Raw genomic sequence first — 144179 nt, forward strand, 5'->3', positions numbered from 1 at the left:
AGAACAATGCCATTTACAAATGTGGATAAATAAATCAAACAACTGAAATGATTGCTCCACTCATGTACCAAGCATCTATCTGCAGAAAAGTTAATGGAATTCCACACACACAAAAACATTCTCCTTTCCAATTTTAACATCTTTCCAAACCTTTTCCTCGCCCTACTACAACTTGCACTAATCCTTTTCAAACTGAATAGTCCTACAGCAACACACACACACTTGCTAAAGTGCACATCATACGGCACACTTATAAACCAACCACTGACCCGCTTACCAAAAAATGCTGATGCTGCCAAGTCCCCGTTCATATTTAAAACTATCCAATTTCACACACACACTAACTCTTCCTGCCCAGAAATCCTCCTACAATTTTAAACAATGTATTCTCCAAATGCAATCACTATGCCATTAACAAACATATGTTCTTACTTCCTTCTTTCGCAGTTGCAGTGAACACCTCGCTTCTTAAAGGCAGTGGCGTCTGAAGTGGAAAATACAACCTAGACGAAACCTTCTCTCAACATCCAACAAAGTAATTGCAATACTATCATAGTGTTCTGAATCTTACTCAGACAGGGCAGTATTCTTGTATTGTAGGATACACAATTCCATTAACCCAACAGTATTTGCTTCACTATTACTCATTGCACCTCAACAGGTGTCCACTTCCTATTGTCATCTGACCACCATTATCGTAACATACAGATACCAATACAGCCTTCCCAACCTAAAGTAACAGCCCATTACATAATCGCACACCTCTATATGCATGGCTACCCTCATATTCGAACACTCATGCACAGTGCACACAGATACATTGCACAACCTGCACACCCACACTTTCCTTTTTTCTCCAACAGATACTACAGAATGCCTACCAAAAAGCAACTCCGTAGAAAACAATGCAGAAATAGAGCAAATCAACCTAAAAGCATACAAAATAGCAATCCGCCTCCAGCAGAATTTGTACAGAAAGTTCAAACAAAACAGCTAATACAGTCACTAAGGAAAACGGAAGCACCTAATAGGAAACAAACTTTAACTCCTCTTTCAAAATGTAAAACTAAAAAGAAATGTACTAAAAAGATTGCAACTACTGCTCACTAGTGCTAACAGAGCACCTACAAATGGTAACGTAGCCACAAGTAAGCATTCAAAAGAAATAATTTTGCAAAAAATATTCCACCACAGAGTCCTTCAGAGCCTCATAAATGTAGGGGAAAAATCACGCTCAACCCTTAAAACTTAACGCAGAAAACTGATCCCGTAAGCTCTTGTAGACAGTGCAATACTCCTTAAAAGGAAATTCTTTATATTAATTTTAAACAGAATGAAACCACTAACAAAATTAATTAGTAAACTACAACCAGTACTTCGCAACAAACACAATATCAGCCTGGATACCTTTGGCAACCTCTTTACAGGTGAGTGGAGTCACACCACCAGCACAGAGACATATTTCAATGAAGAATCATACAAACAAGAGCAAACAAACCAAAGTTCCATACATAGCAGTGGGTGAGGGTATGAAAAGGTAGACAATACCATAATGGAAAAAGAAACACTGCTTTCAAAAATATACACATCAAACCTAGAATCAACTCTCCATTCCACCCAACCAATATGCCCCATCTACAAATGACCATGCACATCAATGTGTAACGTACACCAAAACTCTATCAAATCTTTGCAGCAGTTCCTCAATCACTATGTGAATGCCAACGAAAAAGTACTGCTTTAGCACTGGAGCACTTAAATGACATTCTCCTACATGATAAAGCCAAACGACTGCTCGAACAAATAGACCACATGCCAAGCAAATATTTTGGAACTGAAAAGCACTTACAAAATCCAGTAACTTTAGAAAACAGTAGAGACAACCTTGCAGATGTCAACTTTCTATTAGACACATACAAAAAAGAAATAGTAAAGTTTAAAATCACATCTGCTGAAGTACCAAACCAGGTATGTGTGTGTTGTCGGAGAACCTTTTATACAAAGAGCACGAAAACTATAGAGATAATGTAGAAAATAGAAGACAATGAGGAACCCGAATGGTTCAAATTAGCTCTCTACCTTATAGCAGAAAACAAATACGAAATTACTAACTCCTCAATACTGTGAACATACTGCACTACAAACTTGACAATAACCAAATGCCTTCACAGGCTTTCAGTAATAATTTGGAAATCTTCCCACTGCCAAAACCACTCCAACAGCTTAATTTGTATGAGACCATTATAATCCAAACAGTACAACCATTTCAAGCAATAATACGACTACAACCAAAAACAGCAAAATTACCTCCCACTGAATTACTGAGAGGCATTTGTGGCAAAGTAGTTTATATGCCATTAGATCCCAAAGAAAATGTAGACACTCTAGGAGTGTAACGGCCAATAGAACAATCTTTGATTATCCTAGTGAATGGTTTACCTACAAAAGACAAACACATTTGGCAGCAACTAGTGGACTTAAAACAAAGTTAGAGAAGCCCTGCAATATCTTAACGAACGACAACAATGAATACTACAAAGAAATAAACATTGAAGAAAACCTGAGAGAAACTAGCAAAATAATTCAGGACTCCTCGACAACTGGCCAATTTGAACTTCTAGGTCCTACTGCCGCCTCCAATATTTTAGACCACTATACAATTCACCCACTGCACTCCAAAGACACCATAGATGATGCACTGGAAACATATTAAATGCGGCAAGTCAAAGGATCACTAATTAGTATATGGGAAAAAAGTGTAGAAGCACAAGTCTTTCCTCTACTTTTTCCTACTGGAAAAGGTGGAAGGTACGATGAAAGATGCACACAAATGACAGCATCAGAATTCCGCTCTTTACGAATGTATTCTGAAGACCCCAGATTCAGACAAAACATGGAATACATATTCCACCCCCTCTTTGAAACTGAACTAGCAACTCTATGTTATGGAGTTGCACACACATTGTAAACAGGATCCAATTTTCAAAACATATATGCTATGCAGCTTCTTCAAAAGGTGTAAGACAGAGACAAAGTTTTACAGTCAAGTATTACAAATATCTCGGCAAACATGCATGGCACAAAAGAATACTGAGTCCCACGGCACACCGATGTAAGGTGTATGCTACGCAACCTTGGCCCACCCACATTGTTTGCCACTTTAAGTTGTGCAGAGTATGCATGGGAAGACTTCCACACTTTCCTACACATAGCAAACAAAAACAAAGCAGATATAGACATGAAAACACCAGGAGAACTCTGCTCTCTTGATTCTGTAAATGTATCAAGATACTTCCATCATCGCTTTATTGCCATGCTGCACTTCATTTGTAATAAAACCCTTCCTCCCGTAGGAGAAGTGGAACACTCCTTTTGGAGAAAAGAATATCAAGCCAGTGGAGAACCTCATATCCAGATGCTTCTGTGGATTAAATATGCTCCTAAATTTGGTCAGGACAATGGTGCAACTATTTTGCAGTTCATTCACAAATATGTCACTTGCAAAATCCCTTATGAAACTACACGTAGCGACCTACATGCACACATTTTGCAGTTTCAATGACTCAAGTGTGGCAAGTATTGTCGGCTCAAATATTAAAACAAAGGCAAATACTACACCAAATGCCGATTTGGTTTCCCTAGACCAGTTTCAACAAAAGGACAAGTAAACAGCTTCATGTCTTCGGTTGGACACAGTGTGAAAGGCAAATCACCTAAGAAAACATACTACATAAAAAGAACCGAAGCAACAAAGTACATCAATGATTACAATGCAATCTTTGCCCTCGTATGGAATGCAAATATAGATATGCAGTACATTGCAGACAATTCCACTGCAGTTGCACAATATGTCACAGCCTACTAAATCAAAGCAGAGAAAACCTAACAGGCCTAACATTCTTAATAAAAATCATCAGTAAATTCCTCCAACAATTAACAAACAACAAGCTTTCAGCTGTTGTAACCGCCCCCACAGGTTTAGCTGCCAACAACCTAGGTGGAGTCACTTTACACTGATTGCTACTCCTTCCAGTAGAACACCAAAACAAATAAAACTACTACAAACTTTTGACAGAAGCTGCTATGGAGCTATGCAGAGTTTTGAAACAAATGAAAATGCTCCTAATAGATGAGGTGAGCATGGTCGCCAACCTTATGTTGGCTTTGATTCACCTCAGATTGCAAGAGGTGCTCAAAACAGACTACGGAGAACTGTTTGGAGGAAAACATGTTAATGTTTTTGGAGAACTTCTTCAATTAATCCCAGTGAGAGGTGAACGTATTTTTAAAACCTTAGGACACAAACTGTGACATAAAACTCTTGGAAGCATAGGGAAGTTCAATATTTGGCAACATTTCCAAATCAGAGAACTAACTGAAAACCTGCGTCAGTCTGCAGACCTCACCTACGCCAATATTTTAAAAAGCATTTGGATTGGTGTACTATCTAAGAAAGCTCAGTCTATCCTAAATACCAGATGCATCCACGAGCTATACGGGCATAACATATATGCTACTGATGTCATTGAACAATTATCACACAAAAATGTGAACTGTATGTCCTTAATGCCAACCCTAGCAGGCTGTACATAATTCAATGAAACAATGCTGAAAAAACAAATGAAACCACTAGTGCAAATTTACTCCACAGACAAACTGGACATACACAGTATGACAATACCTATGTGTGAACAAACCATAGCATGACTAAATACCTTAGAAAACTCTCAGGCCGATTCATGGAATTAATGTGCGCCGAAAATTCCGGCGCAGAGGTGCCAAAACGTGCGAATCGCAGTGCAAGTGCGAAAATCGCAGGGAAACCAGTGCACATCGATTCATGGAAGTCCGTGCGCGAGAAAAATATTGGATGTGCGCTGAAAAAGTGCACGGCGCACGCCAGCGCACAGGTCATCCAACGGCGTGCGCCACGGCCACAGCGAATTCGCACAAAGCGCGGCGCACATAACAAAAGTAGGCGGAACAGGGGGCGTAACACGCGTGAAAATATGGGCGTCACGGGGGAAGTACAGGAGGCAAGTGCGCGGAACGCCCACACGCTCGCCTACAACTCGTATTCATGGAATCGAATAGGGCAAACCAGCGCACGGTCAAAGACGCGCACAGGGCCAAACAAGTCGGCCACAAGAAAGCAGGTGGTAGCGTCCCTGCGCCTGAAATAAATGTGCGCCAAAATGTGCGCTAACAAAAGCACCTATATACAACTATGATGAATGATCCATACTGTGGCCCTCTAGGACAAATGAGGTGCAAAGGGGTACCGACAAACACGGACACCCGCTGTGTGAAAAATAGCACGTGCGTGTATTTCAGGGTGCGCGGGAAGTTCCACACGCGATTGGCCTGGGTACGTGTATTTCGGGGTGCGCGGGAAGTTCCACACGCGATTGCCCGTGGTACGTGTATTTCGGGGTGCGCGGGAAGTTCCACACGCGATTGTCCGTGGTACGTGTATTTCGGGGTGCGCGTGACGTTTCACACACAATTTCAGCAGGGTACGTGTATTCCAAGGTGCGCGGGAAGTTTCACACGCGAATTTGCAGGGTACGTGTATTTCAGTGTGCGCGTGAAGTTTCACATGCGATTTCAGCAGGGTACGTGTACTCTGGGTGCGCGGGAAATTCCACACGCAAATCCAGCGGCCTACGTGTATTTCGGGGGTGCCGGGGAGTCCTACACGTGAATTGGCCGTGTGGGTCCTCCCAGCTGTTCCCTCTACAACCTCCACGGCCCCTGCAGGCGGCCCACACCACAGGGGACTACCCTGCACCCCTGCACATGTCCCGCAGGCAGCCCATCCACCATGGCCATGCCCCCCAGCCAACCCACATGTCACCTTGCACTACTGCCCACCAACGCATGTCTCCCAGCACCCCCACCCCCCAGCATCCAGGGGCACCCTCCACCAGGCCCCCACTCATGTCTCCCACCCCCCAACCCCCCAGCATCCAGGGGCACCCTCCACCAGGCCACCACTCATGTCTCCCTGCACCCCCACCCCCCAGCATCCAGGGGCACCCTCCACCAGGCCCCCACTCATGTCTCTCTGCACCCCCAGCATCCAGGGACACCCTCTACCAGGCCCCCACTCATGTCTCCCAGCACCCCCACCCCCCAGCATCCAGGGGCACCCTCCACCAGGCCCCCACTCATGTCTCCCTGTACCCCCACCCCCCAGCATCCAGGGGCACCCTCCACCAGGCCCCCACTTATGTCTCCCTGCACCCCCACCCCCCAGCATCCAGGGGCACCCTCCACCAGGCCCCCACTCCTGTCTCCCTGCACCCCACCCCCAGCATCCAGGGGCATCCTCCACCAGGCCCCCACTCATGTCTCCCAGCACCCCCACCCCCCAGCAGTCAGGGGCACCCTCCACCAGGCCCCCACTCATATCTCCCTGCACCCCCACCCCCCAGCACTGTGGGGCACTCTCCACCAGGCCCCCACTCATGTCTCCCTGCACCCCCACCCCCCAGCATCCAGGGGCACCCTCCACCAGCCCCCCACTCCTGTCTCCCTGCACCCCACCCCCAGCATCCAGGGGCATCCTCCACCAGGCCCCCACTCATGTCTCCCAGCACCCCCACCCCCCAGCAGTCAGGGGCAACCTCCACCAGGCCCCCACTCATGTCTCCCTGCACCCCCACCCCCCAGCACTGTGGGGCACCCTCCACCAGGCCCCCACTCATGTCTCCATGCACCCCCACCCCCCAGCAACCAGGGGCACCGCACCCTCCACCTGGCCCCCACTCATGTCTCCTTGCACCCCCACCCACCAGCATCCAGGGGCACCCTCCACCAGGCCCCCACTCCTGTCTCCCTGCACCCCACCCCCAGCATCCAGGGGCATCCTCCACCAGGCCCCCACTCATGTCTCCCAGCACCCCCACCCCCCAGCAGTCAGGGGCACCCTCCACCAGGCCCCCACTCATGTCTCCCTGCACCCCCACCCCCCAGCACTGTGGGGCACTCTCCACCAGGCCCCCACTCATGTCTCCCTGCACCCCCACCCCCCAGCATCCAGGGGCACCCTCCACCAGCCCCCCACTCCTGTCTCCCTGCACCCCACCCCCAGCATCCAGGGGCATCCTCCACCAGGCCCCCACTCATGTCTCCCAGCACCCCCACCCCCCAGCAGTCAGGGGCACCCTCCACCAGGCCCCCACTCATGTCTCCCTGCACCCCCACCCCCCAGCACTGTGGGGCACCCTCCACCAGGCCCCCACTCATGTCTCCATGCACCCCCACCCCCCAGCAACCAGGGGCACCGCACCCTCCACCTGGCCCCCACTCATGTCTCCTTGCACCCCCACCCACCAGCATCCAGGGGCACCCTCCACCAGGCCCCACTCATGTCCAACTCATGTCCCCCTGCAACCCCACCCCCCAGCAGTCAGGGGCACCCTCCACCAGGCCCCCACTCATGTCTCCCCCCACACCCCCCAGCAGTCAGGGGCACCCTCCACCAGGCCCCCACTCAGGTCTCCCAGCACCCCCACCCCCCAGCATCCAGGGGCACCCTCCACCAGGCCCACACTCATATCTCCCTGCACCCCCACCCCCCAGCATCCAGGGGCACCCTCCACCAGGCTACCACTCATGTCTCCCAGCACCCCCACCCCCCAGCATCCAGGGGCACCCTCCACCAGGCCCCCACTCATGTCTCCCAGCCCCCCACCCCCCAGCATCCAGGCGCACCCTCCACCAGGCCCCCACTCATGTCTCCCTGCACCCCCATCCCCCAGCATCCAGGGGCACCCTCCACCAGGCCCCCACTCATGTCTCCCTGCACCCCCAGCCCCCAGCAACCAGGGACACCCTCCACCAGGCCCCCACTCATGTCTCCCAGCACCCCCACCCCCCAGCATCCAGGGGCACCCTCCACCAGGCCCCCACTCCTGTCTCCCTGCACCCCCACCCCCAGCATCCAGGGGCATCCTCCACCAGGCCCCCACTCATGTCTCCCAGCACCCCACCCCCCAGCAGTCAGGGGCACCCTCCACCAGGCCCCCACTCATGTCTCCCTGCACCCCCACCCCCCAGCACTGTGGGGCACCCTCCACCAGGCCCCCACTCATGTCTCCCTGCATCCCCACCCCCGAGCATCCAGGGGCACCCTCCACCAGGCCCCCACTCATGTCTCCCTGCACCCCCACCCACCAGCATCCAGGGGCACCCTCCACCAGGCCCCACTCATGTCCAACTCATGTCCTCCTGCAACCCCACCCCCCCAGCAGTCAGTGGCACCCTCCACCAGGCCCCCACTCATGTTTCCCCCCACACCCCTCAGCAGTCAGGGGCACCCTCCACCAGGCCCCCACTCATGTCTCCCAGCACCCCCACCCCCCAGCAGTTAGGGGCACCCTCCACCAGGCCCCCACTCATGTCTCCCAGCACCCCACCCCCCAGCATCCAGGGACACCCTCCACCAGGCCCACACTCATGTCTCCCTGCACCCCCACCCCCCAGCATCCAGGGGCACCCTCCACCAGGCCCCCACTCCTGTCTCCCTGCACCCCCCACCCCCTCAGCATCCAGGGGCACCCTCCACCAGGCCCCCACTCATGTGTCCCCCAACCCCACCCCCCAGCAGTCAGGGGCACCCTCCACCAGGCCCCCACTCATGTCTCCCTGCACCCCCACCCCCCAGCATTGTGGGGCACCCTCCACCAGGCCCCCACTCATGTCTCTCCCCCCACCCCCCAGCACTGTGGGGCACCCTCCACCAGGCCCCCACTCATGTCTCCCTGCACCCACACCCCCCAGCACTTTGGGGCACCCTCCACCAGGCCCCCACTTATGTCTCCCGTCCACCCCCCAGCAGTCAGGGGCACCCTCCACCAGGCCCCCACTCATGTCTCCCTGCACCCCCACCCCCCAGCACTGTGGGGCACCCTCCACCAGGCCCACATTCATGTCTCCCTGCACCCCCACCCCCCAGCATCCAGGGGCACACTCCACCAGGCCCCCACTCATGTCTCCCTGCACCCTCACCCCCCAGCATCCAGGGGCACCCTCCACCAGGCCCCACTCATGTCCAACTCATGTCCCCCTAGACCCCTACCCCCCAGCATCCAGGGGCACTCTCCACCAGGACCCCACTCATGTCTCCCACCCCCCCACCCCCCAGCAGTCAGGGGCACCCTCCACCAGGCCCCCACTCATGTCTCCCACCCCCCCACCCCCCAGCAGTCAGGGGCACCCTCCACCAGGCCCCCACTCATGTCCAACTCATGTCCCCCTGCACCTCCACCCCCCAGCACTGTGGGGCGCCCTCCACCAGGCCCCACTCATGTCTCCCAGCACCCCCACCCCCCAGCATCCAGGGGCACCCTGCACCAGGCCCCCACTCATGTCTCCCTGCACCCCCACCCCCCAGCATCCAGGGGCACCCTCCACCAGGCCCCCACTCATGTCTCCCTGCACCCCCACCCCCCAGCATCCAGGGGCACCCTCCACCAGGCCCCACTCATGTCCAACTCATGTCCCCCTGCACCCCCACCCCCCAGCAGTCAGGGGCACCCTCCACCAGGCCCCCACTCATGTCTCCCACCCCCCCACCACCCAGCAGTCAGGGGCACCCTCCACCAGGCCCCCACTCATGTCTCCCACCCCCCCACCCCCCAGCAGTCAGGGGCACCCTCCACCAGGCCTGCGCTCATGTCCAACTCATGTCCCCCTGCACCCCCACCCCCCAGCACTGTGGGGCACCCTTCACCAGACCCCCACTCATGTCTCCCAGAACCCCCACCCCCCAGCATCCAGGGGCACCCTCCACCAGGCCCCCACTCATGTCTCCCTGCACCCCCACCCCCCAGCATCCAGGGGCACGCTCCACCAGGCCCCCACTCATGTCTCCCAGCACCCCTACCCCCCAGCAGTCAGGGACACCCTCCACCAGGCCCACACTCATGTCTCCCTGCACCCCCATCCCCCAGCATCCAGGGGCACCCTCCACCAGGCCCCCACTCATGTCTCCCTGCACCCCCACCCCCCAGCATCCAGGGGCACCCTCCACCAGGCCCCCAATCATGTCTCCCTGCACCCCCACCCCCCAGCATCCAGGGGCACCCTCCACCAGGACCCACTCATGTCCAACTCATGTCCCCCTGCACCCCCACCCCCAGCAGTCAGGGGCATCCTCCACCAGGCCCCCACTCATGTCTCCCACTCCCCCACCCCCAGCAGTCAGGGGCACCCTCCACCAGGCCCCCACTCATGTCCCCTTGTACCCCCACCCCCCATCACTGTGGGGCACCCTCCACCAGGCCCCCACTCATGTCTCCCTGCACCCCCACCCCCCAGCATCCAGGGGCACCCTCCACCAGGCCCCACTCATGTCCAACTCATGTCCTCCTGAACCCCCACCCCCCAGCATCCAGGGGCACCCTCCACCAGGCCCCCACTCATGTCTCCCTGCACACCCACCCCCTAGCAGGGAGTACGCGTATTTCAGCGGTGCGCGGGTAGTCTTACACGCGATTTCATCAGGGTACCTTTATTACGGGTCTGCGTGAACTTCCACACGCGATATCAGCAGGATACGTGTATTGCGGGTCCGCGTGAACTTCCACACGCGATATCAGCAGGGTACGTGTATTATGGGTCCATGTGAACTTCCACACGCGATATCAGCAGGGTACGTGTATTACGGGTCCGTGTGAACTTTCACACGCGATATCAGCAGGGTGCGTGTATTACGGGGTTCGCGTGAATGTCCACACGCGACTGGGCCTGGGAGAGTGGGGTACGTGTATTCCTGGGGTGGCCGGGAAGATTTACACGTGACTGGGCCTGGGAGAGCGTGTTACGTGTATTCCTGGGGTGGGTGGGAATATTTACACGGTCGCCTACAACGCGCCAAAAAAGATGGTCCAATCCGGAAACACGTATGCCAGCATGAAGCAGGCGCACGTCGACTCGCAGGAAGCAGGCGTACGTCGACCCGCGCAGCATAAAAGTGTGCGCAAACAACAAACAAGCCCAGACGCCAGGATGAATATACTGTTCCTAGCAGCAGTGGCCGTGGGATACCGCAGGAGGAGGAGGATAGTCAGGGCCAGAATCTTTACACCCAGAACCAGCCTTTTTGCTATGCCTGATGACCAGGTGTATGGGAGGTACAGGTTTCCACCTCACATAATACTCGACCTGGTCAGTGAGTGGGAGGATGACCTCACATCACCCACCCTGTGCTCCCAAGCACTCAGCCCCCTGGAGAAGGTCCTCAATGTACTGCACTTCTTGGCTACCGGATCAGATAATTTCAGCGGACAAGTGCCATAGTGGGGGGGGGTGTCACAGGCCACGCAGTCACGGTGCCTACACCAGGTGTTGGCCATCATCACTCCACACCCATCAGTCTGCAGGAACATATACCTGCCCAGAACACCTGCAGAAAGGCAGGCTGTCAGCCAGGATTTCTACGGGGTGGCACAATTCCCCAAAGTGCTAGGTGCCATTGATTGCACCCATGTGGCTCTAAGTCCCCCCAGGGCATCTGAGCACATCTATAGAAACCGCAAGCACTGGCATTCCATCAACGTCCAGGTAGTATGTTATGGCAAGGGAATCATCACCTCAGTATATGCCAACTATCCAGGGTCCACCCACGACAGCTTCATATACAGGATGTCAACCCGAAACCGGGACATGGAAGCTGGGCAGCATGGCGATGCATGGCTGCTTGGTGAGTATAAATGCCACTGCACACGCCTGCATGTCAGATACAGAGTAATGTCACTACCCCACTAATGATACCCATCACCACCTCCCCAGGGGACAGTGCCTACCCTCTGAGCACCCACATGATGATGCCAATTCGGAACCTCATCACGCCTCCCGAGGTAAGATACAACACAGCCCATATTGCAACCCGGGGGATAGTGGAGCGCACATTTGGAGTGCTCAAGTGACGCTTTCGCTCCCTTGACCTTTCTGGCGGGCAGCTGTTATACGCTCCACTAGTAGTATGCAGGATCGTAGTGGCAGCATGGGGCCTGGCTGTGGACATGGTGGTGCCCCCACATCCCCAACCACATGCACGCCCGCTGTGCATGGGAGGGGACAGGGCACGGGGTGAGGCAGCCCGTACGCAGCTGGTGGCTAATTACTTCACATAGAAATCACACCCCTGTGGAGTGCACACAGCCCTGGCACATACCATCTGACAATCAATGATGACTCAATCTGACAATTATGATGAATGAAGGGACAGTCAACTGTCAGAACCATAGCAGCCTGAGATTGTTCACCTGGAAGTGTCACAATGTGCGCATCCCTACCTACACAAACACCACCAATGCAGTGTCATCAAAAGACACACTTCTATGCAGCAAAAATGAATACCCACTTGCAAAATACAACAGGAGAACAGTGCCATGTCACCCAAACCCTCCCCGGCACCGCCACATAACACACCATGGCATGTCATGCTATATTTGCCACCCAAGAGGAGGCCACCCAAGAGGTCCGAGGACAGGGTGCACACCAAAACCCACCTGTGTGGATTTTGGGAAAAAAAACCACCTCCATGGGCTCATGGCCTGCACGGCTACCCTATTGTGAGAAAATCGCTGCTGTCGCTCTCCTCACCCTCTGCAGCTGCATCAGGAGGTGGTGGTACTATGGGAGGCAGCCCACGCAAAGCCCTAGTCTGGTCCTCCATGGCAGCAAGCATGCGGGTGTCGAACATCTGGTTCTGGAGGATAATCGTGCAGAGGTCCCCATGCAACAACTCACGGGATGTCCGGACCTCCTCCCGAGTTGCCTGCATCTCAGCTAAGAGGGTACGTGTGAGCCGCTCCAGCTGCTGTTCTGTCCTCGTGTCAGTTGAAGCCTCAAGCTCAACAAGAGTCACCCTGAGCTGAAGGAGTTCCACCCTCAGGGCTTCCCTGTGGCCCTGGGACTCAATAGAAATGGCTTCCCGCAGAGTCTCCAGTGCCGCCCGTCTGTCCCTGTTGGACGCCAACATGTCCTCCCTGTGTGACTGGCAAATGGAGTCTCTTGCCTGCTGTAGTTGTTCCATCAGCCTTTCTTGGGGGACAATGAAAGTGGCCCCCTATCCATGGCCTGAGCCATCATCTCAGATGATGCTGCCTGTTGGTTTGCCATACCGTATATGGATTGCTCCCATGCGGTATTGCCAGGAGGCGTACGGCCACGCGTCGGCGGGCACCACACCTGTCTGGGGCAAGGCGAACTGTGCCTTGCTGTGCCGGCACTGCCTGAGGCTGCAGGACTGCATTCCCCCTCTGATCTGCTGGCCCAGGAACAGGATCAGATGTTGCGGAGTGTGACCCTGCATCCGTAACCACCAAAGGCGACCCTACCAACACTGACATCCCCATTGAGGGTTCTACCCCTGGTGTAGGTGGGTTGGACAGTACAGAATCCCTCGCAGAAACACTTACCTGCGACGGCACATAGGTCTCATCATCCGAATCGACACCTGAACAGAGCTCGGGGGAGGTGCACCCAGAGACACCCCTTGAGAAAATGGTCTGCAGCAAGTGTGGGTTCTCACCCACCACCACACCACGTCCCTCACTGGTGCCCATTCGGGCTGAGACGCCTCCTGGGTCTGCACCATCTCCACAACCCCAGTAGTATCAAGTGCGTCATCCCCTGCAAAGATATGCAAGAAAAGAAATGGGAACAGGCATTAGCACCATGGCACACAATTAGGGCTGAGAAGCAACAGAACCAGTACTTCATTGACACATGTCCCACATGACTATAACCCTCCCATGCATGCACCATCACTGCGTATGAAGGGGAGGCAAATGGCACACATTGATGAAACCAAGATGGAAGACCAACACATTTGCTGCATGCTGGCTAGCAGTGCCATCACACATTGGCCTGTGATTGGCATGCCCAATACACATACATGACACATGCCATCACACAGATGGCATGTACCATAGCCATGTCACACATGTGACAATAGGACTGAGAAATTCCTAGTGAAAGTGGTGGAATGCAAACAATCAGCCTGAATGAACGCAGAATAATACGCAACAATGTTGTGGCAAGATGACACTTCAAGGGCAACTGGCGTGAGGTTGGGCTAAATGTCTACTGTTGCCAGAAGGGATACTGCAATACCCAAATCCTGGTGCGCAGAATGTATTGGATGAAGCACATGGGTGACCCAAACCACTCAGGCACACACACCCTCACCTGGCACTCAATCAGAAGCCCTCACACACACACCATGCACATGGATGACACACACATGCATGTGCACTCACCGGACAATGCCTCGTAATCTGGCAGGTCTCCCACGCCTTGGATCTGTCCCTCCGTGACGTAGGTCCCAGCAACATACTCATGTGGAGTGAGTTCAATGTCCTCTGCTGGAGACCCACCTCCAGTCACTAGAGTAGCGGCATGACTTGAGGCCAGCTTTTTCTTTGCCCTGCGCTTCAGGTCATTCCAGCGCTTGTAGCAATCATTAGCTGTGTGCCTCACGAATCCAAGGGCACTTATGATGTCCGTGATAGTCTGCCAGTGTGCCAGACGTTGTGCAGGTGTGGTCTTGCATCCTGCAGTAATCACCATTTCGCTGACATGTGCGGACACATACTCCACAAGTGCATCAAGTTCAGTCAGATTGAAGCTGGGCTTCCTTGGTGGGCGGGACTGTGTAGCCGTGTCTGGGGCATCAGCCTGTACTGGACGAGCACTCTTCCTCTTCCACTTGGAAGGTGGTGGGGATCCTGAGTTCCTACGCCGCTCTGGACACTAGGGGCAGGAGCCCCGGTGGACTGTGGACTAGGAGTGTGGGAATGAACACTCACCATGGGACTTGGTGCAGGCATTAGCTGAAGTGTGATGTAGTCAGGGGGAACGTCAACAGGATGGACTGGGACTGTCACTGTCCTGGCTGGGAGACGCAGAGCTGGGGTGGATGGAGCCACAGCTGCCCCTGCAGCCTCCCCAGCCTGCCTACTCGGGGCAGCAGATGACATAGCTGCCCCTGATCCACGTGGCCTGGTGATACCAACGTGCACCGCCACACATGGCCTAGACCTGCTGACCTGGAAGTCAGCCATGGATCACCCTGTACCAGGTCTGGTGCCACAATGGACTGGTCCAACAAGGGCTGAGCAGGGATGGTGTCAGCCACGTTACCCTCAACCAGGGGGGGGGCATGGGTGTCCCTGACTGGTCACCCACACATGGGGGACTAGAGGCACCCTGCGAGTCCCGGCCATGTCCCCTACCGTATCCACCACGCCCACCTCTTGAGGCTCGGCCACCTTTGCCACCCTTACCGCGTGCTCGCCTCCCAACCATGGCACTGATGTTGTGCGTATGGGAGTTGCAGTAAACTATTGTCCTGGGCAATTGGGGTCAAAGGGGTAGGGTACTAGATGGAATTCGTACCCTAGTGCTCTAGCAAGGCTGTATGTGGCCCCTGGGGGAAGATGACCGGTCACGCAACGCACAGGCACCCCAAAAAAGGGAGATAATGTGCACGCAACCCCTCCTAGACCACGTGCGTGGAAAAATAAACCTGCACTATGCTGTGGCACCCAGAAACACAAAAATGAACGTATGCGTGTCACACGCAGCCTAGAATATCCTCTGAAGGGGTACGCGACACACGGGGCAAGCACAGATGTTAAATATGTGCGCGACTCACCGTCTGCCTGGAAAAATAGCGTGAAAAAGATGCACGTGTGCGCGTTGGCAACACCCCCGCCAAAAGAAGTACATTGCGTGTGAACCAACAAGAAGTACAGATTTCACCCACTCACTCTCCACGAAAAGCACGTACAAGGAAATGGCGTTCTACACGTACCTTTTAAACATGCCCACACGTCCAGCGTCACTTCCGCGTGTACGCGCTAAGGCCCTATCCTCCAATTACACGAGCTGACACTCTGACGTGCAGTCATTGGATGTGTAACATGCACCCGTGTACAGGGAAACGCTCGCGCGCGCACGTCAAAGACGTGCATACGCGCTGAGGCCCTTTCCACCAATTACATGCTATGACACTCTGACGTGCTTATTTTTTCTACGCGCCATGGAAAACAAACGTGTGCGTAACGTCATAGACGCGCCTACACGCTGGGGGCCTTTGGGCCAATGAATTCGCGTACGTGTGCTGACGCGCTTACGCGCTAAGGCCCTTTCCTCGAATTACACGCAGACGTGCTGGATTTTCACGTGCCAAATCACTCCGTATCAAGCTGGCCACGCGTAAGCACACGGAAACCACGCTCCTGCCCAGAAGGCCGAAGTACTGCCCCCCAGAGCCCCACGCACGCTCCCACCTGCCATCTGCTGCTGCCTGACTGCCTGCTGCCCACGTTCCCTGCCATTTGCTGCCTGCACATCAGCCAGGGGTGCTGTTGCTGTGACCACCCCTGCTGGAACCGAAGACTCCCGACTTGGATTTCATCGCTCCACAGACCAGCCCCAGGCCCCAGTTGCCCACCCACTCCTGCCTCTGGGGTTGTCATGTCGGGCACTGCAACATCTGGCACCACTGGCAACCCCCGGCCAGAGAGGCAGAGGGGCACCAGCTTCACTGCCACCGAAGTTGGTGTCTTGGTGGAGCAAGTCCTGGGGCAGTATGATGCCCTCTTCGGAAGTTTGCGCGGAGACAAGGAAGGACGGACTCAGATCTGGACGGACATCGTGACTGCCATCAACGCGGTGGGGGTGGCAGTCCGACTATTCCATCATGTCAAGAAGCGCTGGGAGGACTTCAGGTCCAGGACCCTCAACAAGGCCCGGCGCCTCGTGAAGGCAGCGGATGCTAAGGGGCACAGGGGCCACTTGTCTGAAGATCAGATGAGGGTCCTGGAACGCATATCCCCAGTGCTCCACATCCAGGTCCTTGAGAGCCAGACCCTTCTGGAGTCAAGCGGTAAGTGTACATGCATCCTGATTGTAAGCTGTGCGTGTGGTGGTGTGCCTAGTAGTGTGCAGGTTGCACATGTGTTTTTATGGTGCCAAGTATGGGGGTGGTGTACAGGGCCGTGAGGCTAACACATGCGAGGGCTCTCACGTGTGAGACATGGATGGTGCTTGTGTGTGTAGGCTTGCATGCCAAATGCAGATGTGTGGGCACACATGTTTGAATGAATGTATATGTAAGTAGGCATGTTCGTGATGTCACACATGGATGTTGGTTTCAGCTGCATGTATCTGCACTGTGTACATGTGTGTGTATTTGACAAGGGTACAACAGTGATGCAACATGGATGCATGTGACACCGGGATGTGGAAGCCTGATTGGCAGATGTGACATGGATGCCGATCTCAACACTGCGACAGTTGGCAGAGGTGTACACATGCATGCAAGTGTGGTGGTGTGTGTGCATGTGTAGTGCACTCCCTGTGTTGCATGTGATGTCTGGCTCACCTTTGCCTGCTCATGCTGTTGTATGTGTATGGATGGTGCTGGCTGTTGCGATATGGCTGTGGTATGGCTCATGTGTGCGAGTTGAAATGACATGTGTGTTGGCGATTGTGATGCCATGTCTGAGGTTTGCCAATGCCACTCATGTACAGCTGTCATGTGTGTATGTGTCCATTGTACAGTGCCCTGATGCCTGTGTTTTATTTCTCCCTGTCTGCAGCGTCAACTGATGAAGAGGGTCGGAGAAGGTACTGTGGAGCACAGCGGCAGGGATCGCACCACCAGCCGGAGACGCAAGGCCCGGATCCCCTCCCAGGTTGTCATCTCGTTGGGGAGTGAGGAGTCCGGTGCCACGTCCCAGGCCGCAGCTGCCGGGGGGAGGTCCAAGAGGCGGAGGTCATAGTTGGACTCCTCGGCAGCAGAAGGAGCAGCTGGGACCCCACAGGACCCAACGGGGGAAGATGGCACGGAGTCATCCAGGTTGGTGGGGGGTTTGGTGGAGGAGAAGGCCGTGCAAGTGACAGAGACGGGGTCTGGAGGTGGGGATTCCACTGGCGCTAGTGGTGCAGTGCAGGACCAGGGACAGGAGGCAGCACAGGCCGCCGCGGAGGTGCCTGTGTGCAATCCTGTCCCTGATCCTGTCACTTCATCATCTTGCACCAGCAGGGATGCCTACGTCCAGACCCGTTTTCAGGCAGGGGATGAGCTTACAACAACTGGCCTTCCTCTGCCTGCAGACGTGGCTATCCAGGTACGGGTTGAGCCTGTCCTGACTGGTGTGGCGTTGCGTCAACGGGCCATGTGGAGACTGCACGTCATCTCAAATGGCTCGTTGACTGCGTCGGCATACTGGGACAGGTCACCCAGGCCGGATTCCTCCGTTTGCTGGAGCTTGTTCCGTCCCCCTCCTCAACTGAACACCCTATGCGCCAGTCGTCCTCCGTGCCATCTTTCCACCCATTTGTTACCTGGGTGCCCTGTGGAGCTGCCTCTGACGGTGCGGCCAGGCTGGTGGAGGACACATCCCTGCCACAGTCGGGAGTCGGACGTCCAGCAGGGGTGGCCACATCAACGACTGCACCCCGGCCGGCGGAGGATGTGCAGGCAGCAGGAGCCAGGGCATGGGCACAGGCACAGCAGCAGCAGCAACGAGGTGGGATCCATGATGGCTCGGGGCCTTCGACATCGGAGGGGCAGGCATCGGCCGGAGGGCAGGAAGACCCAGGACGGGAAGTGTCTTCCATGTGGCAGCGGTTGGGCCACGCCATAGATGCGGAGCGGCAGCGGGCGGAAGAGGCACGGCTCACGATGGTCAGGGCGGAGAACTCCATGCAGAGGGCCCTGAGGCGGGCCGAGTGCCTCGAGGCAATCCGCAGGGAGTTGGAGGAGAACATGACATCATCCCTGCGGACCCTCGGGGCCATGGAAGAGGACCGCCTCCGGGACATTGAGCAGGAGTTCGATGATGCCCTGGCCCGGAACATCCAGAAGTGAGCCGTCGGACTAGCCCGCTGCCCTTGTAAATAGTTCTTTAGTGTTAAGTTTCCTTTCGGTTTTGTTTTGTTTTAGGGCGCTTGGACAATGCCCCAACTTCTTGTATATAGTTCTTCATTAGGTAGTATTTTATTTTATAGGTTTCATTTAAAGGATTGGGCACATGGACCCTGGATGTTCACCTTGTACATAGTTTGACAATGGATTTGGATTGTTGATTTTTTTTCTCCCATGGATCAATGGTTTTTTCTTATTTTGGAATCTTGGATTTATTTTCTCAGACTGACACTTTGGAGACTTGCTTTTGGATTGCTTTTCATTTGGATTTCATGCATCTTTTTCATTTATTGGACATGCTGGATTTCATTTATTATTTCCATTTTCTTCTGTTCCATTTCATTGCCTTGCTTTTCTGTTTAATACATTATTATTTGGTACTTCAATGTGTGGTATTCTCTCTTTGGTTTCATGCATGTCACAATGTATGTTCTATCATTCACATGCTGTCATTGTGTGGGTTTGACGGATATGTGTTGATGTGCAGACTAGCCATTTGGGATGCATCATGTGCTGGTGATTTCTTTGTGGGGTGGATGTCATACCTGGTGGTGTGTTCGGACTGGGGTGGCGTAGGCAGTGTATTGAGGGGGAATGGGGGCCATGATTATGGATCGTCATGAGGTGTTGGGGGGACATGTATGGGGGCCTGCTGGCAGGTGCCCTGCACTGCTGGGGGTGGGGGTGCTGTGAGACATGAGCGGGGGCCTGGTGGAGGGTGCCCCACAGTGCTGGGGGGTGGGGGTGCAGGTGGACATGAGTGGGGCCTGGTGGAGGGTGCCCCTGGATGCTGGGGGGTGGTGGTGCAGGGGGACATGTGTGGGGGCCTGCTGGCAGGTGTCCCACAGTGCTGGGGGGTGGGGGTGCAGGGGGACATGAGTTGGAAATGAGTGGGGGCCTGGTGGAGGGTGCCCTTGGATGCTGGGGGGTGGGTTTGCAGGGGGACATGAGTGGGTGCCTGGTGGAGGGTGCCCCTGGATGCTGGGGGGTGGTGGTGCAGGGGGACATGAGTGGGGCCTGGTGGAGGGTGCCCCACAGTGCTGGGGGTGCAGGGGGACATGAGTTGGACATGAGTGGGGGCCTGGTGGAGGGTGCCCCTGGATGCTGGGGGGTGGTGGTGCAGGGGGACATCAGTGGGGGCCTGCTGGCAGGTGTCCCACAGTGCTGGGGTGTGGGGGTGCTGGGAGACATGCGTTGTTGATCAGTAGTGCAGGGTGACATGTGGCTTGGCTAGGGGGCATGCCCATGGTGGATGGTCTGCCTGCGGGACATGAGCAGGGGTGCAGGGTAGTCCCCTGTGGTGTGGGCTGCCTGCAGGGGCCGTGGAGGGTGTAGAGGGAACACCTGGGATGACCCACATGGCCAATTCACATGTAGTACTCCCCGGAACCCCTGAAATACATGTACCCTGCTAAATTCACGTGTGAAACTTCCCACGCACCCCTAAATGACGTGCAAAGGGGTACGCGACAAACACGGACACCCGCTGTGTGAAGAATAGCGTGTGCGTGTATTTCGTGGGTGCGCGGGAAGTTTAACACGCGATCGGGCATGGGGGAGCGTGGTACGTGTATTTCAGGGGCTCGCGGGTTGTTTAACATGCGATCGGGCCTGGGGGAGCAGGGTACCACTCACCGTCTGCCTTGCATGTAGAAGAACGCGTAGCCAACACCCACCCGCTGTGAAGTAATAGCGTATGAACCCCAACGCCTGCAGAACACACGCACCGCACCCCACGAAAAGCACGTACTGAGCAATGGAAATCCACGTGGGATCTTCAAGCCCTGCCAGGGCAACGCCTGTGCGCGATACGTCACAGACGCGCTTACGCGCTAAGGGCCTTTGTTCCAATGGAATCGCGTATGCGTGCTGACGCGCTTACGCGCTAAGGGCCTTTCCTCGAATTACACGCTGACGTGCAGAATTTTCACGTGCCAAATCACTCCGTATCAAGCTGGCCACGCGTAAGCATGTGGAAGACCATGCTCCTGCCCAAAAGGCTGAATTACTGCCCCCCACTGCCCCGAGCAGCCTCCAACGAGCCATATGCTGCTGCCTGCCTGCCTGCCTGCTGCCACCGTGCCCTGCCATTTGGTGCCTGCACATCAGCCATCTGCAGGGGTCCAGTTGCTGTGTACAACCCTGCTGGAACAGAAGACTCCTGACTGGGATACCATCTCTCCACAGCCCAGCCCCATGACCCAGTTGCCCACCCATGCCTGCCTCGGGGGTCGCCATGTCAGGGCAAACACCATCCGAGACCACTGGCGACCCCCAGCCAGAGGGGCAGAGGGCCACCAGCTTCAGTCAGAAGGAAGTTGGTGTCCTGGTGGAGCTTGCCCTGGGGCATTATGATGCCCTCTTCGGATCATCACGTTCCGACAAGGAAGGACGGGACAGGATCTGGACGGACATTCTGACTGCCATAAACGCGGAGGGGGTGGCAGTCCGACTATTCCATCATGTCAAGAAGCGCTGGGAGGACTTCAGGTCCAGGACCCTCAACAAGGCCCGGCGCCTCTTGAAGGCAGCGGATGATAAGGGGCGCTGGGGCCACTTGTCGGAAGATCAGATGAGGGTCCTGGAACGCATATCCCCAGCGCTCCACGTCCAGGTCCTTGAGAGGCAGACCTGTCTGGAGTCGAGCGGTAAGTCGACAAGCATTGCTGTGTGAGACAGGGCATGTTGTAGTGTGCTGGTTGTCTGATACTTGCCTGTATGTGTGACATAGGCCATGTACGCGTGTGTGTGTGCAGGGACATCATGGTCATGCATGTGAGACCAGTAATGTGTGAAGCACACGGTTGTGTATGTGTTTAAATGCAACATGTGTTAGGGAGAATTCTCTGTTTAGGCTGAATTTCCTAACCTAGTGAGTCCCCCAGCAGCTTTGCTGGATTTCGGGAGTTTGTTTTTTTCCATCCTGCCAAGAGTGAGACTCTTTTACTCTCACTCTTGGACATGTATGTGTGTAATTCCTTTGAATGTCAATGTGTTCTATGGGCTATGGGGTCTTTTACTCCATAGGGTCTCATATGTTTTTCTATGTGTGTTACACCGCACCCTATGTGCCGTAGCACTGGGGCGTCCTAGCGGACCTCCACCATAGACTCCATACCCGGGGACTGACTACTGTCTCCCCGGGCATGTAAAGTCACCATTGGCTTTACTAGACCTAAATTTACTAACAGAACTAGTACAAACCATCTTATTGTGGACGTACTAGTAGGGGTAATTCGATTACTCCTGGATCTGTTACTCGAGGGGGCACTGTCCCGTCCCCCCTCGTCGAGTCTTGGCTGGTGGCAGTGGAAACTACTTGTTATGTTCAACCCCGAACCTAACCCTATGGGATTCGTCCCATTGTTGGAGATTGATACTTTTCCTCGTTAATCTCTAACGTACCACCGGTCTACTTATCGTAAATAAGTTTATCGGATGGTATTTTCTACCAGAACTCGGTTTTTAAAATGGCGTCTGTGTTTGTCTCTGTGACTCCTAAACCAAAGGTTGAGCCCTTTGTTCCACTTTTGGCGGGCTCTGTACAGAGACCCTCCAAAGTGGTGCCATTCTGTCTGGGTTACCACAGGGGTGTGGGAGGGGGTTTAGGCACCCTGGACCGAGTTGCCTTGCCAACTCCGGTCGCACTCTGGAGTGATTGGCCCAAGTGGTGAGCCTTCCCGCTCACCACTTAGCATGTGTTGATTGACAGCTAGGCTGAATGAATGGGGGTTTTCTGCATAAAAGCAGGGCTTTTGGGACTGGATCTTCAGAAGTCGCCACAGGACCTAAGAATCCGACGAGGGTAATGCTGAGCCGACCTGCACGACGACACCTCCGTTGGAGCCCTGCGGAACCGACTCACCACTTCCCGACGACAGAGGAGATCTCCCTGCCGGAGAGTCTCTTCCCCTGACTGGTGGGAACAACCAGTCCCCTTTGCTTTTTATCCGCCTCAGGATGCAGTGGTCGAATTGCCCGTGCAACGCACCCCGGCAACCGGATAGCCACTACTCCTGTACCGCGACCAAAAGGTGGTGCCTTGTGAAGGAGCACTCGGCGGCTGACCTCTTCCCTGGTGGTGCACCGGACTTCACTTTTCTTCGACGACGAGAACCCCTCTACTCTTGGCAAAGACCTGACGTGCATCCACCACCAGGAACAACTGCCCCCGCCGGAGCTGCCCTCCACAACAAGGTACCGTGTCCGCCTGGCTTCCCTTTCGATCGGTTCGAGTGAGGTGTCTTAATCCTCTCCGTTCCGTTGGGTCGCCTCCAAGCTTTTCTCATTTATTGTTCTGAACTGGTTCAATCTGCCGATAACAATTTGCTACAAAGACTTGAATGCATCTCCACTAGAGACTTTTTGGGACATATCGCCTTGCCTCTCTCCTAGTGGGCCTGGCCTCTGAACTTTATGATCTATTGTGGTTCTTGCCTTCTTACCGTACATCTTGCCCGTGAAGTATTGAACTGTGTTGATTTCTTAACCTGCCTATCTTTTTCTCTCCCGTCCTAACCAATATTAGAGTGCCATCTAGGTTGAGGTATACACCTCTGTCTGTAAATATGTGGTGCCGGTAGAACCTAGACTTGTCGAAATATTGCTAGGGGGATTGATCGTTTCTTCTTCGTAGAGTAATTGTGTTTGATTTGTTTGCCGTGAAAGTGCCATAGTGTTTTTCATACATGTTTAGTTATAAATAAATACCTTAATATCTTTACACTAAGCCTCGTTGCGTGTTTGCTTGTCTTGCTGGGAAGAATTGCCCTATTTTGTATACTCCACATACTGCTCAACTCTTCTTGAGGGAAGTCTGACTGCTCAGCCACAGCTACCAAGTGAATCTGTGTGGTACAGACTGCTACCAAGTGGGTTCACCGCCAAACACCTGTAGTCCTAAATCTTTTGCAGTGGTCCCAGAGGGAACTGCACAGGTTTCCGCCTAACAACATGGGGAGCCCTATGCGGAATGGACACACGAGAGCATGCCGGTCTCTGTTCCTGGACATGGGTGGGGGTGAGGGATGGGTGCTGATGCCATGTACATGTATGGTGTCCATGTCTGTGTGTCTGACCTGCGTGTCTGTGACTTGTGAATGCCATGGATTCATGACACATGTCTGTGACAATGTTCAGAATCACTGATGCAGCCTAGTTATCCTTGCATCCACTGTGTCTGGGGTGTACGAGTCCAGATGGATGAAAGTACGGTGAAGTGTGTGCATGTGATAGGCATGACCCATGATGCATGTGAGTTCAAAAACAACATTTTATGTTTCAAGAGTCCCTTGGACATGTTTGCTAATGTCCATAGCATGCACCATGCCTGTTACTGCATGTGTTTTGCCTGCACTGACCCATGTGTTGTGGAGGGACATGATGGAAGGGATCTTTGACAGTGCCACTCATCTGCTATTGCTTCCTGTCTAGGGGACCATTGTACAGTACCCTGATGCTTGTGTTCTATGTCTCCCTCTACACAGCGCAAAGTGAAGAAGAGGGCGGAGACGGCGCTGTGGAGCAAAGTGGCGGGGATGCCCCCATGGCTGCAGTGGAAGGGGTGGGTGAGCCCCCACAGGGGCTTGCAACGGCGGAAGATGGGGTGGAGCCATCCAGGTTGGTGGTTTCCACAGAGGAGGAGGAGGCCGCTACTGAGCCGCACATGGGGCCTGGTGGGGGCATCCTTGCTGGTGCAAGTGGTGCAGTCCAGGGGCAGGGGCAGGAGGCAGCACAGGTCGCCGTGGAGGTGCCTGTGCATGTCACTGTCCCTGACACTGTGACTGCACCACCATGCACCAGCAGGGACGCCCCATCCCAGGCCCGTCCGCAGGTAGGGGGGATGTCCATGTCATCTGACTCCCCTCCACCTTAGGACGAGCGGAGCCCTGGCCGTACGGAGAAGGTCCTGATTGGTGTTGCGTTGCGCACGTCATCACGAAGAGCACCGTGCCAACGTGGCCAATTGGGAGCGGCCATGGTTGGGGGTTTCGTACATGTGTCGGGCACTCTGGCGACCCTCTTCTCCTCTGTGGAGGCTATGCGCCAGTCGTTCTCCATGCCGTCTCCCGGCCCAGATGCCACCAGGGCCCCCTGTGGACCTGCCCCGACCAACGCAGCCAACTCGGTGGAGATCCCATCCCTGCCACAGTCGGGAGTCGGAGGTCCAGCAGGGGTGGACACACCAGCAACTAGACCCCAGCAGATGGAGGATGTGACGGCATCATCGGGCAGGGCACGTGCACGACGGTGTCGGTGGATTCCATCAGCCTGGATGCCGTCGTGCTGGCACAGGTAGTTGCGTCGGAGGCAGCGGCAGGCTCGACGTGGGAGGCATCATGGCTCGGGGCCATCAACATCAGGGGTGCAGGCATCGGCTGGAGGGCAGGAGAGCCCTGGAATGGGAGTGTCTTCCGTGTGGGAGCGGTTGGGCCAGCAGATAGATGCGGAGCAGCAGCGGGCAGAGGAAGAACGGCTCACAATGGTCAGGGCGGAGAACTCCATGCGGAGGGCGCTGAGGCGGGCTGAGTGCCTCGAGGGTATTCGCAGGGAGTTGGAGCTGGACAGTGCATTATCCCTGCGAGACCACGGGGCCAGGGAACATGCCCGCGTCCAAGCCATTGAAGAGGAGTTCGATGATGCCCTGGCCCTTGACAACAACCAGTGAGCCGTCGGAATAGCCCGCTGCCCTTGTAAATAGTTATGTAGTTAGTGTTAGGTTTCCTTTGCTTTTTTATTTTTTTTGGACCTTTTGGACAATGAACCACATTTTTGTATATAGTTTTTTTATTAGGTAGTATTATTAGATAGGTTTCATTTCTTCTGTTGGGATCATGGACCCTGGATTGTTTATCTGTATATAGTTGACTGTTGGATTTTATTTTTTTATTTGGAATTTACCCATGGAGCAATGGTTTTCAGTTTTGATTTTCCATTGGATTTACTTTTTTGAACTGTGACTTTGGACCCCTTTCCTTTGGATTATGATTTGTGGTTTTACATTATTTTACGGACATGCTGCTTTTGGTTTTGAATTCCCATTGTCGTTTGTTTATTTTTGATTCCATTTATGTTGCTTTCAATACATTTTCTTCATTAAACTTCAATGTGTAGTATCATCTCATTGGTTTCATGCATATCATGATATGGGTTTTGACATTCACTGATACCCATTATGTGTATGTGAGGGACATGTGTTCATTTACATACTTGCCATTGGGGTTGTATCATGTAATTGGCATTTCTAAGTGGGTGGATGCAATACTTGGGTGGGTGTTTGGCATGTGGAGGCAGCCCATAAGGGCCAGGGATCTAGATTGTGATGACGTGTTGGCTGGGGGGCATGAGTCGGGGCCTGGTGGAGGGTGCCCTGCACTGCTGGGGTGTGGGGGTGCTGGGAGACATGTGTGGGGGCTTGGTGAAGTGTGCCCTGGATGCTGGGGGGGTGCTGGGAGACATGTGTGGGGGCATGGTGGAGGGTGCCCTGCACTGCTGGGGGGTGGGGGTGCTGGGAGACATGAGTTGGACATGAGTGGGGGCCTGGTGGAGGGTGCCCCTGGATGCTGGGGGGTGGGGGTGCTGGGACACATGTGTGGGGGCCTGGTGGAGGGTACCCCTGACTGCTGGGGTGTGGGGGTGCCGGGGGACATGAGTTGGACATGAGTGGGGGCCTGGTGGAGGGTGCCCCTGGATGCTGGGGGGTGGGGGTGCTGGGAGACATGTGTGGGGGCATGGTGGAGGGTGCCCTGCACTGCTGGGGGGTGGGGGTGCTGGGAGACATGAGTGGGGGCCTGGTGGAGGGTGCCCCTGACTGCTGGGGGGTGGGGGTGCAGGGGGACATGAGTTGGACATGAGTGGGGGCCTGGTGGAGGGTGCCCCTGGATGCTGGGGGGTGGGGGTGCTGGGAGACATGTGTGGGGGCATGGTGGAGGGTGCCCTGCACTGCTGGGTGGTGGGGGTGCTGGGAGACATGAGTGGGGGCCTGGTGGAGAGTGCCCTTGACTGCTGGGGTGTGGGGGTGCAGGGGGACATGAGTTGGACATGAGTGGGGGCCTGGTGGAGGGTGCCCCTGGATGCTGGGGGGTGGAGGTGCTGGGATACATGTGTGGGGGCCTGGTGGAGGGTGCCCTGCACTGCTGGGGGGTGGGGGTGCTGGGAGACATGTGTGGGGGCATGGTGGAGGGTGCCCTGCACTGCTGGGGGTTGAGGGTGCTGGGAGACATGAGTGGGGGCCTGGTGGAGGGTGCCCCTGACTGCTGGCGTGTGGGGGTGCAGGGGGACATGAGTTGGACATGAGTGGGGGCCTGGTGGAGGGTGCCCCTGGATGCTGGGGGTTGGGGGTGCTGGGAGACATGAGTGGGGGCCTGGTGGAGGGTTCCCCACAGTGCTGGGGGTGCAGGGGGACACGAGTTGGACATGAGTGGGGGCATGGTGGAGGGTGCCCCTGGATGCTGGGGGGTGGGGGTGCAGGGAGACATGTGTGGGGGCCTGGTTGAGGGTGCCCCTGAATGCTGGGGGGTGGGGGTGCAGGGGGACATGAGTTGGACATGAGTGGGGCCTGCTGGCAGGTGCCCCACAGTGTTGGGGGGTGGGGGTGTGGGAGACATGCGTTGTTGATCAGTAGTGCAAGGTAACATGTGGCTTGGCTGGGGAGCATGCCCATGGTGGATGGGCTGCCTGCGGGACATGAGCAGGGGTGCAGGGTAGTCCCCTGTGGTGTGGGCTGCCTGCAGGGGCCATGGAGGGTGTAGAGGGAACACCTGGGATGACCCACATGGCCAATTCACGTGTAGTACTCCCCGCGCACCCCTGAAATACACGTACCCTGCTGAATTTGCGTGTGAGACTTCCCGCGCACCCCTGGAACACACGTACCCAGGACACGCGCGTGTGGAACTTCCCACGCACCCCTGAAAGACACGTACCCTGCTGAATTTGCGTGTGAAACTTCACGCGCACCCCTGAAATACACATGCCCTGATGGAATCTTGTGTGAAACTTCCCGCGCACCCCTGAAATACATATACCCTGCTGAATTTGCGTGTGATACTTCCCGTGCACCCCTGGAATACACGTACCCAGGACAATCGCGTGTGGAACTTCCCGCGCACCCCTGAAATACACGTACCCTGCTGAATTTGCGTGTGAAACTTCCTGCGCACCCCTGAAATACACGTGCCCTGATGGAATTGTGTGTGAAACTTCACGCGCACCCCTGAAATACACATACCCTGCTGAATTCGCATGTGAAACTTCCCGCGCACCCCTGGAACACACGTACCCAGGACAATCGCGTGTGGAACTTCCCGCGCACCCCTGAAATACACGCACCCTGCTGAATTCGCGTGTGAAACTTCACGCGCACCCCTGGAATACACGTACCCAGGACAATCGCGTGTGAAACTTCCCGCGAACCCCTGAAATACACGTTCCCCGCTTGGCGTTTGCTGTTTGGCAGCCCTGTGAACTGGTCCAGGGTTAGCGCAGATATTTGCGATGAATTGGGGATTTTGATGGCTTTTCCTTGCGCGAGGGCGTTCTTGAGGGCGTAACTGGCGCTGCTGCAGGGTCGCTGTGCCACTCTGCGCCATGGCTGGTTTTGGAGGCTAAAATCCATGAATACGCTGTGCGATGAAATGGATTTTATCACACACGGCTGGCGCAGTGTATCGCACGGGGACACTGTGCGCCAGCCGCGTGCGCCACTTTTGTGCGAAATTCTATGAATTACCCTGTTAATCTCTAACACAACTGGTTTCGAAAGAAATGTAACATTGTGTTTAATTTGTAGGGTAATGCAAATGCGTAACCTTAATGTGGAGCAAGGTTTAGTTAATAGAGCACTTGGTACAGTTGTTGGCTTCTAGACATACCCACGTGACAGCAGCATTCAGTTTGTCAACATCCACTTTGACAAACTTTCAGAAGTTAAAAGGATAGGACACACAACAGCCCGATTCCTTCTTTTCAAAGACATGTACATACGCAGAGAACAGTTTTCTCTGTCTCTAGCATACGCTGTCACTATTCATAAATCGGATTGTCTAACCTTAGATCAAGCATTGATTGATATTGGCAGCACAGTCTTTAAAGAAGGCATGAGTTATTTCCACACTGTCACACCTACGTACACTTGAAGGACTATTTCAAGTCAATTTTGATGCAAGTAAAGTCAACGCTGACATTCCTTGCATAATAGAGTACAATAGACTGCTACACTCTAAACACCCCATCTCAAAATGTACCCTGTTCATCAAAAACACAAACTTTGTAAAAGAAAACTAATGCAATCAAAACATATACATGATCTCCCAACAATACCACCAAAGAAATTGAAATCAGCTCATACACCACCAAAGAAATTGAAAACAGCTCATACACCATCAATTACCACCCAAAGAAAAATGTATTGAAAAGGAAAATACATACCAAACTGCACAAACAAAGAGAACTACCTCTTCAAACAAACCGCCCAGACTTCCATCAAATGACTCAGACACAGAATTATCTGGTCCATTCAAATTTTCCAATACTACTCGTGTAAATTGCTTTGCAAATGTAGCAATCAATGTTCCTTTCTAATTGCCACCAATTGTTAAAAACATTTACTTAAACAGCTCAGACCAGTTGTGTTTACAAGTGCTACTCCTTCACAGAAATGCAACAAACAATCCTTACAGTGTCTCAGGAATTAGGCAGCAATTTCTAATGTACTTACTACAAGTACAGGATAGCAAAAACATACCTCTAAATGAAATCTTTCAGATTTCATACATGTGGAAACATATATGCACTCTCTGCAATCATGCGATGCAGGAACAGTCCCTAACGAGCGCTTCTTCTATGTATCTATACCTAACTGTGAATTCATTCCATTTCAGCAACTCATACAAAATGCAAACCATACCATATTATGTACTACTTGCAATTCCGATAATCGCTCTACCTTACACATACAATCACATAGCCAATACGTAAAAGTAATGCTTTTAGGATACAATGCAGATGGAACCAAAAACAAATGCAAGCTTACTAGCTTCACACACTTGGCAAGAAATGCTTCACAACAGCAGCCCCAACCAGTGCAGGTCACTATACTGCATACATTAAAAAGCAATGTGGATGGTTTGAATGCAATGATACTTCCATCACTCTAAAGCAGAGATTACCAGCAAATCTTGCAAATGCCTACTTAATATTCTTGAAACCAAAATGTCCTCACTGTTCTACAAAATTAGAATAACCTACTTCCCAAAACCCACCACTACATATATAATTGCAACACAAAAACAACCTTCTACTCTGTGGGACTGGAACAATTTAGCATACAGCAACTATCGAACAAATACATCGGTTTGCCTGCTATACCATGGTTTCCCCAATAACCCAATGATTACAGTCACAAAAACAATAAGTGTAGAAAAGACACACTAATATTGTTTCCTACATAGTACTTAAAAAAAGTACTGAGTATGAGGCTTTGCAAACTATTCTTAGTAACCTCTGAAACCACCACCTAGTAGAATAAGGCAACATCTGTCTAACAATGGCCATACCAATGCAGGAAATATGCAAATATTATTAGGTACACCCACAGTGCTGCAAAGGAACTTCACAATATTGAAAAATGTAAATGTACCAACAAGAATGCACATGCTTCAAAACATACCCTGCAAAAATGAGAAACTGTTAACAGTTAGAATACACCAACTGGTATCTAACTGCAACCATAATAATTCAATATTACTTGCAGCATTCAAACTGCCAAACTCAACCTTCAGCAACCACAGTGCTACAAACATACCCTCAACAACTTCCAAACTATCAACAGTTAGAATACGCCAAAAGGTATCTAACTCCCCCCACAATTCTGCAATATTACAGTGCCATGCCACAATACTTACAAAACATCAACAACAACTAAACGCATAAAGAAATATTGCTAGAAAGAGGAAACAGATAAACAGTTAGAATACGCCAACTGGTATCTAACTGCAACCATACTACAACCACTTCCAAAAGAAAAATCATACACCATTTCAATTCCTCCTACTGCAACAGTGCACCTTAAACATTGCTGTAACTAGTGCACACGTCACTGAAACAGACTGTGCAACATAACAACAAATGAAAGTAGAAGTTTTTTTTAAATCCTGCATGGAATTTTTTTCCCACAGACCCAATGATTATGCAAAGAAACACAGGAACTGTGCACATTGCACAGTACACTTGTTTAATGCATGGTGCTTATGAAGAACTAATTATGAGGGTCCACAAAGTATACAAATGTCTGCAATGCAATGAACTACAACATCACAAAGTACCTACCCTACCTAACATAGTATGCTTTCTTTTATCACAGAGAATGAAACAACGATTACTCCTACATTTCCATATACCATGCACAAAAACTGTATAGGCCCTCAGCAATACACACAGTAAGTATAACATTATATGTGAAATACTTCTTTATAATCTCCAAATTGCAATCTGTACACATATTTCTGCAAACCATATACCAGTGTCACAATGTTGAATGGAAAGCTATATTATACTGTGTTGCTTGTACCCAGGGCCTACACTCTTGAGTGCATACCCTACCGTCTATGGCCTCCAACCATGCACTCAATACTCTAGACTCTGGCCACAACCACCAGAGCATAATACAGCATTGCATGCAAACATCTACCCACTTACCACAAACCACAAACATAACACAGCCACTTGACCCCTAGCCACTTCAGCTCACATAGTATTGCAGTACTTCATGCCAATGGACAAACTCTTTGATGCATGACCGCTGCACCCAAGGCTCTAATAACTTCCCACAACCAATACATTATAATACAGTAAGCTACCGAATAATCTGCCCAGTGGCCACAACCCAAACATAGAATGCATCCATATCTCGTACATAACTAATCTGTCTCCTGTAAGATTTGCCTCCTCGCATGCCGGTGGCATCGTTAAACCCATTACTTGATCTTTCTTCTTATGTTGGCCATTTGAGTGGAACGGGTAAGAGACAGAATGGACTGGTCCAGATGGTGCAGGACTCGGGCAAGCATATTTTAAAGTTTGCTCTACTCTTTAAAGTTTTAAACTTCTGCTTTTCTCTTTTGATATCTAATGGAAACACTATTTGAAAACCATGTCCCACTTATAATCTTTTTAAAAGTTTTAAAATAATTGCTTTGATTTGGTGGAGGGGGCCCCAAAAATGTTCATGCCCAGGGACCCAAAACTGCTCAAGATGGCCCTGACACCCACGTATGCTCAGCTGCCTGACACACACAGTGTCTAAACATGCATCGTTGATTCATAAGACACTGTACATAACAGTATTTCATAGGGGGCGTAATTCTACAATTGTTTTATTGTTCATCCGTCTGTTCATTGCACCGTGTGTAAGGTATTGTAGAGGAGGAGCCAAGTACCCCTACTCCAAATGCCCTGCCTCTTTTACCTATAGAGCGGAAACATACACAGAACAGAACAGTTGAACAGACAAAGAGCAGAGCGTGGACTCTGTACAGTACCAGTGAGAGTACCGATACCTAAGAAGATTTGGGAGGCAAGGTACCCATTGAGAAAACCGTACCTGCATACAAGACAATATAATGGCCATTTAAATGAGATTTCTGAAGAAGCAGAGAAGATGAAGGGCAAAGATGAATGGTGACGTCACACAGAAAGAGATTATGCACACAGAAGAGATGCAGAGAACAGAGAATGCAGATATTGTATAAGGCATCAAGAAAGTACCATGGATAAGTGACATCTTGGGATCAAGGTGATGAAGCTTATTCTACAGAAACAGATGAAGATATTAAGCTAGTTTAAATGTGAACAGATGCAACAGAAACGCAAGCAGCAAAGTAATCTTAAAAGCTAGCTTCAAGCTTTATAGTAAATGAATTGTGGCAAGCGCCTATATATATATATACATATATATATATATATGTATATGGACAAGTAAAAGATGGATGTTTCCACTACGCATTATAAGCAGTGCTGAACATTAACAGGAAGGCCTCATTTCAGTGTGTCGCAGTTAAAAAGCTAATTGAATTTACAAGTGAATTTCAGTAGAAGGAGTCGGATGAACCAAGAAGCCAAGGTCTTATCAGAACTGGAATTGGCTGACATTGGATACAAATCGTGTGAATGAATAGAGACTCCTGTTCGGAAGGCATGAGCAAAACAAAAGACGTCAGAGGACTATTAGAAAATAATTACGTGGAAGTAGAAGTTGGCCGATCAAGGTGGTCACACCTACGCACAGGGGTAGGATGTGCCAGCACTCCTTAAATTTCTCAGTGCACAGTATAAACTCAAGGCCAAACTTCAAAGCACTAATTGACACTGGACCATTGAGGTGATGATGGATTGATACATTAATTGGTGGGAAGCTAGTGTTAAAACGAGCCAACCAGCACCTGGACGTTCAGTCTGCATGCTGCTAGATGTAGGTGGAAAAGTACTGACGGGGGTTAGAAGCCAACCAATTGTAGAGGACTGCGTAATCAAGGGTCGTATAGTTTGTGTAGCCAATGGAACGTTGTGCATTTAGTGATGTTTATAGTGGCCATTTTAAGGGGAGGGCTTAGTTGCCCCACCTGATGTTAAGTACCCTATCACTCTCCTTCAAGGTTCTATACTGATATGGAACTTATGCTTAGATATTCACTTAGAGCCAATCACTCCCTCCGATAGGTTTTGCAGTTTGCCGCCTAGGATCACGTTGGTAATGACACAGGTCAGCACGTCACTGATGACGATTTTGTATGATAAAACCTCAGTTTTAACTAAAGATAAGTTGAGTAAGAGGATTGAATGAATGATGATGTTCGTTGTACTCCCTGTTTTAGATACTTGATATTAAAACGGACTTCCTTTTGCCATATTACCTAAGTCATCTTGATTATTGTTGTATGAATAAAATCTGCATCCCCATCCATCTCCAGGGTATTGCTACTCATCGTAAAGGGCTGGGCAACCCAGTTCACTAGGATCATCTCTCCATTTAGCTAATGCTAAGGTCTATGTAACTACACTAGTTACGTTGCGAAATACACGATAATATCCTAACAGTGTCCCGCCTCAATGCCTTTTTTCTCCCACATTCTTTCCGGAAATCGAAACCTAAATGTGTCTGCCTTTCAATAGGACAAGTGCTTATTGTAATTTGGCCTTCAACGCTACGCATCAATTGCTCGAAGGACATACATTGTGCAAAATAGAAAAAAAAGAAAAGAATACTTTAACTATATTCAGACCGGACATGTACCGTCAAGTTAGTCTGAAAGTGTGTGATACGTCGTATAGAGCGGTTGCCCGTGGAAACAATCTAACCATAGAATTTCCAGAAATTCTGTAAGTTGAAGTTTACATAACATTTTTATTGGGATTAAAAATGATTAGGCTAGAGTGCTGTATGCATAATTATTAATTGACGGTGGGGTAAACGTTGTTCATGTGCACTGTGCTTGGTTGTCGAACAGTAATATTACACGCTTCGTTACAATGACATCTCTCTGGGGTTCAAGATGCATGATTGCTATGATTGTTCTTTGTCTTCTCAATGTGGTACTCCATCCCATTCAGAGCTATACCTACTTCACAGTGCTCAAATTGTATGCAACCTGTGGTCTCAAACAGTACACCTTGTTTTCATTTGTGAGTTAAATATTGGTTGTATTGTGCTTATGATTAAGTTTCAAACAGTTATGAATTATGCGCTGATTTATTATATTAAAATAACGAATGGCTACTTAAATGTATTGTTATTGTGTTTTGTTCACAGATAGTTTCTTCTGTACTGCCCATGTCACAGCTTCCAAATGCCAACAGAGGGATTCTGGAACCAACATTGGAGGATTACCATAAACTGTGTTTTTTCCGCTCACCGTTATCTGGGATGATCGATATGGCCCTATAGGTCAATGTGCGTTTCCGGCAATAAGGAGCAACATGTCAGCATTCATGATGTAAGAAGCCGCGGAAACAAGAACTTTCACCTTTCAAAATGCAAAACAGTCTTGTGTTCTCCCACACGGACCACCAAGGACCATCATTGAATTGTTTTGCTGATGTGCCATACGGCAAGACAAGGAGACAAAAGGACAAAAAACATTGTCACCTCCAACTTACCCGCAAAATAAAAAATGTTTTCGTTTCATGGAGTTTACAAGTTCTTGTGACCATTCTTTGAAAAATAAAAGCACTTGCAACATTGCACACTATTGTTGATGTATTATTGAAATAATCACTTACAATATACTATTTATGGCAAGACACAGAAGGTACGCTCTGTGTGAGCAGGTCTGTTTTATCTTGTGTTTATCTTCCTGTTTTAGCAGGCGTGGGTGATGATGTGGCACGTTGGGCCACGCTGGCCACGAACGTAATACAAATAGCTGGGTCTCCAGTTGAATACTTGGCTTATTGTGTGGGGTTTGCGTGCAGTCAGTGGGCGACTTAACCCTGACATCCCCGGCAAACATACCTTTGGTAATCACGTGGGGTCCTCCACAATAGACTATCTTTGCTTTACGCTGAACCTTTGGAAGCACCTCAAGAGTTTTGATGTGGCCATGGTAGGGAATAATGATCATTACCCTCTGGTTCCTACTTTGAAAGGTTTAACAACTCTGGACACCAGTGCATCCAGCTTCTCTTGTCAAGCAGAGGCAGATGCACCATCGCGAAAAAGAATCAAGTAGGCGAAAATCTTGGACTACGGCCTACACTGGAAAATACTAGCTAGTCAACGGACCTCGTTGGGGAATCATCTGGCAGTGGTGGGTCTTTTTGTGGGAATATTGGAGGCCCTTACAGGGGGTTTCTCTAGGGTCCCGAGACCGACTGGCTCAGCAGGTAAACAGGGCTGGTTTGATGAAAAATGCAAGCTGGCAAAACTAGCACTTTTGACTGCACTCAAGCACCCTGCGGTGGATAGACGCAGCATTGTATTGGCATGAGCAGCCTACCCCAGGACGCTTGAGCAAAGGAAATGGGAACTGGAGACCATAGCCTGGGAAGAATTTATGGAGGCTATAAGGGTAAATGACGCAAAGGGTTTTTGGGAATTTGCATCTAGGGGTCTCGCGATAGCCCTCTGGGGACACATGTTGTGGCCTCAGATGTGGCCTCTTATTTTGGCACTTTGGACTTCATTACGAGTTGGGCGGTAACCCTGGTGGTATTACCGCCGGGGCTATTAGCCCTACTGCCAAACCCCTGGCGCTATTAGCTCCAGATCACAGGTTTGGCGGAATAGTTAGTTCCCATTCCCCATTGGGCCCATTCGGGAATTCCCCATTCCCCATTGGGCCCAATGGGGAATTTTTCGGTATAGGCACCGGCGGTAATAGCACTTAAAATCAGCAAAATCGCAGCAGATTTGCCCACAGATCAGCGCTGGGGGCAAATCCGCCAAGCCCATGATCTGGTGGACCCTTAAATGCGGCGGTAATAGTGCTATCGCCGCATTTAAGGGTTACCGCTAGACTCGTGATGAGGCCCCAAGTATGATGATGGAAAAGCCAGAGAAGAGACTCATTGTGGGGGCGTAGCCCTACGCTTCTCTCTGGAGGAAGTAATCAAGGCAATTGTGGCACAATCCTGTAATCGAGCTCCTGGCCCTGATACTATACATAAATTAACAGAAACTTCAGGGTGAGAGGTCACAGAGTTCCAACATTATAGCAAATATGACAGTCACTTCTTACTGCATCATTTTTCACAAAATGTATTTAATGACATCTGGATAAAGTTGGTGGGGATAGAGCACTCAGAGATGTTTAGAAAAAACAATACATATAGGTATGATCCGGTAAGACAGGCTGGATCCCAATGCAATAACAACAACAGATAACTGCCACTATTGGTTGATTATTTCAATTGTGCAGTCACAAGAATAAACATAAACCCACATCAATGGACATATATACAAAAAAGCACATTAACAATGCTTTAGATGTGCACTGTTCAAATGGTTATATCGTCGACACAATGGTGTTTCGGCCTCGAGGAGCTGTGTAATGCAGCTTTTTGGGCAGGCCTTCATCAGGACGTGTGATGGAATGAATGGTCCCGGGGTCTCTATCTATGAACAACAAATGGGAAGGGGTAAGTAGAACAATGACCTCAAATAAAATGATAATTTACAAGGCTCCCGTAGGATGCTTTATTAAAAACAGTAGACTTCCTTGTAGAGAAGCCTAGATCTTACCAAAAACTCATCCAGTGTAAGGGTAAGTAAGAAAATCCATCATAGGTATAGGTATCTTTGAGGCATTCAATGCGTCATTGAGGGAACAATTGTTTACCTGTAACGACATGCAAAGATCTGTAAGAGTTCTATACAGATCGTGGTGTCTTTATATGAGTAAGGGAAAATTTGGTAAAATCTTACTTCAAATTGTAAACTGTGTCTTCTAGGTTCAGAATGGTGGAGACACCCACTGTAAAACGTGGTTCCTACCCCAGATTGTCCAAACATGACAGTATCTGTGTGCGAAAAATGCGCATGCGTTAAGGAAAATAATCTGCTAGCCAAAATGTAGGTCTGCAGGTATAATGAGGACAAAGTGCTGTGTTGGGCACTGTCACGTGGCCTAGAATTAGAGCACATAGGATTTGCTTGCATTCGTACCTTCATGAGTTCGTCTGGGCTAGGCGAGGGTGCGCAGCGTCTATGGACACGATCGTCTCTGGACAAGAGCGCCTTGAAAGTGAAACTGTAGCCATGATGACCTCGGGTAATCAAACCCGTCAATCGTGTTGACGTGGTGAGGCGTCGTCCATCCAGTAGCCAATCGTACACAGCCACGGGGGCTCAAGGGGGCAGACTCTCTGGACGCCTCAACTGGGAGCGCTCAAACTGTGTAAAGTGAGGCAAGCGCGGTGCGTGTTAGATGCACGTAAGCTGCAGGGTAAATGGGATAGCGAGCAAACGCATAGATTTTAGCAGAAGTGATGTGATGGAATAGGCGGACTTTGTGTGAAGCCGCCCAATGTTGTCAAGTGTGGCTTGCAATCTGTAATCAATCTAGACATGTAAATTACTTATGCATCATATTTCAGAGAAAACAGAAATAAATACAGATAGCGATATGTCCACGTTGATTCATGTGCAAAATGGGTACCATACCGTGCATCTTGTGACAACCAACTATGTACAATGAAAATGACGTATGGATGAAGGGTCGTTATTCCCCGGTGATACAACCTCAAATAATGTACTCGTGGTACCAGAAATTCTAAGATCTGTTGAGGTCATCATAGAGGTTAGGCCATTCAATAAAATTCACTGGCTGTAGAAGTGCTTCCATTCTACAGATATATTTAAACCTGTTCTAACAGTGTCTAATTTATGGACTAACTGTTGCTCGAGTCTCGTCAGAGCTTTCTCCCTGTTTCCTCCTCTTTTCTGCAGAGTGAGTTGCTGTATAATAGTCCAGGAAATGTCATCATGTGTGTGTCCTAGTCGGCTGAAATGGTCAACCAAGGGTTTGTCTGGTACCTTGTTTTTGATGCAGGATCTGTGTTCTGAAATCCGCTGTTTCACTGGTCTAGTGGTATTTCCTATATAGAATAGGTGGCATGGGCATTGTATTCCATAAATCAGAAACCTGCTGTTGCAGTTGGTGTGGGTCTGTAGAATACGGTTGTATTCCTTGTAGTCAAAAGTTTTTGTCGGGCTGGTGTAGCGACATGCCACACAAGTACCACATCGATAGTGTCCCACCACATTCGGGAAGTCCCACAATGTGTTTGGTGTCTTTTTTTCTTCTACGTAAGTGAGGACTAGAGTATCCCTTAGGTCTTGTTCTTTTTGAATGCAAAGATTGGCTTTTTATCCAGGGTCCCCTTATTTTTTGTCAAGTGCCAGTGTTTGTTGATAGTTTGTGGTAAGATTACTTAGAGGACTATATGTGGTCACACACACCAATCTGTTCATTTCGGTTTTCTCCTTCGGTGTCAGGCATTTGGTTCTGTCGGTGCTTGATGCTCTTTTTCTTGCCTGTCTAATCGATTTTTTGGGGTATCCCCTCTCTTTCAGTCGATGTTGTAGGTCGTTGGCATGTTGCTCGTATTTCTCTTTGCTTGAACAGTTCCGTCTGATTCTTAGAAACTGGCCGTATGGGAGATTGTATGTCAGACCCTCAGGGTGATAACTTGAGAAATGCAGTAAACTGTTGTGGTCGGTTGGCTTCCTGTAACGTTCGGTTTGAAGGTGGTTGCCCGATCTATAGATGTGCAGATTGAGGAAGCCCACAGCCTGGTGACTCCAATCTATGCTAAATCGGATATAATCATTACATTGATTCAGCCATTGATGGAAGAGGCCCAAATCAGATTCTGTACCGGTCCATATGAGTAGGACGTCGTCAATATACCGTCACCATAGGAGTATTTGTGATTTGAAGGGATTGTGATCATTGTGTATGTGATCTGTTTCATATTGAGCCATATACAAATTAGCCACATCAGGGGCAAACGTAGCCCCCATGCTGACACCTTTGATTTGTTGGTATAGTGTATCTTTGAAAAGAAAGACATTCTCAGATATGGCCAGTCTGACGCATTCTAGGATGAAATCTGTGGGTGTAGTAGTCACATCAATCCTTTTGTTAAGACACATTTGGAGAGCTTCTAGGCCTTCTCTTTGTGGTATTGAAGTGTATAGAGCTTCAACGTCCATAGTGGCAAAAATGCAATGTTGTGGTAATTCCAGGTCTTGTAGTATTGATATGACGTTGGTGGAGTCTTTAATGTAGGAGGGCATCTTACTCACAAACGGTTTCAGAAAAAAGTTGGTGTACAAGGATAAAGGTTCTAGTAAGGAGTCACATGCAGAAACTATAGGTCTTCCTGGTGGTTGTCTTGGGTTCTTGTGAATTTTGGGTAAAATATAAAATGCAGGGATTCTTGGATGTGTTTTGTTTAGGAATTGGCATTCTCCCTCGCAAATCCACCCTTCTTGTTCTGCATGTTTGGTTAAGTTGGTGATCTCTTCCTGGAGTCTAGTAGTGGGATCTTTTGCCAGGATCTTGTAAGATGTTACGTCAGCCAGAAGGCGCAAGCATTCTTTGTTGTAGTCAGCTGTCTCCATAATGATGATCCCGCCTCCCTTATCGGCTGGTTTCAAAGTGATGCTGGAATCTTGGTTACGGTCTGCTAGGGATTTCGTTTCTTCTCGGGTCAGATTGTCCTGATAATAATTTCTTCGTATCAGACCTTCCTTTATACTTTTAGTCACCAAATTCTCAAAAGTTTCAAACTCGACCGGTATAGTATGTGGTGGTGGCATAAAAACGGATTTGGGCTTGAAGCCAGTGAAATTCTCGGGTGCTTCATTGCTCTCAGATGTGGAGTCTTGATGATCTGGTAAGTATACTTAAAAAAAGTACTTAAGTCTGATGTTTCGGAAGAATCTCTTCATCTCGATTTCTGCTTGGAAAGGATTTGCTCGAGCAGAGGGTACGAAAGACAAACCTTTCCGCAACAGGGTTTCTTCTGACGGGGTCAGTATTCTGGATGATAGGTTAAAAATGGGAATCTGTTGTCTCATGGTTGGTTCGAGTACCACCAACGAGTCCTCATGCCTTGTGAATTATCAAATTATTTGAGGTCATTGTTCCACTTACTCCTTCCCATTTGTTGTTCATAGATAGAGACCCCCGGGACCATTCATTCCATCACACGTCCTGATGAAGGCCTGCCCAAAAAGCTGTATTACACAGCTCCTAGAGGCCGAAACACCATTGTGTCGACGATATCACCATTTGAACAGTGCACATCTAAAGCATTGTTAATGTGCTTTTTTGTATATATGTCCATTGATGTGGGTTTATGTTTATTCTTGTGACTGCACAATTGAAATGATCAACCAATAGTGGCAGTTATCTGCTGTTGTTATTGCATTGGGATCCAGCCTGTTTTACTGGATCATACCTATATGTATTGTTTTTTCTAAACATCTCTGGGTGCTCTATCCCCACCAACTTTATCCAGATGTCATTATATACATGTTGTGAAAAATGATGCAGTAAGAAGTGACTGTCATGTTTGCTATAATGTTGGAACTCTGTGACCTCTCACCCTGAAGTTTCTGTTAATTTAAGTATCCCACCTGGGTTTTTCAGGGCTCTGCCAGGTGCCCTTATCTTCAACCTGATGCTACACCTGCTGACCTCTTTATGAGCCAGATCGACCTCTGGGCCCCGTTGCTGATGAGAGCCTTCAATGCCTGTCTAAGCTCGGGGCATTATCCCCCGTCATAGAAGACAGCAACAATATTCCCCATCTATAAAAAAGGGGACATTACTAAAACCTCCTCCTATCCCCCCATTTCTCTGTTGGACACAGTATTTAAAATCTTTGGACGGGTTCTGCTGGGGCACTTGGAGTGTTGGATTACTGAGAGCAATGTCCTCACGGACATCCAATTTGGTTTTCGCCCTCGTCTGGGGACCATTGAGCAGGCCCTCAAACTGTATCTTTTGATATCTAGCGTTGTTATTTGTAAGGGCGAAATGGTCAACCTTGCATTTATGGACCACAGCTTTTGACAAGGTAGATTGTTCAAAGTTGTGGGCTGTGCTTGAGTCCATTGGTTGCCCGGCTAATATTGTGTCAGTTTTGCTGGAGATTCTCTCGAACACTAAAGCTAATGTTTGGTTTGGACCAGGGGGAAGGTGTACCGAGTGGTTTGAGATGTGATATTTGGAGTATGCCAAGGGTGTGTATTGTCACCTATACTCTTTACCTTATCTAACAATGGGTTGCTGCAGGTACTTTTGAATACTCATGTGGACTTCTTGAGAGTGGGGGGTAGGCCATTTCTCGTTTTGGCGTATGGTGACTATACAGTGCTTATGGCCAGAACACCCAGAGCCATACAGGCCTTGGTGGATGCATACACCTCTTTCATGACCAGCTTAAGTTTAAAGATAAATTCTGCAAAATCAGCGCTCATGAGTTGCAGTGCTAGCAAAAAGAACATCATAATGCGTCCCATTAATTGCATAGGGGATATTATCCCGAGGGTAAATGAGTTTGATAACTTGGATGTTAGATTCTCAGAGTGTTTTTCGAGTAAGGCACATGTAACCAAAAAATCTTTGAAAATGTGCCAATATCTGGGGGGGTCTCTATCGTTTCTCCTCTAGGTGCAAGTGTCAACATCTGGAATTAGCACTCAAGGTTTATTCCATGCAGGTCAAGGCAGCCGCTCTTTATGGAGCAGCACTCTGGGGGTTTCAAAAGCCGGGTGATATGCAGGCAAGGGAAAACCGCTATTTTAAGAAGTTACTTGTACTCCCTCTTTCTTCTTCTTGTGCATCTGCACACAAAGAACTGGGGATGGCCTTTTTTGTCGATGAGTGGGCAGTTGCCCCTTGTTTATTATGGCTCAGTATTTAGGGCAATTTCAAGGCTTCGTTGTGCCATTTCATAATCAAAGAAACCTTGAGTAGGGATTCCTGGCACAAGATATCATGGCTAAAATTTGTACGTGAGCACCTGTGCAGGGTAAATATGGTGGCTATGCCACCAGCTACTAGGCTGCTTCAAGTCAGGGAAGTAAATTCTTCCAAAAAGGTGGTAATTAAGGAATTAGTAGCTATTCGCACTAATGTAGCATGGCCTTCGCAGGTTGATGTGTTTCATTGGCTTATTAGCGGTTTTCCCTTTATCCAACCATATCTCACTTGGGCTAGGGTGGGTCACCAGAGTTGGCTTATTACAAGGGCTTGCTTCAATTGTTTGCATCTGAGAGTAATGCGGCAAAGTGGTCAGGCTATATGGATGATCCTAGCTGCCCTGTTTCTAGTGCCCCCTTGAAGACCTGGCTCATTGTATCTTGTTCTGTCCTGGATATGGAATCATCAGAGCGCGTACCATTTTGCAAGTCTTGAGATGCACTGATCTGCGCCAATATTGGCCAGCATTGATGGTGTTATTAAAGGCTGAAACTACATTTTCAGCCTAGGCTTTGCTATCATATTTAAAGGTGAGAAGGGGATTTCTAAGAAGGTTTGTGTCTGTATTATCAACTACCTTGTAATGTGTGATTATGAATTGCATTGACCATCTTTGTATTTTAGAAGTCTAATGCACAGTTTTATTGTGATATTCTATGCGTGCTATGACTTTACTGTATATTTCTGTATTGCAGAGATCAATGTATTTTTTCTATTGTGATATTTTATGTATGTGTTTAATGGATATTGCTTTGTCCGGATAAACTTTTCAAATCAAATAACTGGATCAGATCGTTGGGACAACTGATGTCAGCTTCGAGGGCGGGTGTTTTGATTTATTCCCGTGAGCTCACTTATACATAGGGGGATCGATCCACGCATAAGATTAGCACACGATGGCCGCACCCAACACGTTCTTTTTGCATCTGTACAATAACATTTTTGATCGCACTATTCCTTTTACTCCAATAAGCCAGCCAACTGACACCCTATGCACTTTTCTACACATACCATTACAGTACTTCAACCAGTGTACACACTCTTGGACTTTTATATGCATCGCCTCCAACCATACACCTAAAACTATACTAGCTAGCAGCATTACATCCCACTGCATACAATCTAGTACAAGCAAGAATCTCAAGACAGTCCAACAAACCACCTGATAGACACCCTATCCACTTTTGTACACATACCATTACACTACTTACAGGCAATACACACACCGCCATGGGTGCATGGCCTCCAGCCATACACTGTTGATTTATTCTGTCTGCAATGTTCGTTCCCCATACGTGATCAAGAGCTTAGGGAAGTGGGAAACGTGTTGTGTCTCAGGATTACCCTATTTCATCCTGTCACTTGTATCTATTTTTTGATTTGAGCTTTATATTTTCTTGGGAGAGCCATGGAGATGTCTGTTGCCTCACCTGGAGTGCAGTTTTCTTTCCTCTTTTTTTATTTTTTTGTGGATATATATATATGAAATCAATGCTTGTGTGAGAACCAGTAGTTAGATTCAAATAGGCAGGTAACATTGGACCTATTGTTCCTGTAGCTATAACATTGTGGTGACCTTCCTGGCATAAAGCTGGAGACCACCTTTGTTTAAGTTTACTCTATTCTTTTGAATACGTTTTGAGCTTTGAAAAGACAGTGTTTTTCCATTTCCAAGAATTGCGGGGTAAGACTGTATACAGGGGGCATGAGATTTGGCATGTCACTGTAGCTGATTCCACATATAAAGGCAATGCATTTTTCTACAATATGTTTAGCAAACCTTCTGGCATGGCTCACAGTCCCCAACAGAGGCGTTGCTAGGGGGATGGGGGGTGAGGGGGCTATAGTCGCGGGTCTTTTGGTTGTAACTCTGGATAGAAGCTCAGGTGGCACAACCAAAATGCTAGCTAGGCCCGTGTCCCGCCAGTCCCGGCATTAGCTTAGCCACTGATCTTTTCCAGACCTAGCAACACCCCTGGTCCCCAATACCCTTTACGGGTGGCAGTCTTCATCCACCTAAAGGCCAACCATATACTCTCCATAATCACTGCCTTTTCACATGGACTCATTCTAAACCCTCAAAACTATCACTCATGTATCCAATGCTAATGTTACATAACAATACTTAAAGTATTGGTAAATCTGGCTGCATACCCCCAACACGACCTAGTCCTACCTCACCCACTGTACAGTGACAGCCTATCTAGTCTCACCATATACCATACTCTCACATGCACGCAACTCCAACAGCAACATTTCAACTTTCTGCACGTTTACAATGGGTATCTCTCTCTCTTTAAAGCACCCTGCCCCACACGAAAACTGAAAGCATACAATATGTGGTCAAAACATGGCAGAGTACATTCTTTTGTAGTATACCATTCAGAATGTTATGACATCTCTTCTCATAACCATTGCTCGGCACAAAGGAGGAGAGCCTGATGGTTAAAGGTCTATGCTTCCCATATTCCTGTGCTGGATTTAAAATTATAAATGGGAGGTTACATTGCAAATACATTTGGAAATGAAATAACTCCTGGAACTCAAGGGCATCGTGAGCTATAGTGAGGAGAGAGAAAAGCCACGTGGTATCTTGCAGGGGTCAATGCAACAGCCATATAAAGCTTCTGGGCCTCGGAGGTGCAAGAAGAAAACCTTAAGCAACCCGTGGTTCACAATTCTCTGTGTTTTTCTATACTCACATCTTGGTTGTGGTAATGGGCACTGAGGATTTTAGGATGGCAAGGACCACGGAGTCACACTGATTTCACTACTCACCCTGCATTGAATCATTAGGTGAGCTAGCCCACAAACAACCCATAAAGAGCAAGGAGAGAGAGAGACAGCTACCGATGTGACTTCGGGTTGTACTCAAGAGCATATTTCACTTGGATGAGAATAACTGGGCTGCTAGATGCAGTGATATGTGGTAAGAACTGGTACTGGTGAGACCGTTATTGTTATCTGCAAGATCCGACTGCACAGGGCTCCTTTTACACAATCCAGTTCAGAGTGGAAGGTCTTTTTCAACACAAGGCAGCTGAGAAGTGATGTACGATGGAAAACGAATGCCACAGCAGGCATATGCATCTTTCTTCATCGAAGATATACAGCTATGAAAGGTTTTGATGTGCAAATACGAGAAACTGTTATTTTGGCCGATTAAATGCCTGAACTTGTTTGACATAGCCACTCAAGGGACCCATATGTGGACTTGGACTCACCCACCCACCTCTCCCCCAGATGTGAATCAGGTTGCTGCAGCTGGTTTATTTTTTTTTTGATAACACATTTTATTGGGTTTTGAAAACAAACAAACAACATAAGCACACTGTCGATACAGGTCATTGACTGTTTCCCACCCTAGTTGCTTACAACGTTTTGAATCTGAGTTCACTGTCCCTCTGCAGGAGCTACATTCGATTCCCCCGCTTTGAGGGCACTATAGACGTCGAGGGGCGCCACATTCTCTCTTCCTGTCCACTTGTGCAAAGTCACCTTTCAGTGGGCATCTTCCCACTTTTGCCATACTTTCTGCGCCTTGCCGGACATCCTCTGGCCGTGTATACCCTGCGCTCCATTGCAACACAGATGTCTACGTCTGTCATCCATTGTCCATAACTCGGAGTCATCTCCGACCCCCATTTTTGAGCAATGTTTCTTTTGATAAGTACGGTAGTGGTGAACACAAACAGCTTTTCATATCTTGTCACGTAAACTTCATCGTCTATTCCCAGCAGTAGTAATTTAGGATCTCTAGGAATCTCTTTGCCTATGACTCTAGATAATTTGTTACAATATGCCCCCCAGAATTGTTGAATGTGTGTGCATGTCCACAGTATGTGGAAGAAGGTGCCTTCCTCTGTTTTGCATCGCAGACAAGTTGGGTCGTTTATCCTTCCCCATTTATAGAGGGCTACTCAAGGATAGTATACTCTGTGCAATATCTTTAACTGAATCAGCCTAAGTCTTGACGATATGGCTACCTCCATAGGGAACATCAATGCCATGACCCATTCTTCCGTCAGTATTGCACCCACATCAGTCTCCCATTTGGTCTGTAGTGCTAGCAATTCTGTCGTGCCAAAGGAGGTTATGGCACTATATAGGATCGATGTCATTTTTTGGGTGATTCGCTCCGGGAAAAGGTTCCTTTCTATTGTGGTAAATTCCGGCAATGCGGTCATATCAGGGAGGTTACCCTGTAGTGCGTGTTGCAATTGGGTGTAATGGTATTGTTCGGTTTGGGGAAGTGCAAGGCGGAGAGCCAGCTCCGTGAATGGGATTACGGTGCCTTCTCTCACGACGTCGCCCAATGTAAGTGTTCCATGTTGAGACCAATGCAGCCATTTGGGAAGATTGTATACACCCGGGAGGTTTCTGTTATTCCACAATGGCTGGGCTTGTGACAGCTTATTGCCCAATTCCACGAATTTGTGTGTGTCCGTACACATTTGGGTTATATGTGTCTGCATATTGGAAGTAGTTGTTCGGGCCCTTTTCTTATAGAGATATTGCATAACAGGGTTTTCAGGGAGCTTCTAATGAACGGTTATGCGGCGCGGTTTTGTCCCCGTGCAATTGGTCATTCACTATTGTCAATTGGCTGGCCCAGTAGTATGTCTGCATTCAGGGAAGCCCTATTCCGCCCTCCCATGTGGACCTTTGGACCGTGGCAAGTGCTATGCGGGGGTGTCCATCATTCCACAGCAACTTCCGAAGTGATTGATCTATTTTCCTGAATACGTTTCGGGGACGTGAAGTGGGGCATTCTGTAATATATATAGGAGTCGGGGCAGGGACTTCATTTTAAAGAGCGCTGCTCTGCCTAGCAGATTCAGGGGGAGGGATGACCAGTGTCGGGAGTCTTCCGCGAGTCTTGTCATCACTGGGTGTAAATTTCTGGGGACATAATCATTAAGCTTATTTGTGACGAGTATGCCCAAGTACTTGAAATGTTCCCTCTCCACCTGGTAGGGGCATTGTGGTGGTATTGTTTGTTCTACCTGCTCCAGCGGAAACAGAATGGACTTAGCCCAGTTAACCCGCAGGCCGCTGAAGGCGCCGTGTTTTTGCAGTAATTCAGTCACTATGGGACAGGATCTTACTGGATCATACAGGTATACAAGCAAGTCATGCGCATATAAGGACACTTTGTCTTCCCATTTTTCTGACCAGCGGAAGCCCTTCCATGTCTCATTACTTCTCAGTATTATCACGAGTGGCTCGATTGCTATCGCAAATATCATGGCTGACAGTGGGCATCCTTGTCTGGTCCCTTTTCCTATTTCAAAGGGGTTTGATACATAACTGTTTACTTGTGTAACTGCTATTGGTGATTTATACAGTAGTTTGACCCAGCTCATGAATTGGGGCCCGAATCCCATTCTTTGCATTATTTCCCAGATCGCTTTCCAGTTGATCGAATCAAATGCTTTTTCAAAGTCTACCGCCAACAGGGCTAATGGGCACTGAATAGTGTGCGCATTTTCTATCGTTGTATATAACCGATGTACGTTCATGCGCGTGGATCTTTGTGGCATAAATCCACATTAATCCGGGTGAATTAAGAAGGGTATAATTGGTTGGAGTCGGTTAGCTAGTGTTTTCGCTAGGATTTTGGTTTCGGTGTTGATGAGAGAAATAGGTCTATATGAACTGCATCTATCCGGAGGCTTGTCTGCTCTGGGTAATACCACTATAGTGGCTTGTCTCAGGTCTCGAGGAAGGGATCCCTCACTGCGGGAGGTTTCATACATTTTCAGTAAGTGTAGTGTAACTATGTTTGTACCTATTTTTTTCCACACTTCTACCGGGAAGCCATTGGGTCCCGGGGTTTTCCCGGGTTGGAGGTCCGCCATGGCTGCGGACAGCTCATCCTCTGTGATGTTAGTATCTAGCAGAGCACTTTGCTCGGGTGTTAAAGATGGAAGGGTGACTCCCGATAGAATTGCGGTATCAATGGGGGAGGTCGGTGCTTTGTAGAGCTCCCTATAGTAGGAAGCAAACCCTTCTGCGATGTCCCGATCCACCGTTAACAGTGTGTCCCCCTGTGTCCTAATCACTCTGACATGTCTGAGCCCTTCATCTCGCTTCTCTAGCCATGCCAGCATTTTGCCTGCTTTATCGTCGGTTTCGTGCACTCTGGGACTCATTGCTGTGTGTGCCTGTTTGGCATTATCTAGGGCAACATTCTGTAGTTGTTTTTGTGCTTGTTGTAATGCCCGGTGAGATTCTAGTTGGCCTTGGGATAAATGCGCTGCCTCTGCCCTCTGCACTCGCATTTCCGCTTCCCGGATTGATTTAGCCTGTCTTTTCTTATGGACGTGATCCAGGAGATAAGTTCCCCCCTTAATACCGGTTTATATGCTTCCCATACGGTTGTTGGGCTTCCCACAGAGTGTTTATTCAATTCAAAGTACGATTCTGTGGTTTTTTGGGCATGCTCTAATAGATCTGGGAAACCCAGGTAGTAGCTGTTTAGCCTCCAAGTAGGTGGGGGGATCGGTCTATCGGTGCTAATTTCCAACATGAGTGGGGAGTGGTCTTATATGCCTCTGGGTAGGAACTGTGCTGCATTTACTAGGTGTAGTTCTGATGTCGGGAGAAATAAATAGTCAAGCCTTGACAGTGAGACATGTGCCCCAGACAGGAACGAGTATTCCCTCGTGCCAGGGTGAAGATGCCTCCACACATCTTTCAGTCCCATAGCGTCCGTAAACGTGGCTAATTTGGTACCCGTGGAGGGGTTTCTCGTGTGGATGTGCGTGCGATCAATCTCCAGGTTCATAGTCTCATTGAAATCTCCCCCTGCTGTCACCAAATTCGAGGGATCTGCAGTGATTATAGGTGTTACGTCGTTAATTAGGGAGGTAAGTAAGGTTGATGGTGCGTAAATGGCTAACATGGATATGGTGCATTCCCAGAGGGTCCCGGTTATATGTACAAATCTGCCCACCGTGTCCTGTGCAACGGATAACAGCTTAAAAGGTAATCGCTTGTGTATTAGGATCAGAACTCCCCGAGCCCCCATGGAGAAGCCTGAATGTAATGCTATGCGGTAATTTGTTCGCTTAAAGAGGTTGCAGTTTGTGCCTGCTAAGTGGGTTTCCGTTAAGAATGCTGCGTCTGGCGCATGTCGATTCAGTTGTTGTAGAACAAGGCACCTCTTACTGCTACTGCCCAGCCCGTTCACATTCCAGGTCATAATCCTAATATACTTGGTGTTACTCCTATTGTTGGATTCCGTCATATCGGATAGGTATTGGGTGTGACAGGTTGTGCTGTGTGTGTCCTGCGGCAGTGAACCTTGTCTCTCTGGTGGGAGCCAGATCTTGACCTAAAAGTGTGCTTTAACTTCTGTGCCCGAGTGGAGACATGGGCCATATTAAAACAAAGAACTAAACAAGCAAATTCTGATGCAACTTCAAACTCCCCTACAACATCCCCATACATACTCCGCCCCAACATGAAGTATTTGTTGCCCGAACATCAGCCCAAGCTCGCCAAGGGTTCGCTCAGACAACAATTAACAACCCCTACAACTTCTACAACTGTTCCCAAGTAACTAGGGGGGTGCGTGCGTCTGAAACGGCTGCTAAATGTCTTCTCATCCGTGTGAAATACCTTGCTGCGTTGCTTCCGTTCGTTGCCGATCCCCTGTCCTAGGTTCCACCGCTTGGGTGATCGCTGCTGCCTTGTCTCTTCTCTCAGCCCTCCCCCTCAAGTGGTTGCATAATGCCATCCCGGTTTGGTGGATGGTCTGGAGGGGGGTCTCTGGCCAGAGGATTGCCAGGGTGCATGGGTCTGTTTCTTCGATTCGGTCTCCAGTCGCCATCTATGTGTAGTTCTGCCCACCTCCATGCCTCTTTAGGGTCGGTGAAGTGGACCGTTGTTCCTTTATGGAAGATTTTCAGTTGGGCTCGGAAGATTAGACCGTATTTAACGTTCAGAGAGCGCAGCTGTTTCTTGATTTGCTCAAATGATTGCCTTGCCTTTTGCACTTCTCTTGTATAGTCCGGAAAGAGAGCAATTCTGGAGCCATTGTGGCTTATCGTGCCCCTCGTCCGTGCCATTTGCAGCAATGCGTCCCAGTCCCTGTAGTTTAGGAACCTTGCCACCACCATGGGCGGGGGGGGACCCAGGCGGGGGATGTCCGGTGGGCACTCAGTGAGCTCGTTCTATCGAGAAGAATTTGGAGAAACACTTTTTGTCGAACAGGTCGATGAGCCACTGCTCCAGGAACATCACCTTCGGCCTTCTCGGGCAAGCCTAGAATGCGTACATTGTTCCGTCTCGATCTGCCCTCTCCGTCGTTTACTCTCGCTTCCAGTACCTTTAGGCGGGCTGTAGTTCTATGCAGCTGCTGCTCCAGGTTCCTCAGTCCGTCTTCCATCCCAGATATGCGCTGCTCGGCCTCACCGGTGCGGGGCGTTAACTTTTGAAGGTCGTTAAGTAGTAGCGAGACATCCACACTTATTCCATCTATTTTATGTTCCATGGAGGCACGGGAATCGGCGATCGCCGCCATAATGTCTTTCAGAGATATTGCTTCTCTTTCTTCTTCCATTGTTTCACTGTGGTCTTGCTCCACCGGCGCATTCGTTGCGGCAGAGGTGAATTGGTCAATTTTGCTCTGAGTTCCCGTTTTTTTTTATTTTTCTTTTCCCGTGTCAGAGGTCTTTGAGTCCGTGATTTTAGCCCCGCTCTTTCCTGGATAGGGATTCTGTGCTTTGTTGTCGCCTATTACCAGCGAGTCACACTGTATTGCTGCTTTACACAGGAGTTTCTGCGTAACATGTGCCGCCAATGTGTCCGGCGTCCGATGGGTTATAATCACCTTCACCTCTGTGGGGGATGCCGTGGGCTACGGTAAGGTTTATTCCGGTGCCTTATTTCCCTCCTCAGGGGCATTCGATTTTGGGAGACTCTTGCAGTCGGGTGTGTGCTGAGGGCCAGTTAGGGCTTGGCACAGGGGTAAGCGCTGGTTTGAGGCGCCTCCAGTCCTTCCTTGTGTAGACTCCCCACTTACTATCGTGCGGTGGCGCAGCCGTGCGCCGCGTGTAGAGCGTTCGTATGAATCAGCCTGATCGCCGTGCCCGCTGCCGGGGACGCATCCGCCTCCACCCGTGCCTCCTCCCCCGGCTTAGGCTGGTGCGCGAGGGAATTTCGTCCGTGATCGCGGCCCCTTCCACTGGGACTGTCCTCGTGTGCGCCCACTTCAGGCGTGACACCCCAGAGTGCCTGGCGGGTGAGTGGGGAGCGCGCCACTCCTCTCAGTGGGATGGGCGCCGGGTCGGAGGTGAGGGGGCCCTCCTTTCCCAGTCGGCCTCCGCGCAGGTCCGTTCCGCACACTGCCGTATGTTACTGTCCGCCTGCACACACCCCGCGCCGGGTGATGTCCCGGGTCCGCTCCCCACACCTCTCGTCCCCTTCGCCGCCCCGGTTCACAATCTCGTATCTTTGCTACGCAGGCAGGCTCACATCCGCATCACGTAGCATGGCGCCATCTGTTAGGCAGAAACCTGTGCAGCTCCCTCTTGGACCACTGCAAAAGATTTAAGACTACAGGTGTTTGGCAGTAAACCCACTTGGTAGCAGTCTGTACCACACAGATTCACTTGGTAGCTGTGGCTGAGCAGTCAGACTTCCCTCAAGAAGAGTTAGGCAATATACAGAGCATTCACAATAGGTCAAAAGAACACAGTAGAACAAGTAAACACTGACCAGGGCTTGGTGTAAAAGAGATATAATTATTTTTTTAAAACCACATCTAGAAAAACACACAGGCACTAATAGTAAGCAATTCAAAAACACGGTCACTAAAAGATATACACTCCCTTAAAAGAATATTGGATAACTCTTTAGTAAAGCCCCACTTATTTTCAGACAGCGGTGAGCGCTTAACGTAGATGGCACTCTAATAATTCGGTTTAAAAGGGAGAGAAAAACAGAGAATAAATTGAAACAGATCCCAACACTTTTTCACGAACGCAACAAGAGAGGAAGGCAAAGTAACACCGTGAGTTTAGAGTCAGTAGGCCGGATCCACTTTAAGAGGATCAAAACGAAATGTGTCCAAGGTCACACGGTTGCAGTGCACAAAAGTCTTGTAACGGTTCAAAAAGGAGTTGGACCAAAGAAAGGGACCAGTTAGAAGGTCAAGGCGGCCAGCCCAGTCCAGAAGGTTAAGGGGTTATTATTACCTTGTAGCAATCTTTAGAAAGGGAGGCCTGGCGGACACGGTACCTTAAAGTGGTGAGAATACTCCAGCGGGGGCAGTTGTTCCTGGCAGCGGATGCAAGTCAGTGCTTCGTCCGGGGGAAGAGAGGATCTCGTCGGGAAGGAAGACAGGAGTCCGTTGCACTGCCAGGGAAGAAACCAGCCGCAGAGTTTCTCAGGTAAAAGTAGCGGTCCTTTGATTCGCGTTCCAGTGGTAAGTGGCTATCTGGTTGCCGGGGTGCTTGGCACGGGCAATTCGACCACAAGCTGGTCTGGGGTGCGAAGAGAAGAAGGTAAACTGGTTGTGCCCAACAGTCAGGGGAAGAAGCCTCTCCAGCCGGGAGATCTTCTCTGTCGTCGGGAAGTGGTGAGTCGGTTCCGCAGGGCTCCACTGGTGGTGTCGTCGTGGTAGGTCGGCTCAGCGTCTCCCTCGTCGGATTCTCAGGTCCTGTGGCGACTTCTGAAGTTCCAGTCCCCAAGGCCCTGCTTTTATGCAGCACAACCCCATTCACTCAGCCTCGCTGTCAATCAAACATGCTAAGTGGTGAGCCAGCCGGCTCACCACTTGGGCCAATCACACAAGAGTGCGACTTGAGTTACCAAGGTAACTCAGTCCAGGGTGCCTAAACCCCCTCCCACACCCCCTGTGGTACCCAGACAGAGTGGCACCACTTTTGGAGGCTCCTGTGGAGAAGCCCGCCAAAAAGTGGAACAAAGGGCTCGACTTGGGTTGGAGTCATAGAAGAGAACACAAACGCCATTTTAGAATCGAGTCCTGGCAAAAAATACCAACCGGCGAATTAATATTAATTAAATAAACTGGCGGTATGTTCGAGGCTATGAGAATTAAATAATTAAAGTTGGTAGCCTCGAACAATGGGAAAATCCCATAGGAATATATTTGCGGTTGAATATAAAAAGTAGTATCCACTGCCACCAGCCAAAACTCGATCAGGGGGGACGGAGACGTGCCCCCTCGACTAACAGACCCCAGGGCAATCGAATTGCCCCGACCAGTACGTCCACAATATGATGGTTTGTACTGGTTTCTGTTAATAATTTGGGACTAGTAAAGCCAATGGTGACTTTACATGCCCTGGGAGACAGTAATCAGTGAGAACAGAAGAAATCCAAATCTTGGAAAGCTGCGTCCCCTGCACACTGTAAATGAGGCAATAAGCCTAAAGAGATGTAAAAACAGGTATGACTGTTTTAGAGAAGGCTTTTTGTATATTTTACACACATACAGTGTATACCATTTTAGAGTGACAGTGATATGTAATTCAATACATTCAAAGAATGACATACAATAATTCTGTTAGTTTTAGAGGAAAAGATGTCTTCTCCTTTTTTATTATTTTCAGGTTGGCCCAACGCGTTTCGAGATTCATATTCTCTTTATCAGGGGCATACATTTTCAATAATTCTTTCACTTTAATCTACAAATAATTAATCAAACATTAATTAATGTTTTTACAAAAGGTCAAAAGAAAAATAACTAACCAAGTTGAATCACTTTTTATAAAAAACAGTAAAAAAAAACAATTTATAAAGAGGGGCATCCCCTTACAAGTTCCTCAATGAACCTGACCTTGCTAGGGTACAATTGTTGAGAGTGCAATGATTTGATTCATGTTGTACATTTGGTACCTAAATATTGTGTCATGTGAGACCAAGATTGAAAATAATGTGGTTTTAACAAGATTTCTACACATCATGAACCTTTAATTTACATAGATATACTATCTTGAGACACAATAATGCCTAGAAAAAATTAAAATAAATAAATAGAGCCTGAATATAAAGTAGGGAAGAGGTGGGGAGAAGGAGAACTCATCCTTCATCCAGTAAGATAGTGGATTGAAGTACAGGGAGAGAGCAGTGGTTGCTGAAGGTAGTCTGGTGAGGAAGCTCCCTTCTCCTATGGGAGAATAAGAGCATAAGTGCCTGCAGTCTGTGTAGACTTAAGAAATAGCCCTATGGTGTAAAAGAGAACTTACTTTTAATTAAATGATAGAAGAAGCAACAGTCCACGGCAGGGATGCGGTCAGGAAGCCCAGCTCACAGCCCGCATCCGCCGCGAACTGTTCATTTATACTTAATGACGGAGCCGTGACGTCACTCGCGCATGCGCGAGCGGCGCCACAACAACCATGACATCACTCGCGCACGCGCGAGCGGCGTAATGTCAGGAAATATCAGGATGCGTGTGCGCGGGCGGCGTCAATAACACGTCACCCGCCACCATGTAATCAATATGAAGGTAAGTAGAGGAAAAGTGATAACGTAACTGTTGACACGCGCTATTCGGGTCTGTGAAAGTAGAGTGTTATAAAGGCTCACTATTCACTGTGTGTTTATGAACAAAAAGTGAAACAAATCAAAAATAGTAATCTAAAAGGTATTATGTTGCATGTCAAGCTGCAACAGCCTACTGCTACAAAATGATGGTGTAAACGGCTAAAGGGCCATTCTTGAAAGCTGCATTAATGAAAAAGATAAGAACAACTGTTTGGTCATTGCAATAAAAACAGTCCAAGTACACTGGAGAGCATTGTTAAGTTTCAATGTTGACTATCCAGAATATCCAACTTTTACATATCAACATGTCAAGAAAAGGACAGACACATGTACAAATTGTCTAACCCAAAACGGAAGGGTGTACAATCAGTACCATCCAAAAAGGTGTTATAATCAGGGAATCTTAGAAACAAATTACCGGTTATTAGGCAAGCATTGTGTGAATGTGAACAATAGCCATGTTTACAGAAATGGACCTAAATAATAGTCCTCATTAAGGCCCAGTGGGGTCATTGCGTCAAGTTTATTGATCCAGAACAGTTCTCTTTGGGCCAATAGTTTAGGTAGATTACCTCCCCTGCTGAGGGGGTGTAGAACCTCCAAGATCACTAATCGCATTTGACAGACATTGGGCCTCATTACACGGTAGGCGGTAAGGGTTTACCGGTACCGGTAAGGGCACCGGTACCGGTAAACCCTTACCGCCTTACTACGAGTTCCCTTTGCGGGACCCGACCTTAACGGCTGGTTCTACCAGCCATTAAAGTAGGGTGCCGCAAAGGGACCTTGGTGCTAATTACGGTACTGCAATTTGCGGTACCGTAATTAGCGCCTTCTCCATTCCCATTATGCCCTATGGGGGCAAAAATGGGAATGGGGAAGTGCCTTGGTGAATGGGGAATTACCGCCCCCGCTCACCTTGGAGTAGGGCGGTAATTCCGCCATCCACCAAGGCGGACACGGTAAAATACCGGTGGCAACCATGGCGCTAATAGCGCCATGGTTACCGCCTACCGTGTAATGAGGCCCATTGTGTCTTGAGTCACGGAAATGTCTGAAAACTGGTGATTTTATGTTCTGTGTCCTGATGCACGATTTGTGTTCCGTCCATCTATCCTTTGCCCTTCTGTTTGTCTTGCCGACATAGTATTTCCCGCAAGGGCAGCGAATTGCGTAGATGACATTTTTGGTGTCGCATGTCGCGAAGTGCTTCAACATGATTTTTTTACCAGTATGTGGGTGACGGATGTGGTCTCCTTTAGTTAGGTTATTACAATGCTGGCAATGTAGGCAAGCGAAAGTGCCAAATTTTGGTTTACTTAGGGTCTTCTGGGTTGTCGATTTGCTCCTTTCCGCTCTTATCAATTGGTCTCTGAAGTTCTTTCCACGTTTATAAGCCTTCATAGGGGGATCTGGAAATAAGTTGGATAAAGTTTCATCTGATTTGATCAAGTTCCAGTTTTTATGAATGATTCTCTTAATTTGGAAACTTTGGCTTGAATATTTAAGCGTATGTATCAGATTTTTTTCTTCTTTCTTTCAATTGGCCTGTAAGAGTACATTTCTGTCATGTGTCTCAGTGCGTATGATGGCTTTGTCGATGGTCTCTGGAGGAAATCCTCTGTCTAAGAACCTTTTTTCTTCATGGTATTGTATTCTTCTTGTAGTGTGTCCGTTTCAGAGGTAATTCTTTTGAGTCTTAACAACTGACTGTATGGTAAATTGTCTTTGAGATGTTTAGGGTGATGGCTCGCATGATGCAGACAACTGTTCACATCTGTGGGTTTACGGAAGATCTTAGTTTTCATATATGTGCCAGTATGTTCCACTGTGACATCTAGGAAATTAACCGTAGGTTTACCGATTTCCATTGTGAAGCCAATTCTTTGGTTACCGGTATTAAGGTAGTTCCAGAATTCAAGTAGTTCCGCTTCTGTACCTTTCCAAATTCCAAATATGTCGTTGATGTATCGTAGCCAGGTTTGTATCTTGTCATGCCATCTGGGGTTGTCCAGTACGTGTGTTTTTTCAAAGTGGTACATAAAAATGTTGGCATAGGATGGGGCTACTAAAGACCCCATAGAAGTACCTGAGATTTGGAAATAGTAATGTCCGGTGTACCTGAAATAATTGTTGTAAAGTATGATGTGTAACAGTTCTAGTGCAAAGACTTTGTTGATGTTCACATCTCTGTGAGTCAGTAGGAACCACTCCATAGCTTCTATACCTTCAGAATGAGGGATGGAAGTGTGTAAACTATTCACATCCATTGTAAACAGAAGTACAGTCTCATCCTCCAACTGTAATGCTTGTAAGCTTCTCAGGAAGTGAGTGGTGTCTTTAAGATATGTGCTGATCGATTGAACTGCCGGTTGAAGAGCCGTATCTAAGTAGATGGCAAGCGGTTGGAAAATGCTGTCTGTCCCAGCGACAATAGGAAGGAATGGTGGATCATTCAAATCTTTATGGATTTTGGGGAGTCCATAGAACACCGGTGTGACAGGATGTTTTTCAATAAGGTATTCTGCTGTTTTTTCGGAGATCCAATTCATAGTTTCAGCCTTGTCCACAGTTGTCTGAATAATTGAGATAATTCCCATGACTGGGTCTTTGTCTAGTGGTTTATAAGTCTGCAAGTCTTCCAGTAGTTTTCGATATCCTTTGTCGTAGAGTGAGGACGAGTGCTCCACCTTTGTCTGCCTGTTTTAGTGTCAACTTGGTATCTTCTGCTAGTTGTTTTATCAATTTCAGTTGGTGTTTCCTGATATTGCATTTCTTAGGCGGGGCGTATTTCAGACGTTTCAAATCTTTCATGGTTCTTTGTTTAAACAAGTTAATGAGAGGGTGTTTGACTTGGGGATGGAATGTACTCTTGTTCTTTAACTCCAGATATCTTGGCGTGTCCTTTGATCGTATATTTTCCTCTATGTTATTAAAGAATACCTTCAACTCCATTTTCCGTATAAGTTTAAACAAGTTCACTTCTTCTTCGAAGAACGAGGCAGAATTTGCTGGAATGAAGGATATTCCTAGGTTGAGTGTCTGAATTTGAGCATAAGTCAACGGTTTAGATGATATATTGATGACCAAATGGTCATTTATTTCTTTTTTTGACGCAGTTTCCTTCTTTCCTCGTCTTGTTTTCCGTTTCCTAAAAAAGGAACAGGTCGATTCTCTGGTGTTGGTCTATTTCTGGTATCCTCTGGTTGGTCTATTGCTGGAATATTAGCGCTCTACTATTAGCGGTCTACTGCTGGAATATCTACTGCTCTCTCCCTGTACTTCAATCCACTATCTTACTGGATGAAGGGTGAGTTCTCCTTCTCCCCACCTCTTCCCTACTTTATATTCAGGCTCTATTTATTTATTTTAATTTTTTCTAGGCATTATTGTGTCTCAAGATAGTATATCTATGTAAATTAAAGGTTCATGATGTGTAGAAATCTTGTTAAAACCACATTATTTTCAATCTTTGTCTAACGTGACACAATATTTAGGTACCAAATGTACAACATGAATCAAATCATTGCACTCTCAACAATTGTACCCTAGCAAGGTCAGGTTCATTGAGGAACTTGTAAGGGGATGCCCCTCTTTATAAATTGTTTTTTTTTACTGTTTTTTATAAAAAGTGATTCAACTTGGTTAGCTATTTTTCTTTTGACCTTTTGTAAAAACATTAATTAATGTTTGATTAATTATTTGTAGATTAAAGTGAAAGAATTATTGAAAATGTATGCCCCTGATGAAGAGAATATGAATCTCGAAACGCGTTGGGCCAACCTGAAAATAATAAAAAAGGAGAAGACATCTTTTCGTCTAAAACGAACAGAATTATTGCATGTCATTCTTTGAATGTATTGAATTACATATCACTGTCACTCTAAAATTGTATACACTGTATGTGTGTAAAATATACAAGAAGCCTTCTCTAAACCAGTCAGACCTGTTTTTACATCTCTTTAGGCTTATTGCCTCATTGACAGTGTGCAGGGGACGCAGCTTTCCAAGATTTGGATTTCTTCTGTTCTCTAGTATATTCCAGCCTAGATACCAAGGCTGAGTTTTTCTCCCCTGCACCTCAAATTCTTGTCTAAAGTTATTTATCATTAAGCATTATAAAAGATCTGTCTTCAATTGTCATTAACAATTTGGTGTGCAAGTGCATTTCAGCATCTTGGTTAGACAGTAGTCAGTCCCAGGGTATGGAGTCTATGGTGGGGTGTCACTATGACACCCCTTTGTCACTGCACAGAGGGTGCTGTGTAACACACATAGTAAAAACACGAGACCCTATGGAGTAAAGGACCCCATAGCCCATAAAACACATTAACAGTCAAAGGAACATCATAAAACATGCCCAAGAGTGGGAGAAAAAAGAGTCTCACTCTTGGCGGGAGAAAAAAACAAACTCCAGAAATCCAGCAAAGCTGCTGGGGGACTCACTAGGTTAGGAAATTCAGCCTAAAGAGAGAATTCTCCCTAACACCATCTTGGGAGCGCTTCCCTGGGACGCTTCGGGGAGTTCTCTGTTCTCTGCTCGCCTTGCTGTTGCACTCTTCGCTACGATTTCCTCCCGAAACTTCATAGCAGCGGTCCCTCTCACCGTGGATCTGTTTAAAAATGTAGTTCGACACGGATGGCAGGTGTTTTAAGCAGGATGTATGTAGCGGGCCCGGGAGCTCGAAGGCTCACATCTGCATTGTTCCGTAGCTGGCCACGCCCCCATCTTCAGCTGGTTTATTGATGTGGACGATGTGTGATATGCGGTTGGCCCACAGCCTGAACAGCATGCAACAGAGATTCTATCATCAACCCTACATTTGCTTGTTACACTGGCACATGTCACCTAGTATTCACGCATCCAGGGGATTGTAAGCGCCAATATACCTGTGGCCTCGTCATAAAAATGGTGCACCACTGCAAGTGTCATTTGGCATGGTGTTAGCACTAGGGCAAATATTGCCCAGAGGAAATGTCCACTATTTTAAAACATGTTTGTAGCATGGCAATGGTTCCCCTGGAGCTAATACCTTGCACTTTTAGTACTAAGGCCCTTGTGCAAAACTGCACTGAAAAATATGTTGTTTGCGCTACTGCACTGTTTCCCCTAATACTAACACCACTCTTGTACCTTGACCAAGTTTATGTCATGAGGCCAATGGGGTCATGACACAACACATATGCAGTGTACACCTTCGCACTGCCACCACAAGAAATAGTTCACCACATTCCTACCCTACTACTGCATCCCTCTGCCACTTCATTTATTTATATAATTTGAAACACGTAGTCATTTTGCTTGCCTGTGCTACGTGTGTGGCCTGCAACAAACACATATACTATGTTCGTATAGGCAGACATGAAAAATGCACATTCAGCAATATGTCCTTCTGTACAAATGACTCGGCTCCTTTCAAGGCATTCTTCGCCTAGCTCATCCCTCCACAGAACGTAACCAAGCCTCAGCACCAAGCAATCCACTTGTTGCGTGCATGGGCTCTTTGCAAAAATAAATAATATACCATGTTACGGCTATTGCCTCGAGCTTTCCAAATAACTATGTCTGTAAGGCTCCTCTATATTCACATCCCTCTGAAATGAACCTGAGTAATTTAGTATGGAGGCCCGAACTAACAGTAGGCCTATGCCTAGCACATTGAGCTCTGCAACGTCAGCAAGCTCGCCATCTCTCCCATTGGTCCCGGTGAGAGACTGCCTGGTGAGCTGATAATGATTCAGGGGCGCTACCAGTTCACTAGGTATCCAAAGACTCCATTAGAATTTGAACATTGACTATGACCCCAATGGGTAGGGGTGCATCACTGAACTCTTTCAATGCATGATCCACCTAAGTCTACCATGCACATCACTTACTTTCTTCAGAGAAGAACAAGGATTTCTTTTTATAATGTCACTGTATGGACGGTCCATTATTCAATGTTGTAATATATCATGATGCTCCCCTCCTAAATGTTGACCTTTAATGTTCAGACTTTCCTATTACTGTGAGTCAGGAAAAGCTTACGGGAAGCACTGAAGGCTACATGTGGGCCAATGACTCTCAACCCCTGAACATGGGGGAACATCTAATGCATGCCAATTAGGATGCTGCCTAAATCGTGATAGCGCTTTCGTCAAACACAAAAGTGAAATGATGCTTCTCATCTAATACAGTGAAATTAAATAAATATGCCATCAGATCACAAAAATATGTTTACATTTTGAAAAAAAATTAAGAATACATATAATGTCCGAGAAACTGTGCATTCTTTCTGTGTCCCAACATACAACCATATCTTTTGTGGCCGCCAGACTCTCAGTAATTGATTTAGCCTCTTTGTCATATCAAATGTCGCTATCCTGTTGGTGTATAGTAATTGATGTCCAAAGGACCAGCTGAAGGTGGGCTCACTGTACATGGCAAGCACGTTTGTGCCTTGTGGGGAATTGGTTGGTCAATAATTGTGGCCAGTGACATCAGCCCAGTCAGTGTATGAAGAATCATGCAAACTAAATACGAGCTCTTGAGGTATGTAAACCCTTTATGATTGTCCCACAAACGGGCACCCTTCATTGCAAACAATAAGCTGCCCCACACAGTGCTATCCCAAGATGGTGTAATGCACCTGCAGCGTGGGCAATAGCTTTGGACATGCTCCACTGCTCATCTGCATATGCAATGTGTACATTGCACCCACTCACTCCTTGGTGTGGTATAGATTCTATGTGTCTGCTCTACTAGAGGGATGCGGTCCGAGATGACGTGTGATCAACGTGTGCTCTTTCTGGCAGTATCCCGGCGTTGAGATACTTGTGATTTCGACTGGGGATGTCCTTGTGTATGGTGTTTCCTGTATATGAACTGGGCACATGACCACCATCCTGCCTTGACTGGCAATCTAGTAGTAGCGAAGTGATAGTGAGGCATGAAACAAGGCCCATTTACATTTTCTCTTGGAGAGACTGAATCCACTCACGAGAGACTGCAACTCTTCCTGGGCATGGAAGGGGATCGCACGCCTGTGCCAGGGTTCTGGGTGGATGGTCAGTCAGTCTGGAAAAAAAGGTTCCTGAAAACATAGCGAGTTACAGATGATATATCTGAAACGGCACGTGTGCAGACCACGTTTCCATGGGAAGCGCGTTCACGGTCCCACAGGCTTCTCACTTGTGGCATTTGCGCATTTGCAGTATCGTCGAGTGATTAGAGACACGTTGCCCGTTTCACACATTTTACATGACAGACCATAAAAGCGGTTAGCACATCCCGAGTTGCCATGTCATTCTGGACAAAGGTTATGTTATTCATAGCAACTCTCCATTTTTACTATGGAAACCCCTGATATTGTAACCAAACATAATGTGGATTGTGCAATTTAAATATTTGCTACCTTCTCCGGAACAGGAAGGAGGCTTTCTCCCTTTTCCGACAGCAAACCCTCATGATAAATCCAATGAATATTACAGGGTACACAGACATGAAAGCAATGTGTGTGGTGTTGATACGTTACTTGTCATGGACACCATTGCATCCATACGGGGGCCTCCACCACGCTTAAGGCGGTACATCCCTTTACATAAAAGGCACACATTACAATACATATGCAATTATTTTGTTTAGTTGCACTTTCTCTTAAAATATGAATGACAACACAAAAAGATGCAATGAATGTGTAGAGCAATAACAAACAACCAGAGAGAGAACGCAGAATGCCATTTACCGGCCGTGTCTTAAAAGAACACTATAGGTTTGATTTACAAAAAGGTTTTCAATGTGACTTTCCCATCTTAAAACATGTTTGCAAATCCGGCCCTTTGTGTTTCTAACATCAGTTCAAGCGATATACACGTACACGTTGTAAACACATATGGATTGGATTTTCCAATGCATAAGGGACATTAAGCATTACTCAAGATTTCTGAGAATAATATCCACATTTCGAAAACAAGTCTGCCTCGTCTACTCGGTACTATGCTCACTTCTCCAGCAGACATCCCTGTGCGTCGTTTTTAAATGTTGAGTTTTACCTCTAACCCCCAGTTTCTTAGCATTTATGTTTCCAGCATGATACATTTCACAAGTTAAAGCTACTGGCATTTGTTTTCTCTTTTCTAAATGCCACTGACGATTCCCATGCCAGAAGTAACCCGGATTTCTGACTAATAATCGATGTTTGTCTCACTTCCATGCCATTCTTGCGTTTCACCAGATGGTGGCGCCGCAGGCACATATTGCTTGGCAATTCCAGCACTTATTTTGAAATAAATACAGACGTATAATCAGAACGCACAGTATTCCATTGTGCCATCTAGCCTCGACAGATGTTGCATATATTAGAAACGCAGGTCGACCGATCTGCCTCAGATAGAGTCATAATAAATGCCCTTTTCCAGTCTACTTTGATCATATCCAAATATTGTAGATTATTGACAGATATTTTCTCATAACATTTTAAATTCCATTATTTATATTACTATTGCTAGCCACCTTCTCTCTTCTTTTTGTACAATGCATGCTGAAAGGATCAGGAGACTGGCTGTGCATTTCACACTGCGCAATGAAGTTTCCCTTATGATGCAGTGTACATCGCCAGGTATGCAAGTGAGTGTTCGATGTTTGACACTGCAGATTGGATACCAATTATAATGCAGTATTGGTGGTGCGGCTTGTCGACCGTTCGGTCTCATTCTGAGCAAATGTAGTTACTGTTTCCGGCACCCGGTCTGGCGGAATTGCCGCCGGATTACGGGTGCCGGAGGGACGGTGTAAATCTCCATTCTTGCCATGAGGGGATTTGCAATCATTACCGGCACCGGCAATGCAGTGCCGTTCAAGGATTTTTGTTGTCGATAGGTTACCTGGCTTACTTCCAGCTTTTGGCTCTAGGTAACCCAGGTGCCCTAGCAGCAAACCCGTAATCGGCTAGTCCGGTAAAGTGCCGATATCCATGAATCCCAGCTCTTTTTTACCGGACAGGCCGATGTTTGGGTTGGCCCTCTGATAGTAATCTGACTGCGAGTGGGGGTGAGGTTGTGGCATCTGTACTATTTGGTGCACAATTTACTTACAGCCTGCACAACTGTTATTACAATGTGGCTTCCCGGACATTACCGTACATATCCTGCTGGGTCCACAGAAATCACTGCCTATCTATGTTTCTGTCCGTGGAGCTCACGCATGGTGATTGTGGGCTGGGTTGGCTATGTTAGACACCTTTTCAGCTGTGTGCGTTTGATGCAACTACAGCAAGTGCTCTCTAAGCTGTGTTAAGCTGTTTGCAGTGTATGCTGGAGATTCCGATTGCTTTTGTTATTGCAGTCAGTGGGCTTAATGGATAATGAATACGCTTACTTTGCCTCCAAGAAATGTTAAACCTACCGCTACATCGCGTTTGCATGCACGCTTTGGGGAGTATTAGCAGTTCATAGTTCTCTGGATTGTCGGTAAGCTTTGATTCAAGCAGTCTGGTCAGAATTGGATATTGGTAAACTTAATTGACCCTACTCTACTTGATGAGTGGGAGAAATAAGGGCTATCTTTTAAGGAGCAAAGGTGGTCAGAAGCCAAATCTGTTGGTTAAGATGCCACAAACAAATGGTGTTAATAAAAATGAAATATCTAAAGTGCCTTCTTTATCTGCTGTAACTCTTTTTTTGGTGCAAGTGATTGTTACTGATACATGAATTAACAGTCAAATTATTAATTTCTTTCCCCCAGGATCTCATGCCAATATTGGCAAGGAGGCAAGTAATAAGGAGGAAAATCCCAGAGATACTAATTTTATCTGTTTATCTATTATGTCCTCTGATGTGCTTGCGGCCATTGTTCAGGGTGGAAATGTTTCTTCAAATTCTGGTGTAAACAGTTTGTTTTCTGATCCCGTGGATGATAACTCTCTCCTCAATTTGGTATATAGGCCCTCAATACGACCCTGGCGTTGGACCATGGTGCTAATAGCACCATGGTCCATGCCGGTAACTTACTGACTCCGCCATGGTGGAATGGGGAATTACCGCCCCATTCCGAGGTTGGCGGGGCGGTAATTCCCCATGCCGCCATGGCCCTTCCCCATTCCCATTTTTGCCCCATAGGCAGTGGTCGAAGTGTATGAAAAGAAGTAGTGGAGCTATGTTCCCTGCTGCCTGCCCCTGCTCCCCACAAACCCCATTGCCACAACCCCTCCCACACACAATACACCCCCCCAAACATTTGTGCCTGCTGTTTAAGGGAACGTTAAGTGCAGCGCACTGAAAGTGAAGGTTTCAACTTCTTCCTACACTTTTATTTTAAAACAAAACCTTTCCGGAACGGTTTCTTTTTAAAATAAAAGTATAGGAGCTGTACAAGCTAATTAAAAAAAGTATAGGAGCACCGCTCCCGACCGCTCCCGCTCACTTCGACCACTGCCCATAGGGCTCAATGGGAATGGGGAAGGCGCTAAGTTCGGTGCCGCAAATTGCGGCACCGTGCTTAGCACCAAGGTCCCTTTGCGGGTTGGTTTTTAACGCCTGCAAAAAGCAGGCGTTAAAGTCTCCAACCTGCAAAGGGACCTCGTAATCAGGCGTTAAGGTTTGAATGGTGCCGCCACCTTTTACGGCGCAGTTAACCCCTTGACGCCTGGGTTGTAATGAGGGCCATAGTCTCCAACGAGAATCTTTGGGTGGAGCGTTGCATAATAAGTCTAATGACCAATCAATATTGGCGAGTAATGTGATAGGTTTTAACCTGTATAAATCCCTTGACTAGGTAAAAATCTCTGATGAAGTGCTAGAACTGCACGCTATGAGTAATGCGTCTGTCCAATCAGAGTCGGAGGAAGTTAAGACAGAGTGGTGAAATCTTAATGATAGTTAAACCTCAATTCACAATGTGTATGCCCATGTCAAAACACAACAAGAACTCTGCCACACAGCAGGAAAAATTGTTGATATTATCTTGGACAACAGTGCTCCAAATATGTCAGCTGAAACGAACTGTGAAACTATTGTTAATATTTTGGCTGCTATTAATGCTGATCCAACAAACGGTCTCCAGGAAAACCTGATTATTCCCTTGGCTGTTCTAGAAGACATTATTTGCTTCCAGGTAAATCCTCAAAGAGGCCAGACCCATGCAACATTAAATTTGGAGCAGATAACAATGCCGGATAACTTCTCTAAATGTTCCTGTCCTCATCTGAGAAGCAGGAAGAAAAGAAATAAACCAAATTAAAAAAGGTCTAGGGATCTAGCATAAAACTACACAGAAATGATAGGCACGCCTAAAGCAGTGAGAATGAATGCTTCTCTGTTGGCTTGTGTACAATCATCTGAAAAGATTTGAGGGGTCATTAAGAGGTTGGAGGTAACCATGGCGCTATTAGCGCCATGGCTGCCTCCAAATCCTTACCGACTCCGCCCTGGTGAATGGAGCTATTACCGCCCCATTTCAAGGTTGGCGGGGCAGTCATTCCCCATTCACCAGGGCCCTTCCCCATTCCCATTTGAGCCCCTATAGGGCTCAATGGGAATGGGGAAGGCGCTAATAACGGTACCGCAAATTGCGGTACCGTTATTAGCTCCAAAGTCCCTTTGCGGGTCCCGTCCTTAACGCCTGGTAAAACCAGGCATTAAGGGAGGACCCGCAAAGGGAACTTAACGCCCACCTCGTAATGAGGCCCTTGATGTGTTTCGAAATCTGATGGCTATGATATTATAATGTCTAAAAATGCAGTGGGGTCATGTACTACCAAGAATGAAATGAAGAAGAAGACTGGCCTTTTGGATACATGGGTTAGTAAGTCGCGAGTTAGTGTTATTGAAGCTGAAGAAGATATTACTAGCTCTTTGTCTTACTCCTTTGATTCGGATTGTCGCATGTTAATGGACTGTGAGAGAGCTATGGAACCCACTAAATGACATTCTTCAGTCTCTTTCCATTCTAATTACCAAAAGACAGAAGATAAAGATAATAAATGGATATCAAGGGGAGATATGAGTTGACCTAGTCGACCATAACATCCTCACATCTCACCTCTCCAATGCAGCCCACTTCTCCCACAAAGCAACCCTCTGGATCACCTCATTTCTTGAAGGCAGGGCCATGAAAGTCTATTCTGACCAGGCCAACGCTCCCCCCACCACCATAAGCTGTGGAGTCCCACAAGGCTCCTGCACCGCACCAACCCTCTACAACCTCTTCACTAAACCCCTCTTTGACTTACTGGACGCTCTCGGCATAGCCTACACCAACTACGCCGATGACACTCAAGTCCTACTCCCACTCTCTGGAGACTACGTCAAAGACTCAGAAGCTCTCATCAACATCTACTCCACAATTCAGACTTGGATGGCAATCAATGGTCTTTGCCTTAACGCAGACAAAACTGAGATCATCATCCTAGCACCCAGCGAAACTCTCTCCAGACTCAGCAAAGAATACTCTCACATGACCGTTGATAACATCATCAAACAGGTCTCCACTGCTGTCAAAACACTAGGAGTCTACCTGGACACCACACTCTCTATGACAAGACAAGTCAATGCCATCTCCTCTTCATCCGCAATGACCACCAAACTCATCCTTGCCATAAAGCCCTACCTCACCACGCCTAACTGCCTCTCCATCGCCAGAGCTACCATAGGAGCCAAACTAGACTACTGTAACGCCCTCCTAGGCGGCACATCGGCAAAAAATCTAAAAAAGCTCCAAATAGTGCAAAACAATGCGCTCCGCGCTGCCCTGCACATCCCCAAATCCGACCATGTATCTTAGGCCCGGAGAGACGCGCACTGGCTTCCAGTCAAGGAAAGGATCAATTTCAAAATACTCACCCTCACTCACAAATGTATCAATCATACTGCACCATCATACTTATCAGAAACCATAAACAGGAAATCCACGCTCCGCCCAACAAGAAGCCAATATGACAACCAACTCCAAGTTCCCTCTATAAGAAGAGCTAAAGCTGGAGGCATTGGCTTCCCACACATAGCTCCCAAGCTCTGGAATGACCTTCCCATCTCCCTCAGAGCCGAGCCCTCCCTACTATCCTTTCGAAAGGCCCTCAAAACCAAACTCTTTACATAACCAGCGCGCTCCACCCCCACTCAAGCTGTACCGCAAACACTTTTGCTGACGAAAATGTAACAAACACAATGTAACAAAATAACGCTACTGTAAACGTAATGCCTTGTAAATATCACCTTGCATGCACAGACTGTAACCCAAAACGCATGCATAGTCTGTAATTCATAATGCCTGTACCCTAATCTACCTTTACTCTCTGCAACCAGACAAGTGTCTTCTGGAATGTAACAGCGCCACGATGCTCTCGGGCTGATCGCGCGCTTTAAAAATCTGAATAAATAAATAAATAAATAAATAAGGAGGCGACTAGGATTAATGGGAGATATAGCTTCCCTTGTATGGAAGCAAGTAATTCAGACGGTTCTTCCTTAATTGGTAAGTATAAAACTAGTACTTTTGGGAAGAAGCTTATGTTTACAGGACTGTTTGCTAAGAAGGTTAGTCCGTTTGTTAACAGACAAAATATTATTCAGCTGATTCATTGCATTCCTCAACTTTCCCATATCATGAGCTATAGTATTGAACTGGTAGAGATACCTGAGAATGAAGGTAGGATACATTGGACTGTTTTGTGGATTTCATTTCCCTGGTGCTTTCAGAAATCGTTTTTTCATATTTCTTGGACCTTTTGAAATAGGGATAAGAATGTGAATATTTTTGTAAAAGGCATCATACAGATACCGATGAAGCTAAATCAGATGCCAATGGTGTGATGGATCAAAAAGAGGTGGAATGTAAACTGATTGAGACGATGAAGCTGCTACTCTCTAAAAGGAAACCCATGAATGAAAACATTTTGAACTGAGGTTTTGGAAGCTGATACTTTGGCTAACACATGTAAGAAGTTTGTGGTTTGTTCATGGAATTAAAGGTGCTTTTGCTCTTTTATAAATATTCAGAGGATTTTAATATAATATTGGAGTCTGATTGTTTTGTCTTTCAGGAGACTTGGTTATGTGATTTAGGATGTATTAATGGGTACTCTACTATTCAGAGAATGGCTACCAATGGTGCTAGAGGCAGACCAATGGGAGGGTTGATCATTGGGGTGAAGGCTAGGTACTCCCTAACTGAATATCAAGGTTTTTATCATCAATCTGTTCTTGCTGCGGTAAATGATACTGCAATGGAGGGTATCCTCTCTAGACCTCTGATAATTAATATATATTCCCCTTCAGATGGAAATCATTTCCATCTTATTATTAACATGTAGGCTCTATTTTGATTGATTTGGATCCAAATAATCCTTGGAAGACATTCTTGTCCTTTGGGACTTTAACGCCTATTGTGAGGATACTTGTTTCCAAACTGATAGTTACCACATGCTGAGCCAAACAATGGGAAATTAATGGGACTTTATGCTGGAATGCTATGGGATGAGCTTTCTGAATTCAATCAAATGAGGGATAGATCATACTGAGTATACTTGGTCTAATGGGACTGGTAAATTTTGAATTGATTACATTTATATTTCTGTTCTTCTCTCTGACATAAATGATGGTTTCGTTCATATTGATAATATTTCCATTGATCACTTAGTGCTTAGATTAGAATTTAAAATTGGCAATGATAGGAGAAAAGAGCTTTTCTGCAAAGGTGTTGTGTCAATTATGAGAGAAATAGACTTCTTTGGAATGTTTATAATACAAGGAAGTATAATGAGAGGCTTACAGCGAGGCTGAATTTTACGTTTAATATCGATGATGGTCTTCGAGAGGTAGTGCAGCTATTTTGTCTGCTATGAGCTCCGCATATTGTACTATGTCGAGGACTAGACAAATGGGTATAGCTTATATGGAGAAGGCCTTCACTGTGCATGATGATGCTATTGCAGCCAAAAAGAAATATTTACAGAAAGAGATTAGGGTGGTGAGGAACATTCCTGGAGATTGCAAAATGAAAAATATTGCTACAACTTAATTGAGCACTTCCTCTAAAAAGTGGATTAGTGCTCATAAAATCTATTTGAATCATGCGCATTTTCTTCCTTATGATATGCTGTAAAGATGGACGGAAATTGTGGCATTATTACTGGAAGCATACGCTTCCGATTTCAGAATCTGCTTGGATTGGCTATGTAGATTATTTTTTTAAAATAGGGGGAAAATTCCCTCCGATTTTGGTCCCCAGGAATTTTCTTCCAATAAGCCCCTGGGAAAAAATAATGTATGGTTTACCTTTTCTGAAGTAGACATCTCAAAACTCTAAAGGGGTAATTCATAGAATCCAGCGCACAAGTGGCGCACGCGGCTGGCGCACAGTGTGCGCGTGCGAATCCCTGCGCCATCCGCGTGCGCTAAAATCCATTTCCGCGCACAGCGTATTCATGGATTCCAGCCACCAAAACCAGCCGTGGCGCACAGTGGCGCAGCGACCCTGCAGCAGCGCCAGTTACGCCCCCAAGAACGCCTCTCGCGCAGGGAAAAGCCATCAATATACCCAATCCAGCGCAAAGGGCTGCGCTAACCCTGTACCAGCACAGCAAGCGGGCTACGTGTATCACTGGGGTGCGCAGGAAGTACCTCACGCGATTGGCCCCGTGCGAGCAGGGTACGCGTATTTCAGGGGTGCGCGGGAAGTTCCACACGCGATTCCATCAGGGTACGTGTATTTTGGGGCGCGGGGAAAGTTTCACACGCGAAATCAGCAGGGTATGTGTATTCCAGGGGTGTGCGGGAAGTTCCACACGCGATTCCATCAGGGTACGTGTATTTCGGGGCGCGGGGAAAGTTTCACATGCGAAATCAGCAGGGTACGTGTATTCCAGGGGTGCGCGGGAAGTTCCACACGCGATTCCATCAGGGTACATGTATTACAGGGGTGCGCGGGAATTTCCACACGCGATTGGGCCCGTGCGAGCAGGGTACGCGTATTTCGGGGGTGCGCGGGAAGTTCCACACGCGATTCCATCATGGTACGTGTATTCCAGGGGTGCGCGGGAATTTCCACACGCGATTTCCGTAGGGCACGCGTATCTCAGGGGTGCGCGGGAAGTTCCACACGCGATTCCATCAGGGTATGTGTATTTCGGGGCGCGGGGGAAGTTTCATACGCGAAATCAGCAGGGTACGTGTATTCCAGGGGTGCGCGGGAAGTTCCACACGCGATTCCATCAGGGTACGTGTATTACAGGGGTGCGCAGGAATTTCCACACGCGATTGGGCCCTTGCGAGCAGGGTACGCGTATTTCAGGGGTGTGCGGGATGTTCCACACGCGATTCCATCATGGTACGTGTATTGCAGGGGTGCGCGTGAAGTTCCACACGCGATTTCCGTAGGGTACGCGTATCTCAGGGGTGCGCGGGAAGTTCCACACGCGATTCCATCATGGTACGTGTATTTCGGGGCGCGGGGGAAGTTTCACACGCGAAATCAGCAGGGTACGTGTATTCCAGGGGTGCGCGGGAATTTCCACACGCGATTGGGCCCGTGCGAGTAGGGTACGTGTATTACAGGGGTGCACAGGAAGTTCCACATGCGATTTCATCAGGGTACGTCATTTCGGGGCGCGGGGGAAGTTTCACACGCGAAATCAGCAGGGTACGTGTATTCCAGGGGTGCGCGGGAAGTTCCACACGCGATTCCATCAGGGTACGTGTATTACAGGGGTGCGCGGGAATTTCCACACGCGATTGGGCCCGTGCGAGCAGGGTACGTGTATTACAGGGGTGCGCGGGGAGCACCACACGTGAATTGCACATGTGGGTCCTCCCAGGGGTTCCCTCTACACCCTCCACGGCCCCTGCAGGTGGCTCACACCACAGGGGCCTACCCTGCACATGTCCTGCAGGCACACCATCCACCATGGCCATGACCCCCAGCCAACCCACATGTCAACTTGCACTACTGCCCACCAACGCATGTACCCCTGCACCCCCAGTCACCAGGGGCACCCTCCACCAGGCCCCACCCATGTCTCCCAGCACCCCCACCCCCCAGCAGTGCAGGGGCAGCCACCACCAGGCCCCCACCCATGTCTCCCAGCACCCACACCCCCCAGCCACCAGGGGCAGCCTCCACCAGGCCCCCACCCATGTCTCCCACCACCCCCACCCCCCAGTCACCAGGGGCAGCCTCCACCAGGCCCCCACCCATGTCTCCCACCACCCCCACCCCCCAGCAGTGCAGGGGCACCCACCACCAGGCCCCCACCCATGTCTCCCAGCACCCCCACCCCCCAGCCACCAGGGGCAGCCTCCACCAGGCCCCCACCTATGTCTCCCAGCACCCCCACCTCCCAGCACTGTGGGGCACCTGCCAGCAGGCCCACACCCATGTCCAACGCATGTTCCCCACCACCCCCACCCCCCAGCAGTGCAGGGGCAGCCACCACCAGGCCCCCACCCATGTCTCCCAGCACCCCCACCCCCCAGCCACCAGGGGCAGCCTCCACCAGGCCCCCACCCATGTCTGCCAGCACCCCCACCCCCCCAGTCACCAGGGGCAGCCTTCACCAGGCCCCCACCCATGTCTCCCAGCACCCCCACCCCCCAGCCACCAGGGGCAGCCTCCACCAGGCCCCCACCCATGTCTGCCAGCACCCCCACCCCCCCAGTCACCAGGGGCAGCCTCCACCAGGCCCCCACCCATGTCTCCCACCACCCCCACCCCCCCAGTCACCAGGGGCAGCCTCCACCAGGCCCCCACCCATGTCTCCCACCACCCCCACCCCCAAGCAGTGCAGGGGCACCCACCACCAGGCCCCCACCCATGTCTCCCACCACCCCCACCCCCCAGCAGTGCAGGGGCAGCCTCCACCAGGCCCCCGCCCATGTCTCCCACCACCCCCACCCCCCCAGTCACCAGGGGCAGCCTCCACCAGGCCCCCACCCATGTCTCCCACCACCCCCACCCCCCAGCAGTGCAGGGGCACCCACCACCAGGCCCCCACCCATGTCTCCCAGCACCCCCACCCCCCAGCCACCAGGGGCAGCCTCCACCAGGCCCCCACCCATGTCTCCCAGCACCCCCACCCCCCAGCACTGTGGGGCACCTGCCAGCAGGCCCCCACCCATGTCCAACGCATGTTCCCCACCACCCCACCCCCCAGCAGTGCAGGGGCAGCCACCACCAGGCCCCCACCCATGTCTCCCAGCACCCCCACCCCCCAGCCACCAGGGGCAGCCTCCACCAGGCCCCCCCCATGTCTGCCAGCACCCCCACCCCCCCAGTCACCAGGGGCAGCCTCCACCAGGCCTCCACCCATGTCTCCCACCACCCCCACCCCCCCAGTCACCAGGGGCAGCCTCCACCAGGCCCCCACCCATGTCTCCCACCACCCCCACCCCCCAGCAGTGCAGGGGCACCCACCACCAGGCCCCCACCCATGTCTCCCACCACCCCCACGCCCCAGCAGTGCAGGGGCAGCCTCCACCAGGCCCCCACCCATGTCTCCCACCACCCCCACCCCCCAGCCACCAGGGGCATCCTCCACCAGGCCCCCACCCATGTCTCCCTGCACCCCCACCCCCCGAGTCACCAGGGGCAGCCTCCACCAGGCCCCCACCCATGTCTCCCACCACCCCCACCCCCCCAGTCACCAGGGGCAGCCTCCACCAGGCCCCCACCCATGTCTCCCACCACCCCCACCCCCCAGCCACCAGGGGCAGCCTCCACCAGGCCCCCACCCATGTCTCCCACCACCCCCACCCCCCAGCACTGTGGGGCACCTGCCAGCAGGCCCCCACCCATGTCCAACTCATGTTCCCCACCACCCCCACCCCCCAGCACTGTGGGGCACCTGCCAGCAGGCCCCCACCCATGTGCAACTCATGTTCCCCAGGCAACATGTCATCACAATCTAGATCCCTGGTCCCTATGGTCAGCCTCCAAATGCAAAACACCCACACGAGTATTGCATCCACCCACTCATAATTTGCAATTACATCACAGAACACCAATTGCAAGTTCCGAAACAAACACATTTCCCTCACGTACACCCAATGGGTGTCAGTGAATCTCAAAACACATATCATGAAATGCATGAAACCAATGAGATACCACACATTGAAGTTCACCAAAAAAAATATGTATTAAAGGAAACATAAATAGAATAGAAAATGAAGAAACAGAAACGTGAATGTACAAAAATGAAAAGAAGCATGTCCGTTAAAAAAAGCAAAACCAAAAATAAAATCACAAAGTAATGTTGTCCAAAGTCAATGTCCACAAAACAAAATCCAATGGGAAATAAAAAAAGAAAGCCATTGCGCCATGGTTAAAAAGTGAAATAAAAATACTATCCAACTGTGAACTATGTACATGGGAACAAGCCAGGGTCCATTATCCCAACAAAAGAAAGGAAACCTATCTAACTACACTAACTAATGAAATAAACTATATACAAAAATGTGGCCAATGTCCGAAAGGTCCAAATAAAATAAAAACAAAAATGAAACCTAACACTACCTATATAACTATGTACAAGGGCAGCGGGCTAGTTTCACGGCTCACTTGTGGATGTCCCGGGCCAGGGCATCATCGAACTCCTCCTCAATGTCCCGGAGGCGGTCCTCCTCCATGGCCCCGAGGGTCCGCAGGGCCGTCGACGTCTCCACCTCCAAACCCCTGCGGATTGCCTCGAGGCACTCGGCCCGCCTCAGGGCCCTCCGCATGGAGTTCTCCGCCCTGACCATTGTGAGCCGTGCCTCTTCCGCCCGCTGCCGCTCCGCATCTATGGCGTGGCCCAACCGCTGCCACACGGGAGACACTCTCTGTCCTGGGTCTTCCTGCCCTCCGGCCGATGCCTGCCCCTCCGATGTTGAAGGCCCCGAGCCTTCATGGCTCCCACCACGTTGCTGCTGCTGCTGTGCCTCTGCCAGTAAACTGCCTCCTGCTGCCTGCACATCCTCCGCCGGCTGGGGTGCAGTCGTTGATGTGGCCACCCCTGCTGGACGTCCGACTCCCGACTCTGGCAGGGATGCCTCCTCCACCAGCCTGGCCGCACCGTCAGAGGCAGCTCCACAGGGCACCCAGGTGACTGATGGGTGGGAAGATGGTACAGAGGACGACTGGCGCGTAGGGGGTCCAGTTGAGGAGGGGGTCTGAGCAAGCCCCATCAGACGGAGGAATCCGGCCTGGGTGACCTGTCCTAGCAGGCTGACGTGGTCAACGAGACATTCGAGATGACTTGCAGTCTCTTCATGAAAAGACTGCAGGTCACCTCGCATGGCCCGTTGACGCAACGCCACACCAGCCAGGACAGGCTCAACCCGGACCTGGATAGCCACGTCCGCAGGCAGAGGAAGGCCAGTTGACGTGAGCTCATCCCCTGCCTGAAAACGGGTCTGGACGTAGGCATCCCTGCTGGTGCAAGATGATGCAGGGACAGGATTGCACACAGGCACCTCCGCGGCGGCCTGTGCTGCCTCCTGTCCCTGGTCTTGCACTGCACCACTAGCACCAGTGGGATCCCCACCTCCAGACCCCGTCTCTGGTGCTTGCACGGCCTCCTCCTCCACCAAACCCCCCACCAACCTGGATGACTCCGTGCCATCTTCCCCTGTTGGGCTCTGTGGGGTCCCAGCTGCCCCTTCTGCTGCCGAGGAGTCCAACTCCAACCTCCGCCTCTTGGACCTCCCCCCGGCAGCTGCGGCCTGCGACGCGGCACCGGACTCCTCACTCCCCGACGAGATGACAACATGGGAGGGGAGCCGGGCCTTGCGTCTCCGGCTGGCGGTGGGATCCCCGCCGCTGTGCTCCACAGCACCTTCTCCGCCCTCTTCATCAGTTGACGCTGCAGACAGGGAGAAACAAAACACAGGCATCAGGGCACTGTACAATGGACACATACACACATGACAGTTGTACATGAGTGGCATTGGCAAACCTCAGACATGTCATCACAATACCCAACACACATGTCATCAAAACTCGCACACATAAGCCATACCACAGCCATATCGCAACTGCCACCACCATCCATACACAAATAACAGCATGAGCAGCCAAAGGTGAGCCAGACATCACATGCAACACAGGAAGTGCACCACACATGTACACACACCACCACACTTGCATGCATGTGTACACCTCTGCCAAGTGTCGCAGTGTTCAGACGGGCATCCATGTCACATCTGCCAATCAGGCTTCCACATACCGCTGTCACATGCATCCATGTTGCATCACTGTTGCACCCTTGTCAAATACACACACATGCACATGTACACAGTGCTGATACATGCAGCCAAAAACAACATACATGCGTGACATCACGGACATGTCTACTAACATACGCATTCATCCAAACATGTGTGCCCACACAACTGCATATGGCATGCAAGCCTACACACACAAGCACCATCCATGTCTCACACATTACAGCCCTCGCATGCGTTAGCCCCACGGCCCTGTACACCCCCACCCATACTCAACCCCATACAAACAGATGTGCAACCTGCACACTACTGAATAATCACCACACGCACTGCTCACAATCAGGATGCATTTACACTCACCGCTCGACTCCAGACGGGTCTGCTTCTCTAGGACCTGGACGTGGAGCGCTGGGGATATGCGTTCCAGGACCCTCATCTGTTCTTCCGACAAGTGGCCCCGGCGCCCCTTGGCATCCGCTGCCTTCAAGAGGCGCCGGGCCTTGTTCAGGGTCCTGGACCTGAAGTCATCCCAGCGCTTCCTGACATGTTGTAAGTCGCGGACTGCCACCCCCTCCGCGTTGATGGCAGTCACGATGTCAGTCCAGATCCGAGTCCGTCCTTCCTTGTCGGCGCGGGAACTTCCGAAGAGGGCATCTGTTAGGAAAGATTTCGTAATTGTAGGGAATTTTCCTTCCATGTGGCAACCCCTAAACTTTTTGCTATTGTTTTTAACCTTGTTCTTGACTTTGCCAGAGAAGTACAGCCTTCTGCCGCACTTCTCTGGGCTTTCGCTCCTTTCTTACGGGGAAACTGACATGCCCTTAAGACAGCCAGTACCGGGGAACGTGGTTTCCCGTAGTTTCCTTTATCGTGTCGCAGCGTTAGTGCAACACGACACAAGAGGGCACTGTAAGCTAAGTTACAGCTCTCTTGGGTCTCTAGCCTTCTACAGGCCCTAGATACTCTTTTAGGATGGTATTTGATCGGTGCAAGTCATTCAGGGACTGGAATGGTGGCAGCGATCGTTTTGTTTATTTTGAGCTCCTTTTGGCGTTCTGAGCACGTTTTTGCACTGAACCCAAAATGGTGGCCTGGCTCCCAAAATGGCCAGGCTCCTTTGTCCTGTCCACTGTCCGTCTTGCTCCCTTCACCTTCCCCAGGTCCGGCGACCCGGGGCCTTCCTTATTTGGGCATGTACTTTCCCGCGAAACGTGGTTGCTTTCGCGGGCTTCTACATGTCGTTTGTGTGCCTCCAGGGTGTGGGCTGGGATGTCTGGTCCCAATACACATCCTGGGTGCCAGAGAGTCTGGGGTGGTGTGAATGCCTGGGACCACCGTGGTCCGTGATTGGTCCACGTATGGTATGTGTTTTGATGAGCGGATCTCCCATTGGCTCCCCTCCGTTTTGGCGCGAAGGGAACCGTGGATAAGAGGGAGCTGGAAACACCACTGCCATGTCGATCTCCTGAGTTCTCACGAACGAAGGAATACAGGAGCCAAGTATCCTGCAACTACGAGGCTGGACCGAGGAATCGCTGGTGACCCGCTGAAGGAATCCTCCTTTGCACTGCTGTCGTCCGGAGAGCCCCTGTCCTCCTTTGATCGAACCAGAAGGCCTGTACTGGTGCTTCGACCTTTGGAATAGCAGGAACAGCTATTCCCGGCATCTTCAACCATCTCCTGCCAAGTAAGCCTTCGGAAGCGTCTCTGGGCCATCCAGTTGACTGACCAGCTTACCAAGGAGTTTGGCTCTGCAACCGCCGCCAGGTTGTGTTGTATTGCGAGTCCTTGTCCCTCTCCCACGCTTCGTACGCTTGGCGTCCCCAGGTCTGAAGGGAGGAGGGTTCATTTGGCTCGAATACACACGGCCGCTCCGTTGTCCTGTGCGGCAACAAAACTGTGCCGGTTTCGTCGATTGGGACGTCTTTTTGCTCTACACGACTACAAAGCGTTCCCTGCTCTTCTGAACCTGCCAGCTGCTGAAACTATCTTGGAGAAGCCTGGGTCTGCTTGCTTCGGGGACCGGTGAGTAGTATATCTAGGATCTGGTCGCCCTCCTGCAGTATCCCATTGCTTTTCCCTGCTGTGTAAAAACAGCACCCTTTTGCCGCGCTCGCGCTCTGCTTCTGCCCGCTGTGGAGGCTGCGCTTGAGTTGTGGAACCTGTTCTTCTTCTGCTGTGCACTAACCCGAACTGCCTGACTTCCTCCGAAGAGCTTCCCCTTTTGCCCGTTGGCACCGGCGTGGCAGGTACTTTGAGCACAAGGCTCCACTCTTCGCAGGGCTCGGACTTCCATCTAGTTAGGTGCCTCTGAAGGCGAACTGAGTCTAAAGCGTTATCGCACTGCCTGTTTTCCTTTCCTTTCAGGTGGACTACATATTTCGTGCTTTAAACGCTTGCGACTGTGTATTTGTATATATATTGTGTTGATATGGTATGTGTTGGTTTAATATTGTGATATTGTGATTTTCTCGCTACGGTCATTGTTTTAAAGGCCTTAAAATAAATGTGTATCTATTTTTGATATAACAACTGTTTGGAGTAGTTTGTCAGCGCTCTTGCTTTGTGTGCTCACTGCGGGCTTTCAGTCACCCTCACCCCTCTTGAGACCTAGTCTTGACCGCCGCGATCGCTACCTTGATTGGTCTGGCTTGTCCAGAGGTTACCCTGTTCCAAGTAATTAGGTTGGCCTTCTGAACTTCTGCGCCACCAGGACAGAGTTCAGAAATCCGTCTTAACAAATTGGTGTACAGCGGTGGGATACGACTGAAGGTATCCAGTGTTGCGCTCGAACTAAGGCATTTCAGGTTATTCCAAACAGTACACGTAGTGAATTGTTATAGTATAACTTTAAAAAGGCCATAGTCCTATCAAACAGTATGGAAACAAGTACGTTGTTAACTTTAAATGCTTCCAAATCAGAAACGCTGAAAAAGATGTGTGCGGAGAGGGGTGTTTCCTCTCAAGGCACGAAATTGGAAATGATCCAGAGAATCGTGGCGTGGCAGGAAGCGCAGCTTGACGCTATAACTTCCGAGGACAGTGCAGAAGGTGGTGGGGCTGCTCTCACTGGCAGAACCGACGGTTCTGCCGCTGCACTGATCCATCGCGACCACGAGGACAGGGAGGATGTAATGTCTAATGTTTCCTCTGCCAGTGCTGATGGGGAGGCTATGCTTGAATTCAAGAAGCAAGAGCTGCGGTTTAGGCAGCAGGAGCTTGAATTCAGCATAGCCAAACTAAAAATCGAACAGGCAGAAAAACAGAAAGACAGGGATCACCAGTTGGAACTGGCCAAGCTTCAGGTTGCAAATGGATCCAAGGGTCCTGGACATGGGTCTGGGGCCTCCTCTCATCCACGGTTTCCAAAAGATCTGCTCAGTGTGTATGAAGAGAGGAATGACATTATGGACTGGCTGAATGCGTTTGAGTATGCATGCGAGGTCCAGGAAGTTGACAATGCTGATAAGATTGCGTGGTTGCTCAGTAGACTGCCCCATTCTGGCTGTAGTGCCATTATGGAAATGTCGAAGGCTGAGCGGGCTGATTTCGCAATGTTAAAGCAGACTCTCATTTTAAAGTTTGGGAAGACTCCGGCCCAATATTTAAAGCGTTTTCGAGAGTATAAGAAAAAGGAAGGTGGTACTTGGGTATCTTATGTCGCCGAATCTTTGAAAAACTTAACTGGCTGGGTCGAAGGCTATAAGGTTTCTACCTTCGACGGCATGATAAATCTTGTCATGCTGGAACACATTTTTGCTTCTTCTTCCCCGGAGCTTAAGCAGCATTTGGCCGATTCGAAGGAGATAGATCCTAAGAAGCTGGCCATTGCAGCAGACTTATGGGTGTCACATCGAGTGTCCCATAAGGACAAAACTCATCCTGGTAAGCAGGAGGAGGGGAAAAAGTCCAAAGATATGGAGGGTGGGGAATCTGCTAAATCTTCTTCCCAAAAGGGCCACAAAAAGAAAAACAAGGGTAAGACACAAGAGAACTCACAGGGTAGTGGAGGTGCGCCTCCGAAACAGAACTCTGGTTACAATAAGCCTCCCTACGTAAACAGACCCACTGGGGCTTGTTTTTCTTGTGGAGCAACTGACCATGTGAAGGGGGATCCCCGTTGTAAGGTTAGACCTTTGGGGGTCCACTCCGCTAATCTGGCCTTCTCCTCCTACGAGGAAGAAGAGATTACAGGAGCATCCTTCTCCTCAGACTCATTTCCCAGCGGAATAGAGGCCGAGGTAGTTTTAGTGTCCCTGGGTTCCTGGGAGCCTAAAGTCGCAGAGGCGTATGCTAGGATTCCGGATAATACCAAGCACTACTTTAAAGACAGTGTGCTGATCAATGGAGTGGATACTCCAGCTCTTAGGGATAGTGGGTGCAGTCGAACTGTAGTGGATTCTACCTTAGTAGACTCAGAGGAAGTTGCCAGAGCTACTCTGATGCCCACTAAGTTGGCTGACGGCCCCCTCCGTATGTTTCCCGTGATCCCTGTTAATCTAACTTTAAATGGTACAGCTGTCAGGATTCCAGTGAGCATTCAGAGAAACGTCCCGGGAAAGGTCTTATTAGGTAATGATCTCAGAGCTTTAGGGCTCGTAGGAGACACTGCCGAACGACCCTACACACGGTCTCAAGCACGGGCGGCATTGGCCAAGTCCAATACGCCGCCCCAGCCGAAGGGGCAACCCAAGGCGAAAGGAGTCTACAAGTCAAGACGGGGGAAAGAGAATATTCCCCCGAGCTCGCCTACCACTGCGGTGGAGGGAGTTGGTCAATCGCCCGAGCCTGACGAGGAGGTGGCGATGCCTGAAGTATTCGACCCCAACGATCATCCTGAACTAAAAGACTTGTTAGTTGAAGGAGGTCCTGATAGGGACGAATTCAGTAAAGGCCAACGTGAGTGCCCATCTCTGGAAGGCCTAAGGAGACAGGCCTGCTCCCAGCTTGAGGGTGAACCTCCTGGGAAGCATAGGATTTATTGGGAAGGTGGACTCCTGTATAGTGGGCCCACAGAGTCTACAGAAGGAGACCATAGGAGGTTGGTGGTTCCCCTTGCTGTTAGACCCTTCCTCCTGCAGTTGGCGCATGAAGTTCCCCTTGCTGGTCACCTTGGTATGAAGAGGACCAAGCAAAGGTTATCCATGCACTTCTACTGGCCCAAGATGGGGGTGCAAGTAGAAAGTCACTGCAGGAGTTGCGCCTCCTGCCAGTTGTCTGGTAAGGTTGGCGCGACAATCCAAGCTCCGTTGGTACCGCTCCCAGTTGTGGGGGTACCATTTGAAAGGGTAGGGATCGACACCGTCGGTCCCCTTGACCCGCAAACATCCTCGGGCAATAGGTTTATCCTGGTGCTGGTCGACCATGCAACCAGGTATCCTGAGGCCATCCCATTGAAAACTGTAACTGCCAAGTCAGTTGCAAAAGCTTTACTCGGCATATTTACTAGGGTTGGCTTCCCTAAAGAAGTTGTGTCAGATCGTGGCAGCAACTTTATGTCGAAGTATATGCAGGCTATGTGGAAAGAATGTGGGGTCACCTACAAGTTCTCTTCTGCATACCACCCCCAGACCAATGGTCTGGTGGAACGTTTCAACAGAACGTTAAAGAGCATGATTGGGGCTCTGGAGGAGCCCCAGAGAAGAAAATGTGATCTTCTTTTACCATGCTTGCTGTTTGCCTACCGAGAGGTACCACAGGAGGGTGTTAGCTTCAGCCCCTTCGAACTTCTGTTCGGTCATCCCGTACGGGGACCCTTAGCCATTGTCAAGGAGGGATGGGAGATGCCCACTCCCCCTGTTACTACCAATGTAGTTGACTATGTGCTAGGGCTCAGAAAACGGATGGTACTTCTGATGGGCTTGGCTAGTGATAAATTGAAGGCAGGGCAAGCGCTGGTGAAACATTGGTACGACCAGAAAGCTTCCCTCATCAACTTTACACCTGGTCAGCAAGTCCTGATCATGAATCCAATAAGGCCTCGCGCTTTACAGGACAAATGGTCAGGCCCTTACACAGTGGTGGAGCCCCTGGGTGAGGTGAACTATTTAGTGGACCTTGGAAGGCCTGGACAGGCTCCAAAAGTGTTTCACGTGAATAGGCTGAAGGCTTTCGTCCCAAGAGTCGAAATCGCAGCACTGCTACTGGCGTCAGACGTTGAGGAAGAGGAGTCAGAACCTCTCCCCGACCTGTTCCACAGCGGTCCTTCAGATAGCTCCATTGAGGGTGTCCGAGTGGCCCCTCACCTGACTTCTGATCAGCAGGCGGAGGTGAAAAGTTTGCTTAGGCAGTTTTCCCCCCTGTTTTCACAGTCCCCTGGTTTGACACCTTGGTGCAAACATAACATTGACACAGGAGACAGTGTACCTACCAAAAGTAGGGGATACAGGATGTCGGATAAAGTACGGTCTTATATTAAGACCGAGGTCAACAAAATGTTAGACCTTGGGTGATTGAACCCTCTAGTAGTCCTTGGTCCAGTCCTGTGGTTCTGGTTCCAAAGGCAGGCACTTCTGAATTGAGGTTCTGCGTGGATTACAGGGCTCTGAATGCTGTCACCAAGACAGATGCCCACCCCTTGCCTCGAACAGATGAGCTGGTGGATACTTTGGGTGCCTCCAAGTACCTCAGCACGTTTGACCTCACTGCTGGCTATTGGCAAATAGCGTTAGCAGAACATGCCAGGGAGAAGACAGCATTTTCGACGCCAGACGGCCTTTACCAATTCCGGGTAATGCCGTTCGGGTTGAAGAATGCACCTGCCACTTTCCAGAGGCTTGTGAATCATGTGTTGAATGGGTTGGACGAATTCTGCCTTGCATATCTGGACGATATAGCAGTTTTCAGTGCCACCTGGGAAGACCATGTGAAACACCTCGGGATTGTGCTCCAGGCTCTTCAGAAAGCCCACTTGACCATAAAGGCTAGTAAGTGCCAGATTGGACAAGGCTCAGTGGTTTACCTTGGACATGAAGTAGGTGGAGGGAGGATACAGCCTCTACCCAGTAAAGTACAAGCAGTACAAGACTGGCCTACCCCCACTACGCAAACCCAAGTGAGAGCCTTTTTAGGACTCACGGGGTATTACCGCAATTTTGTGGCAGACTATGGCACCATAGCTGCTCCTCTGACTGCCCTCACAACTCCGAAGAAACCCAAGAAGGTAACTTGGACCGACGAGTGTGAGAAGGCCTTCAATGGCTTAAAAGACTCCTTGTGCCAGGCCCCTGTGCTCAGGGCCCCTGATTATCAAAGACCTTTTATCGTGCAGACGGATGCCTCTGACACTGGGATAGGAGCTGTACTATCACAAGTAGATGAGAAGGGTAAGGAACACCCTATCGGTTTTATTAGTCGCCAGCTTAAGGACAGAGAGCTCAGATGGTCCACGGTAGAGAAAGAATGTTTCTCTGTTGTGTGGGCCCTAAGGAAGCTGAGGCCCTACCTCTATGGGACCCACTTCACTGTGCAGACTGACCATAAGCCGTTAAAGTGGCTAATGAACATGAAGGGGGAGAATCCAAAGTTGCTTAGGTGGTCCATAAGTCTTCAAGGCTTCGACTTCACTATTGAGCATAGACCAGGTGTCCAACATAGCAATGCTGATGGGTTGTCCAGAATGTTTAACCGACCTGAACAAGAAACTCATCCAGGGGTGGATTAGTTCCCCCTGTCCATAGTCTGGGAGGGGCGAGTGTTAGGAAAGATTTCGTAATTGTAGGGAATTTTCCTTCCATGTGGCAACCCCTAAACTTTTTGCTATTGTTTTTAACCTTGTTCTTGACTTTGCCAGAGAAGTACAGCCTTCTGCCGCACTTCTCTGGGCTTTCGCTCCTTTCTTACGGGGAAACTGACATGCCCTTAAGACAGCCAGTACCGGGGAACGTGGTTTCCCGTAGTTTCCTTTATCGTGTCGCAGCGTTAGTGCAACACGACACAAGAGGGCACTGTAAGCTAAGTTACAGCTCTCTTGGGTCTCTAGCCTTCTACAGGCCCTAGATACTCTTTTAGGATGGTATTTGATCGGTGCAAGTCATTCAGGGACTGGAATGGTGGCAGCGATCGTTTTGTTTATTTTGAGCTCCTTTTGGCGTTCTGAGCACGTTTTTGCACTGAACCCAAAATGGTGGCCTGGCTCCCAAAATGGCCAGGCCGCGAGGCTCCTTTGTCCTGTCCACTGTCCGTCTTGCTCCCTTCACCTTCCCCAGGTCCGGCGACCCGGGGCCTTCCTTATTTGGGCATGTACTTTCCCGCGAAACGTGGTTGCTTTCGCGGGCTTCTACATGTCGTTTGTGTGCCTCCAGGGTGTGGGCTGGGATGTCTGGTCCCAATACACATCCTGGGTGCCAGAGAGTCTGGGGTGGTGTGAATGCCTGGGACCACCGTGGTCCGTGATTGGTCCACGTATGGTATGTGTTTTGATGAGCGGATCTCCCATTGGCTCCCCTCCGTTTTGGCGCGAAGGGAACCGTGGATAAGAGGGAGCTGGAAACACCACTGCCATGTCGATCTCCTGAGTTCTCACGAACGAAGGAATACAGGAGCCAAGTATCCTGCAACTACGAGGCTGGACCGAGGAATCGCTGGTGACCCGCTGAAGGAATCCTCCTTTGCACTGCTGTCGTCCGGAGAGCCCCTGTCCTCCTTTGATCGAACCAGAAGGCCTGTACTGGTGCTTCGACCTTTGGAATAGCAGGAACAGCTATTCCCGGCATCTTCAACCATCTCCTGCCAAGTAAGCCTTCGGAAGCGTCTCTGGGCCATCCAGTTGACTGACCAGCTTACCAAGGAGTTTGGCTCTGCAACCGCCGCCAGGTTGTGTTGTATTGCGAGTCCTTGTCCCTCTCCCACGCTTCGTACGCTTGGCGTCCCCAGGTCTGAAGGGAGGAGGGTTCATTTGGCTCGAATACACACGGCCGCTCCGTTGTCCTGTGCGGCAACAAAACTGTGCCGGTTTCGTCGATTGGGACGTCTTTTCGCTCTACACGACTACAAAGCGTTCCCTGCTCTTCTGAACCTGCCAGCTGCTGAAACTATCGTGGAGAAGCCTGGGTCTGCTTGCTTCGGGGACCGGTGAGTAGTATATCTAGGATCTGGTCGCCCTCCTGCAGTATCCCATTGCTTTTCCCTGCTGTGTAAAAACAGCACCCTTTTGCCGCGCTCGCGCTCTGCTTCTGCCCGCTGTGGAGGCTGCGCTTGAGTTGCGGAACCTGTTCTTCTTCTGCTGTGCACTAACCCGAACTGCCTGACTTCCTCCGAAGAGCTTCCCCTTTTGCCCGTTGGCACCGGCGTGGCAGGTACTTTGAGCACAAGGCTCCACTCTTCGCAGGGCTCGGACTTCCATCTAGTTAGGTGCCTCTGAAGGCGAACTGAGTCTAAAGCGTTATCGAACTGCCTGTTTTCCTTTCCTTTCAGGTGGACTACATATTTCGTGCTTTAAACGCTTGCGACTGTGTATTTGTATATATATTGTGTTGATATGGTATGTGTTGGTTTAATATTGTGATATTGTGATTTTCTCGCTACGGTCATTGTTTTAAAGGCCTTAAAATAAATGTGTATCTATTTTTGATATAACAACTGTTTGGAGTAGTTTGTCAGCGCTCTTGCTTTGTGTGCTCACTGCGGGCTTTCAGTCACCCTCACCCCTCTTGAGACCTAGTCTTGACCGCCGCGATCGCTACCTTGATTGGTCTGGCTTGTCCAGAGGTTACCCTGTTCCAAGTAATTAGGTTGGCCTTCTGAACTTCTGCGCCACCAGGACAGAGTTCAGAAATCCGTCTTAACAGCATCATACTGCCCCAGGACTTGCTCCACCAGGACACCAACTTCGGTGGCACTGAAGCTGGTGCCCCTCTGCCTCTCTGGCCGGGGGTTGTCAGTGGTCCCAGATGGTGTTTGCCCTGACATGACAACCCCAGAGGCAGGAGTGGGTGGGCAACTGGGTCCTGGGGCTGGGCTGTGGAGCGATGGAATCCCAGTCGGGAGTCTTCGGTTCCAGCAGGGGTGGTCACAGCAACAGCACCCCTGGCTGATGTGCAGGCAGCAAATGGAGGGGACACGGGCAGCAGGCTGTCAGGCAGCAGCAGATGGCAGGTGGGAGCGTGCTTGGGGCTCTGCGGGGCAGTAGTTCGGCCTTCTGGGCAGGAGCGTGGTCTTCCGTGTGCTTACGCGTGGCCAGCTTGATACGGAGTGATTTGGCACGTGAAAAATCTGCACGTCAGCGTGTAATTAGAGGAAAGGCCCTCAGCGCGTATGCACGTCAGCACGCATATGCGATTCCATTGGACCAAAGGCCCTTAGCGCGTGAGCGCGTCTGTGACGTGACGCGCGCAGGTGTTACCCTCATTGCACGTGATGACAGAACACACGTGGATTTCCACCAATCGCGTGTGAAAGTTCCCGGCACCCCGGAACACACGTACCCAGGCTAATCGCGTGTGTAACTTCCCGCGCGCCCCCGAAATACACGTACCCCGCTCAATCGCGTGTGTAACTTCCCGCGCGCCCCCGAAATACACGTACCCCGCTCAATCGCGTGTGTAACTTCCTGCGCACCCCCGAAATACACGTACCCCGCTCAATTGCATGTGAAACTTCCCGTGCACCCCCGAAATACACGTACCCCGCTCAATCGCGTGTGTGACTTCCCGCGCACCCCTGTTATACACGTACCCCGCTCAATCGCGTGTGTAACTTCCCGCACGCCCCTGGAATACACGTACCCCGCTCAATCGCGTGTGTAACTTCCCATGCGCCCCCGAAATACACATACCCCGCTCAATCGCGTGTGTAACTTCCCGCGCACCCCCGAAATACACGTACCCCGCTCAATCGCGTGTGTAACTTCCCGCGCACCCCCGAAATACACGTACCCCGCTCAATCGCGTGTGTAACTTCCCGCGCACCCCTGAAATACACGTACCCCGCTCAATCGCATGTGAAAATTCCCGCACACCCCCGAAATACACGTACCCCTCTCATTTGCATGTGAAACTTCCCGCGCACCCCCGAAATACACGTACCCCTCTCAATCGCATGTGAAACTTCCCGCTCACCCCCGAAATACACGTGCCCCACTCGCACAGGCCCAAGCGCAGTATGGGACATTCATCATTGCTGTATATTGCCACTTTTGTAATGCGCAGGAACGCTACCGCCTGTCTTCGTGTGGCGGACGTGTTTCGGCTTGTGCGTGTCTTTGGCTGTGCGCAGCTTTGCCCTATTCGATTCCATGAATACGTGTGGTTCGAGTGCGTGTGGGCGTTCCGTCTGCTTCCCTGCAGTACATCCCCAGTTACACCCTTATTTTCGCGCGTTGTTCCCCATTCCACGCGTTACGCCCCGTGTCCCGCCCACTTTCTGGTGTATGCGCCGAGGTTGTGCGCTTTCACTGTGCGCGTCGCGCACGCCTTTCGGGATGTTGCAGTGACTTGTGCGCCATGCACGGGTTTGGCGCACATCCCGAGGTGTACACGCGCAGGGACTTCCATGAATCGCCTGTTTTTTTCCGCTTGCGCCTGCTTGCGCCTGCTTGCGCCTGCTTGCGCCAAGATTTTCAGCGCATGTTTGTTCCATGAATCGGCCCCAAACTGTCTTGGCCACCTGGCATTGGTGTGTTTGTAAATGTTATTAAATCTTGTATTATACCCTTTAGCTGGAGAAAGGCGATATTAATTCCAGTTTTTAAGAATAGTGTACAATCTCTTGCTAAGAATTATTGATTATTGGCTCTCATTGATTCAATTTCAAAAATGTTTGCTAAGTGCATTTCAGAAAAATGTAATTTCTGGATTTCTATTATATTAGGGTTACAGCAGACATGATTTAGAAAAGGTTTTTCAATCTGGCATAATATTATTATTTTCACGTTTTAAATAAGGGCAGAAATTGTATATTTGTTATGTGAATTATTCTAGAGCATTTGACTGTGTTATTAGAAACAAATGATGCTAAAAACGTCTACTGTGGGGTATAGATTGTGGTCTGCTATACTTCATGCTAATACTTCAGTGCAGATAAGATTGAATGAAGAAGGTTTACTGTTTTAGGAGATACCAACTAATATGGGAGTCAAACAGGGATGTATGTTATCCCCCACATTGTGCGATCCTTGGCTTCAAGCCCAGGGATTGAGTCCCTCCAGTGATGAAATCCCTTCACTGGCTCCCCGTGGCTGCAAGGATTAAGTTCAATACCCTTTGCATTGTTCACAAGGCTTTCTGAGGCCTGGACCCTGCAATGCTCTCTTCCTAAATACTAGCCTTCCCGAGCCCTCTGCTCGTCTTCCTTCACCCCTCTGTGGGTGAGCCACTTCTCCAAGCAGAGACTTGGGGGGAGATCTTAATCCTCTGCAGGTGCCTCCCTCTGGATCAGCCTCCCTGCCTCTCTACGTCTTGAGCTGGATCTCCTTAAATTCCGGAAACTCCTCAAGATTTTCCTTTTCACCTCCTCCATCTCACTCGCCCTCCCCTGTTAACAACCTCTTTCTGCTCTCTCTCTCTCCTCTGCTCAGTTTCGCTGACTGGCTCCCTGGTGTACCTTCAGAGCCTCACAGGTTCTAAGCTTTTCCTTGCCAGTCTCCTGCACTTGCCCCCTGGCCCTTGCACTTGCCACAGCACTACTGCACTTTGGTTACGACCCATGAGAGTGTTATCCCGTTGCCCTTAGCCCATGTTCTGATGGGACTGGGCGCACTTGTCCCTATTGCTCCACCCACACACTTCCTTTTCTGTTCATCTGCATAATCTGAATGTACTATGCCTAGTAAGATTGTATGGGCCTCATTACACGGATGGCGCAAAGGGATTACCGGCACCGGTAAGGGCACCGGTGCCGGTAATCCCTTAGTGCCATACTACGAGGTCCCTCAGCGGGTCCCGTCCTTAACGTGTGGCCAGACCACACGTTAAGGAAGGGACTTCAGGGCAAATAACGGTACCGCTAATAGCGGTACCATTATTTGCTCCTTCCCCATTCCCATTGAGCCCTATGGGGGCTCAAGTGGGAATGGGGAAGGGCCTTGGTGAATAGGGAATTACCGCCCGCCAACCTTGGAAAGGGGCGGTAATTCCCCCATTCACCAAGGCGGACTCGGTAAAATACCGGCGGCAACCATGGCGCTAATAGTGCCATGGTTACCACCGTCCGTGTAATGAGGCCCTATGTCTTGTTTTCCCTATGTCTTCCCCTCCCATGCATAGTTGCGCTGTGAAACACTTGTGTATATCAGCGCATAGTAAATAAACAATCAATCTATCTTTATGTGGCGGATATGGGTAAAGTGCTTGATAACATGCATAATTTTCCTCCCCGTTTAGGGGAGTTGCTGATAAGTTGGTTATCATTTGCAAACAATACTGTTGTTCTAGATAGAACAGCCAATGGTTGGCAGAGAAGGTTATCTGCTTTGTCACTGTACTCTAAAGAAAATGGGCTATCTATGAATGATGGTAAAACAAAAATTAAGATTATAAATACGGGATGTAAAAAGGTGAATAAATTCATATGGAAGTTAAATGGACAGCCTGTAGAGGTTGTTGAGGAGTATAAATATCTAGGAGTGATGATTGGTAAATATCTGGGGCAAGAGGAAGCTATATTTCTTAAAATACTGGCTAAATATTACATTATTAAGAGCTTTATAGTGACAAGAGGGGGATTTTCCCTTGAAGGTATGCTTTAAATTATACTCTACAAGCATTGTGCCTGTCATTTTGTATGACCTGGAGGCATTTCTTGACAAAGAGGTTATCTGGGCGAAACTGCTGGAAGTCAGATTGTGGGCTCCACTCTTAGCTTACCTAGTTCTACTCCAGTCGAAGCCATATAATGTTAATTAGGCCTCACTTCAATTGTGACCTTATGGAAGATGTCTAGAAGGAGGATGAATCCTCTTTGCTGGAGATTATGTTATAATATAAGTATGAATATTTTAAGGCTTTTGAAATATTTTTAAAGAGATGGAGGGGTTGATTCATGGATTTTGTGTGCCGAAAAACAGGGATTTGTGCGCCATTCTGCCCGCAAATCCCCATTTATTAAACAGGGCGCCCACATCCCTGTTTTTCGGCGCACAAATTCCATGAATCAGCCCCAGAATGGGAATAGAAAATAGACCTTTGTGTTTTAAAGGCAGGGTTTGGGAATGGAACACAGACCTTTGTGTTTTAAAGTCAGGCTTTGGGAATGGAACAATTATCAATTTTGTGTTTGATGTCAAGGACACCACATTAATTATGTTGGTGGCTATAACGTTAATCCTGCTAAGAAGGATTTTGAAAGTTTCAAATTTGTCCAAGCTCCCACCTGTGTCAATCTATTTGGGAGTTAATTAAATTAATATACAGTAAAATATGCTAAGGGTCTAAGCAATTTCCCTCCCCACCCACTAATGAAAGAGAATAGCTTAATTGAATAGATCCCCACGCTGACATTTTGTTGGACAATCTACTTACTTTTGGAAATCTCTGGGCTTGGCAATCATGGAGACTAAGCAGGGCTTCGCTTTGGGGGAAAATAGGATTCTGGACAACACTTCAGTCAATGGAATCCCACAGCAATTATCCCTTTATGGCACAAGGTAAGTATCACAGCCTCTGTTTTCTGGTCTCCCCAGCAATGGGAATCTCCAAACCTCTTTCAATATTTTCACCCAGACGATTTTTCATACTGGTGGCAATATCCTATATAGGATTGTGCCCATAAATATGGAAGTCACATCTGCTAAGGTCGAGCTTGGTCCCTGGTCAGATCACTACCTTCTTGGTTTTGAGATTCCTCTTCCTTCTGTAATTGTAAAATCTCCCTTTCCTACTAAGCAAAATTGTCTTTATTAGGAAATCAAAAGGGATTACTCATGAGGTCTTTGCTTCGTCCGTTCTCCCTCTACTACCCTCTTTGGATGATGATGGGCCTCATTACACGGAAGGCGGTAAGGTTTTACCGGTACCGGTAAGGGTACCAGTACCGGTAAAACCTTACCGCCTTACTACGAGGTCCCTTTGCGGGTCCTCCCTTAACGCCTGGTTTTTCCAGGCGTTAAGGATGGGACCCGCAAAGGGACCTCAGAGCTAATTATGGTACCGCAATTAGCGGTACCGTAATTAGCACCTACATCATTCCCATTGAGCCCTATGGGGCTGACTGGCTATGATGTAGGGGTAATGGAGGATGGCGGAATTAGCGCCATCACCCACCTTGGAATATGGCGCTAATTCCGCCATCCACCAAGGCGGACCCGGTAAGGGACCGGCAGCAGCCATTGCGCTAATAGCGCCATGGCTTACCGCCTTCCGTGTAATGAGGCCCGATGTGTCTCTCGATGACTTCACATCAATCTTTAGGAGGGCTATCAATTAGACGTACGAATCCTTAGCACCCCTTAAACAATCTATCCAAAAAAAGTCTACCTCCTTTAACCTGTGTTTCGCTTCAGTGGTGCTCTCTGCTAGGATAGCAAAAAGGAAAGCAGAACACTACTGGCGCAAATATCCAACTGATGCATCCCTTTGTGCTTATAAGGCAACTGTAAAATATTTTAAAAACATCTTGTCAAAGGCTAAGGAAACAAAGTTGAATGCTTGGATTGAGACAGCTAAATCCAAGCCCAGGGAGCTGTTCAATGTTTTACACGAATTAAAGGGTAGCACAGTGGATGCCCATTTTGAGGTGGATAATGAATGGTGCCAGAATATTCATCACTACTTTGAAAACGACACAAGTCGCATGTGCATAACTATTATGATCTCAAAGATATTGGATAATAAGACATTTTCAATGTAAGTCAATAACCATATATTTATACATATAAACAGCAGTTTCAGGTTTGGTTCTCGGCCTCATTCCCTGAAACCATGTGATCCAGGCATGCACATTAGGCTGTTGGTTTAGGCTTGCGATCAAATGATAAATCACTCTGTTGGGGCCCAAAAGCTGTGCTAAGGGAGGCAGCAAAGATGATATCTTTCTTGATGGCATGCCATTCCCCAGTGAAGTCAGGATTTCAGTCGACAGATGTTTTCCATTTAGGGTATTTTTCAAAGTTCTGCTTCACTTGATGTTTGTCTCTGTTTTTACAGCCCACCACTACAATTCTGTCATGCTGTGGCCACAGCCTTCTAGTTGGGCTTGAAAATTTCAATGCAATTGTTTATCAACTGGGAAGGCCTGGGCAAAGCCAGCACTGGGGAAGTTTTTTTTTAATCTCTCTGTTGCAGTCTGCCCCACTGTCCATCGGAAATGTCATTTTGGCTAGTCCACAGTCTTTCGTTTTCTTTGCAAAGAGAAATCTTTATTAATGTGGCAACTTTAAGTGAAGGGCTGCTGTTCAATTTGTTCACTCACAAATATATATGTATTTATCTGCTATCTGTGTTTTGTGCTGAAAGATGGGTTTTTAGTCACGTGAAAGGAAAAATATTCACATGGCTTTGAATTCTGCCTGCAACGCCCACTTATTTACGCTTAGGGTGCATAGCATTTTGATATTTGACAGTTTCAAAGACATTGCTACATTTATCTCTCAGCCAACACCGTGCTTTTGGTTTTCAAATCGTTTTTATGTCATCTGCTGTCACGATCCTACCCACCTGCCACCCAGCACCACTACATGCTCCCATTCAGAGACCCTGTTTATGGCATAATTGCGCAGTTAAAACCTACAAACTGCCTCTGCATTAATTTACTTGTTTTACCGCTGCAGTTTTGGACCAGTCTAATTTCCATTCGAGGTCTGTGGGTGTGGTGGTTGACTGAATGGCTGTGCGTCCACAGTCGTATGAGTCCATTGAAAATATATCTTGCAATAGCTTTTGTCTGTGCCCCTCGATCTCACAGGCATCAGCAAGATTCATGCTTTCTTCAACCATCTACTTGAAACCTGGAAAGACCTTGGGCTTGGCAATTTCAGCGGTATCCTCCAGTTGAGTGGAGAGATTTCTTTTGATGGTGTTGACCTGGACAGGACGTTCCACAGATTCAAGGTAGTGGTCCTTCACTCTGAGTACTATCCCATCCCTCCTGTTGTCACATGTTATCTCTTTCACCCCGTATTGGCAGGAAGAGTACACCAAGAAATTCCCCCATGCCTAGTAAAAATCTTTTCTGGAGGAATATTGTCGCTGATGTCAAAACAATTGTTTGGGATTGACCCAATGATTTAATTACCTAAACTAATAGAATAATGTTGAGTATCAACCGCCATTCCAATGAAGGTGTCTGTACCCAAAGTGATACTTTGAGGGTCACTGTTATCCACCAATATTCGAAAGGTCTTGTGTTCTAGGTCTACTTTAGGTGGCCGATTTAAAGACAAACCTTGTTGCTGGAGGTAGGAATTCAAATTTATATAGAGGCGAATAGTAAATTGTCACACCTGTCTTGGGATGGCAACCTCTTCTCACACTTGAACTTCAACCACATAAGGTAGCAATTGAGCTGACTGGAATGCTTTTTTCAGTGTTGTCAATGCCCATTGGGTTAGCCCAGTCGTGACCAGGCTTTATTATTAATCAGTTCCAAATTGATTGCCAATCGGTGGAGAATGTCACTTCCTAAATGAAAGACGGAAGGGACATCTCTCACAACCCAACAATTATGTTCTATGCTTTTGTTGCCAATGGAACATTTTAGCATACACCTACTTGGCAGGAAATGTTTGGAATTTGGAGTTTCCAGACCTACTTCCTAATTGTCAATCAATTTAAATATGTGAATGGTGTGATCTTTTGGAGGTTTCCTGAATAATCCTTTGCCTACAAAGCTTTGTCCAGGCATACTCTGGTGAGCACAGGCTCCTCCCCCTCATTTACCTGAAAGGGGAACAATGACTGTTCACTCTTTTTCAGAATGTCCATCAGAGATTGAGCTGGTTCTTCATTGTCTTGTTTAACAGGACTCAATGTTTCTTCTGATTTTGAACTGGTGTAAAATTCCAGAGTGTCCCCTTACAGTGTGGAATTTCAATTAAAGCTGGGAGGACGGTTGATTTTCAAGAATGGAGAAGGGTTCCCATCACCATTTTATTCTCCTACAGAGATGATGGTGATGTCTGGGACCTGATTATTCTTGAAATGGAATTCTACTTTCTCAGAGAGTTGGTGAATTAAATGGCAGGTACCATTCATGCCGACATAATTGGTGCTCATTTTTAATTTTATAGGCTGGTTATTCTGGGTCCAGGGGACATTATTTACACAGTCGATTAGAGGAGGTAACCTCCACAGGAGATTGTTCCCTAGTAAACAAGGTGTGCTCTCTGGAGTAACGACTGTCATCGGATGTTTTAATCAATGTCGACCAATTTCTATCTCCAGGTTCGCAATCTCTTCTACGGAAATGTCATTGCTGTCAACATTTTGGATTTGTCTGGGAAGTGGTGTGAGGGGAATTTGGTGACCCTCCCACTGTCCTGAGTTTAGTTGGTCAAAGGTCTTTTTGGAAAGGAGGGTGGCTTGGGATCCAGTGTCCACCAGAGCTGATAATTCACACTGACCCTGCACCTTTACTGGTGCATACAATCTGCCTTCCTTCTCCTCTAGGGTGTAAAAAAAATGTTACTGACCAGGCGTCCTTACCGGGTCCCGCAAGGGAACCTCGTAATAGGGCATCCTGTAATGAAGGGTGCCGGTCCCGTCCCGGCACCCTTCATTACGGGAGCGCCTATGTTGTAATGAGGCCCTGCGTGTTCCTGGGTGATCTTTTGTGTCGGAGACCGGGAATCTGTAAGGAACATTTTAAAACCAACACTCCTCTTTCTCCCCAAGTCTTTGCTGTCCCCATTTACCTGGCGGCAGTTCTCAGAACCTGTTTGGGGGAAGGATACCTCTTCCATTTCTAGTCTGTCTAGCTCACATTTTGGGAGTTCAATAGTTTCTTGTTCTGGGTAGGTCTCCATACTTAGCGTGTTCAACTCAAGGGGCCTCATTACACGGTAGGCGGTAACCATGGCGCTATTAGCACCATGGTTGCGCCGGTATCTTACCGTGTCTGCCTTGGTGGGTGGCGGAATTACTGCCCTACTCCAAGGTGAGCGGGGGCGGTAATTCCCCATTCACCAAGGCTCTTCCCCATTCCCATGTTTGCCCCCATGGGGCATAATGGGAATGGGGAAGGTGCTAATTATGGTACCGCAAATTGCGGTACCGTATTTAGCTCCGAGGTCCCTTTGCGGCACCCAACTTTAACGGCTGGTAAAACCAGCCGTTAAATTCGGGTCCCGCAAAGGGAACTCGTAGTAAGGCGGTAGGGGTTTACCGGTACCAGTGCCCTTACCGGTACCGGTAAACCCCTACGGCCTACCGTGTAATGAGGCCCAAGGTCTTTTAGGAAATATATTCCTTTGGGAGAGTTCCCCCCGTTCCTGAAAGAGGTTTGCTTACCTCAATCCTCCAGAGACTCTTCTCTTTCAAAGGGGATTATCCTAAGTTCCTCTACAAAGCTGGTTCTTCTTTGGCCTCTCCTACTTACCCTTTGCTCTTTGGGTTCTAACGTCCCAGGGGCGGAAGAGACACCTCTAGGATGAGAGGTTTCTAGGGGTTCTGTCTGGGTGAGAAAGGAAGCTTTCCCCTTCACAAGAACCTGTTGTTTGTCAGACGTTTCCTCCCATCATTAACCCACTGAGGCACCAGAACTGGGGGTTGGGGAATCCTGGGAAGCAGAGTTTGGTTGAGGGTTGGACTGAGCCCTCAGCATGCGCTCCAAATCGTCCATGAGTTCCTGGACCTGTCGCTCCAGCCGCAAGACTTTTTTTGGGTTGTAGGGAGGTCTCGAGTCATACCTCTTCTGCTCCCGAAAAGGGCAACTTCCCATCCTCCCTGAGAAGCTCGGGTATTGGAAATTTCCCCCATAATTTTACATCCTGAATCTCCCATCTCCCAGGTTTAGGGATCTATTGTCCTGGAAGCTGGGAGAGAGAGGAGGATTATTTTGGGAGTTCTGGTTTGGGGAGTATCTGGGGGAAAAGTTCAAGTTGGGAGGTGAAGTGATACTTCTCTCCTGAGGGAAGTTTAGAGGAAAGTTTTCTGGGGCAGTACTTACCTGGTTGGCCCTCCCACCCCAGGGTCAGGGGAGTGTATACATACCCCAGGATCGGGGTGGTACCCTTATACCAAGGGCTTACATAGGTGGCAGGGTAAGAGGGATCAAAATTCGGAACCCCTGCCTGACTACAATTCGATTGGTGGGGGTCCCTTTTGCCCTTAATTGTGCTTGTTGGCAGGAGAGTTATATTTAGGCCCCCCTGTCTCCAGGCCCAAAGGAGTGGTAGTTCTCTACACTACCACCTTCGCAGCAGCAGGTGTGATTGATGGGTTAGGGATTTTGGGGGTGTTTTTACTCTCAGTGGGCTTCTGGACCTCATAGATCCTGGTGCCTGTTCAATTACCCAATCCAGGGCCCTGTGCTCATGAAAATCCTGCACCAACTGAGTTATAATGTATTTTGGGCACGCATAAAAATTAGTGGTCACAAACTCGCTAATATGGGTGTTCATCCACCGGGAAGTCTGCTCAAAGGCACAATTTAACTCCTGAACAAACTCCCTATGTTGAAAAGGAGTGTGGGAGCCCCTCTACTGAAAACAAACATGGGTCAAATACCCTGTTCTATGGAATTTCTTCCACTCAGGACGGTCTACAACCTTGTTTCAGCTCACTCCACCCTTCACAGAGGAGAAATATCAATTTCCATATCAGTCTTTGTCCCACCAACAAGGGCAGTCCAGCACCGAAATGCTAGGCAATTCTCCTCTGCCTGATCCTCTCTGCATTGCAAATTATATTCAGCCTTACGGGCCGCCAGGTGTGTTTCTATGTATAGAGAAATATTTTAAAATGGCCACCTTATAGGTGGACTATTTATAATGATCCAGGTCCTCTAGTCCAGCAAAGAAACTGGAGTACTCAGGTGAGAACGCCAATTTCGCAAATGTGACGCAATTCACATAATTTCTGATCTGGAATGATGCCACCATCTGCTCATAAAGTTCTAGGTGCTCCCATACGGAATACTTGGCATTCTTGCAGTATGGGGTCAGGAACTCTTTATGGCCTTGATTTGTCTTATTTGGTCTTTAACAAAACCCAGGCTCTGTTTCGCTGTCTTTTTCTTCCTCTGCACCTGAGTCCATTTTTTTAATTTGATTTTTTTATTGTTATAGCTGATATTAATCAACTTTTCCATATAGAAAACAATTTACAAATTAAATACAAATTTATACATGTCACTTTTGCAATTTACAATTTAACACCTTCCCTACCATTTACAATTTTCCATTTGACACATTGCGTTTTGTTACTACTTGTTGACTACTTAAAGCTATAAGGATGCTACAGTTTCAAATTCATGCAATTTTAACTCATTCAAAAATGCAATTGTTCTTATTGAAACCACCGTGGAAATACCAGAGTAAATAGTTTGCCACAATGTGTCAGATGTAGAAACACCAAATGGTCCCATTAACTGTTTGAAGTACTTTACTCGATGGTTAAGGAGTGTGTCGCATTCAGTGAGTAAGTGTCTCAATGTTTCTATTTTATCTTGATGGTTGCAATACCTGTAGTATTTTTGTTCAGCGTTAACAAGGTTTCGCCGGGACATCAGCTGTCTTGTTGGCCATAAATTCAAACGCATTTGAAGAAAGTCATTTGGATGTTTCATGGATGGTGACCTGATCAGGTATTGTTCTGGATAGGAATGTCTTTTTACTGTGACCGTTGAAGGATCATAATCACGGTAATTAGAGCATCTGACTTGTTTTGCCCCAATCCATTGCAAAAATCCTGGTCTTTATCTGCATGGGATTCTGGAGCAGAATTCCCAATGAGGCATCTATTGTCACCAAGGTGTTGATGACTAAATTTCACCATTTGGATATGAAACTGTCTTTGGATGCAAAAATATAAACGGCCAACGTTCCCAATACCATAGATGAATTCCAAGCTAGAATTCCATCTAAATAATGCTATTACTAGCCATATATATATCTCATGTTGAGAGATATCAGTCCCAACTCGTATCTAATGATGGGTAATTGGGTTGATGTGGGTAGATGAAGTACTTCCCTCTAATATTTTGCTTCCAGACTATTCCAAAAGTCCTCCTTTATGATAGGTTTAGTTTCTGAAGAATGCAACAATTTGGGTGTTACTTTTTGGTTGTAGAATGTTAAAGCAGGGACTAGGGTAAACTTCCCATATTTTTTTAAGATGATCTTGGTTTGTTGGATAAATGTTGTTACCCTGTCTTGTTGCTGTTGTTTGAACACGGCGATTTGATTAATTGGCAAAATTTGAGCTCCTAGGTGTGTGTAGTGATTCACTACTTGGAGAATCTCCCCATGAGATTCCAGTTGTGTGATTTATTTTTAGTGTCTTTTGAGAGACATTAAAGATCATGACTTTCGTTTTTTCACGATTTATGCTTAGATGATTAGCATTAGTATATGTTATGACTGCGTCCAATGCTTTCTGTAGGCCCATGGGAGTTTTTGACATTATAACCAGATCGTCTGCATACATTAAAAAAGGGATGCTTTTGTTTGCTAATTTGGGTGGGTCTGTGCAAATATTGTTGAAGGTCTCTCCCACATCAGATATGAAAAAATTGAACAACACTGACGCAAGCGTACAGCCCTGTCTCAGCCCTCTAAATGTTCGGACTGCATGTGATAGTTTGCCATCATTTGTTAATCTAATCTGTACGCTGTTGTCTGTATGCAGATCTTCAATTAGATGTATAATGTATTTAGGGCAACCTTGGAATGTGAGTTTTTTTATTAGCAAATCATGAGAGACAGAGTCAAACGCAGCCCGCAGGTCTATATATATATGATGTATAACGGCTGTTTAATTGTTTTATGATGCTCAATAACTGATGATAAGGTTAGTAGGTTGACACAAGTTCCCATTCCAACTACAAATCCAGTTTGTAATGGATCTCTGGCTCCCGATTGTAATGTCCATTGATTGAAGTCTCTGAGAATAAATCTCGGGAAAAGCTTGCCTGAGGCATCTAGCAAAGAGATCGGTCTATAGTTTTTGGGTAACTTTCTGTCTCCTTTTTTGAAAATTGGGATAATAATCGCTGATTTCCACGTTGCCCGTATTGTGTTTAATTTTATAACCTGACTAAAAATGAGAGTTAGGATCTTTGCCCATTGGGCTGGATTTTGTCTAAACGTATGGTTGCTCATGCCGTCGGGACCAGGAGCACGTGAGTTTGTTAGTTTATTTATGAAGTACAAAACATCTGCTTCTTCGATGTTGAGACCTTCATAATTGGAGCATTCGCTTCAGGCTCGACTGGACTCAGACCTTTCTTTCTTGTAAATGTTACTGAAGTATGATGTACAGTCTAGTTCACTCACCCCGTTGATTTGTATGTTTTTTTGAGTAGTGTTGGTGCTGGCATTAATCAATGCCCATGTCTGTCCCATATCTTTATTGAGACTACTTCTCAGCATGGACTCTGCATCTTTTTGAAACATATTAATTCGATGGGCTCGTAGCCAGTTTTTATATTGGCAATTGAGTGTTTTTATTCTCTGAAGGTTATCTGAGCAATTTGAGCTCAAAATGAGTCTTTTATTTTTTCTTAAAGCTGTTTTTTAGCTTGAACAAGAACATCAAATTCGTGTCTCGGTTTGAAGTATTCTTACTTGTGGTCCTTATATGTTACAGTGTGGAGGTGAAGAAATGATGTGTAAGCAGTGGAGGACATTTGACTGTCTTGCATGTTTAGCTTTTTTTCAAACTCAGATAGGTTCTGCCCATTCCATTTTAATCTCGTTCTAGCGTTGTTTGCTGTTAGTTGATGTTCATAAGTTTCAGTATTTCTCTGAGTGGTCGAACCCGCCAAAATCCATTTTAGATTTAGAACTTTATGATCACTATGTATCTGCTGAAGAACATTGAAGCTTATGTCTCTGTTAAATGTCTCGGGTTCAGGTACACATAATCAATTATGGAGGATGCTGTTTCTCTTCTCCAAGTTGTATTGGGAGTGATGTCCCCCAGTATTGAACCATTGCACATGACTAGTCTATGATCTTTGACTAGTCTCTTCCATCTCAAGCAAATTAAATTACATTTTTGGTTGTAAGTTGGTATGAGTTGTAAATTTATGTCGCCTGCCATTATCACAGTCGTGATCTCCGGAGACTCCATAATGGTGTTCAGTAAAAATTCCAGATCTAGAAAAAAGACTTAATCAGATATACCTTTAGGATTTCTATAGACGTTTAGAATGGCCATTGTGCCTTCCAGATATTCCAACCTAACAAGCTGCAAGTATGGGTTTGGAGTTAGCCAAGGAGAAAGACGCCAACTCCTATGGTTCCTAGTGATTACCATTAGGCCAGTGGAAGTTCTTCCGCATCTCCCAGACTTTGCTGGATTAAGCAAAACGGTGTGGTCTTCCCAAATTGGGCTGCTGATTAACCATGTTTCTTGTAACAATATGATGTCATGTGGGGCAAGAACTTCTGCGCTGGGGCCCAATAAATGAATATGACCACGAGTGTTCCAGCTGATTAGGGAGATGGAGCTTTGTTCTCTGCTTGGTTATGACCTGTTCATCGATTCCCTTTCTTCAATGTATGAATGAGTGACATTATTTCCAAATGTCTGTTTTTCCAGGTAATTATCTTTCTTTTCCATCACAATGTTTCCTTTGGCATCCATGCATGTAGGATCTCTGGCCAAAACAAATCCCAGGGCAAATATTTCGATTCTGGCTTGCCATAGGCCATTTCTGGTTAGATTAGATTGTATCCAGAGTCTCACTATGGAGTGATCATTCTCTTTGAAGAATTCAACTTGTCCAATGTCAGTGGAGGATATGTCTTTTAACGAATCCACTTCTTCGCAGATTGCCAATATTGTTGTGCGGTTTAGGACATAGTGTGGATATGGAACCGGATGACACTTTAAGATTAGCCTGTAATGCGTGTTCCATTTTTGTCTTAGGGTGTTTTTATTTGCATTGGTTTGTTTCACTTCTGTACTGTTTATTTTTCGTTTGTCTTGCTCCTCTGGTTTACCAAATCTGTGCTGAATATTTGATATTTGTCTTTGTTTTCTTGAATTATTTTTTTAATTGGATGACTTTGCTTAGTCATATTAAATTTGAAATAGTTTTCAATTGCCCTTGCAATTTGATGTTCAATTTCAACAGATTTTGATTGTTGACTCATCGGGAGCAATTCACTTTCTGTTTCTGTATTGTGCTGTCCATTTTTGTCGCTATTCTGGTGCTTTGCAATTGATTCTGTCTGATCCATAATCTCCTGATGTGACTGATTTCTTGTAGATATTTGTTTTGGTTGAGAATTCTGTGTTTGTTCTTTAAGTATCAGAAAGCTATTTAGTTGTAATTTTTGCACTTCTTGGTCATACAATACAGACTGTGCCTGGATGTTAGTTTGCACTTGAAATGATGGTAAAATGCTTGCTTCATTGTTCATGCATGTTAAGGTCATTTGTGATTTTGCAGCAGGATTTTGACTCGATAAGGAATTCTGAGATTCTTGATTGTTTGTTGTAATTCCATATTTTTTTTATCAAGTTTTCAATCTCGGCTCTAATGTCCGCCAATATTGAGAATCCTTCTTCTTTTAGCTTCGACTCAGAATTTTTCACAACGGTGTCACTCATGAAAGTTGTTTGGGTTTCTGTTCTCTCTGTCTGATTGTGTCCTAAATTGTTAATAGGATTCGTCATTAGCGTTTTTCCTAATTTGTGGCTGCTTTCAGGTTGAATTTCAACTTTTCGTTTGTCAGGTTGGACTGCAAGCTAATCTATTGGCCTAGGTACAGTTTCAATGTAGTTGTTAGTTTGCGCCTCATTCACACCTATCGAAGCAATTAGTTGATTCAAAGGTAGATAGTCTTGGATGTTAGGTGTGCTGATTGAAATCGAAGCTTCAGGCATTTTCTTTCCTCGTTTTGCTATTCTCATCTGCATCAAATTGTTTTTTTTTAGTGTCTTTTAGTTTAGGTATAAGCCATTGATGTAAGCTCTTGATCGCAGGGATAAACCCTCTTGATTTTTTGATTTTTTCTTACTTATATCAAGATTTTTCTTTTGATTTTTGTTTTGAAACAGATCGTATGTCATGGGTCTAACAGCACCCAAACTCCTCAATTCCTTCATTCTGGACTGCGTTTTGTCGATGGTGACAAGGGTGCTCATATCAGCCATTGCTCCCATATCATGTGGAGCAATATGTATAGTATTCTGTTTTTCACCTTGTTGCACGGCCACATTGTTTTCAATAATTTGGACCGATTTATCTGCTCCAGTGTCTATTAGAACTTCCTCAATTATATGACTTATTTCAGGGAGGTTAACACAGTTTTTTTCTATGGTTCTTCCATTAACCGCATGCCTTCCATTACACCAGTTAGTAAAACTAGATGCAGTTGTCAGTTGGTTCATCTAGCCTACAAGTTGGTCCAATTGTTTTGCTTGTAATGTTATTTTATTTTCCAAAGTTTCGAACAATTTTGTTAATGTAACCACTGTCATATGCATTGAATTGAAAGTGATTTCAAGAAGTTTGCCTTGTGAATGGATCTCATCTACTGCCTCATTTGTCAAGATGGGCATTTCACTATGCCTTGGGGACGATTTACCTTCCGTCACTGAACCTACCAATGACGTGTGTGTTGTATGGGCCGAGTTGTCAAATAAACTTGGTGATTGGTATAGGCTATTCTATCCCGATGATATTGGGGAAGACGATGCTGTAGCCGATATTTTTTCCAAGTTAGTACTTGAGCCTTCATTCCTATGTTCAAGATCAATTGCTATAGGCGAGAGTGGAATATTTTGCATCTCAGCTGATAGTTGGTTGTTTTTTTGGGTTTTAGACTCCATGTTTTTGGATGTGTCCAGCAGCAGTTGAACTTCTGGTGTTAGGACTATTTCAGTTTGAATTTCCAGACATGTTTGATTATTAAATTTGAGCTGGGTATTGAGTAAAGACGTCTGGTTATTAAACACATCTTTTTTTGAATATTCAAACTTATTGCACTGTTGGGCTTGTCCTGGATCTCCGCTGCGGACAATTGAGTATCCTTCATGTTTTCAGCACATAATACAATTTTTGCTGCCACATTATTGTTAGATTGACTTCCAGCTGAAAGCAATTGAGTGTCTGTTATTGAAACATTTTTTGAGTCGCTGATAGTCTCAGGGGCAGATTCAGCCGACATAATGTCACTAGATTTAACTGTTGGAGCTGGCATAATCTCACTGGCTTTGGCAGCTGGGTCTGTGGAACAAAGCTTTGCTTTGCAAAACTCACGAATGTCTCCTTCGCAATTCTTTTTTCCACAATAATCCGCAGATTGAGTTCGTAATTTTCTTTTCAAGTTGGTCACAGTTGGACATTTGTTAGGAGTTGATTTCAGGGTTAATGACGTACTTGAGATTTTTGTGTTCTTTGTCATTGTTGATCTTAAATAGTAACCCTTGTATTGCATAAATGACTCTTCTGCAGATTTTGTTGCAGGTTCTGACCAGCACTCTCACCAAATGGTTGTACGATGTCGTTTTTTCTTGCTGCTCAAAAGGGCATTGCCTCAGAGTCGCAGCTAAGTTTTGACTCTGTATGTAATTAGATTTGATTTTGTGATCCTTTAGCTGCTCAAAGGGCTAAGCCCCGCAGTCACAGCTAATTTTGAATGCTGAAAATAAGTTCTGACTCTTATTTCTTTTTGAGTTTTGTGTTGGAGTTCTTTAGCTGCTCAAAGGGCAGAGCCCTGCAGTCGCAGCCAGTGGCTTCTATCAGGACGCGACTTTGCCGGTTCATCACTCAGCCGAATGGAAACAAATTTAGTGTTCAAGATAGCTTATAGTATTGTTTTGTGCGTAGTCAGAAGAAAAAGTATGGAAGAGTACGTTCTTACCTAATTTATAGCGTGGAGGAGTAGACTGCTATTTTTGGTGTTTTGTCCACTTGAATACGCATTTTAAAGTTTGTGGAGCACACCAGGCAACACGGACAACATACTCACCGCACTCTGCGATGCTCCACGTATGCTGGCAGTCTTTATGGTTGTAAACTCCTCCTCCAATCCAATAGGTAATGAAAAAAAGACTCAGGTCGCTGCAGCTCCTCTGTACCGACACAGACAACACACTCGCCGCACTCCGCCTGAGTCCAATCATTTTCTGACTCAGAGCTGCTATTTGTACTCTATTCCCTGTCCTCTAGGCGTGCCCTATCGCCATAAGATTGGGAATATCTCCCAGACTCATAGGATCTGGAATCCTCTCGCATGGACCACAGTGAACTCTCAGGGTCACTTTCCCTGTAATTACTTTTAGCCCCAAGATAGAACACAGTATTTTCATCCCTCCTTCCAGGGAGTCTGTGGATATCCCCCTTCCCCTGAATGTGTGGAGGTTTTTAGTATGCCGTCCTAGAGTGGAGCTCTGGCTTTTCTCCTTCAGTGAAGCAGGTGAGGTAGTGTCTTTTTACTCTCATCTTCAGCAAATCTTACTCCCTGACTTTCTCATCATAGGAGTTTTTGTAGTCTGAAGTACTCACTGTATTCTTTTTAGTCTCCCAGGACACGCTGGTATGCCTCCCTTCCCTTCTGTATGGTAGAGATGTATACTCAAAAACACTTATTGGGGTCCACCTTTTCAGTGTGGAGGCTGATCCTTATGTTGGTACCATTTAATGGGTGACCTCAGAGGATGGATTTCACAGAAGATTCCTCATAATGTATGGGGGCTCCTGTCCTTAGGCATGGGGTGCCTGGGGCTGTTGTCCATTTCAGAGAAGATTGTGTGATTTCATAAAAACTTGGGGCCACATTTCAGTGAGGAACTATTTTTACTTTTTATTCGACCTTCATAAGAAGTGTGTGGTCCCTGAGTTATACGTCACTCGGTATTATTTCAAGAGTGAGGTTTTTGTAGGAGAAATTTAAACTTTAAAAGCAACGAACTTCGTCCATAGTGCAGAGTTATATGGTGTTGTTCACAGGGTATCCCGAGTTGGTTTTTGGAATATCCTTAGTTAAAAAGTGGTCGACCGGTTTCGATGAATTTAATTGATCATCTTCTTCAGGACCTTGATTTTGGCTTGTCTCTAGGAGATCAGGGGTATGGAAGGGGCACCGTCATCCCTTTTACCTCATATATAGTAACTGACAGCCGGGTCTTTTTTGTCATGCGTGACTCCAGTCCTGACGCTGCCTGGAATCACGTTCGTTATGTCCTGATTCCAGGCAGCGTCAGGACTGGAGTCACGCATGACAAAAAAGACCCGGCTGTCAGTTACTATATATGAGGTAAAAGGGATGACGGTGCCCCTTCCATACCCCTGATCTCCTAGAGACAAGCCAAAATCAAGGTCCTGAAGAAGATGATCAATTAAATTCATCGAAACCGGTCGACCACTTTTTAACTAAGGATATTCCAAAAACCAACTCGGGATACCCTGTGAACAACACCATATAACTCTGCACTATGGACGAAGTTCGTTGCTTTTAAAGTTTAAATTTCTCCTACAAAAACCTCACTCTTGAAATACTACCGAGTGACGTATAACTCAGGGACCACACACTTCTTATGAAGGTCGAATAAAAAGTAAAAATAGTTCCTCACTGAAATGTGGCCCCAAGTTTTTATGAAATCACACAATCGTCTCTGAAATGGACAACAGCCCCAGGCACCCCATGCCTAAGGACAGGAGCCCCCATACATTATGAGGAATCTTCTGTGAAATCCATCCTCTGAGGTCACCCATTAAATGGTACCAACATAAGGATCAGCCTCCACACTGAAAAGGTGGACCCCAATAAGTGTTTTTGTGTGCTAAAAACATTGTTTTGAATAACACTTCGGGAAAAATTTTGAAGTCTAAATGCCTCCCTGAATGTGATCCAAGAGATGTATACTCATCAGGATCAGGCAAGGACTGGTCTTCTGGATCAGTTTTGCTAAACCTTGGTATGCCCAACTGCCTCATGTTCCCCTGTTCTTTATCAGTGACATGCCTAAGGTCAGTTGCCATTTGTACCTGGGAGGTTGTAGAAGACTGGCCTGAGGTCCCTTATGGGAGGGGCATCTCAGCTTGATCAATGGGCCTTGTCCTATATCCTGATTGGTCAGGGTCTCTCAGAGCCTGTTTATAATTCTCAATTTCCTTTGTGAGACTCTCACACCTGCTTCTCTCTGTACTTATTTCCTGGTGGTATTCAGAGAGCTGTCTTTTTATTCTGAAACCAAGGACTGACTAGTCTATAGCCCTCTACTCTGAGCCACCAATCAACCCTTAATTACCTGTTATTCCTCCTGAAATGCTTAATTTTCTTTCGGAGAGTCCTGAATTATGCGTGCTTACTCTTGGCGCCTGTCTTTCAAGAAACACATCTCTGCCTGTAACGTGCCTCTACAATGTGCTGCCTGTGACAGGCCGGCTTCTGTTTCCGTCACACACTCCACAAGTGCCATGTTCTCTTGCCTGATTCTGGTAATTTCCTGAGAATCTGACTGACCCTTCTTTACATCCCTTTCCAATTTTGATGCATCTTGGTCTTTACTTAGTTGTAAATTCTGTTGCTTCAGAATATCTAAATTCTGAAGAATTTTGTCAAACTCCTGTTGTGAGTCCATCTCTTTGATGATGAACTGACTGTTCTCCCTTTCTAATCCCGTGATTCATTGTTTGAGGGCCATAATGTCATCTAACAACCCTCTGGTCATTCAGTTTGCTTTGGAGGTGGCTCAGTTTCCGACTCTTTTTGTATGTGTCTTTCAGGGCAGCCAACTCTATTTCTCACACCGCACTTGCCTGTGTATGGGGTTTTACCTAATTTTGTATTTGTTCAATGATTTTTTTTGTTTTACTTCAAAAATCTGACTCTGTTGTACTTTGTCTTCTAACTGTCAGATTTCTTTCTGAACCTGTTCATATTTCTCAGTCTGACCTAGCACACACGCCTCCCTATTTTGCACTCGCTCTTCCAGCAATTGCACATGAAAATATTAATGAGCTGTCATTTTCTACTGATGTGAGTTCTTGTCCCATTTTAGTCTGCCAGTTCCCAGCTTCGTCCTCACTCCATTATCCTCAAATGAAAAGTGTATCCAGGAGATGTTTCCTGTCCTCACACACTTCTACGGTAGTTATTTAAAAAATTGCTTTTTGCACCTTTGCAAAGTTTTCTTTGCACAGGGGCAAATCACCATATTCCTGCTTGATTTCCACACACTATGCCAAATCAAAATCAATTATAATCAATCTCCTTTTTTACTGATACACCTTCCTGGAATTCATAGGTGAAGTCTATGTGGCAATGTAACAACGCAAAAACAACTTTCTATCAACCTCAATGGGATTACGCCAGAATCAATAGTCTGTCACAATGCAATTGTCATGAGTCAAATCACAGTAAGCGAAATTCCAGACGAGCCCCCAATTTTTAACAGTATTTTGGGAGACCGCACTCAACATAGGGAGTCCCCCACAGTTAAACAGGACCACAATACACCATTCATTTGAATTCAAATATACCTCACTTATGCCTCATATCGAACACGATGGATCCATCCCCCTGTGCCAACAATGAGCCAAGAACCAGGCCGGTGTACAGAAAGAATGTATATTAATTTAAAGTATAGGTTCAATGAGGTTCTGTTATTTATATATGTTTATTATATGCATGCATGTAGCCGGAAACAAAGCTTCACATACATCGAGGTTCTGTTCTGTAATAAACAGGCAAATATGTTTTAAGAAGATTTCAATTGCAAAAAAGCACAGGTTTGATTTTAAAACGCATTACACATTATACAATGCCATGTTTGAGACATGAGGTTTCTCTTTTACAAAGCACTTCTCTCCCCAACACCCAAACCCAAGTCTCATTGATATGCGGCACCCACCCCTTTGTTTCAATACCATGTTTAAGGAGGGGTGACAGTTGGGAATTTTATTTTGTGGCAAAATCACCTTTGTGTTTTAAAGGCAGGGTTTTGGAATGAAACAAACAGTTTTTTTGTTTTAAAGGCAGGGTTTGAGAATTGAACAATTACCAATTTTGTTTTGGTGGCAAGCAGACCCCAAATACTTTAGGCGGCTATCCCATTATTCTGTCTAAGAGGAAGGGTGAATGTTTCAAGTTCTTTCAAACTCCCCCCCTGTGTCAGTGATATGATATGGCATTTATCAAGGCAAGGAAGGTGGAACAGAGGGAAGGCAGAGACAATGATCTTACTAGGCCAGGTGACATTGAGATTGCGCAGGTGCAGGCGAGGGGGGGAAGGGAAAGTGCAGGGGGAAGGGGCAGAGGGCAGTGCAGCACATAGGATCAACAGTAATAAATAAATAAAATAATAAAAACAATAGGTAAAAAGTGTGTCAACTTGTGGCAAGTGCAGGGGTAAGTGCAGACATCATGTTTCAAGAGCTGGTAGGGACTGTAGGGATCCAGATACAGCCCCCAAGTGCAGGGGTTGCACGGGAGGCAGTGCAAGTGTTCAGCTGGAGGGGGAGGGGACCTGGATACGAGTTCAGAGGGTAGCCAGGTGACCAGTGCAGAGAATCTATTTGGGATTTAATTAAATTAATATACAGTCAAATATGCTTAGGGTCTAAACAATTCCCCCCACCCACTAATGAAAGTAAATAGGTTAATTAAACAGATCCCATGCTGAAATCTTGTTGGGCAATCTACTTACTTTTGGAAATATCTGGGCTTGGCACTCATGGAGACTGAGCAGGGCATCACATTGTGGGATTAACAGTTTTCTGGCCAGCGCTTCAGTCAATGGGATCCCACAGCAAATATCCCTCTATGGCTCCAGGTAAGTATCACAACCTCAGTTTCTGGTCTCCCCAGCAATGGGAATCTCAAGCCCTCTTCCAATATTTCCACCCAGAAGAATTTTCAGCAGATCGCCTTTGGTGAATTTTAGGCAGCTGCCCATCTTCCATGGTGCAAGACTTTTTTCTCTCTAAGCCCCTCCCATGGATAATTAACATTAGGAGGTGCTAAGTTATGATCTTGGAACCAGGATAGGACATTTAAATTTCTATCCACGCCCCCCTGTAATGGCTAATCACTCGGGACGTTCAATGCATCTATACAGGCACGGGTCTATTAAATAAAAAAAAAGTGCTTAATTGTACTGTACTCCCTACGTTTAGAAGTGCTAAGCATCAAAGAGGAGTTCGGAAGACATATTTCCCTAGTGACTGGAGGTTGCCATGGAAGCTAGGTAATCAGTCTCTAAGGGGAAGGATTCGACGTTCAACACGTCTGTGGCAGGGTCACGTGACCAGTGCTACTTAGCCCCACCTCCACGACCAATCCTTTCTTCTGATTAACATTTTTTGCTTGCTCCTAAAGTTACGAACTTTCTTGCCCTTCTTGCTAACTTGCTCTTCGGTAATCAGCCCGTATCTGTTTTGTTTCTTTGGTTGTCATTGCCCTTTGCCACTGCTTGTCTATTACCTACAAACTGCTTTCCTGGCTATTTCATGCTCAGCTCCTCCTGGTGTTTACCTGTGCTACGACTCACAGTGCAAACCAGTTTTTTCTTTTGCTGTTTCCACAACTACCGTCATTGAACTGCACGGCTACGATGTGGAGTGTTAACCGGACCTCTCTTCTGCTTTTTCCACAGCTACCTTCATTGAACTGCATGGTTACAATGCAGAGTGTTAAATGGACTTCTCTTCCGCTTTTTCCACGGCTACCTTCATTGAACTGCACGGCTACGACGCAGAGTGTTAACCGGACTGATTTTCTCTTTATCCTTTGGCTATGTTCACAGAACTCTACGGATACTATATTGGACTGCACATTGGATTCCGAAATTATTGTTTGTTCACACCCACGTTCAGCATTTTCCTTTGAAGAGCACACATGGACTAGAGACTTCCGTTATTGTGTGTTTTTGCCTTCTGCGTTTCGCTGGGACAACTTTGGAAGACTTATTAGGCGTACACGTTTCGTCAGGAATAGGCTGTTTGGAACTGTTCTCACAACCACAAACTTTGCCTCATTCTACGGATATTATCAGAATCACCAAACTCTCCTGTTAAGACTTTTCCCTTGTTTCCTTGGTTTACCTGCACTTCTGTTATTCTTCTGATAGTGAATACTATTGTGCTTCCATTCCAGAGACATAAGATTACTGTGCACTTTTCAGAATATCAGAAGTTTTGGGTTATCCACTATCAGTGCACAGGTTAGTGATTCTTTGAACCTGTCATTGTTTGAGCCCAGTATAGTGGCAATAGGCACTAATCTTGAGTTTTTTTCTTTCTTTGCAGCCATTGCCTTCTCGGGGGTCTCCAATCTTTCAATGAATAGATCCTTCTGTATTTTCATATTTACGTCCAGAGGGTTACATTAGTGGGAAGAATTCTTCTTCTTCACAACGAGGTCAAGATTTGGAAGGAGAGTTCTGACATAATCATAAGCCTTAAAAATGGACCCTAACGAGACCTTGGCTAGCATATTGCAACTAGTGGCAGACCTTCGGTCTGACATGGCCACTGCCCATGCATGGTGTCTAGTCAAATGGTCGACAGACAAATGGTGGACAGACAAATGGTCGACACAATTTGGTCGACAAGTCAAATGGTCGATTTATTTATTTATTTATATATATATATATATTTAGGTTTTCGTTTAGGGAAAAAAAGGGGTTTTTAGCAAAAAAAAGGGGGTTGGGCGGTCCCCCCGCCCAAAAGAAAAAAAAGAAAATGTGAAAAAACAAAAAAAACAAAATTCGACCATTTGACCTGTCGACCTTTTGGTGTCGACCATTTGTCCTGTCGACCATTTATATTCGACCAAATGACCTAGAACCGATTCTACTCAACAACAGATAGTTGCCCTACAGAATGCAGTGCAACCCCCGCTGCACAGCCACTCTCTAGTGGATCGGCTACCGGGCCACCTAAGGTCGAGGCAGGGCCTATTTATGTTGGATCTCAGCTTCCATTAGCCCCGCCAGAGAGATTGCATGGGATCCTAAGCATTTCAGGACCTTTCTGAACCAATGTAGGTTACATTTTTTGTGTCGGCCAGGTTCTTATCTGGATTCCACCACTAACGCTGCATTTCTCCTGTCACATCTGGGGGGAAGAGCAGCAGCATGGGCTAACCCTTTACTAGAAGGGGGTAGTCCGTTATTGTTAAATTGTGATGCTTTGATCGAAGCAATGGGTATTTGATACCCACTATAAGGGCCAAGCTATGGAACTAGAATTGTTGAATATTCACCAAGGTGACTTATCCTTATTGGCCTATTTGGCAAAATTCAATCAGTTGACTGCAGAAACCTAGTGGCCCGATGACAAGAAGGCCTCTCTTTTCTACAAAGGATTGTCTGATCCATAAAAGACAATCTGGCCATGGTCCCGGTTGTGCCCAACACGTTTCCTGAACTGTTGGATCTAGTTTTGCAGATTTATGCCCGGAAAGCTGCCAGAAAGGGGGAGAAGAAGGGATATCCCCTTACTACCTCATTAGCCCCGGCTCCGGTGTTGGGAGCTCCAGAACCCATGCAGGTGGGAGCAGCTACTAGGGGTCCTCTGTCCCTGGAGGAACGAGAACACAGGAAGAAGAAAAACCTGTGCTCTTACTGCGGTTCCTCAGACCATCTATTGAAAGCCTGCCCAAAGAAACCTACCAAAAAGCAGGGAAACTGGAAAGCTCAGCAATAAGAAGAGTCCAGTTGCCGGGCTAAACTTTTCCAATGGACTCATTGATGGTGTTGCCATTCACTATCAAGGTTACTTTTGTTACTCCTACAGGTAGTTCCACCTCTGGTGTGGCAGTATTGGATTCTGGGGCTACTGGGAACAACATTGATACATCATATGCTAAAGCATTGGCTCTTTCTATCATACAGAAGAAGGAACTAGTGGTAATCAACGCTGTTGATGGTACTACTTTAGTGTCAGGATTAGTAACCGAACAAACAGCCGATCTTCTCATGGAAACTTTGCAGGGTCACAATGAGACAATCACGTTTGATCTCATTTCAGCCCCTCAATTCAAACTCATACTTGGAATGCCATGGCTCAGCTTACATAACCCAGTTATTGACTGGCGTTCTGGAAGTATTGAATTCCCTTCCAAATTCTGCGAAAAGAATTGCGGGAGTGTTCTGAATCAGACCAACAATCCATGTCGTCCCTTATTAGATTCAGCCCCCACCATTGGGGCTGTGATTGCGGGAATTTCTGCCCAAAGAGTATTCCAAGAATGATGATGTCTTTGACAAAGGTGGTGGTGAGGCCATTCGATTGTCCAATTGACCTCATTCTTGGAGCTGAGACCCCTTCTGGAATGATATACACTCTTACCTAAAAAGAAGATGGCATTCTCAAGGAATATATAGACAAGGCCTTAGCCTCTGGTTTCATTCTCCCTTCACGATCTCCAGCAGCCTCCCCATTGTTTTTTGTCACCAATAAGGAGGGGGATCTTCATCCATGTATCGATTATAGGGCTTTAAATGCTGTTATGATCCAAAACCAATACCCTATTCCTCTTGTCTCTTTTTTACTGGATCAATTAGGGTCTTCTGTTATTTTCACCAAACTAGATTTAAGAGGAGCCTATAATCTGGTTAGAATCCATGACGGAGATGAGTGGAAAACCGCATTCAAAACCAAATATGGTTTGTTTGAGTATTTAGTAATGCCCTTCGGGTTATCTAATGCACCTGCTACTTTTCAGTACTTCATAAATGATGTTTTCCATGATATGATGGACCCATTTTTAGTAGTCTATCTAGATGACATACTGATTTACTCTCCTTCTTATGAATCTCATGCACAGCATGTTTCCAGGGTCTTACAAAGACTATGAGAAAATAAACTATTCGCCAAATTTGAAAAGTGTGTGTTTCATACGAGTGAAGTGGAATTTTTGGGGTATGTGAGCTCAAGCAAAGGTGTACAAATGAGTCAGTCCAAGGTCAAGGCGGTTCTGGAGTGGCCTATACCCAACTCTTTGAAATCTCTTCAATCATTTCTGGGCTACACAGACTTTTATAGGAGATTCATAAAATCCTTCTCTACTATTGTTGCTCCATTGACATCACTTACGAGTAACAAAAGACCCTTTCAATGGGATAAGGGAGTTACTCAAGCTTTCACCTCACTAAAGATCACATTCACCACAGCCCCAGTTCTACAACACCTGAATCCCTCTCTCCCTTTTATTGTGGAATCTGATGCCTCAGATGTTGCTCTTGGTGCCATTCTGTCACAGGAATGTCCAGAAGCTAATGGTCTGCACCCTGTTGCTTTTCATTCTCGGAAATGAACCTCTTATGAAAAGAATTACACAATCACAGAAAGAGAGCTGTTAGCGGTTAGGGATGCCTTTAAGATTTGGCATCATCATTTGTTAGGGACCGTTCTCCCAGTTCAAGTAATCACTGACCATAGGAACTTGCTGGTATTACAATTGGTAAAATGTACCACTGCCCGCCATGCCCGATGGCACAAATTCTTTTCCATGTTTAATTTTGTCATCACTTATCAACCTGGTTCCCTTCATACTAAAGCAGATGCATTATCAAGAATGCATGGGGCATCATCGTACAAGCACATTGGGGGCCCACTCTTGTTACCAAGGCAGGTACTCTGTAGTTGTACATTACAGCCTACCTTACGATCAACATTGCAAGACTGGGTGTTTAAGAACCCGGAAGAGGTGGAATAGCTCCGGTTAGATGTTGTCCATTCTTTACCTTATGTTCATGGCTTGCTATATATTATGGATAGTGCTTCACGTCCCAAAGCTATGCAATGGTGCCACGATTCCAAGATAGCAGCACACCCTGGGGTAAAGAAAACTCTGGACATTTTTACATCACTGGTGTTGGTGGTCCTCTATGCAAAAGGACGTCACTGACTTTATTGCAGCTTGTTTTGTTTGTGCACAATGTAAACACACCTCAGCTAAACCCATAGGGTTGCTTCAGTCCATGCCAATATCTGATCGTCCATGGGAGATGATATCTATGGACTTTTTTGTCGAATTACCATCTGTTTCCGGGTACGATACCATTTGGGTAGTCATTGATTATCTGACCAAATTGGCCTTGTTTGTACCTTGCCAAGGCTTGTCCTCCGCTCCCATTCTGGTGGATTTGTTCTCCAAAAACGAATTCCGTTGTTTTGGTCTAACCTCTGTTATCATCACTGACAGGGGTTCGCAATTTACCTCACGATTCTGGGGGTCTCTAACGTCTTCATTCGGAATTGATGATAGGTACTCCAGTTCCTATCATCCTCAAACTGATGGGCAGACAGAACATCTAAATTTGACCATGGAGCAGTACTTACGATGTCTGACCCATCAGTATCATGAAACCTGCCTTTCCGTTCTCAGCATGGCAGAATTCGCCTACAACAACTCTCTTCATTCTTCCACTAAAGTCTCCCCTTTCTTTGCCCTGTACGGTCACCATCCTAAGTCTTTTCCACTATCTCCTGTAGTACCAGAAAAGAGTCCAGCTGCAGCCTCATGTGTCACACACTTGGTGTCTATCCAGAAAGGGGTTAGGGATCATTTGAAGCAGGCTCAAGAGCGTGCAAAGCATATGCGGATACTCATCGCTCTCCTACACCTAAATACGCTGTTGGAATGAAGGTTTGGTTGTCCACTAAGAATCTGCATATCCTTGGTCGGAAGGGATTGTTGCCTAGATTTATTGGGACTTATGTAATATCTGCTCTGATAAATCCGGTGGCAGTGTGTTTGCTCCTTCCTATTAAATGGAGGATGCATCCTGTCTTCCATATATCTTTACTCAAACCTTTTCATCCAGACACTAGGGAACCTCTCGACCTCTTCCTGTTCAGGTTCAAGGGAAAGAAGAGTATGAAGTACAAAGCATTCTTAACACTAAGGTCTCAAGTGGGTACGTATGTATCTAGTGGATTGGAAGGGTTATGGGCCGGAGGACCGGACTTGGGAACCGGTTGGTAATGTTCATGCACCTCAATTGGTAGCATCTTTCTGGGCCTCTCGGAGGAGTGGTACGCCTTTGAGGGAGGATACTGTCATGGCTAAGCACTCAGGACGTTCAATGCGTCTATACAGACACGGATCTATTAAATCAATCCGTAAACAAAGTGCTTGTAATGTACTCCCTACGTTTAGAAGTGCTCTGCATCAAAGAGGAGTTCGGAAGACATATTTCCCTAGTGGCTGGAGGTTGCCATGGAAGCTAGGTAATCAGTCTCCAAGGGGAAGGATCTGACGTTCAACACGTCTGCAGCAGGGTCACGTGACCATGGCTACTTAGCCCCACCTCCACGACCAATTCTTGCTTCTGATTGTCATTTTTTGCTTGTTCCTGAAGTTACAAACTTTCATGCCCTTCTTGATACCTTGCTCTTCGGTAATAAGCCCGTATCTGTTTTGTTTATTTGGTTTTCATTGCCCTTTGCCACTGCTTGTCTATTACCTCTGAACTGCTTTTCTGGCTATTTCATGCTCAACTCCTCCTGGTGTTTACACGTGCTACGACTCAAAGTGCCAACCAGTCTTTTCTTTAGCTGTTTCCACAACTACCGTTATTGAACTGCACGGCTACCACACAGAGTGTTAACCGGACCTCTCTTCTGCTTTCTCCATGGCTACCTTCATTGAACTGCACGGCTACTACGCGGGGTCTTAACTGGACTGCTTTTTCTTTATCCTTTGGCTACGTTCACAGAACTCTACGGATACTAAATTGGACTGCACATTGGATTCCGAAATTATTGTTTGTTCACGCCTACGTTCAGCATTTTCCTTTGAAGAGCACACATGGACTACAGACTTCCATTATTGTGTGTTTTTTCTTTCTGCGTTTCGCTGGTACAACTTTGGAAGACTTATTAGGCGTACTCGCTTTGTCGGGAATAGGCTGTTTGGAACTGTTCTCACAACCACAAACTTTGCCTCATTGTACGGATATTATCAGAATCACCAAACTCTCCTGGTAAGACTTTTCCCTTGTTTCCTTGGTTTACCTGCACTTCTGTTATTCTTCTGATAGTGAATACTATTGTGCTTCCATTCCAGAGACATAAAATTACTGTGCACTTTTCAGAATATAGGAAGTTTTGGGTTATCCACTATCAGTGCACAGGTTAATGATTCTTTGAACCTGTCATTGGTTGAGCCCAGAATAGTGGCAATTAGCACTAACCTTGAGTATTTTTCTTTGTAGCCATCACCGTCTCGGGGGTCTCCAATCTTTCAATTAATAGATCCTTCTGTATGTTAATATTTACGTCCAGAGGGTTACATTAGTGGGAAGAATTCTTCTTCTTCACAACGAGGTCAAGATTTGGAAGGAGAGTTCTGACACCCCCCCCCCCCAAGTCCAGCACCTCTCTATGGATTGGTTCAGGAGTCTAGAACAGAAATATTGAAACTCCCATTTGAAATTTACATATTCACATGTCCAGTTTTACCCTGCAAAAAGTCCAACGTGGCAAAACTTTACATTTTACAAATAACTGCCATGATATATATATATATATATATATATATATATATATATATATATATATAGATTAATATTCCCCTCTTCATGACGGATCAGTAGAAGTTTTTTTTTTTAAACTCTCAGTCAAATAACTTTATTCAGCCATCAGGTCATCAAAGTACATCCGGATACAAAACATGTCTACATTTCCATAATACATCATATATAGTTCAAGGATAGAATAAATCCCTGTATTACAATCAAGTCATGGTTCAATATTCAACAGGCCCAAAACCAAATTAGTTCCTTTTAAGCCTTATCCCTAGGGGTGTGAGGTTTGCACCAGTTAAAGCATAGTTAATTGAGGTGCCCCCAAGTGGCCCACCAATTCCCGAATAGGGATACAGGCTAATTACAATACCGCTATTGGCAGTCCGACCATAACATCCAGATCTTCCTAGGACACCTTTTGCCACTCAGATTCTGGAATACCAGTTTTACAGAGTCATAGAGGTTATCACCCTTGCCAAACATTCAGTGACATCCCACCAGGTCTTTGCTGGATACAAAAGCGCAACCCCTAACAGTACGAAGCCAGTGTAGACATTTGTTTGATAAAGCAATCCTTGATTCTTGCTTGTTAAGAGTCAATTTCGGTACCCTGTGAATAAATACTGTGTCACTTCTTTTCCCCCCATGATCGTGACCCTTAGTTGTACTCTCCCTAGACCTGTTAATACAGGCTCTTGGATACTTCACACTGGGGACTTGGATTCCCATTACGCCTGTCTCATGGGCCTTCCAATCAATATGCTTGCCGTACGGATTGGGGACCTTACTAGGCATGATATGCTGCGATAACTGCTCGGTCTGGGGCAGCATCATATGGATATAGTTGTTGGACTCACAGGGGCAATAGCCGAAAGGGGCTTGGATGGTCGAGATTGTGGCTATCGATCTTCTCTGCAAGAGTCAATGGATCAGGTATGACTAGCTTGGTAGGGCATTCCGGAGATGGATTGTGGGACCCTGTAGCAGGAGTTATAACACTAGATGGCTCCCCCTGGAAACCTCCCATCTCCTGAGCCTCAATCAGGACTAATAACAGTTTTTTGATGACTGCCAATTCAACAAGCACCCGTTTGCAGTTTCATCCCAGAGCAGATTATTTGGCACCTTATTGCATGTCTATTCACTCTTTATTTGAAAATTAACATAGTTAGGACGGCGAAACGTCATAACCAGATCGCTAGTAAGTCAATAGCTCTCCAAATTTCAGATTTCTACAATTTTCGGGGCAGCTAGAAACACCTTTTCACTTATAAATTGTGTCCCAGAAATCGCATATGGATGAAATCTGCAACATAATCACATTGAAATGTCCTTCACAATGACACCAGTCACAAGTCTGTAACTATTATGATTGCAAAGTTATTGGAAAAAAGACATTTTTAATGGTAGTCAATTAACACATATTTATATGTTTTCCATAATAGCCTTTTGTGCTCAGGATATTGTTTACACAATATTGTTATTAGAAGCTGCTATATCCGTAAGAGTGACATGTCAAGTCAACAGGGTGATTTGTATAATCAGACACACCAGTTGGCATTTTGTCTGTATGATAGTATTTAATTAGACATGGCCTTGTATTTACAAGATAATGTCGCCTGTTTGCGAGTCCCACTGAGATTGTATTACAGACACGTGTAAATGTTTTCACCGAACCCCTGACGTCAAGACATGCTACTCTTTACTAGCTTGAACCTCCCTGCATATGTATTTTATATTTTGCATTTTGATTTTCAATCCCTACTAATATGGCCTTTTAGACTTTCCATAATGGCCGACCTGTGAGAGAGTAATCACGTATGCATATGTACTTGTAGACATTCTGTATCAACCATAGAGAAACATGTATATTAATTGTCCATCATCTGTGTTGTCTCCTACCTACATGATCAAGCGGTCGGAGTACCGCGAAACACGTCGTCTTTCCATCAGGTTCTTCTTTTTCATCAGCATACTAATAATAAAATAAAAGTTGCTGTTGGGACCTATTGTGCTGTTCTTTCTTAAATGATGTAAGGATACTTGATCCCCAGCTGCTCTGGGAGTGCAGTCCACCTCATGTACTTTGTACAGAGACTTTTTTCAGCATATATGTGTAAGTATGCAAGAGGAAGTTCTTAAAATGACTGTTTTTCTGTACACTGAGTGTAGTGTTTCGGAAAAACTGGATTGCTGCTTTAATGTTGTCAAGGAAGAGAGCATTTCCTTGAGCAGTTAGATGTACTCCATCATGTTCATGTCGAACTGGATGTTGTTGTTGGATATCCACAAGCGTTTATGATCGATCATGAAAGCAGAATCTACTTTATTTACATTTCTTCAATATTTTTCAATTTTAGAATTAAATCTGGAGGTCCACTTCCATTTGCTGCTGAGTTAGGGTGGAATAATTTAAAGTGGTGTGAGGAATAAGTTCCATGAGTTTTACAAAATCTTGTTTCATCATCAAAGCCAGAGACATGCCTCGTACATTCTCCAAATCATTGCCACCGCAATGAACGAGTATGACCTCTGGCTAGCCTGTGCTTGTCAGATGTAATGATTTAGGAAAAATATGGGACCATCATATTCCTCGTAATCCAAACCATTTCACTCTAAAATCAGTGAAATCCAGGTGCATGTCAATATGCAAAAAAAATATTAGTTCTGAAGTCAAAATAAGGAAGGTAGACAAAATGGTGGGTTTCATGAGACAAGATGCTGAATAAACATTGAAGTTCCCAAACTTTGCGACAGATTCTTTGAAGGTCCCCTCCACAAAACCTTACCACAATAATTAACCATAACCACCTCCCATTTTAAATGGCAGCCATTGAAACGGTTAACAGTCTTTGTATACCATTCAATGGCAGACATCTTTTTCAGTTGTAAAATGCCACTGCATCGTACAACCGAATAAAAACCCTATCAGTGCCCCAGTCTAATGGGCCAGAGACCTAATAGCAATAAGCCCACAGCCAGGTGGCATTACCGCATCAGATAATGCCCCAAGGTCTTTGTAAAAGCCCTCACTTTGGTTGGGCCTGTAACTATGTGCCCCGGGCATTACCTGACACAGAACTGCCCCCTCGGCTCAGGGCTTATTGTAAAATAATAATTTTCTGCAACACAGATATGCAATATATTACACACTTAGACTGAAAACACACTAATTCCCCAAACCCATGTGTAAACGTATGTCTTTACATGTTTTTAAAAAAATGTAACACATAAACAAACATGTTTTTTAAAATATAGAAGTTCATGATTTTGCAAATAGAAATCTGTAAGAAGGTAAACAATGGTTTATCACAACGCAAGCTCTGACTAGCCCAAAAAAAGTACTCTCTCAGAGTTTCCACTGCAAATAAATCTGTAAATATTTACTGACACTTATCCAAAACGTTCAAAGATGTTTACATCAACAACACAGTAAGCATATGCACAGTGTGACTTCTGTAAAAATACCTACATTGTTATTAACAAATTTAAAATGTTTAAAACTGAACATATAAATAATATTATGTCTAATGTCATAAGTGTTTCATCTACGTATACATAAACTTTTTGTTTTTTTAAAATAAGATGAGAACAATATTGCCAAAAAATGTATCATGATAATCTGGTATTTAGGTATTAATTTATCCCAATCCTTAGTTGCACCACCTCCTACAGCTACCCATTGGTGACAAATATCACAGGTAGCTCTCTTAACTTAGACATTGACAGATAAAAAAACTACACCAATGTAGAGTTGACACAGCTGCTAGAGTGGAGGGTTCATTAAAAGTTGGTGACATTGCACTGATAGAATCAAATGCTGGACGGGGTTCCAATGTCCATGCATGTAATACATGACCCCACCACATTTTTATTTTGTGGTGCTTGTGCAATTTCCAATAGCCATCATCCACATCATCCCAGGTGATTTGCACCAGATAATATATCATGATTCATTTTCCCAATATTTGTGACAGAATATTAGAAGGGCCACGTCTTAGCGTTTTCTTCACAATGTGCATTGAACATCCTCTGACTCCCTTTTAAAGCATGGCCTATAATCTGTGCACACAAATCTACTGTAGAAAAGCATCAGAACTGCTGCTGTTCTCATGGTTAGACATGTTCAAAGTCCAACTGGTGAGCAAAATAAAATGACAACCCTCTGGCATTCCTTAGCTCTTTTTAAAAGATAGGTATTTCTTAGTGACTTACCAGTAACATGATGTCTCACAGAGGACATCAAAAATGCACTCGACCGACTTTTGTCACAGGCTTAGGAAAGCCAAATCTGCATGAGTATAGTACTTTTCACATGAATGCCGTTGGAATATTTCCACCTTGTTCCGTAGATCAGCATTCACATGTTGAGCAGGAATAGAACAAGTCACACATTTTTATATGAACTCAATCACACAGCCTTCACTTTATTTTCCAAACTGATCAGCATCGTGATCCACAACAGCATATGTATATGTGGAGCCCCAAGTGACCGGTACTCTTTCCTCCAAAAGAAATGTCCAAAGTGCCTAGTGGAACATTTTCTTTGTTACAAGTGTAACATAGCTAAAATACTAAGGGACAGAACTGGGATACACTTACAGGGTCCATGTAACACAATTCTCCAGGTGTCATGTGTTTTATGTCTTCTTTCTGTGGATTACTTTCACAAATCCACTCTGCAAGATCATCACAACCATACTCAATGCAACTTAAAGTCACAAACCAAGTTGGAGGGCCCAAGTTTCTGATAATGCATCTAATGTGTCTCTTATACCAATATTCCGTAGTTCCAATCATGTAGAAAGAATATTGGTAAGTTTACCTTCTAAAACTTCATTTTTTCTTTCACCTGTTGCAGCATCTCACATACAGAAAGATTTTGAAATATAGTTCCAGTGTGAAGTGTATGAGCAACAGCATAACATAATGTTGAAAATTCACTTTGATACAATAAGTGACATTTCTTTATATGTTAGCGTGGAATAGGAAATCTTCACAATACTTTCTTGAACAATGATATTCTAAAGAAGATATTAGAACCTTCCAATCATCCAATTTGCCTGCTGTACCAATAGGAAAAAACATAGGGAAACAATGAGTTTCTAACATCTTTTCCCAGACACTGATAGGTGCACCTTTCATTGCTTTCATTTGATACAATTCTAAACTGTTGCGCATGACTTCACTTGAGTGTATAGGATGAATAGTGTAATGTTCATACAAACTATTCTCTTCTGCAACAGATAGACGTTAGAACTGACCTTCACTGCTTTTGTTTGTTGACAAACATATGAGATGCGATACAGAGCAGGCTGGGTTTGGCTCGAACGGGAGGATCCATTGAGCTGCACAAGGGGTACAGAAGGAGGCTCCATTGATCCCTGTGGTTGTCTATGAAGAGATTCTAAGGGCACAGATAATCTGAGGCAATGCAGCCAGACGGTATGGATATCAATACTACTTGGAATTAAACAAGATTGGGATGCACCCCTGCAGACCAAATGTATTTTTTCCTGTAGATAGCTGGTCTATGTAATGCAGGCAGACCATAAAGCCAAAACTCGAGTGGACGATTTTGAACCTTAATTGGACTCAAACGTTGTACAGGTTTTATAAGCTGAAAATGCCTACTTTGTATAAATAAAATCAAAGTGATACGGGCCACCGAGAAAGGAATGGTACATTGGTGTGTCTATAAATTGTTTTGCACATGAGGTCTATTAATTGACCCCCCAGTGATGTTCTAACTAACTATATTATGACTGCCGTGTTGCAGGAATGATTGGTATGGTGTGATTGTGGGCAGTGTGGTCTACAGGGTATTGTATCTATATTTTAGTATTGTGTTGTTAGTTTAAAAATATTGATGAAATGTGTTTTGTAAAGACGAATTATTAATGTATGAGCAAATATATCAATACATTATATATGAAATAATTCTGTAACTAGGTCTTGTTTGAGAAATCTGTTTTTTATGGAAATATGTGTTAAATGCAAAGAGGTGTGTGTTTTGTTTGTTGAGCCAACATCACGCATAAAGAAGTCTGGTACAGTCAGACTGCCTTTGTATAAATCATTGTTCTCCAATAGAAACGCCAATGCATTTTTCACCTTTACAATATCTATATGCTGTTGCCAAATGTTCTCATCTTTAGTGGCAACACCATTTACTAAAACAAACAAAGAATCTGCAATGTCACACTTCACTCCTAGAGTGTTGACATGTTCTTCCAAATTGAGAGGTAAATACACAACTTCCCCCCACGATTTATGTTAAGAAGCTGTGGAATTGCTGCTTCTGCAAGAAGAATCCATAGGGGCCTCCAAGAATTATTGATGATATTACTGAATTTCAATTCGCTTAATTCCAGTTTTGAATATAATCAGTTGTTCTATCTCCAAACATCAGGAACAGCAATGGGAGCCATGATGGCACCTTCCTATGCCAACACTTTCATGAATCGCTTCGAGACTTCACATATACTTGAACATCAGCATTGGAAGAAATACATCAAAAAATGTCATTGATATATAAATGACATTTTTGGAGTATGGTGTGGAAGTAGAAACGAGCTAGAAGATTTGCTAATATACCTAAACAGCATAGATGGTTGAATCCAATTCACCATGGAGATTGGTAATCCCGACGTGCATGGTTTAGATGTAAAAACTCGAATAAGGGATCTGAAAATCACTACAACGTTGTTTTTCAAGCCAACTGATAGGAACAACCTACTTCACAGGATGAGTTTCCATCCTCTAAACATCTGTACGAACTTGCCTTACAGACAAATGCTCAGAGTAAAAAGCATTGTGAGTGACCCCGAAGAATGCAATGAGCAACAAGCTACACTACAAGAGAAGCTTCGCCATCAAGGATTTCCTAATGAGGACTTACAAAGAACATTATCCAAAACCTACGCACATAATTGTGAGAACCTTCTGGTGAATACACCCAAGCAAGAAAGCACCAATTTGGTTTTTGTCTTTAAATACTCAACACAGAGCAGACTTATTGAACAAAGTATAGTCAATCATTGGAATATCTTAACCAGCGATGAAAGAACCTAGGACCTATTCCCTCGACCACCAGTGTTCACTTATCAAAAAAGCAACAACCTTCGAAATATGCTAGTTGGCATTGAGCCAACCTCCAGATAAATACCATGCCTCAACTGTGGCAACTGTAATAATGAAATCAAGGGGTCTACTGTGTCTCATCCTAGAACAGGTGAGAAATTCAATTGAAGCACCATGCCACATGCACCACAGAGAACGTTATTTCGAGCATCAAATGTCCATGCAGGATATATTACATTGGAGAAACAGTGAGGAAAATGAGACTTTTAATGAATGAGCACAAATCCTGTATCAGGAACAACAACCAAGTTTCAGCAGTAGCCAGACATTTTGTAGAAAAGGGGCACACCGTGTCCCAGCTGAGATTCCAGATACTCAAAATCGTACACACTAAAGATCATCATATTAATGCTAAGAAAAAAGAGCCAAACGTGAGGTTTATTGGATTGAAAGATTAGACGCTCTCTCCAGGGGGCGTAAATGAGGAATGGGATTTAAATTGTTTTTTATGATGATCCACCTTCAGGATGATTAATAGTATACACAGATGTATTCCACTGAATGATGGTACCAAGTATCAACTATCTTGATGATATCCACAACATACTTCAACTGGTTTTCTCTCGAACTATAGAAGCCCACATACCCATATTATATATGCATTAACTAATAATGGTTGAGGTATACGTTAACAGTAGGTTTCTTCATAACGAGGATTGATATACATACTGATAGAGAGTGTCTTCATATTCTGGCTTATACTTTTGCATAATATAACTATCACCACAGCGGCATTGGAGTGTCCCTTAAATGACTATATTGCATACAGTTTGGCAAATTAATGTCGATATATTTGCAGACAGAGAGTGTCTGCACATCCTGAAAGACATATACTCTTGCATTGTATGACTGAGAGGAGGAAAGAGTTTTGCAGTTAGTCTTTGGACAATACAGTCTCATTGAAATGCTTTTTGAGTAATTCTAACAAACCTAAATGTTTTCTTTCTATTTTTCTTTTTCCATTTTCTGTTTCTATATTTGCTTTCATAAGCTGACATTGTCGCGGCGACATGACTAAGCTTTCGATTCACTCTACTGCAGATCAGATATATATGGTTTATGAAGATATCTGTCTAGAACTTTCCTCTTGCATGACAAAAAGGCTGCCACAAGTAAACTATATATATTTCTCTTGAAATCTTGATCGAGATACAGAACAGGCTCCCCACTGGATTATTTTGATTTAGGTACATGTAAAATCGAATAACACATCACAGTGTTCTTACATGTAAATGGTCAATGCGGAGGATGTACATTTATACTTTGCACACACATGGCTACTACCTGACACATCGATCGTCACTGTAAACATATTTGTATACCCAGAACTATGTTGATACTTTTCCAACATGGCCGAACGCAATTCAGGTGATTGTGAACGTTCCTTCAGACTCCTAGGCAACCAGTAGTTGATGTTATCTCTTCAGAGCAGGTGCCGTGAGCACTGTAGGCTGCATACACAGATGTCCTGTTACAGACTGTCACAGGTAAGCTTGTAGCTATCTTCAGGTATCCTAACGTATTATGAACATATTATCAGAATAGAGCCTGATAACCGGAATAGCGGTCAACGTGTGCTGTACCCATATTGTTTATACAGCCTCTGCAAAATGGCAATTCTCCATGTGTGTAACGCTGCATAATTTTACAGTGAATCTGACTGCAAGAATACAGTCATCACTGAACAAACTAACACAGTCTGCATCACTAGTAAGGACGGATGTTCCTTACATTGACAGTTACATTTCTTGTTACAGATTGATTTGCTCTTGGGACCTCACAACTAAATCTATATTGTTGATTGTCAATTGATGACCTAGATGTAATTGTAACTCTAAGTTTGGACAATGAATTGTAATTGTCTAATCTATTAGAGGATCTAACAGGCCCTGATGAAGGACACAAATGTCTGAAATGCATTGGCTCTATCATAGATAACATTGGAAAACTTGATATATGCAGCTTTGAATATTTCTTGAAGAATTATTAACTACATTTGTGGATTTTGGGAGTGCTGCCCACACCACTGGCTTCATGACCAAGGTCCTTTTTTCATACTATCTTGAGTGCTTTTCATGGAGGCACCATCTCATTGAGTTTGCACCCCACGCAGAGATTTAAATCTTTACTTAGCTTACTGATAGATCTGATGATGTCATTATTGCTGTGTACACTCACTGCTCTTTTAAATACACAACTTTGCCTCGCTCACCTTCTACTAATGATTTTTTAGGCAAGCTTTACATCTTTGTCTGCAATCTAACAATTACTTGGGAAGGATGAACAGTTCTCAATACAATCACTTCAAACATGTTCACTTTAAATTTTAAAACCCTAACATGCCACCAACCATAGACGTTGTCCTTCACCAGTGATATTAATAAAATATAGAGCAGGGATATCTCTAAATTGCATTGGACATTGTCACTTTCTTAAGGAATTTGCAATTCACTTACTCAAACCTTACAGAAAACCTGCTCAGCACAAAGAGGAAAAAACAATTAAAGAAAGATGTGAAGATATGTGTGGGTATGCTAAATATTAACCTTAACTCCATGAAAGAATCAGTGTGCCCAGAAAACTTTCAGTAACAGCAGGCCGTATTACTGTATCAAGTATCATTGGAGAAAGAAAGACATTAAAACATTTCTGTGTATTCCCTACTGTAAGCTATTGCAGATGAAGGCTTCTAATAAACCTTCCCAAACTTTTTCAACCTCTAATTTGATCAAGCACCTCATCCAGTTCCATTACGTCAATATAGAGGAACCCTATACAAAAGCTAATCTACATCAAAACGTACAAACCCATGACCTATAATTTGTGCACGGGTATCTACTGTAAAACAGCATCACTACTGCTGCTGTTCTCATGGTTAGACATGTTCAAATGTCCAAATGTTGACACCGTTTTTCTTTTTTAAATGACCATTCTAAATACACAGTGCCACAAAAAATAAAGCCTCCTCTCTGAAACTCTCTAGCATTTCTAATGACTCTTCTAATATAATGTTACAGTGCTGCAGGTGTTTGAAGACTCTGGCTGCTGCTGGCAGCACATTTAATGGGTGGATGTTGATTCTGCAAAACCACTTCTCAAAATTACAGTGAAGATATAAGACGACATATAAGCCAAAAAAGGCTGGAGCCAGAAATATGAAGACACTCTCTATCAATCATTATTTAGGTATTAACTTGTCCCAATCCTTAATGTAGACCAGTTTCTTCTACTAGTACATTAAATTCCAATACCTTCCCTTCTTGCCATACATCTCCCAGTGTTGCAATGCCCACCGGTTCCCAATGCTTACGAATCGTTCTCCTCAGTTGCTCATCCACTCCAGGCAATGCCCCTAACGGCACCAGTGGAGAGCACATGGTCGGATTCTCCATGGCCTGGCAAGTCTTACGCCACATCTTCCATCCTAGTTCTAACATCCTCATGCACCCCTTTAGCGCTGGTTTTGGCAGCCATATCCATTCTTTCAAGAAGAATGGAGCACATTCAGACCTCAACAATATGGACTCCGATGTTGAGTCTTCCGTTAACCACTTAGCCACATATTGTAATTGGCTGGCCAGATAATAGACCTAAAAGTTGGGCAATTTTATGCCCCGCTTATCATACATGTTCTGCAGCTTCCACAGGGCTATTCTGTTCCTGATATTGTGCCAAATGAAACCCCAACATATACTCTGGAGTTTAACAAAGAATCATTTGAGTATCATGTATGGGATATTCCCAAACAAGTGTAACAACCTCGGCAATACAACCATCTTCAGCAGTGCCACCCTCCCCACCATGGCCACGGGGAGCTAAGCCCAGAATCTCATACTATTCTCAATGTTTGTCATTGCCTTCTCTGTGTTATGTTTATGTTCAGCATCCACTGTATGGTAGATATCGATCCCCAAGTATCTAAAGGTTCTAGTCTCCCAGGGTATTTGTAATAGTGGTAGGTTTTCTCGAGGAATCCCTTCATATCTCCCTAAGGGGAACACGCACAACTTCATGGGGTAACTGCAATGCCTGGAGAGCAAAGCAAATTGCTCCATTACTTCTAGAATGTATTGCAGGTTTTCCTCCAGATAACTCAGGTATAAAAACATCATCGGCATACAGTGATATAAAGTGTGGCCCTCCTTTCATGTAGATACCCACCCCCTCGTATTGTTGTCTCAGATATATCACTAAGGGTTCTAGTGCAAGGATGTACAGCATCGGGGAAGATGGGCATCCCTGTCTGGTGCCTCTGCTGAGCTGCCACCTTTCTGAGATAGTCGCTCCCGTCTTGACTCTGGCTAGCGGCGAGCTGTACAACAATTTCACCCACCTCAGGTACCCGGGTCCTATTCCATATTCTTTTAGGGCTGCTACCAAGGTCATTTGACAGAATCGAAGGCCTTCACCTCATCTAATGAGACAATTGCTACTTTGTGCGTGTCCTCTTCTGTTTGCTCCATGACGCGGTGGAGCCTTCTGAGATTATCAGATATACTTCTGTGCGGAACATATCCGGTCTGATCTGGATGTATAAGTTTGCTATGACCTGTCTCATTCTATTTGCCAGTACAGCCATGGGTATCTTGCTGTCCTGTTTCAGCGCAGATATTTCGGCTATACGACCCGCAGTCCATGCTCGGCTTGTTAGGTTTGAGAAGCGGGATAATGATTACCTCTCTCAGGGATTCTGGCAGTGTCCCTGTTTCAAACGCTTCATTCAACATTTCTAGCAATGGGGGGAGCACTTCCATCCTATACGTTTTATAAAACTCGCTGGGGAGTCCATCCGCTCCCGGGGCCTTACTAGTCAGTAATTGCTGAACCACAGCTTCTAGTTCTTCCAATGTGATTGGGGCATCTAGGTTCTCCCTCTCTTTGGTACTCAATTTCGGTAAGCCAATATCCTCCAATGTTTCCACTATCTCGCTCCATTCAGCCCCTTCAACGCCTCCATACAATTGCTGAGGAACCCATCGTTGGGTATCAAGTATTTTTCCAGCCTCCCCCATTATTGCTCTGATCGCTGGTCTGGGTGTATCATGTTTATATAACCATGCAAGCAACCTCCCCAGCTTATCCCTGCTGGTGTGTTGCCTCTCTATGTACTTCTTATAGTTTAAGTTGCATAATCCCTCCCAGTGCTTCCCACACTCCTGCTGCAATTGGCTTTTGGTTTCAGCCTCCTCCTGGGAGGTATCCCCTTTGCCCATGATTGCCTCTAGTTTTGCCTCTGCCCTTTGTAGCTCCCGCTTTATGCCTCCCTGGAACCTTTTGGATTTGGATATAGCTGATCCCCTCACCACCACCTTAACTGCCTCCCATAGAGTGCCCGCCGATTTTACACTTCCCGTGTTATTTTCAAAGTATTCTACAATATCTTCCCTCAGGTCCCCTCTGAACACTGTGTTTTTCAGTGCTTCGGCTCTAAGCCGCCACGTTGGGATCCTAGCCCTGGGAGGCAAGTATTGCCATGTTAAGATCAGTGGTGAGTGGTCTGAGAGGTCCCTCGCTCTGTATTCCGATCACACTCTCTCCCCCGCCATCTCACAAGTGACAAACATATAATCTAGCCGTGTATACAAGTTTTGTGGGGCCGAGTAATGCGAAAATTGTCTATCATGTGGGTGGTGTAGCCTCCATATATCTACTAGCTGAAAGTCTCCCAACAGGGTCTTCAAGATTTTGGCAGCGGGGTAGGTTTGTTTAATTTCCTGTCTGATCTGTCCACCTTGGGGTCTAGCGTACAGTTATAGTCCCCTCCCCATATGACCGGACCCCCGAGGTACGGGCTGACCTTACTATATAGGGTCTTAAAGTAGACCACAGTGTCTTGATTCGGGGCATATGTATTGATGATACTCAGCTCTCTATTTTCTATCAATCCCCGCATCACCACCATTCTGCCATCTGGCTTCACTGTGGACTGTAATGCAGGTAATTACCCCTCTAGCATATGCTGAATACATTGCCCCTATGATAGTTACCTTCCATTTCTTCCATACCCTCCAGTTTTTCTTTCGTGAGGTGAGTTTCCTGTAATAGGGCAATATCTATTTTCTGCCTCCTTAGATACATCATGATCTTATTTCTCTTCAAATAACTATTGAGCCCCCTGACATTCCAGGTTGCTATCTTAAGGTCTCCCATCTCTCATCCATACCCAGTCCCCCCTCTGTCCTCCCTTGTCTTCCCCTTTATGCGTGACAACGTGTGGATGTAGGCTCATTCCTTAACAAATTCCACTGAAAACCCCCCAACACCCTTGTCACCCCCTCCCTTCCCGTCCCCAACTGTTGCTCTCTCTCGTGTACCCGAACTACCCTACTGCCCTCCCTCTAACCCCACCCTAACTGTTGCCCAGCTCCATCCTTGGATCTCAGGCTATCCCGCATCTAGTCCTTTCCCGGCTGCTGTTGGTACTCGGTACCCTGCAGGGGGACCCCACACTACTGGCGTCCCAACTAATCTATCTACTGGGGGTAAAGACATGTTCCACCTAGTCCCTGCATTACGGCTACAGTTTACTACGCACATTTATGTTTCCAGCTGCTCGTGTTCTTATCCTTTGCTATAGTATCGGAGGGTCAAGAGGACTATATCCCGAATGTCTTTAAATTCAGTCCCCTTTTGTTACATGACTACCATCCCTGCTCAGGTCCAACGACCTCAGTATTACAATGTTTCAAAATGTCCCCTTTCTTGCGCAATGTCAATGTTAATGTTACCTCTGCTCTCCCACAGCATCCAATCCGGACACTCGCCTGCTAGATGCCAAGTACCAGGTCACTCATCTTGCCCCCTCTGTGACTGGCTGTCACACTCTCTGGGCAGCCCACCGTGTCCAGCCAGCCTGCTGCGTCTTCAGGAGTTTCGAAGAACAGCACTTTGATTTTGTGCAGCACCTTCAGCTTCGCCGGGTATAGCAGCTTGTACCTGTAGCCGGCCTCTCGTAAAAGTCTCTTGATCGCCATGTAGTGGAACCGCTGTCTCTGCACCAGAAAGGTATAATCCGGGTAGGCCGTGACTGTCGCCGACGCTCTGCTTATCGTTCCTCCCTTATGGAAGTATTCCAGGATCTTCTCCCTGTCCTTATGGTTTAAGATTTTAGCGATGATCGGTCGGGGTGGGAGGCCCGGTGGCGGTTTCCTGGTTAGGGCTCTGTGCGCTCTCTTGACTGTGAATCCATGGGTGAGCGCTCCTGCGCCGATCTCTTGTAGCAGCATATGTTTTCTATACAGTCTGTAGGGTCCTGGCCTTCCTCTTCTTCTGGTAGACCCACCACACATATGTTGTTACGTCGAGCCGTCCCTCTGACTCCTCTGCACGTTTTTCTAGGTTGCGCATCTGTTGTTGTAGAACCGCCACCTCTTGGCATTATTCGCGCTAGTGTCAGTATTGGCCTTCACATTGCTCTCGAGACCACTCGTACGCTCCGCCAGCCCTCTTACATCTTGTCGCAAGAGATTAACATCTACGCTGACCAAATCGATCTTGATTTCCAATGAGGATTTCGATTCCGCCATGGCAGCATTGAGTCTGCTCTCCCACAAGGCCTTCAACTCTGCTATATCGTCCAGGATCTGCTGGTCGCCCATCGTTGCCTCCATCCTTCCTCGCGTGTCTCCACCAGTGCCTGCGGCACATCCGGGTGATTGGGCCGGTTTCGTGAAGATGTCCATTGTGGGTTGTTTCCTTTTAGCGTTGCCTGCCTTGGATGCCATCGCCTATTGTAGGTATTGCCTAGCTGCTGTCCTCCGCCTCGTTGATACAGCTTTGAGGGGTCTAGACGCCCTCCTGCGGCCGTAAATCGCCGGGCTTGGGGCTCTCCAGATTATTCTGGTGTATTTACACTGCCATCCCTTTATTTCCCTCTATTTTAGTAGTGTCTTCTCTCCTTCTTCTGCTTGCCCCTATTTGTCCTGGTGCATGTTTATTGGCGTCGTCTCACTAACAGTTTCTCTGGTCACCCAGCACCATTCCTCAGCCTGAGGCCTCGAACATTACACCACAGCTGCGATCCGCAAGCCCTAACGCTGCGTTGTTTCTCAGATATTCCATCCTCCCCCTTGGGGGTCCTTCTGGAGGGACGCTTTGTGTATGGTTGCGTGCTGATGGTCCATGCACACAGGCTATGCAACTGTTGTTGAGTGATAACCTACTCTTGCTACACCTTTTCACTTCCTTACTCCGTATGCAAGCGGCATGCAAATTGGTTATAGGCTCCTCGCTTTGTTGTCATGCGGCGCTGCTCCAGTCTGTGTCCTCAGGCTGTGGGGCGGGTCAATCCACTATATTTCTGCACATAGCGGCTCCCCAGCTGGTTCCATCACTCTGCCATATGCTGCGATCCTTGTCCTTGCGGCTGCCCTGCTCCTGCACTACGGTGCCTTCCTTTGTCTGCGGGCGTCTGACATTTTGTCTCCACTGTCTCGGGCCCAAGCTTCCTTCAAAGTCTCACAACTTCTGTTGTGTACGTCAACCTTGTTGTTTCTTTTTCCCCACTGTAACGCTCCACCAGGCCGTGCCAGTCCATGTATTTATGACAGTACTTCAGTGGCCCCTTAGAGGTACTTCTCGTGTGTGAGTCGGGCTATTGTTTCCAGTGTTTGCTTCTGTATACCTGTAGATGCAGTACTGAGGGTGTGCCATAAACCCATATTGCAGCTGTGGTCCGCTGTACACCTCTGCCGTGCTCTTAGCCCCTCCAGTCTTCAGCTCACATTGCGCTCACCAACGTTATTCCTTATTTTACTATATTAGTACTTCCGGGGCTTTGTGTCCAGTGCGGACATCACATTCAGTTTGGGCAAGTCCTGCAGCATACATGCCGCTATGCTTAATGTGCTATGAGTACTAGTATGCAGCCATCCGCGTGTTTGGGTATCCGCCACCTAGCCATATGATTACCTCATGCTTCGTCTGATGCAGTGCCATGCTACTCAGATCTCGTTCGCTTTGCCGGCTAATTCGGTGCAGACGATCTTAATCTGAAAGTTGCCTGCTTTCACCCGTGGCTGTGCTTCCACGCTGATCTGCTTAATGCGCTCGCGTCCAGATCCACCAGTCGTTCCATCATGCAGAGATACTTTGTATCCGCTCGATCAGCTGCTTGCCTTGTCCATGTGGAAACATTAGTGGAGAGGAGGCTGATGAACATGTGAGACTCAATGTGGAGGCAGAAACCCCAAATTCGGTGCCTCTCCATGAGCTGGAAAAGGCAGCGGCCGAGGACGACTGCTTCACAATTCTAAAGGCTGCCCTTCAGCAAGGGTCATGGAGGTTGTTGGTGGACTCGCTGGCACAAAGAACCCAGGAGGAAAGATTGGCACTGGTACAACTGTGGAGAGTCAAAGATGAACTGGCATTTGTTGAGATGAGACTATTGCTCCAGGGTGACTACATAGTAATACCAATGTGCAAGGTCCCCCAAGTCATCAAGTTGGCGCACCAGGGCCATCAAGTCATCTCCAAGACTAAGGCCCGGCTACAACAGAAAGTATGGATCCCGGACCTTGAGAGACAGGTGGAGGAATTTGTGTCAGCCTGTGTGTGGTGTCAGGCAGTGGCCTCAGCACAGTGGGAGCCTCTGATTGAGACGATGGCCTGAGGAATGAGGCCCTGTGAGAACATACATGCTGACTTTGGGTCCAAGGGCTGCGACACTCACTTCCTGGTGTTGGTGGACGAATGGTCATGGTACCCTGAGGTCGAGTTAAATTGACTCTGTCTCTTTTGACAAGGTGGCTGAGTCCTTAGAGAAGATCTTTGCCACTCACAGCCTGCCCCAGACCCTGTGTTCAGACAATGAACCACCATTCCACAGATGATGAGGGACTACGGGATACAACATCGGAAGATTACATCAGTCTGGCCCCGGGTGACGCAGGTGAGGAGGGCCTGATCCGAGAGGCAGGCAGGAGGTATCCACAAAGAGTCGGGAGGGGGAAGCTTGCCCATCTCAATGACTATGTATTGGACCCCTGAACTGGTGGGCCCAGCCCATGGGCTGAACAGTGACTTGTGGGACCGAGGAGTGTTAGGGAGAATTCCATTCTAAGGCTAATTTCCCTTACCTATAGAGTCCCCCAGCAGCCTTGCTGGATTTGAAGGGTTTATTTTTTTTCTCCTGCTAAGAGTGAGACGATTTTTCCCACTCTAGGCAATCTTGTTTGCTTATGGTCTATGGGGGTTTTCTCACCCTCATACGTATCATCTTTTTACATGTGTGTTACACAGCACCCTCAGTGCAGTAACACAGGGGTGTCATATCGACCCCCAAACATAGACTCCATACCCTGGGACTGACTACTGTCTCCCAGGGCATGTAAAGTCCCCATTGACTTTACTAGTCAATAGTAAGGAACAAAACCAGTACAACCCATTTTACTATGGAAGTACTGGAAAGGGTTAATAGTTTTTCCCTGCTGTTCATTTTCGAGAGGGTACCGTCCAGTCCCTCTCTCCAAAGTGTCTGGCTGGTGGCAGTGGTTACTACCGTAAACCTTCGACCGTGACTATTTTCCTATGGGATTTTCCCATTGTTCGAGGCTACCACTTTTACTGACAGCCTCTAACATACCGCCGGTTTATTTTAATATTAACTTTACTCTGGTAGGTTTTTATTGCCAGAACTTTGATTATATTTCTTTCTCGTGTCTTTCTCTGAAATCCTAACCCAGTTTGGGGATCCTTTGTTCGTCTTTTTGGTGGGCTTCTGCACAGAAGCCCTCCTTTCGCTGCCATTCAGTCTGGGGTAGATAGGATGTGTGGGAGGGGGAATAGGCACCCTGGACAGGGTTACCTAGGCAACCCAAGTCACACTCTGCCCTGATAGGCTGGGGGGTTATCCCGCCAGGATAGCCACCCCACTGTGTGAGTGACAGCTAGGCTGTATGAACGGGGTTATTTCTGCATAAAAGTAGGGCTCTGAGGACTGGAGGACAAGATGTCGCCACTGGAACTAAGAAACCTGAAGAGGAGAGAAGCTGAAGACATCTGCAATGACTGAACCAATGGTGAAGCCCTGCTGCAGATCCTCACCACTTTTCTCCAACGACTTGAGAAGATCTTGACCTGCAAGAGTCTTCTTCCCTTGAGCTGGTGGGGCCAACCAGTTCCCCAATCGCCTTCCAGGACCTGTCTTGGTCGAATCGCCAGTGCCAAGCACTAGGAGACCAGATAGCCAGGCACCCGTCCACCACGACCACGACCGTGATTTGAAGGAGCATACCTTTTATTCGTCTTGGCATCACCGCGGCTGGTTTCATCCCTGGGCAGTGCAGTAACTCGAACCTTCCTCCACGACGAGAGCCTCTCTTCCTCTGCTGGATCTCCCAAACCATTTTGCTCTGTTTTCATCAAAGTATTGCTCATACTAAAGTATTGCCTTGCCTAACTTGTTCACAATCTAAGTGGGAAGTGTTGCTGGTGTGTTTAGGAGTCTAACCCTTTATGGCTTGTCCTTTCCCTCCCTCTGAAGAAATTGTTAGAGTGCCATTTCTACTTGGTTTACACTGTGCCATTTTGCTCAGTTTTCACTCTTGCTCAAACTTGTCTACAATTTAAATAGGGAGTGTGTATACTTTTCCTGACTGTTTTAACTTACTTTAATGACAGTGATTTGTGTGTGAATTTAAGAGTGTGTAAAATAAATATATATTCTTTTTGATACAAAGTTTTTGGTCAGTGTTTCCTTGTTCTGTAGTATTGTAGTCCTATTGTGTAAACCCTGAATACTGCTCATCTCCCTCTTGAGATATGTCTGACTGCTCAGCCACAGCTACCAACTAAATCGTTGTGGTACAGACTGATACCAAAGGGGATTTATTGCATATACATGTAGTCGTAATGTTCTGTAGTGCTCCCTGAGGGAACTTCATAGGATTCTGCCTAACACTGGTGTACAGCGGTGAGGATAAAAGTATTGGATTTACATTTTAGAGTGCTGCTAGTACCTTGGTTCAATTAACCACAAGGCTTAACAATCACTAAAAGTTAATTTTAAAAAAAGTCAAAGATGGAAAGCTATAGCCAGGAGACGTTCCATGCAAATACGGCTGATTATTTAAGGGATCTCTGCATACAGAAACGTCTTCCTGACAAAGGCAAGAAATCAGAAATGATTGAAAGATTGTTAGAAAAGCAAAGACTGGACAGTGGGGATGTAGTGCCTACCCCTCCAGCAAATGTAGCAAACATTGAGGATGATAATGTTGATGATGTTACTGTTGAAGCAGATGAGGAAGAGGAGGCTGACAATGTAACCCCCTCTGGCCCTCTGTCTGCTCAAAGGCCTCAAGCTTTGGCTACTGGACCATTGTCAGGCACCACATTAAGTTCTGAATTTATCTCACTAGAAAAATTAGGCTTGAACATGAATTCAAAAGAATTAGTGCCCAAACTGAACAGAAACATCAAGAACTAAGGCTCAAAGAAATGGAGCTCAATCATAAGCTAGAGATGAAGAAATTGTCTTTGAAAAATGCTTCTCTCCCCGAATCCACTAGATCTTCCAGTCCAAAGAGACTCTGGATGCCTAAAGAGATTGTGGGTATGTATGAACCTAAGTTGGATGTGTTAGATTGGTTAGCTATGCTTGAGTACAATCATGGGCTCCAGGAAATCACAGGGAATCAGTTGATCCCCTGGTTATTCTCTAGGCTTCCCCCTGTTGCATCTGATGTAGTAATGGAGTTGGGTGAGGTGGAAAGGATGGATTATGAATGTGTGAAGGTAGCTTTGATAGCTAGATTTGGGAAGACCCTTTCACAGTACCTTAAGAGGTTTAGGACCCTCAAAAAGCATGATGGTACCCCTTAAGATACCTGGGTAAATGAGTGTTTGAAAAACTTAGAGGGTTGGATTAAGGGTTACAGAATTAACACTTATGAGGGAATGAGAAATCTTGTTATGTTGTAGTATCTTTATGATGCCTGCTCTCTTGAGCTCAGACAGCACTTGGCTGATTCTAAGGAAATGGATCCTAGGATGTTCGGCAAGGCTGCTGACTTGTGGGTTGCCAATAGGGCTACTCACAAGGAATCTGGGGCAACCTCAGAAGAAGGATGAGGGGAAGCAGCCACCAAAAGAGAACCAAGGGAATTCTAATACCTCCCATCCCAAAGAGGGCCACAAACAACAAAATGGCCAGGGTAAGACACCTGGGAAACCAAATAGAGCTAGTGAACCCTCTGGGGCCCAATCAGAGGTAGGTCAGCAGAAACCCCCATTCCTGAGAGCATTTGGAAAATGCTATGTGTGTTGGTCTACTAATCATGTAAAGGGTGATCCCAGATGCAAGGTTAAACCTGTAGGGACCAGCACAGTCTCCTTAGCCTTCACTCCTGAGGAGGAAGTACAAATGGCTAGTGCCCATTATGAATTGTTTGCTGAAGAACCCATGGATCTTCAAGCAACTGTATCCTTAGGGTTCATGGGTCTGGTTAGCAAACAGAGTAGGGGTGTGTATGACTCCCTTCCAGAAAACTCTAAAGTATATTACATGGCCAGTGTACTTGTCAATGGCCAGGATACTCCTGCCAGGAGAGACAATGGGGCCAGCAGAACAGTAGTGGATGAAAGCTTTTTCAAGCCTGATGCTGTTGCTAAGGCACCCAAAGGTCCCATTAAACTTTCTGGAGGTCGTCCAATTGGTTCCTATTCTAGCAGCCCTCATTCAGTGTAATAACATGACAGTGAGGATTCCTGTCAGTGTTCAGACTGAGGTGCCCGGCCTCCCAGTATGGAAAAGCAGAACCAAACCAAATTGGCAAGAGGGGCAACCTTAAGAGACCACTCTAAGCCTGTGGGAACCTCTACTGAGATCCCCACTGACAACCCTGATGTTAGTAAGTTGACCTCTAACACAGGCAAATCTGAGGCTAGAATGTTAGGGAAATGGGAGCCCCAACCAAGCTCCACCATTGACCATCCAATTATAAAGTCTTTCACTCCCCCTGCTTCTGGGGAAGAGGTGGATAGACAGATTGGACCCCTCTCTAAACCTGTGAGAACTGGTAATTCTCAAATCTGGTGGAAATCCTGGAACAATAGGCCCAAGGCTAAAAACCTTAAGGCTGTGGGCTCTTCTACTGAAGACTCCAGAGAAAACCCTAGTGTTAGGAAAGAAACTCCTCCACCAGGTGAAACCAGATCTCAGAAGAAGAGGAAGCCTGCATTTGGCTTTACCTCTAACCCTCCAACCAGGATGCCTGAGACCCAACCTACTCTTGAAAGAGAGGTGGTGTGGAACCATGGAGGCCCTTCTAGATCTAAGGGAATCCTTTATAAGGACCCCTTGAGACAACCTATTTTGGGTTCAGAAGTTGTTGCAACTTCAAGGGGACTGCTAGATCAGCTCCCTTGTACCTTAAATAAGAAAGATGTTCTAGAAAGGGTTTGTAGGTCTTATAGCTTACAAAGGAAAACCTTTGAGCACAGATCAGGATGTCACCACCAAAATGCTGATGGTCTCTCTAGGATGTTTTTAACCGATTAGAGGTAAGAGACTCATCCAGGAGTGGATTAGATCCTCCTGTCCCTTAGTCTCGGGGTGGGGGGGTGAGTGTTAGGGAGAATTCTCCTCGAAGGCTAATTTCCCTTACCTATAGAGTCCCCCAGCAGCTTTGCTGGATTTGAAGGGTTTATTTTTTTTTCTCCTGCTAAGAGTGAGGCTCTTTTTCTCACTCTTAGGCATATTGCTAGTTTGTGTTTTAGGCTATCCATAATATTGTAGTCCTATTGTGCAAACCCTGAATACTGCTCATCTCCCTCTTGAGAAAATTCTGACTGCTCAGCCACAGCTACCAACTAAATCTTTGTGGTACAGACTGATACCAAAGGGGATTTATTGCATATACCTGTAGTCTTAATCTTCTGTAGTGCTCCCTAAGGGAACTGCATAGGATTCTGCCTAACAGGGAGGAACGTGATTAAAGGGATGCTTTATTTTTGGGTGCAGTGCAATGTTTTTTTGAAGTGTTTGTAGTTAGCCTCTTTGTTGTTTTTTACGAAAAAGGAGGAGTGTGGTGCCTGCCCCTTTAATGACACGCCTATGCGGCGTAGTGACGTAACTCTGCTGTGTGTGCCTGTAATAAAAGGGGTGTTTCCACGGCTGCGGCAGAGCGACCGTGGAGCCCGAACTGCGAGCACGTCTGTGTGTGTGAGCTGTGACAGAGGGGCTCAGGGGGCCAGAGGGGCACTCTGGACACATACAACAACATACACCATTTTGTAGTACCAGAGGAAATGCAGGATTTAGAAGCTGAAGTTTTCATGGAAAAATGTATGCCTACACTTATTCATCTCCGCATTGATCCCCTTTGGAAATAGGCTCACAGGGCTCCTCTGTGGAACCCAACCAATCAGCTAGAAACCTTCCTACTTCACTCCAGTACAGACAAAGAACGAATGAGGATTTTCACATTGGTGGATTTTTTCAATGAATACAATATATACATGGAAGGGCTTCTTGGTTCTTTCTCCAGAACTCAGGAAGCGTGGCTTGAAAAATGATCTGATGTACTTGGCCCATATGCTGGTAACTGAGAAGAGTAAGACCACAGGATAACTCGAATCAATGGACCTGAAATAAATTCTGCAAATGCAAATTCAGAAGCAATTGATCTATCGGTTCGAGGTATAGTGACGCTTATAGAATCAAAGGACAGAGCAAAAGCCAACAAAATGCTGATCAGCGGGAAATATTTTGCTACAAACAGCAGAAATAAAGACATGCCTTGCTACTATGCCTGCATTTGCCTTCTAAACAGAAAGCTAGATAGGACCATCTCAGTGGCAATCTTTTTTGCGGAACCTGGGCCTGATTTACAAACGCGTTTTTCTATGGGAAATCCCATTGGAAAATGCTTTTTAAATAGACCCATGTAAACTCAACAAAGAACGCCCTACTTTAAAATGTGCTACCCTTAACAATCTGTCACACAAGGTTTTCTCTAATGAAGTACACACATCCTTATCTGTAATGTTTGCTTTACACAATGTGAACCTAGTAACTGACGGACAGCACCTATGTTTGTTAACACCTCAATCAAGAATGTTTTCTAAACATACCATCTCACGATTATGTTTGCACTGTTCCTCATTCATTACTATCTAATGAACACTTTGCATCGGACAAGACTTTGCACTGGCCTGGCAGCATATTCCGTTTCGTTGACAGGGGATCCACTTGGGGCCGGAAGGGGGGTTAGGGGACTAGGAATGTTTTCGTCCTCTCATCTATAGTTGTAAGTTGGTAGAGAGAAAGGGCTGGGCTCTAGAAATTAACACTCCCATGCTGTGCTCATTTATTTGATCTGATGATCTGGATATGTCTCTGTAAGGTCACAGGTCATTAGAGGTAAACCCACACCTCTAGTAAGGAAAACGTGGACACTCCTGGTTAACTTGCCATTTTTAGTTATTATTGTATCTCATACATAAAGAGATTTTCACGCTGAGTGCAGTGTTTTCAGTGATAGTTTTATTAATTAATTATGGTTTAGACACATAGTCTAAAAAGTGGTCAGCCGACACGTGTTTCGACCCTGAGGGGTCCTTATCAAGGCAGGATATGGTGTTGAGAGGGTGGGGGATGCTGCCCCAGATTGTGTCTCATACAAATTGAATAGAGAAGTGTCTCTCCCAGAATTGGGTCTGTCATTGTTCGCAGCTAATGCTCTTGGTTGTGCTGCGTAGCTGAAGTTCAGTGACTGCTGCTGGATGGGGTCGAAACACGTGTCGACTGACCACTTTTTAGACTATGTGTCTAAACCATAATTAATTAATAAAAATATCACTGAAAACACTGCACTCAGCGTGAAAATCTCATTATGTATGAGATAGAATAATAACTAAATATTGCAAGGTAACCAGGACCGTCCACGAATAGTTAGTTGTAAGTTGTTCAACGATCTATGTGTCCTATTTGTGTTGCCCTCTATTTTGGAGGTATTCTTTCCCTAGTTTATTCTAGTTTGACTATCAGGGGATAGTGATAAAGACAGAGCTGCACAATCACCATAGATACCAGTATGTTTTCCAGAAATGCCTCTCCACTGTTATTAGGCATTGGTCCTAGACATGGGATATATGTCACTGTCAAACTGACACACATCTGCAGTCACTGCAGTCAGAATGATGAGAAACCACTTAAGATGCTATTCCTTGATGAAAAGGTCCTCTTTCATCAGGAGGAAAACATTCTTACAATACCTGAAGTAAAAATGTCCAGAAATTGTATTCCAGGTAACCCACTTGGTGATTTTATTTTATTGGAATGCTTGTTCTGCGCTGGCATTGCCCATAGGGTCTCAGAGTGTTTTACAAGGTTCAAAAGCTGAAAAGGTGGGGACGTGAAAATGAAATTACAAAATGTGTCTAGGATAGGAAGATTTGGATAGACAAGTGGTGGCAGAGTATGGGGAAGGGCAGGCGTATGTGTTGGGAAACAGGTATGCTTTGTAGCTCTTTCTGAAAGTGGTGATGGAGGGTGCTGCTCAGATGTGATGATGAAGGGTATTCCAGGCTCGGGGTGCCCACTGGGTAAATACTTCTTTTTATGTGCATATAAGTTTGCAGAGTGGAATGTGTAGGAGATACTGGCTTGCTTGACTGGTGTTTGTGTGGGTGATGGGTTTGAGTTTTATTGTGAAGGTAAGATGGGGTTTTGTGGTGGATGGCTATGAAAACAATGCAGAGTCGTTTGAAGTATGCGGAGCCAGTGGAGCATGGCGAGAGCTGAGGTGATGTGTGAATGTTTGGTTCAGTGGAGGATGAGGATCGCTGTTGTGTTTTGTATTGCTTGGAGGGGGAGAGGGTGATGTTGGGAAGCCCAGTGAGGAGAGTATTGCCATATTCCAGCCTGGAGAGAACACGTGCTTACACTGCAGTGCGGAAGTCATCAGGTGGAAGGTTGTGTCTGATCTTTCATAGTAGGTGTAGTTGTAGGTTGCATGTTTTGGTGACAGCAGCTATGTGGTGTGTGAAGTAAAGGTGGGGGTGGTGAAGCCAATGGATTTGACAGGTGTGGAGAGGGATATGGGTGGGCTGCCCGTGGCACGTTTTTTGATCTAGGGGGTGAGTTTGGGTTTGTGTCTAGCAGGGAAGATGAGGCGATAGCTTGAGCTTGAGGATGTTGGTGGTGCTCCTGGTGGTCATACTGGAGAAGCAGCTTTTGAGAGTATGGAGTTGTGAGGGGGATGAGATTTGGAAGTATATTTTCAGACTTTATCCTTTCATTCCAACTAATTATAGAACAATCACCAATGCCCCTTTCTTGTTGGAAATCTTGGATAAGGTGGCATATAAACAAATTCTTGGACATTTAACCAACAATAAATGGCAATCAGATTTTAGACCAGGCCATAGAACGGAATCCGACTTATTAGATCTCAAGTGCAGTATGCAACAAAGCATGGATAAAGGCCAGACCATATTACTCATGCTGCTTGGCTTGTCGGCCGCATTTGGCTTGTTTGAGCACACACTCAGTAGACTTAAGGAAGTGGCTAATTCTAGTGAATTTGCAGCAGCCCGGATCAGATATTTCTTAGAAGATACATCAATCAGGGTTTGCAGTAGCACGGCTGATGCCAACCCAGAACCTTTACAATAACACATCCTCATAAGGGGCTTTCCTATCTCTGTCACTTTATATTATTTTCACTGCCCCTCTTTTTCAGATACTTGAGGATAATAGAATATGCTTTTCAAACTACGCAAATGACACCCAATGTATTATCCCCCTTACAGAAAAACATGACTCATCTGCCATTAATGATGTATATGGGCTAATTCAAGACTGGATGACAAAACGGAACTCTAATAGGCACTAGTGCAAGAATTCAAAAATTGGGACTTGAATATGCTGAGTTTCAAATTGCAGATTGCAAAATTTCCACCAAACAAAAAGTCAAAACGTTAGGTGTTTACTTGGAACAAAATCTTAATATGAGAGCTTAAGTCAAGAGTTTGGTTTCATCTTCTGCTTACTTTATTAGATTACTTTCCCAAATCTCTCCTTCTCTTGTCTCTGATTGCCTATCTGCCATTCAGGATTGGTGTGCCGCCAATGATCTCTGCCTGAATGCCAGCAAGACAGAGATCCTCCTAATTGGCACACCTTCACCCTCCTTTCCTCTCACTCTCTGGTTAGGCTCCCTTGGTCCTCCTCTTACCCCCACCATTGAGGATAAGAACCAAGCTGTTATCTTTGATTCCACGCTTTGCTTCTCTGCCCACATCTCTGATGTCTCTAAAAAGTCAAACTCCCTACTGCACCTCCCCAGAGGTACTCTGCCTTTCCTCTCCTTCCCCCAGAAGCTAACTGTCTCCCGAGCCCTGGTTCTCTCTAGGTTGGACTATTGTAACAGCCTCTTTCTAATTCCTCCTGCCTCTACTCTCTGCCCTTTGCAAATCATCCAGAATAGGACTGCAAGACTTGTCCTTGGCCTCAAGCCCTGGGATTGGATCTCTTCGGCCCTGAAATCTCTCCACTTGCTCCCAGTGGATGCAAGATTTAAATTAAAAACCCTTTGCATTGTCCACAAGGCTTTCTGTGGCCTGGGTCCAAAATACCTTCAGCTGTCCCTCTGTAAATACCTCCACTCTCAAGCTCTTTGCTCCCATACCTCTAACTCCCTCAGGTTCAGTCGTTTTTCAAAGAAACAAGCTGGGGGTAGATCTCTGTCTTTTGCTGGGGCCTCCTTCTGGAACAGCCTCCCTGCCACTCTGAAACTTGGGGAGAACCATCTCCGGTTCCGGAAGCACCGCAAGACTGTACTGTTTGCTTCTGCCTTTGCCCCTCCTCTCCCCTGCTGATCTTCTCTCTCTCTCTGCACTGTGCACCTGGCCTACACTCTGACTTCTGGGCCCAGATACCTGCTCACCCTGGCACCCATCCGCACTGCCTCCTGGCAATCCCTTGCACTTTGGGTCTGTATCTGTAACCATACAGTCCCCCCTTTTTACTTCACTTCCAAGGCATACCCTGTCTGCTGCCTTAAACCCAGCACTTGCTACTTGCTGGCTGCACTACCACTGTCCGTTGCTTTTTTATTATTTATTTATTTATTATTTATCTGTTTTTCCTTAGCTCCGCACTTTCAACATCTCCCCCTTCCATGCACTTTTCCCCCTTTTCCCTCTCCCATGCACTTGCACGTTCTCAATGTCACTGGGCCTAGTAAGATCATTGTTTTTGTTCTCCCTTGTTCCCCTCCTTTGCTTTGTCCATGCTCTGAAACACTTGTGTACGAGCGCGATACAACTAAAATATCAATATCAAAATTCACCCATAACTCACAGAGAAAAGCAGTGAGACGGTGGCTAGGGCCATTGTTAGCTCCAAAACTGATTATTGTTGCA

This window comes from Ambystoma mexicanum, chromosome 5p, assembly GCF_040938575.1.
Source record: "Ambystoma mexicanum isolate Mex_15411 chromosome 5p, UKY_AmexF1_1, whole genome shotgun sequence".
NCBI classification, from domain to species: Eukaryota; Metazoa; Chordata; class Amphibia; order Caudata; family Ambystomatidae; genus Ambystoma; species Ambystoma mexicanum.